Source organism: Globicephala melas, chromosome 6 (genome assembly GCF_963455315.2).
Source record: "Globicephala melas chromosome 6, mGloMel1.2, whole genome shotgun sequence".
NCBI lineage: Eukaryota > Metazoa > Chordata > Mammalia > Artiodactyla > Delphinidae > Globicephala > Globicephala melas.
Window position 1 is genome coordinate 33205825 of NC_083319.1, and position 144179 is coordinate 33350003.

The 144179-nt window shown below is 48.8% G+C and overlaps 1 protein-coding gene across 1 annotated transcript; it reads right to left on the reverse strand.

Moving 5' to 3' along the window:
- Window positions 1-4419: 4419 nt before the first annotated feature.
- COL15A1 (collagen type XV alpha 1 chain) lies at window positions 4420-107877 on the reverse strand. The gene is made up of 41 exons (XM_030829825.2): window positions 107712-107877; window positions 107544-107629; window positions 74031-74578; window positions 72590-72664; window positions 71039-71119; window positions 65722-65869; window positions 62411-62520; window positions 59578-59733; window positions 58209-58361; window positions 56209-56352; window positions 55552-55692; window positions 51583-51633; window positions 50324-50410; window positions 49032-49157; window positions 48096-48158; window positions 40285-40320; window positions 39727-39867; window positions 39477-39545; window positions 38620-38655; window positions 38430-38513; window positions 37081-37146; window positions 34610-34645; window positions 32438-32500; window positions 29975-30043; window positions 29832-29867; window positions 26730-26783; window positions 26570-26629; window positions 25012-25080; window positions 24853-24894; window positions 22282-22327; window positions 20457-20537; window positions 19988-20037; window positions 19789-19890; window positions 18740-18884; window positions 14846-14910; window positions 13400-13528; window positions 13203-13262; window positions 12409-12468; window positions 8016-8201; window positions 6463-6578; window positions 4420-5431 (listed from the first exon to the last, which is right to left on the reverse strand). The coding sequence occupies exons 1-41, from the start codon at window positions 107720-107722 to the stop codon at window positions 5218-5220; spliced, it is 4095 nt and encodes a 1364-aa protein (XP_030685685.2). The 5' UTR covers window positions 107723-107877; the 3' UTR covers window positions 4420-5217.
- Between the last annotated feature and the right edge of the window lie 36302 nt (window positions 107878-144179).

Genomic DNA, 144179 nt, shown 5'->3' on the forward strand with positions numbered 1-144179 from the left:
CCAGGAGATCAGCATGGAGATGTGAGACGCAGTCCTACAGAGGTAAGACAAGAGCCCGCTCTTCATCTCAAAGGAGCACCAACACATGCAACAAAGCAAGAGTGCCCCGAGATATTTTAAAAAACACTTTGGGGGCTTCCCTGGTGGCGCAGTGGTTGAGAGTCCGCCTGCCGATGCAGCGGACACGGGTTCGTGCCCCGGTCCGGGAGGATCCCACATGCTACGGAGCGGCTGGGCCCGTGAGCGGTGGCCGCTGAGCCTGCGCGTCCGGAACCTGTGCTCCGCAGCGGGAGAGGCCGCAACAGTGAGAGGCCCGCATACCGCAAAACAAACAAACAAACAAACAAAAAAACCACTTTGAGATTTGGAAGAAGTAACCACCATGGAAATATCCAGACTTTGCTGAACTTCCTCGGACCTACTTTACATCTCATTATTATTGTTGCTGTTATTGCTAAGAAAGCACTCAGAAAATAATTGTTGAATGAGTAAGTAAATGACTCCTAGGCTACTGGTTGGCTGGTGGCACCATTCCCCGAGAGAAGGATTAGAGGCGAAGGAGCAAGTCTGGAGGAAGGGGTGGGGCCGGCAATCTCCTATGAACATATCAGATAACAGGGCATTCTGGGTCCTGCTTGGAACTCAGGGTGCTGGGCAGGCTTAGGCAGGGGAATAATCAGATTATTTCACTGTCATTGTGGCACATGCTCCTGTCAATCAGAAGGAATATAGCCCCAGTGCCAGAGCGGAATCATGGAGCCCATACTGGGCCAGATGATAACATTTTAGTTGTAGGGTTATGCGGAGGATGAGCAGAGTGGCAGGGGAGCCAGGACACCCAGGGGCTTGGGACAGTGGATATTCAACAACAGGTACAGCTGCACTAGTGTGTACAGGTTGAGCCAGAGCTCTGGGCTTGAAGGCAGACAGAGAAGCCAGGCAGATTGGAGGACGCCATCCAGCAAGTCTAGAGAAGGGGCCCCCAGCTCATCTTGAGAGACATCTAGGGCAGGCCAAGGACAGTGAGTACTTACTCAGGGTCACAACCCCACTCCCAGAGCTTCTAACAACTTAACTCAGTGGAGAGTAGTTTCCTTTACTACCTCTATTTTACAGATGAAGAAACTGAGCTGCAGGGAAGTGTTGAGTGTAGGGTATGATTTTCAGTAACTTACAGATGATTACAAAGCTAGTGGGTGGCAGAGTCCAAATTCAAACCCAGACAAAGGCCTGCCTACACTCGACTGCCCTGTAAGTTGGAGTACAAGATGGAAGACAAAGGGGAGATCAGCCAGTGGTGATCAAAGAACTTTGAGGATGCTCAGCGGTATCTTGGTGACTCAGGAGCTCAAGGAATAACCAGAGAGGTACTCCCCCAGCGCTGGGTTAGGCAGGGATTGCACACATACACTTGCCCCAACTGGTAAGGTCTTTGAGGAGTTGGAGGAAGAGGAGGTACACATGGGATTTGAAACAATCCGTGGCAGAAGAATAGGCTTGGTGGATTTGAAAAGTGGGGCACCATTTCTCCAAATTCAAACATGGTGCTGGCTACAAAAGCATTATTGAAGAAGTATCTCTGAATGGATGAATGAATAAACAAAAGACCTGCTTGATCTTTCTCAAACACAGAACTGATCCCCATCCCATATCTCAGCTTCTTAAAATCTTCCCAACCTGCTCCACCAGCAGCAGGATGAAGTCCACATACCTTATCCTAGAATTCAGGGCCAGCATCTACCATCACATCCCCTACACTCAGCCCTTCCCTGCTGCTGGTGCTGGAATCTCTATCTCTCTCTTTGGTCTTTTTCTCAACCTCTTGAGCCCTATTTTCTGGTCATTGCAAACCTCCTCACATTATGGGTGGAGGAATTATTTCTTTTGCAAAACTCATCTTGGATGGAGCTGCCACCCATAGTCATAGACACACAACACTAGTGGGACCAACCAGAATCCTTTTCAGGAATTAATATAGTCCCAGAGGGGAGAGGGAGTCTTCTCTTTCCTTTGAGGCCACCCTCTGGGGTCTGGAGTAACGTAAGCCTGGAGCTATGAACGACCCCTGGCACACGAAGGAATCTTGTTCTCGCTGAAGGGAAAGAAGACACATACAGAGAAAAGCAGAAGCAAGACAGACAGACACACACAGAGAAAAAGAGAAACAGACTAAGTGACGATGTTGCTTGAATCTCTTGGATTCCCTGTCCTTCTTCCTGGTTTCATGAGCTAATACGTTCCTTTTTGTTGTTGGTTGTTTTTTGGCTTCTGAATTTGCCTTGTGTTTCCCTCACTGATCGCTATTCAGCTGGACTGCTGCCACTCCCTGAGGTCCATGCCGTCTCCTACTTGCACTCCCTACAGGTTCAAGCAACATGGTCCAAGCCATCTAAATGCAGAGGGTGCAGGAAATTTGAGACTGGCTCTTGTGATCCATTCTCCTCGTTCCCTCGCTTCTTCTGAGGCACCACCACGCAGCCACGTTGACTTTGGCAGAGAGCTTGCCCTGGACTTCCCCCTTCATTCTGTGTCTCCCCCAACTCCCCTTCCTTCCCAACTTCTCGGCTCCTTCGTGCCTTCCAGAGTCTGCCTCCCCCATGGAACCTGGCCCCTGATGTGAGTGGATATGGGACAGCCACTTCTGTCTTTCTGCTTCTGGACAGGGGACCTTGGATGAGAGTCCACAATATGGACTCAGAGCAAGTACCCCAAGACCTCTTGCACTGTAAAGACTACTGTGGCCTCTCTTCCCTCCCCTATTATGCCTGAGAGCGCTAGCCTCCTCCCCAGCCTTGAAGGACATTCAGGGATAAAGTGAAGGCTGGAGACCTTTCAATCATTGCATTTCACTTGTGTGACAAGATCTAGGTGTGAAATACACCAGGTGTTCAGAGGAGGAAGCATGACAAAAGGTAGGCAGGTTCAGAGGACGGGGGGATGTCACAGAGGAAGCAGAGTCTGCATTGGCTGTTGGCAAGAGAGCCAGGCTAGACCTAGAGTGGCTAAGGCTTTCCCAAGACGGGGCAGGGCACGGACAGCAGCCTGGTAGGGGGGCCCATGTGGCTCACTTAAGTATTCACGAGGCCCTCAGGCTAGTGGCCTTTGGCAAATGACAGGAAAACTGATGTTCAGTGAAGGGCCTTGAATGCCAGGCCCAAGATTTTGACTGTCATTCTCAGAGTCTAACCAGGACTGGGGTTGATGCAAGGCCTCTTCTGGGAGGGCCGGTTGGTCATACCCTCCTTCGGTGCACAAGGAGGACTGAGAAGCCAGGGCATGAATGTCAACCGCCTTCCTGGGGTCAGCAAAAGGGGTCTCCCCTCTTTTTGGCTCCCCCAAACCCCAACACCACCCTGTGCCTTCTGTGGCCCACGGCCGCTGCGGGCTCTGGCTAAAACGGAAGGCACCTTCTTTTCATGACCTCAGCACCCCCTGCCCCCCTCCCCCCTCAGTTCCTGTCCATGCTAGGCACCCCAGCCACTGGGTAGGTGAGTGAGTCCCCAACAATCCCTTCTGGGGCTTTCCAACCTATAATTGTCTTCATCCCATGACTCAGATTTTCACTGCTCTTCCATTTAGGAAGCCCCTAAGTGGAGGTTCTGGGCTGTCTGCCTTTATTTGGTCCTCCATTTCCTTCCTACCTCAAGGACTATTAGGGTGGATTCACTTCGCTGAGTTTCTGGGCCAGCCCAGCTGAATGGGAGGAAATATCCCAGCATGCCACTTGCCTGGTGATTCTGTTTCTCCTGCAGCATCAAGCCAAGAGCCAGAGAGTCACAGCCTGGGAGCTGGGAGGGAGCGAATAGGCAGCCTTGTGCAGTTGCTCCTTGAAACGATCCTGGGCACTGGAGTGAGATGGACCCTGGGCCTGAAACTAGACCCACCATTCAGCAGCCTTGTGACCTGGAACAAGTGACTTCCTGAGCCTCAACTTTTTTTTTTTTTTTTTTTTTTCATTTGTGAAGTAGAGATAAAACTACTTACCTTGCAGGGTTATGAGGAAAGATAAATGGGACTTATGTTAAGTCTGATATTTAGGAACTGAGAGCTGATATTACTTATTTTATCCCAACCTCCTTGAGAGAAAAAGGCAGATTTGCCCAAAGTCATGTGTTGAGACACAGTTGATCCTGTTTGTCACACTGGGGCTCTTCTGCCCCCACTGAGTGGAAGACAACAGGCAGGAGCAGAGGAGCATGATGGGAAAATCTTCCTGTTCTCTGATCATCTCCTGAGGGGTAGCACAAGTGGCAGTGACAGGGTTAGCAAACCCACCCCAGGGCCGCTTCCACATCACTGGTGAAGAATAAAGGAACTGGGGGAAAAAAGTCAAACAGAAAAAAGCGCCTGGAAAAGATGTTTTTATGTTCACTTACATGGAAAAAAAAGAAAGTGTACAGCATGAAGGTATACGTGTCTCAGAAAATTCATCCTCATGAACCTGTTTGTTGAATCGCAGTTATAATTCAAGCATTGCCAAATGGAAGTTATAAAATCAGGGTGGGGTGTGGGGAAAGGGCCACCACAGGAAAGGTAGTAATTATGTGCTATTTCTTCTCTAGTTTCAGATCATTGGGAGTTTAAACTTTTCCAGCAAGTCATTTATATAAACAGATACCATACTAAAATACGTTGTGTCAAAATATAAAACGCCTAAAGCAAGATGGCAATAATATTTTAGGAAAAAAACATTAAAGTCTGGTAATATCAGAAAATACAAATAGGATCATTTTGAGCAGTTCTGTTTCTCTGTATGAATAGCAGTTGCAAACAATGGATGTATATTAAAGAACAAAACATTTGGTCTGCACATAACTTAGAAAGGGATACACTTCTAAACACTGACTTTGTAAGAAAACATGAAGGACATCTTACACTCAACAACGGTTAAAAGAAGGAAATCACTTTCTGAAGGATGCAGTGGGCAGAGTGCCAAGGCCTTTGTTTTCAACTTGCTGTTAACCGTGTTGGGATGTGTTTACACTGCATGGGTTTCCTGCAGAATCTAGCACCAATAGATGGATCAGATTTTATCTTTGATCTGAGTCCTTTCTGTCTTCAGTTTTGAGTGTATTGAGGTATGTTTTCTTTGGTTGCTGTTGTGATGAATGTGTAATAAAAAACTAATATTTACAACGTTTAAACATTTTAGATTTCAGTGTCAACTCTTCACATAAAAAAAAAATTGGAAAACTCTTAAGAATCATGGGAAGGTCATTACTTCCTCACATCTGTCATGAAACTGTTTTCGATACACAGAACAATTAGCCTATTAGCACAGCTGTATGCTTTCTGGTCCAGAATCTTCCCCGTGCTCAGCGGGGAGGCCAAGCCCATGACTGCCATGTCGGCGGTTCGCCACGCTTCACAGTACTGATCCACGAGACGGACTCCGTGGGTGCTGGAGCCATGCCAAACAACCTTCTGGGGCCTGAAAAGGAATTTTGTTGTGTTACTTTTTGAAATGACCCTTCTTTGTGGCATATCTCGGTGAGCAAATTGGCATAAGTCTAGTGAGTCAAGTCAAACTCCTGAACCCTCCAGGGTCTGACTGCACATCACCTCTCTGTCTTTATCACTGTTTCCAACTTTCTGAACACACTGCATTCCAACCATATCCAGCTTGTACTTGCTCTGAAATCATACTCTCTGCTTTCGTGAATCTGAACCTTTGCTCATGAGGCCCCTTAGTCTGGAATGGCCTCGCTTTCATTTTCAGTGATTCCTTCTCATCTTTCACAAGTCCATTAAACGTCCCCTCTTACAGGAAGGCTTCCTGATTCTCACCACCAAGGAATAATGACTCTTTCCTCTGTGCTCCTACCATCTTATCTGTTTCTCCATTTTCCAATGACAATATTACGTCTAGAATTGTAGCTAGTCTGTGTCTATCTTCCCACAGACTACGAGCTTTGAAAGGAGAGGGGCTGTGTAGGTTTATTACTGTGACTTCCAGGCCTGGCATTAGGCCTGGCATAGAGTAGACACTGAGGAAAAGTTTACTGAGTTGTTCTATTCTTAAAAGCATACATAATTTTCAAAGAATTAGAGTGCAACTCACAGTATAGGGTTAAAGAATCACCATGAATAGCATTACTTACCACTTATTAAGTGCCTACTGTATGCTAGATGTTCTCACACTTATCTTTTAATTCTCACAACAGTCTTATCCATATGGATATGATTATCCTGCTCATTTGACAGGTGAGGCAACTGGGGCTCAAAGAGTGGAAGTGCCTTGCTCAAGGTCCCATATTAAATTACTGGACCCAGGTCTCCTGGTTCCATGGCCAGGCTCTCTCCGTGGCCCCTGGCTGCCTCATTGAGGCTTTACGCTGGCAGCACCCCAAAGGAGCAGCTGATAAGGGCATCCCATTGTTAGACTGTCTCCTAAAACTATCTAAACTAAACTAAACTAAGTATATCATATGATATACTTCAAGGGCTTCCATCTCTACTTACCAAGAAGGATCTGTCATTACGTCTCGGCCATCAAAGGAATATATTGGAACATGTGCATTGAACTGACCTCCATGGCCAGAAAAAATTGAGTCCCAATTATCAAAAAGTACTTGGCCCTATGGAGACAAAATGCCATGTTAGAATCATACAAACAGCCTGCAAATATTTATCCATTCTTCAAGGCCCAGAAGTCCCTAACCCCAATCCCAGATCCTGGACAGAGTGAGAACTCAGGAAATACTTGTGGTTTGATTTTATAATCTTTCCTTGAACCCTTTTGGCTTTACGGTCTTATTTCTTGAGGTAATTTCTTTTACTATATGTGTATAAAGTCTCCTCCCTATCAAAAGTGTGTTTTAGGTTTTTATCATTGCTATTTTTTTTTTTTTTTTTTTTTGCGGTACGCGGGCCTCTCACTGTTGTGGCTTCTCCCGTTGCGGAGCACAGGCTCCTGACGCGCAGGCTCAGTGCCCATGGCTCACAGGCCCAGCCACTCCGCGGCATGTGGGATCTTCCCGGACTGGGGCACAAACCCGCGTCCCCTGCATCGGCAGGCGGACTCTCAACCACTGCGCCACCAGAGAAGCCCTATCATTGCTATTTTAAACATATATACTGAGCTTCGAATTTGTGCCAAGCCTTGTGCTAACCTACAAGTGGATGATGTGGAGATGAACTTCTTACACCTTTTCCTTCGGTTATTTGTATTCTAAGAATACAGTCTAAGTGGATGAATGTGGTGGAACAGAACCTTGGAAGACGGGATGGGAAGTGCTGGGTGTGGGGTCAGGATGGACTTGCCAGCCTCAAGGTTCCAAACTGGAGTACTGGGGTTCACAGGAACCAAAGGGTCTTGAAGCACCTTTGAGGTCTGGTTAGGGGTCAGGACCCAGGATGTGTGTGAGCAGCAACAGAGCTGCCCCTTGTAGCCTTAAAGAAGTAGGCTATTTCCATGGTATAACTGAGGGATGATGCGGGGCCCTGCCTTGCCAGTGAATGAGGGCAGAGAAATATCTGAGGGTACCAAACCAGGGTGCAGGACAGAGTGGCTCTGCCTTGGGACCAGGGCTCACCAGCTGTTCTCTGGTGCCCCTCAGCCAGTGCTCTACAGAAGGCATCCTCAGGTGGAACTAAGAGGGGGTCGAGGAAACTAATTCCAGTTTGTAGTGACTTTGAGTAAACTGCTTTCTCCCTGTGAGCCTCAGTTTCCTCAACTGACAAACAGAAAAGAATAACTCCCATTTTTATCGGGTGTATCTATTAAGATAATGGATATGAAGTGCATTGTAAACAAGCACAAAAGCTATATAAATGAAAGAGGTCATTACTATCCCTCCTGTCTGCTCCAAGGGTCATAAACCATCCAAACAGGAAGGGCCATTGTAAATATAAGGCAACTGAGGTCCAGAGAGGGAAAGTAACCACCCAAAGTCACACAGCTAATCAGGGCCTTGAAACAACATACTTCTGATGATGTCAGGAGTGGCAACTGCCTCTAGTCCCCGTGGAAACCAGTCCATCCAGGAGGCAATGGGAACGATATTTATTTTTACCTTAAGGTTCACTATTGGAAGGCTATATCTCTCTGCTTTCCTCACAACTGTAGAGAGATCTTGCAGATGGGAGGATAAGAATGCTTCGTAGGTGGACAACAGTCCTGCTGCCCTGGCCTGCTGGAAGCACTGAAAATCAGCTCGAATGTCCCCAGAAAATGGCGTGTTCAGAGCGACCAAGTGTAGCTGAAAAAAGTGAGAGAAAAGACGGTGCAGTTGAAGAATTAAAGCAAACTCCAACCCCCATAACCTTCACATGTTCCTAATAAGATCCCAGACTTGCTGCAACGGAAGGCACGCTGGAGGTCACCTTACTCAACCTCTACCTGACATTAGAATTCTAGCCCCTGCTGGACCATCTCCAGGGAAGGAGAGCTCAGGTGTCCCAAAGCAGCCTGCGTCAGCAATCTGAACAGCTCTAAATAGTAGAAATTTCTTCCATATATGAGGAAAACAAGACAAAATAAAGCACTTCAGAGATCTGAATCCAGCCTGCAGGCAGGCCATCTGTGGGTCTGCCCCTCATTGAGTTTTTAGGAGGTTTTTAAGCTGGCTTTGGTCCTAGATCTCAGAGCTACATCAAGCTATCTGCCTCCTGCCCTTTCTTCCACCTCCTGAGTAGGCCTGGGGCTGATCATGAGGGACCAGAGGGAAAAGGCATTGAAAGGAGAAGGTCATGACATTTATTACTAAGACTGCTGGGATAGACCCTTTTGGAAACTAGGGGTCATACAGTAATTCTAGCCTCACATTCCTGCCACCTTTGTCAGGAGCCCAAATAAAAGCCATTCCATAATCTGCTTTCTCCCACTCTCTCCCCAAACCCAGCCTTCTTTTGCGGCCCTCTCTCCCAGCCCTTTCTGCTGTACCCTCGGAATTATACTCAGTACTCAAGGGGTAGTCATCTCCCTCCTCAATCTCATGTCAGGAGTAACTTTTATCTCATTAGCATAGAGCTGGTGCAGGACCCGGGCCCATGTTGCCAGAAAAGGAAAATATTGTTAAATATCTTAAACACGTCTTCCTCCCTCTTATGTGTCTGAAGACTGTGGCACCCGAGGGAAGAGGCCCTATGGTCTCATCACCTTTCTGCTGCCGTGTTTCTGGGGGCTACACCCAAGGGCAGTCGCAAGAGGCCCTGATGGACTGCGCTTCCCTGATACCAGGGGACACCTAGGAAAGGGGCAGCGGTGAGTGCAGGTCTCCCTGCCACACCTCCAACCCCACCACATCCACCTCTCCTTCTTTAAGGAGATGCACAGAGAAATGTCTGCAATGATGGCTGCTTCTGAATGGTGAGATTGGGGGCTTTTATGTTCTCATGTTTCTATACCTTTAACCGCTGGAACATTTCTATCATGAATAGATATCATTTTTATGAAGACAGTGACATTTCCACAATCAAACATTAAAATGGCTTTTTGAAGATGGTTGTAGTTGTGTAAAATTATAAGTGATTTACTATTTTCTTTCCCATTCTTTTTTTTTTGGCCATGTTGGGTCTTCACTGCTGCGCACTGGCTCTCTCTAGTTGCGGCAAGCGGGGGCTGCTCTTCGTTGTGGTGCGTGGGCTTCTGCTTGCGGTGGCTTCTCTTGTTGTGGAGCATGGGATCTAGGTGCGTGGGCTTCAGTAGTTGCAGCACACGGGCTCCGTAGTTGCAGCACATGGGCTTAGTTGCTCTGCGACATGTGGGATCTTCCTGGACCAGGGATCCAACCCGGGTCCCCTGCATTGGCAGGTGTATTCTTAACCACTGCACCACCAGGAAAGTCCCCTTCCCCATTCTTTTTATTCATTGTCCAAATTTTCTACAATGAATATGTATTGCCTTAGAATTTATAAAAAAATTTTGTAGCTACTGCCCTAACGTCTCCCCTCATAACTAAGCTTTCTGAAGGGTTACCTATACTTGCTTCTCTATTTCCTCACCTCCCATCTACTCTGCAACCAACTAGAATCTTGTTGGCATCTCTCCATGCTACAGAAATGCTTTTCTCTAGTTTCTCAATTTGAACAACACCTTTTAGTCCTTTCAGTGGGCCTCTTGGCAGCATTTGACACTGCTGGCTTCTATCTTGCTTGGCATTCTTTCTTCCTCTCTGGCGATGGCTTCCCGGTTTCCTTCTCGTATGTCTTCCATCAGTTCCTTTTTGTTTTTGCTCCTCGCAATCCAATCTCTTCTCACCATATAGATTCTCTTTTGGGAATCCTACCATCCCCAAGACAATTTCCATAGCTCTGCTGAAAACTCCCAAGTCTGTATCTCCAGACCAGACCCACTGCAGGGTTGCAGACCTTCTGATCCTGCTTCCTCCTGCTGCTCTCCACTCAGATATCCTACAGGTACTGCAGGCTCACCAGGCCCTACATCAGTTCCTGCTCGGTGGATGGCAGCACTAAAGGAAACGTGTTTCTGGTGTCCGCCAAGTCTATGCCTTCTTCTTTGAAAGTGTCCCCACAATACTTGCTAAACAGAGTGGCCTCAGGCCATTCAATTTCATTCTCTTGGCTGCTCTATTTTTTTGTTTTTACATTTAAAAAAAATTGGGGTATAGCTGCTCCACAATGCTGTGCTAGCCTCTGCTGCACAACGAAGTGAACCAGCCATGTATACACATATCCGCTCCCTCCTGGACCCCACTCCCACCCGCCTCCCATCCCACCTACCTAGGTCACCACAGAGCACTGAGCCGAGCTCCCCTCACTACACAGCAGGCTCCCACCAGCCATCTATTTTACACATGGCAGTGCACATACATCAATCCCAATCTCCCAATTCATCCCCTCCACTCCTTGTGTCTACACATCCACTCTCCACATCTGCATCTCCATTCCTCTCTTGGCTACTCTTTTTTTTTTTTTAATAAATTTATTTATTTTTGGCTGCGTTGGGTCTTTGTTGCTACGCACGGGCTTTTTCTAGTTGTGGCGAGCGGGGGCTACTCTTCGTTGTGGTGTGCAGGCTTCTCATTGTGGTGGCTTCTCTTGTTGCAGAGCACGGGCTCTAGGCATGTGGGCTTCAGTAGTTGTAGCACACAGGCTCAGTAGTCGTGGCACGCAGGCTCAGTAGTTGTGGTGCATGGGCTTAGTTGCTCCGCAGCATGTGGGATCTTCCCGGACCAGGGCTTGAACCCGTGTCTCCTGCATTGGCAGGCAGATTCTTAACCACTGCGCCACCAGGGAGGTCCCTTGGCTACTCTTGATTTGACTGGGAGTAGGCAACTGACCCATGTAGACTACCTCTCCCAAGACTGAGGTGGTATTGAGCTCTGCAGCCGTAAGATCCCATAGAGTTGAGGCCAGGATCAGTGCCATGGCAACCCAAGGCTGTGCGCAAGCTTTGCAGATGTAACCTATGTCTGTGTGCTGGGGTGAGGGTGGAGGGGAAGCAGGAGGAAAGACCTTTGCAGAGGCTGGTCTGTAGAGATACTAATAGCAGGAACAAGAGTCCACAGGCCCTGTTGTACTTCCTGCAATTGAGTTCCATGAGGTTCCTGCAATTATCTGAATAAAATCTTCATTTAAGCTAGTGAAGAAATAGAGTGAGAGTTTCAGATCTAAGCAACAAAATGATCCCTGGAAAAAAAAATCTATCACCACTCAGTTACCCAAGCAGAAACCTGGGCATCATTCCTGATCGCCCTCATCCTCACTGCCCCATACCCAACCAATGACCAAATTGTCACTCCTGCCTCCTTAATTTCTCTCCCATCTGCCCACTTTTCTACATGTTCACAGCTGTGATCCTAGTTCAGATAATACAGTAACTACTTAACTGTCTTTGGGTCCCTGGTCCTGTGCCCTCTAATCCATTTGTACATTATAAGCAAGGTAATTTCTCTGATGCCCTTCTCAGATTTACCCTTGTCTTACTTAAAATCCTTCATTGTTCCCCCACTGCCCAGTGGAAAAGGCCAAAGCCCTTGGCCTGGCTTTCAGGTCCTTGATGACTGACCTTGCCCTATGCAGACTATACTTTTCCCTTACCTGCCTTGAACTCTACTCCTTCAGCAAGACTGAAATACTTGGAATTAGAGAAATGTACAGCACTTGCCCTTGCCTGCCTCTGTTCCATACTCCCTCTGCCTGGGACTCCCATTCCCCTCCCCTTACCTGGCTCTCCCCTGTTCTCAGCTGTCCTTCAGGTCGTGATTTAAAGGTCACCTCCTCCAAAGAAGGCAGACTTCTTTGACCTTCCTAACACTCCCAGTGCCCTGTGTTTGCCTCACCCAAACGACTTCTCACACTGTATTGGAATTACCTATCTTTTATTTGCCTCTCTGGCTAGTCTATACGCATCTTGAGGGCAGGAACTGTGTGCCAAGCATGGGGACTGGCACATGACAGACACACTTTCGGCATCTGTACAGTAAATGCATGAATTGTACTTACTGCAGGTCTGTCATAATTAGCACTTGAAATAGACGCCAGTGGAAGCTGAAGGTGATGAGACTGTCAGGTAAAAAAGGAAAAAAAAAACAGTCCTGAATATGCATTCAATCTGTTCTTCACCGTACATTAAGGTACAAGTGCAATGTTTCTTGAAAAGCTGCTTTAAACAGTTTGTCACGGTCTTTGGACCACTCTTAACTGTGAAGAGTTTCACACATGAACGAAAAATTATCCTCGGAAAGGGAGTGGATATTCTCCAGACTTTTAGAAAGAGTGCTGAATCAAGGAAGAAGTCCATGTTTTACAACCAACTCATTCACTTAATAGAGCAAGGCACCTCTTGAGAGCCTCAGCTTCCTCACCTGCAAAGTGGGAATGCTATCACCTGCCTCAAAGGGTAGCTGTAAGGTTAAAATAGTGGACAACGCAAGCTGCTGGTGTTCTTATCAGGCAAGGAAGTCTCAGTGTCAAATATTAAAGGGCTCTTCTAGATTGCTTATGCCAACCGTGTTTTCACAGATCAATAAACTGAGGCCAAGAGAAGGGAATTCCCTTGCCCAAGAAGATTCAGCTACGACATGGGAATGGCAGGTCTCCAGCGTCTGGGTCCAGCTCTCCCTCCAGCTGTTGTGAGAACGTTCTGTTGGCACTTGGCAATTTTGGGGCTTCTGCCAGATAGTGAACCATGCAGAGCTGGCTGTCCAGAGTCTGGAGAGCTTGATACTGGATGCCAAGGGGATTCAGCAAGTGCTGGTGAATGAAGGAGTTAGAGGTAAGGCAGGGAAACGACTCACATTGCTGGAAAGCGCAGGGGGGGGTGGGCTGTCATCCGGAATGGGGATCAGTTCTCCCAGCTTTAAGGAAAAGAGCACGTTGAAAATGAAACATCAACTAGAAACTGTTCGCCTATTTTCAAATCAGAAAAATGGCATTTACAGGAGTAGGATGTTATTTTTACAGGGTACTTGGAGGCGGTTTGTTAAAGAATTACCTGCAATTTTTTCCAACCATCTCTGACACGAATGAAAAACTCGGTGCTGTCCTTCAGGTAGATGAATGTCCCTTCTATGACCAAATGGGCTTTCTGCAACATGTCAGCCATGTTGCTAAATGCTGTAACCTGTCAGATAATTTCAAATTGCAAACATTGCGGTTATCATCACAGCGATGGCACAATTTGAAAAACTGGCCTCTCTGTAAAGTCAAATATGAGCCATCCCCTCACAGCCAGGGGAAAGTCTTATTGTGCCACAGAGAGATATATAACTTCATTAATAACCAGAGGACTTTCTTTCCGATAAAACGAAAACATGCATTACCTTGAAACACAAATCTCAATTACAATAAACAAATTAAGACAAAGAAGATAGTATCCTGAGAGTTCAAAGACATTTAAAAACTGTTAGCAGAGTTGGCTCTGTTGGACGTTGGTACTGGCAAAATCATGGGTACGTTTTCCCGCTTCCATTGGTGTGAGCTGCACAACGGCACCGACATCGTTACATGTGTTTTGTTAGCTCATGCTGCTGCAAATTGCTTTTCATTTGGAGTAAGAAATGTAAGCGAATGAGTTACTCTACCCACGTCTTAAATCTTTTTTGCCTGGCTGGGTAGTTCCAGTATTAAATACACAGCAGAAAATGGGGGTCTGTAACTTCTCTGTCTAGAAAATTGCCAAAGATCAGACAGCCATCTCGGCCTAGCCAGGCACAGGCATAAAAGCTGGAAAAATCTATCGAGAAGTGTCAAGCCTCAAAGAAATATCAACCTTTTCAACTGAGAAAGATTATAAAAACTTAATTTTCACCTAGCTTTGAAGATGACTTTGTGATTAAAATGACTCAGGCATCCCCCAAAGGTACCAAATATCGAAATTCCATCTACTGTTGGACAGTTCTTCATCTGGCAGCCCAAATTTCCAAATAAAATCTATCAAAGACCAAAGAGCATTCCTAGGACTCCTGACACCCTAATGAGGTATTTGTCCCTTTTCTGTGCATCACAATGATCTCTGTGTGCCATATCCTGCTCCAATGATCTGCAGGGTAACAAGGTACAAGAGACATCCTTCGGTAGAATGGAGAAGGCTGCATTACCCAGGGGAAATGTAACCAGCACAGGGCCTCCTGTGATGTTGTTTACGGTCTTGTGCCTGTGTTTTCTGATGTAATATGATTGGCTCTTGTTACAGTTTAGTCAATTAACGATTGGAAAGGTGGAACTTAAATCATAAATGATTTTGTAGTCTGTATCTTTTTACTTAATAAGTCATCCAAAGAGATAATAAATACCCTGTTTGTGAAATTATACCATTTCTATTGTCATGGAGGCCTAACTCCAACAGAGAAGGTGTGCCAGCCCCTAAACACTGCAGCCAAAGTTCTAAGGAAACCCATCCAAAGCAGAAGGATGAAGACACACTGATGATAATACTGACCAGGTTCCTGGATCCGGGAAGCCCTGGCTGTCCTGGAGGGCCAGGTGGGCCTGGAATGGCCACAGCTAAGACAAAGCAGAAAAGAGAAGTTACAAAATAGCATACTCTCTGCAAAATGCCTCCGACGTTCAGCTGGTCACCGAGGGGAGCGTTCACCACCCCACTCACAGTGCTGCAAAGTGTTGCACCTCGTAGCCGAATCTTAGGAGCTCTGTGCCCAGCATATGACTCAGCCACATTGACTGGTTTGGGGGAGAACTGAGATTCTTGACTGTAGCCCTGGATGAAGTCATGCCTAAGACTTTCCAGTTTTATAAGTGAATAAATTCCTGTTGTTTCAATTGTTTGTATAAGTCAGTCTGAGTTGAATTTTCTGTCACTTGCATCCAAAAATGCTCTGACTCATACAACTTATTTCTCCCAAGAGACAAACAGGTAATTACTGAACAGAGGAAGCAGGCTCAGAAAGAAGAAGAAAAGGTGCTGGGCTACAGGGGGGCAGGGTAGGCCAGTGACAGGGGCCCTGGCCGTCCAGCCAGGAGACTCAAGTTCCTGATTTGTCAGTTCTCAGCTGTGTGATCTTGGGGAAACAACAAGCTCTCTGAACCCCAGCTTCTTCATCGGTGAAATGTAAACAGGTACGTCTTCACTAGCCTGTGTTGAGAACTGAGAACACAAACTAGGAATGTGCTTTGCAAATTGTATAGCGTCCAACCAGAGATTCTTACCTTTTGAGGAGTCAAAATGCCCTTAAAAATCAAATCAAGGCTATTGCCCTCTCCCCTAGAAAAATGCACATATGCATATCTGCAAGTGCGCGCGCACGCGCGCGCACACACACACACACACACACACACACACACACTTCTACTTAGAATGTTAGTGGGATGATAGCTCCCTGAGGCACATCTTTGAATTTTCTAGGAGTTTATCGTTCCCAAATGAAGAGTCCTTACTTTAGGCAAACATAAAGAAATGTTATTGTAGCAATTCCGCTGCTCTCCTTCTACCTCTCTGATCTCCAATTCCCCCCCAGAATCTGCAAAACTCTTGGTAGAGTTAAGGATGTTTGTACAAGTCCCAGTAAAATTACTGTATGAGATTTTTGAGGTCACTGCAAATAAGCCTGTAGTCTGACACAGGACCTGAAAATTCATACACAGGTGGTGAATGTCTAGTGGAGACAAAGTCTGAGGACTTGGATTTGGACCCCAGCCATGCCTCTTCTTAGGATTTGTGACCTTGAGTCAGACTCAACCTCTCTGAGCTTTGGTGCCTTCATCCATAAAATGAGTTTTATAATCTTATGCATTTCATCTCCCTCCTGGGGTTGCTGTTAAGATTAAATGGGATAGGGGCTTCCCAGGTGGCGCAGTGGATAAGAATCTGCCTGCCAATGCAGGGGACACGGGTTCAAGCCCTGGTCCGGGAAGATCCCACATGCCGTGGAGCAGCTAAGCCTGTGCGCCACAGCTGCTGAGCCTGCGCTCTAGAGCCCACGAGCCACAACTAATGAGCCCACATGCCACAACTACTAAAAGAGCCCGTGCACCTAGAGCCTATGCTCCGCAACAAGAGAAGCCACTGCAATGAGAAGCCTGCACACCGCAACAAAGAGTAGCCCACGCTCGCCACAACTAGAGAAAGCCCAGGCGCAGCAACAAAGACCCAGCACAGCCAAAAATAAGTAAATTTAAAAAAAACCAAAAAGATTAAATGGGATAATGGATATGGGAGTGTTTTGTAAACTGTGAATTGCTATATATTATGTGAAGGGTAATCCTTTTCAATGGAGCAAGGAGTCCTAGGGCCCCCTAGTTTAGGGCTACTGTGGACAACAGAGTCTCCGAATCCTGTACTCACCCTGCAATGCCCCTCCACCCCTTGTAATTCCTATGTATCCCTCAAGATTGTATAGGCACCTATGGTTTTATCCACCCAGCACCTTCTCTCTTTACAGGACCAGCATCCTCACTTGCTCCTGAGATCTTCCCCTTCACCTCTATGACCATTCAGGTCCAGAAGGAGCTGTCATGGTCTCATGTGATCCCACCTCCTGGCCACAGATGACTGGTCTAAGGTTGGGCATCTGGCCCCAGACAGGTCAGTCAGTGTCCTTCCCCAGAACATCCCCACCCCAGGGCTTTTCAAACTAAAACTGAGAAACAAGGTCAAGATTTCTAGATGACAGTGGAAGCTGTAGGTTGTTGGTATTTCTCGCCATGCAGAGGATATGGTTTATGGTGAAGAAGCGTGATGCTGCAGTCAGAGAGCAGCTGAGCAAGAGATGGCCAGAGAATCCTCACAGGGACTGAATCCCTGGTTCCGGCTGCACCTGAAGTCTCACTGCATGCCTGCCCCTCTTACAAATTGCTTGTTCACACCCTCCTGCATATCCAATAAGTTTCCCTATGCACTTGAGCTAGTTTGAGTTCCATTTCTGTCACTTGCCCCAAAGTCACCTCCTGTGTAAAGTTCTCCCGGATGCCCCAGACATTGTAGGTCTCCTCCCAGGTGTGCTTCCACCACACCTGGCTCATGCCAACCCAAACAACAAAAAATGATGCATTCATGCTATTATTGCTGCTGCTGTTATTTTCCACCATGGGCACAGTGGAAAGAACACAGGCTTCGGAGCTACTCTGATCTGGGTCCTAATTCCATTCATGCCACTTATTAGCTGTGTGACCTTGGAAAGGTTCCTAAACATCTCTGGGTCTCACTTTCCTCCTCTGTAAAATGTGGATGCTAATACTTTCCTTGAAAGGCTTTCTGAGAATCTAGTAAGATAATGTAGTAGAGTGACTGGCAGAGTGCCCGGCACTTGGTAAGTACTTGATAAATGGAGATTTTCTTCTATTTCACCCATTTTTCATTTGAGGAAGTGAGGTACAAGGGGTGAAATTTTTACATAGAAGGGTAGAATCAATGCTGGTCCTTAAGTCCCTTAAGGCCCAGGCATTGACAAAGCAGCCAGGAAGCTTCCACCCACACGTGAAAAGATGTTCATCATTATTAGTCTTTAGGGAAATGCAAACCAAAACCACAATGAGATATCACTTCACATGAATGAATGATGACTAGAATAAAAAAGATATGATAATAACAAATGTTGTTGACAATGAGGAGAAATTGGAACCTTTTGTACACTGCTAGTGGGAATGCAACATGTTGCAGTCACTTTGGAAAACAGTCTGGTGGTTCCTCCAAAAGTAGAGTAACCATGTATATGACCCAGCGATTCCACTCCTGGGCATTATACTCAAGAGAACTGAAAACATATGTTCACACAAAACGTTGTACACAAATGTTCACAACAGCACTATTCATAGTAGCCAAAAAGTGGGAACAACTCAAACGTTCATCAGCTGCTGAACAGATAAACAAAATGTGGTATATCCATACAATGGAGTATTATTCAGCCATAAGAAGGAAGTACTGATACATGCTACAACATGGGGGAACTTCGAAAACATTATGCTAAGGGAAAGAATCCAGTCACAAAAGGTCACATATTTTGTGATTCCATTGATAAGAAATGTCCAGAATAGGCAAATCCAGAGAGACAGAAAGTAGATTCATGGTTTCCAAGATCAGGGGAAGATCAGGAAAAAGAGGAGAGACTGCTAATCGGTACAGGGGTCCTATTTAAGGTGATGATAATGTTCTGGAATTAGAGAGAGGTGATGGCTGCACAACCTTGTGAATATATTAAAAACCATTAAATTTTGCACTCTAAATGGGTGAATTTTATGGCATGCAAATTATATCTCAATTTAAAAAGAAAAACGAAGAGAAAGAAGGCTCCACCCAGGAAGCAGCCCTCTGTCAGATAGTGTGGCTCTGACGTGCCACCCAGGTGTGGTGACGCTGGGCACCACTCGCAGTACTGACCTGCTCCTAGGATAGCCGGAGGTCCTGGTGGCCCCGGGGGCCCCTGTGGCCCAGGGGAACCAGGTCTCCCAAAGCCAGGTGGCCCAGGCAGGCCAGGAGCACCTGGGGGTCCCTGGGGCCCGATGATGGTCTCCCCTTTCTGGCCCTGTCAAGTGCACAGTAACAGAAGAGAGAAAGCACCATTAGTCACTAGAAGTCCCATCTGTTCTTTTTGTTAGGACATTGATAAGAAGTCAGTAAACACCCTCTATTGTTATCATCATCCTCAGTCCTGGCACAAGCCAGGAGGTGGAAGACCTAAAGAGCGGTGGCCCAGTCGTTACGTTGAATGACAGCAGAGAAGCCTAGGGAGCCCTGGACTCAGAAGGGCCCCTGGAGCTCATCTAGTCCAGCCTCGGCATTTCATAGATGGAGAAACAGAGGCCTAGGGAGGGCAAGGGCTTGCCCGAGGTCCCAAAGCAAATCAGCAGCAGAGCTGGAAGGAGAACCCTGGTCTCCTGGCTTTGCTCGGTCTATGCTCATGGCGAGTTCCAGGTCCAGAATTTGCTCCTGGTCCCTGAGGGTCAATGATCTGATCATAGTCTCAGTGGAGGCATAATTTGAACTTCTCTTTTGTGATCTGGAGAAACTTCTCATCCTAAGAAGACCAAGCCGATCTACAGGCTCCTTCTTTGATGAAATTTCAGAAGAATCAAATAGCCCCCTAAAAACATCTCCCTCACCTTCCCTTCTGCCTCTGTTATCTGATGTGTTTACCATTAACAACTCTTTGTGCTGAGTTTTCCACCGCTGATGTGAATAAGGCACGGTGGTGGGTTACCTGGAAGCAACCTGCGTGCATGTGGCCTTGGCTAGCTCCCTTTCCTCTGTGGCCTCTGCCAGGCTCCCCACCCATTAGCAAGTATGGGGGAGAGAGGCCAACGCCCAAGGCCTGCCTGCAGCCTGTGGTACTGTGACTGGCCTTTGCTCCCAGCTGCCTCGTCACACTGGGGGGCTTCAGGGAGCGCCGTGACTCCCCGAGGAAGGGGTGTGGAGGGGTCGCTACTCACCTCCAGGCCTGGACTTCCCGGCAGGCCCGGGGGCCCTGACACAGAGAAGCCGCTGTCAGAGTCTCCTTTTTCTCCTTTGATCCCCTTGTCTCTGTTCTCCCCCTGGAAGCAGAGAACATCCAGTAAGAGTCAGATGAACCAGTCTCTGACATAAGCCTGAGAACTTGGAAACACAGGCCAGATGTTGAGAAATGCTCACCTTCAAGCTGTTCAGAAAATGTCTCAGGTAAGTTGGATCCACAGCAGGGCCTGAAAAAGAAATGCTTTTTAAAAATCCACAATCAATCTCAGAAATTCAAACACCAAAGCCTCCAAGTTGGCAACCATGATGAGTTCCTAGCAGAAGTGACCCCACGTTGGTTTAGCTGACAGAGGGGGCACTGGGCTTGGAAACGAGCACTAGTTCAGATCCTGTGACCCTGTGGCATCCTAGGCTTGTCCCTGGTCCTCTCCAGGCCTCGTTCTGCAGATGAAGCTGGAACGATCAGAACTTCCAGTCTCTCTTGACAAAGTTCAATCTTGCACACGTGTTGCCCATGACTGGGTCCCTCTGGAATTCCATAGAGCTTGTGGACAGGGTGGTAATGTAATCAGCCTTACTTACTGGCTCAATTGGATTTCTCAGAAACAAAAATCAAGGACAAGATCCAGAACAAGAGTTGGGATACCTGGTGGTCCCTGCGCCCCCTGGTCGCCTTTTTCTCCTTTTGAGCCGGGAAGACCCCAGGATCCTTTCTCTCCTTTAACACCTGCCACCAAATACACACACATTAAAAAAAAAAAAAAAAAAAGATAGTGGAAAATCACCTTCATTCTATATAAAACATTTTTGAGACAAGATTTGAAACTCAGCCCCTTGAGCTAAGTCTACTCAACAACAAAGGCCTATTGAGGGTATAAAATCCTTTGCTACAGGATGGAGAGGCAGAGGTAGATGCAGCAGACACAATTCCTGACCTCGGAAAGCTCTCAAGGAGACAGACACAGTGAGGGTAGCGCGAGGCAGGATGGAATAAGTACCATCCTCGAGGTGCCAGCAGTGCATCATGGGAGCCCAGCAGAGGCTACAATTAACTCCCCTGGACGGCTTCATACACGTGGCCTGAGACTCAACACCAAGTCAAGCTCCCGGTCCCATCCCACCTAAGCCTGGGCAGCACGGTGGTGTAAGGGGAGGGGAGGACTCTCCGGGAGTGCCGCAGAGGACAGCTAATGGTGCTACTAAGTATTCCACTCGCAAAGTGCGGTACGCCACTCCCCACAGGACTTGTGAGAAGCAAACTCTTTATCTGGGAGAGGGGCTCAGAGAAAGCCTCCTGGGAGTACAGAGTTTGGGAAGGGAAGCAGTCCCCTTTCCCCACCTAGATGAGTGGGTGGACACTAGATCTTTGAGTTCCCAGGTCCCGAGAGAGATCAGCTGACCAATGTGTGACTACACACTGGGGATCCAAGAAAGCAAATCGAGCTCCACCCCACCGCCTCCCCAAGGTCCACCTTGCACCAGGGGTAGGGAGAGCCTTGAATTGGATCTGAACAAGCAGTTTGAGAACAGCCTGGACTTTGTCACCAAAAGTGACCAAAAGCCCATGAAGCCAGATACCAGCAGGGACACCACTACCTAAGCAGGCCAGGAGTGACAGAGCCAAGCCAGAGGTCAGTACTCGGGGGAAAAAAAAAGGCCTTCCCCTGTTTAAACTGCAAGCGTTCAGACTTCTCAATCAAAAGGGGCACACATGGTGTGACAGCGTGTGTGGGGACAGGGAACCAGAGTCACTGCTTGCCTGCAGGCTCCCGTTTCCTGGCCTATCCCCACTCTAATGTGTGGTAGATAAGCTCCTACAGGCCATGAACATGCTGATGTTTACTAATCACTAAGAGCCAGTGCGTCTCACACTGCACTGTGTATACACCTCAGAGGGAGCTTGTGAAAATGCAGCTCCTGGTCTAGCAGGTCTGTGATGAGGCCTGAGATTCTGCATTTCTAACAAGCTTCCAGGAGGTGCTGACACTGCTGGTCCAGGAACACTCTGAAGCAAAGGCCTTCTGAGCTCCCACGGCCTCCCCTGCATTAGCTCTTGGCATATTGCATTGTAACGACTTTTTAAAGAGTTTCACCCAGCAGAGTCTAAGGGCCTGGGTGACAGGAAGAGCATGGGATCCATCTGTCTCAGCCCAGTGCATGGGATAGCACCAGGCAAGGAGAAGCTATCAGTGGATGTGTTATGAGCAAACTAACATGAATGGAAAAATGGAGTGCAGCCTGCTAGCTAGGAGACTCAGCCGAGATGCACAGAATAGGAAGACGGGTGACAAGCAAACAGAGGTGACCAGTCCCACAGCCTTTGTCCAGCTACCACCCTTCCCATGACACCCAGACAGATCTTCCTGACCACCAAGTCTACACCCAGCACTGGACAATTGGAAACCACCTCTGCAGAGATAGGAGGGTCAGGAAATGTCCCAGAGAAACAAGGTGAAGACAAGAGTGTGTACCATGAAAAGTGATGAGTTCTGAATTTCCAGGATACGTGGTACCAACCTAGAGACAGAGAGAAAGCCAAGGTCATACACTGCAACCCTGTTCTGGTGTTTGCATGCACAGGGAGACACAGTCCCCTGTCCTGGGGGCGAGGGGTGAGGTCATGGAGTCAGGCCTTCCTTGGGTGTTGTAGCCCCCAAAGGCCCTGAGTTTCCCGGTATCCCTCAATGCAAGGCATCCCAGGCCTTCAAGTGGGGCAGGGTCGGGAGGTGGGGGCAGGGAGGGCATCATGTAGCTGAGCTGGGCTGAGACCTACTGGCCGAACAACTCTGCAGAAGGAAAGCCCAAAGCTTTAAGACAAAAAGTCATGGCAATTTTGGTCTGGTCAACTGTGAGTGTTCTAGCCCTCCCTTCTGATCAATCAGGATTGATTCATGTGAGAGGTCAAGCACTCGTGCAAGTGATGTACTCAAGCCACGAAGCTGGGCCAGCCATTAGCTTTGCTGCCATGTGTAATCAAAGATGAGCACACTGAACAGGAGTTGATGGTGGTGCTAATTAATAAAGGGGAGTTATCATTAGACTGGGGGGCTATTCTAGACTTCCCATTAAGTGCCAGGGGTCTGGAGTCCAAGCTATTCAAGATAATATTCCTTCACAGTTCATCCCCAGATTCCTGCATTTCTTTCTTTTTTTCTTTGTCTGTTAACACAGAGCCACCTGCCACCCTGCTTTTAATAGTCCACCTTCACCTTTTTCCCAGTTAACATGCAGAATCAGAATGATCCCTCTCACACCAGATCCCCCCATGCTTTTGGGTGCAGGGTCACAAGATGCTCAGGGGTCACCAAGAGAAGATGAGGGGAGGGGACAGGAATTTTCCAGGAAGAATATTTCTAAGTTAACAATAAAGGCAGCAGTGCCCAGCTGATATCTGACAGCTATGCTGATAAAGTTGCTCCACTCAGGGGTGGATTGTTAAGGGTAAAATGTTAAGGTATTAGAAAGGGGCTGAAATGAGAAGGGGCTTGTGAAGTGCTGGATGTGAGAGGAAGCATTGCTTTTTCAAATGTCCATTTTGAGAGCTGGTCAAGAAACATCCATGCCCCAGCCTGCATGGTGTCCAGACAGGCAACATGAAATCAAAACCCAAAATGCTCTGAGTTCATCTTTGGCTTATTTTAAGGAACATCATGACCCCCAAAGGCCATGGTCACAGCAAAGTGTCCTAGCACAGGTCACGGTAATTGCAGTAGCATTTTTACAACGCTCTTGAGTTTTTCAAGTACTGTCCCATGGCCGGTTCATTTGAAGCCTGATATCATGTTTGCTGGGAGGGGCTTCGGGCACTAACTCACGGTGGGACCTTGCCTCTCTGGGTTGAGGTCTCCCCTTCTCTATGGCTGGGAGGCAGCCATCTCTCAGGAGGGTCTCTCCAGCCCTGACGTTTTAGGATTCCTTTCAGGCCACTGATGTAAACGTGACCTGGTTAGCTGTTGTCCTCATGTAGTTCTGGGAGCCAGCAGGCCCCTTGGTCACCTTACGCAAGTGGGTCCTATCCTCTGCCTTCCATGCCAGAGTTCCCAGGCCATGGGATGCAGACTTGGGTGTCTCAAAGTTTAGACATGGACAGATGTCTGGGCAAACACTCAGCCAAACTGCGTCATTTTAAAGCCTCTGACCCAAGTCTCATCACCACCTCCAACAGGCATCAATTAAGAACCCACTTCAAAGAATCTTCTAAACTGTAATTTGCAAGCTCCCAAGAACAGAGGCCACGCCTGTCTAGTTCACCCCTGTGGTCCCTCACTTGTACTTGACACTTGGTAAGTCCTTGATAAATATTTGTTGGATGAATGAGAGAACAGTTATGCACAGTTCCATGACTAATGCCTGTGCATGGGGAGAGGCCCACCCTCCCTGGTTTTCCCCACACCTAATACGGGTGACACCCCGGGGACACTGCACTGACCAGCTGGATGACCAGCCACGAGTCTGACCCCTTGGGGTGCCTGTACCTGCTGCCTGGTGGTCAAGGGACCTGCATGATAGCCCCAGCTCTGTCCGTCCTGTGACCTTAGACAAGTCAGTGAGCTTGTCTGAGTCACAGTTTGTTTCCTCATTACAAAGGGGGAGAGAAAGTCCCGCCTCTCAGGGTTGTGTGCTGTGCAGTAATATGACAGTTGAGAAAGGACAGTCATAGATTTTAGCCCAAAGCTCCCAATGTAAAGAGCGCTGGTTAGAATTGCCTTTTTATTCTCATCTGTATTTTAAGGGGTCTATTTCCCCGCTTCTCATACTGCTCCAAGCATGAAGCTAACATGCTAACAAAAGACACTGCTTTTTGACTGCATTAAAAGACACACTCTGTCCACATGTGTGCCCTTAGAAGACCCAGTACATTTCAGTGCCACAATCTATTATCTAGAAACCTCGAGTCACTCAAGGGTCTATATGCAGGTGATACAAGACATCAAAGAGGACACTGACAGACAGAAGGGGCTCAAGACAAAAACTCATCTTCTCTGAGTTGCTTTCTATGCCAAAGCCTTTCACTGCCAAGGCAGTGACTATACGCTACTTACTGGAGTTTTGCAGTGTGGCCGGACTGGAACTGGGAAGACGGCCTGTGGGAAGTGAGAATGAGAGGAGGGAATCAGGGCACCCGACTCCAGCTTAGGCTGGTCTGGGGTTGTCCCCCGCTCCTCCTTCAGGTCTCCCCCACCTCCCCACTGCCAACTTACTCCTTTGATGTTAATCACAGCTCCAGGTGGTCCTGGGGGGCCTGGAGGACCAGGTAGGCCAGGTGAGCCCTAAAGGGAGGAAAGAAAGGCCATCCCTGAGTTCGGGTTGTTATGAATGCAGAGGCAGCTGCAGGACACTTCCCCAGGGTTTGGAGACACAGTGAGGAAAGGAGGGTCCTCTAAAGCCAACTAACTCTTCCCATGGGTAGGCCAGTCTCTTCCCAGAGCACACCTATATCCGTGGCCTCGCTGCATCTTCACGACAGCAGAGCAAGTATCATCGCTGGTTTACAATTGGACATAATGAGGGCCAGAGAGGGGAAGTGACCTGCTCAAGGCCACACAGCAATTCATGGCGGAATGGAGACTGGAAGCCAGATTCTGACCCCAAGAGCAGTGCTCAGAGGATACTGAGCCCACCACCTCTATCGACGCATCCCTCATATGGAGCGGCGGGTGGAGTGAGGCCTTCCCAGGATACAGTGCCTGGGAGAGCCCCTCATAAATGTAACAATAAACGCCAACTCCTGTTAGATGGCAGAGTCACTTTCAGAGCCAGGTCAGCCTGGCCTTGACACCGTGCAATGTTTGCTCCGCCAAGCCTGGAGCCCAAGCTGGACCTGCAGCAGAAGCTGCAGGAGGGGAGGGGGAGGGGGAGGCTATGGCCACAGGTGAGAGGCCTCCGGCCCACGAGGAAGCTCCATGTGATCACTCAAGTGCAGGCACCGGTGTCTGCTGTACCTGGAGCCCCAGTAGGCTTGGTGAGTGAGTCGGTGCCCAGTGATTCAATACGATTGCATTTCTGCATTTCTAGGCATATAAAGCGGCGACCATGGGGTGCAAACAGAAGCAGCAACACACTTTGAGCTGCATTTGCATGCAGCAAATGGGGGACCTTCAGTGAGTCACTAACTTGTACAGGCCCTAGTTTCCTCCTGTGTAAAACAAGAACACCACTGAGTTTCTCTTAGGAGAGTTACTATCAAGACTGAGATCCTGTCCTCAAAAGCACTTTGTAGAGTGTCTGGTACACAGTAGGTGCTCAATAAATGCTGGCTTCCTTATTGCAGACGTGGGACCCTGTTGATGCTCCGGTGTCTGTCATCTTGCGAGGCCCTGCCTACACAGCTGATCGACCGTCTGTGTTCTCTCCAGAGCGCTCACCGAGCACCCCCAGCAACATGCGAAACCCCCAGGACTGTGTAACCCAGGAAGGATGGGATATTACCCGAGTCAGAAGACCTGGGATTTGAAACCAGACTTCTTGAGAAAGCCCAGATTGTGTTCTCCTACCCTCCCTCTGGGGTCTGGACAAGGAAGCCTATGCTCCACTAAGGTGGATTTGGTGGCAGGGACCTCCTGAGAGCAAGCCGGAGGACAGGGTTGGGCTGGAGGATCTTTGGAAGTGGCAGCAGAGGAAGAAGAATAACGTTCCTGAGCATTCTGTCCACGAGCCCTGCTCACTGGACCTGGCACTTGTCCGCCCCTCCTCTGGACACTGGCTCTGGGGCCGCGTCCCCGGGGCAGCATGGGGCTGGTTCTCTGGTGTGGCACTCACCGGCATCATGACCCCTCGATCTCCTTTGGCGCCTTTGAGGCCATTCAGTCCTGGGCGACCCTGAAACCCACAGGAGAGGCCTTAGTAAACCCACTGCCCGCAGGCCAGCCTGGCCCGCATGTCCTCCCTCATATGCAATATGAGAAACCCCAACACCTACGGGTCGTCCAGGAAGGCCAAATTCTCCTTTGTGTCCTGGTGGTCCTTTGGGCCCCTGGAGGCAAAGTAAATACCAGATTAGAAAGAGAAAAATACTGTATGATGTCACTTATATGTGGAATCTAAAAAAGCCAAAGTTGTAAAAACAGAGTAAGATGGTGGTTACCAGGGGTAGGAGGGTGGGGGAATACGAGAGGTGAGGTTTAAGGTACAAGCTTGCAACTAGTAGACAGCTAGGTCCTGGAGATCTAATGCACGGTATAGTGAATATGGACAGCAACGCTGTATTAATATTATAATCCTCAAACTGCTAAGAGTCTAGATCTTTATTCCAACCACAAAAAAGAAATGATAATTATGTGATGTGAGAGAGCTGCTATCTCCACAACAGCAATCATATTACAATATATAAATGTATCAAATCAACATGTACACCTTAAATGTACATAATGCTGTATGTAAAATATATTTCAATTAAAAAGGAAAGAACAGAAACTCAAGGGCTAGGGAGATGGGGGGCATCCAGCCTACCTTTGTGGGTAGTGGTGACAATGAACCACTAATAGGAGGATGGAGGGCAAGGAGAAGTTATGAAATGTCCACCTGCCTGGCTCCTTTGTCCCCTGGCCTCTCTGTCCTCAGCTGGACCCACTTGCTCAGTCCCTCCTGCAGGGCTCTACCCTAGTCCAGACGCTGGACCCAACCCTCTCAGCCAGTCAGAGCTAACAAAGAAGCAAGAGGTCAGTAGCTCCTGGCCTTAGCTCCCAGGTAGCCGTGTGCTGGGCCAGCTCAGAACGTGGACCTTTGCCTTAGGTCTTATGTCCCAGGGTTCTCCATGTCCCCCGTTGGAATAATGCAGTCCTGCTTCACTCCTCATGTCAGCCAAGCCCAATAACCTGCTTCAGGATTTGGTTCCTAACTTGCTCCCACCTGTCCCGAAGGACCAGAATCTTGGCCTGGCTCCCCAGTTCTCCAGATGAGCCCCTGCCCATGGACCGCATTCCAGTACTTGCTTCCTGTGTCCCCATGCTCCCAGAGCCACTGCCCTTTTCCAACCTCCTGCCGGAACCCTCATGCCTTCCAGTGTCTAGGATGCATACAATGTACCACCTCTTCCCAGAACAAGCCCTACTTCCAGTTGACACCTTTCCTGTTTTGTAACTGGGTCTGTCCTGTCTCCCAGGGGAATGACTGGTTTAAGCCTGGGGCCTATCAAGCCCCTTCTTCCTGCTCTCTCTATATAAGTCTGTATTCAGACTTACCCTGAAGAATGGCAAATAGACTGTGTTGAGACAGGCTCTGTATGTAAAGTACCCAGACCAGGTTACTCTCAGGAAAAGAAATGCAAGTAGTTAACAGGCCACAGGCCACGTGGTGGTACGTTCTAGCGCAGGGCTTCTCAAACATCACTGTGCGCAAGTCACCTGGATCTCATCAAAATGCAGATCCAGCGGATCCGGGGTGGGGCATAAGGCTTTGCTGTTCCAGCGAGCTCCCAGATGATGCTGATGATGCTGGTCCATGGGCCACACTTCGAGTAACAAGGCTCTAGTGTGGTAAGCTATACTCATCATGAGGGCCATAGACAGCCCATGTGCCACCTTATGCAAATTACAAGAAGGTGCCCCCTTACTGTCTGTGCTTGGCAAGCTATGCACAGCTGGGCTTCAGTGGCAATAACTACCCTGGCCATCTGCAGCAGCTTGCCGGCCACCATTGCTAACAATTAGTGTTTCCCACCATACTGGGTATTAGTAAGTGTTACCCAGTGGTTAACACAAGACTCTCCCAGTCTGCCTTAGCCTGAAGCTAGGGCCAAGGACACCTCTCTAGGGCATCCATTCTGCCTGACTTAAGGGACCAAAGGCTTTAGAAGGTCCTTTGAAGGATGCACCTTGGAGGTTATGGGCCATTCATCAAGGACACATGCCTGTTAGAGAAATGTGAGGTCCTTTCTCCCCAGGCCTGAGATCCAGCTCAAACAAACCCCGCATTCAAGCCCCAGTGTGCAGTTCTCCAGCTCAAAACGTTTCAGAAGAATGAAGGTGTCAGCTGGAGGCAGTGAGGTGTGCTGGGAAAAACCTGGACACAGAGTTTGACAGGCTGGGTTCAAATCCCTGCTGTGTCACTAACAAGCTGTATGGCAGTGGGCTAGTTACTTAACCTCTTTAACCTCGGTTTCCCGGTCTATAAAATGGGGGTTCAGACATTAGCCTCTTAGGGTGGTGAAAATGCAATGAGATGATCTGTGTTGAAGCATCACTATCTGACCCGTGGTGGATGTTCTCTGAGTTTTCTTTGTTCTTTGGAAAGAAATATACGAGGGACAAGTTTAGGGTTCATCTGGAGAGAACTGGTAGCTTAAAAATTGTTCAGCAGCCCCCCAAAATTATAGATTCCTGGAGCAGTAAGGCAAGAAGGACGCTATGATGTCATCTAGTACTCATTCAATACCCTCACTTATAGATGGGAAGACAAAAGCCCAGAGAGAGAAGAGGACTTGTTTGAGGTCATACAGCAAATGGGCAGCAGACCTAAGACCAGAAGCCAAAAGGCCCAGGTTCCCTGGGTAATGACAATCTTTAGCTGGCAAGACCCATACAACTGTGGGTCTCACCACCATCCACTTCCCCTCTCCTTCTGGGCACACAGCTAAACCACATTTCTGAGACCTATCCCCACCCCCACTTCCACCCCCACCTCCTGCATCAGAGGTCTGGTCAGAAGTGGAGTACATCATCTTCCATGGTCTCTTTCCCCTCCCCAACCTCAGCCTATCAGCTGGAAGATGCCATTGTGGCCCTGAATCCACCAGAGGGCAGAGTCACAGGATGCAAGCATCCTGGGTCCCAGAGTCACTGCCTGGAGGGGAGATGCCCAACTGGGAACCACCACAGTGGACTCTGCATAAGTGAGAACTAAGCTGCTATCGTGCTGAACCACTGAGATTTTATTTAATTGCAGTTAGCCTACCCTTGACACAGATACATTTTGCCACATCCTTTTTATTTTCACAGCTGGGACAACTCAATCTAGTTGAGCCAAAGTATGATAAATGCTTCAAACCCCAGTCCAGATGCAGGGGCAAGACGCTCTGGCTTACCATCGGTCCCGGGGCTCCACGCTCTCCAGGTTCACCCTAAAACAGGGAGACACGGACTTGTCACTCAGATGCACACGGTTTGTGACAGAAGCAAAGATAGGATGTAGAAGATGTGTGCCTTCAGGATCTGGTGACATAGTTACCTTTCGGGCCCTCAGCCGTTCCAGAGGAATATCCCCCGTCAGGATGGCGCCCGGCTCTCCCTTCTCACCCTGCAATTCAGAGAACCTTTTGATGAAGCCGGGCCTCCGCCTCACCGCCTTATCCAGAGGCTCATCGCCATGATTTCTCTGGCCTTCACTCTGCCTCTCCAGCCCCACTGCCCGACAATGACCTCTTGCTAGAATACTGCATAGCCTCCTAAGTCATTAAATGTTCTCTGGACTGTTCGCTCCATGTACCATCAGTTACTGTCCGAAAGCACAGGTTGGGGTCCTGCAAGCCCCTCTGGGGCTCCCTCTGCTGCCAGATCAGCATCCCCACTCTCAACCCTCTAGGAATCAGTCCCAACAAGGTCCGTCCCACCTCTGGCTGTGTGGCTACCCCCTGAGAACCTCTGGTTCCTAATGTATTTGGTGGCTTGCTTTCCTAACAACTCGACTTGAGATCTGTTCCCACCTAGAATCCTTAGTCTTGTTAAAACATCTAAAATTGGGAAAGTGATGACAGCATGAGCAGTGGAGGCCTCTCCAACACAGGGGCCCTGAGTCTCCATGTGAAACTTTGCCTCCAAACTCCAGGCTCCTGTGCAAATGCTCACTTGATCAGGCAAAGTTATCTCAGTTGCTGGGAAATAGGGGAGATGGGTAGACAGGTGGCAGGGACACAGGATCCTGCCCCCAATCCTGTGCTCAGCAGGGCCATCTGCTATCCCAGGAGGCTTCCAAGAAGATATATATCCAGAGAAAATGCCAGGGAGAGGAACCATTCAAGGCTCTGGCCCCAGACTTCAATGCTAGCCCCTGGGGAACTGGGCTGGACCACACGAAAGTCTCCCTTCAACAGGGCTGGAAGCAGCCAAGGCAGTGGTGCCAAAGCAAGCCAAGCAGCCTCTCCTCTCCGTCCCCCAAGCCCACACCCGGTATTTGGATCTTACCACTTCGCTGGTGAGGAAAAGCGGTCCTGAGCACGCCAGCAGCAAGAAGAAGCAAGCACAAAAGCATTAGAGGCAGAGCGAGAGAAAGCGCGTTGGCTGCGAGGATCAGAGCAGACCTGCCTGGGCGCTCTTCCCAGTTTTCAAAGGGGCAGGGGATTAGGGGAGAGATGGCACGTAGGTCCCTCTAGATTCACCCGGCCTCGCCACATAGAAAACAGAGTGTTTAAAGCAAGAACCAATCCTGCTTGACCAGGCCTCCTCCCAAGCCAGAACTGCCCTGACCCCACGCCATCTCTGTAGGCCCGTGGCAGCAAAAGGCATCCCAAGACATGGTCCCATGTAACGCTAAACTCAGACCCAGCACACTGAACCCTCCACCTCCTGGAACTGTGGCCCAACAGACACTGGAGACTCTCTCCCCCTCCATGGGGCTAGTGGAAAACGGTGAGGGGAGGAAGGAAAGAGAGTAGCCTAATGCTCCCTCCTCTTAGAGACACACACACCCTCCTTGACTCCCCAAGGCAGGCTCAGGGCTGCTCCCACTGGCTTTATACAGACCCCTGTTACAGCAATGACCATGCACTCTGCTGGCTGTCTGCATGTCTGTTCCTCACATCTTATTTCTCTATCCCTAGTGCCTAGTATAGGAAACTGGCTGGCACACCTTAGGGAATGGATGTAACCTGGATGAGTATATAAATGGATGGATGAATAAATGAATCCAATCCAGAATAACTGCAATCCATTTATGGACGTCACTCTCCCCTTATCTATAAAAACCAACTGGGAAATTAATTCTAAGAGGCAAATGTGGAAGGGTACAAAGGTCATTTCAATGCCCTTGGAATTTTCAGGAAATGCTCTGCATGCTAAATATTCCACAACTTCTGGACCAAGACTGCCATCCAAGTGTGGAATGCCCCCGCTTACACTAATAATAGTTTAATAAAATAATGACTTCTAAATATTAGCATCATTGTATTCATTACTTATACATCTTTTCATCCAACAAATGTTTTAAGTGCCATTTGTGTACCAGGCGCAGTGCTAAGTACTGGAGCTACAGAAAAGAAAGTGGATGTGCCTGCCCTCGGGGAGTGCACACTCTAATGCAGGTGCCCGCGGGCAGTTAGACAAAGCATAGCGTTCAAGGGAGCGTTGGGTTGAGTTCTCTTTCCAAACTATGATGAAAATCTGCTTCTCCACCCACCCCACCTTCACCCTGGAAGAACCTTGAGATCATGAAAGTTAACAGCCGGGGAGTGACTGCTACTAGATACAGTGTTTCTTTGGGCATGATGAAAATATTCTAGAATTAGGTAGTGGTAATGGCTGCACAACCTTGTGAATATACTAAAAGTCACTGAATTTCACAATTGAAAGGGGTGAATTTTATGGTGTGTGAGTTATATCTCAAATTTTTAAAAAGTTAACAGCTACTTTCAGCCCATTCGAAATATTTACCAGGCTCTAGAGCACAATCCCACCCAGATAGCTGGGCCCTTCTTACCTGTTCTCCTTTTAGTCCTGGAAATCCAGGCACACCAGTGTCACCTTTTGGTCCTCTGGGTCCCTAGAAGGAATCATTGGAGGGTATTCGGTGGTTTGTTAAGATTAAAATGCTTTAACTAAACAAAGTTGTTGTTCCAAAAAGTAAAAGAACACAGAGTGCCAGTGGAAGTCACAATTAGTCACGATATTTTCCTAATATTAAGTGGTCTAGAAATTGTGGTCTGGTGGAAAGAAGACAGCACTGAGCGTTAGGCGGCCTGGAGGCCCCACTCCTCTTTGAACTGTGGTTTCCTCCAATGGGCACCATTGAAACTGCCTGCTGCCTCTGCTCACCCATGGGTCCTCGGGGCCGTCCTGCAGCCCACCGCCCCCATCATTCACCCTCCATGAATCCTGCCCCTTCTCTGGCTCCCCACTACCTATGGGATGGGATCCAAACATCCGAGCCTGACACCCAAACTGATCCCAGCCGGCCTCAGCGCCTCATCTTCCACTCCTGTCACTCCACCAGGGGCGAGCCTATCCCCTTAGCCTCTCTGCACCCCTCACCCGCCCGCCACCGCCATTCCCTCTACAGAACCAAAATTCTGCACACCCGGTCAGAGGTGACCTCGTCTCAACTCCAACATACACTTAATATCTGTGACAATGACTCACACTGCCAGACGTCTGCCCCTAAAAAAGAGGTTCAACACTTTATTGCAATTTATCTTTTCACAAGTCCCTACCTTCTGGGTTAACGCAGTGGCCTTCAAATATTTGTTACTATTATTTTTTAGCAGTGAAACTCTTTTCATTCTCCTTTTTCAAGTAAAGTCAAACAAAAGCCCAATGTATAAAATACATCAAATGGAGCCTCAGCAGTGGCCTGGATCCTGCCTACTTGGCCCCCTCCTTACTCCTGAAGTGGTCCCAAAGGCTCTTCTGGGGAGCCTAGGGCTCCCTCGGGAACACAGAACCAGTCATTTAGAGAAAAATGTGTCTGGAAAATGCTCTGGCTTTGGAGCAGCCAAGGTGGGGCTGGAGCTCAAGCTCACAGTTCTGGCCTCTTCTCTTCCTAATTAAGAGGTCTTCTCCATGGCTGCCACCCTCTCCTGTTTTTTAATGTCTAGTTCCCATGTATTTTTAGTGTCAGCATAGCACATGCTCCTTTTAAAAAATGTAGAAGTTCAGAAAAGTATTTAAAAAAGAAAAAGAGATCATTATAATTCTACCATCAACAACAAGTTTCTATTACTTTTTTTTTTTTTTTTTTTTTTTTTTTTTTTTTGCTGTACGCGGGCCTCTCACTGTTGTGGCCTCTCCCATTGCGGAGCACAGGCTCCGGACGCACAGGCTCAGCGGCCATGGCTCACGGGTCCAGCCGCTCCGCGGCATGTGGGATCTTCCCGGACCGGGGCACGAACCCGTGTCCCCTGCCTCAGCAGGCGGACTCTCAGCCACTGCGCCACCAGGGAAGCCCTCTATTACATTTTTTGATAAATTTCGTTCATTTATCCTGGAAGCAGCGCGTGTCACCATTGGCAGTAGGCGTTTCAGAGCTGCAATGTATGGAGAAATTGTGCAGATTTCACTCTGGAGCCTTGGGCTTCAGTGCAGGCTCAAACTTTTAGACTAAACTTATCACTTGCTACACAGAAATGCATTTTCACCTTCCATGGTGGAAGCCCCATAGCGTGTGCACACAGACTATTAATTTTGGACTTCCAGGCTATGATTCCCCTCTCTCCATCCTCCATCGCCACCGTCCTCTCTCTCCAGGGATTTTATCTACTCGGACTCTATCTATTTGAAATGCTTGATTCATCCACTCATTTATAGGAAGCCAACCACCGACTCCAGCTCTGGCTCTGGCTGCCCTGGGCTAGAAAGAGATGAACAAGACCTGACCCCCTGCAAGCTGGTCACAGTACAGTTCAGGAAAAAACAATAAGGGTACAAATAACTGTTATTCAAGACAGAAAAGAACGACAGCAGAGGTGAAAATAAAGCCCTATGGGATTCAAAGGAGGGAAGGATCACTCCAGATGGGGGCAATGAGGAAAGGCTACATGAACAAGACGGCGCTAGAGGTCAGTTGTGCAGATGGAGAGGAACGGTATTCCAGGTGGAAGGAACAGAATGCATACAGCCTCGGGGCACAAAGGAAGATGGCTACTGTGCTACTCACTTGAAATCCTGGCAGCCCAGGCATGCCCTCGGGGCCCTGTGACACAGACAGACAAAGCAGGCAGGTTAGGAGCAGCATTGCCAGGCCAACAGGAACCTGTACCTCAGGGGCCCACTCCCTCCAGCACCTTCCAAAGGCCCAAGCATGTTCCCACACAGTGGGGCTCAGGATCCATTTTGCAGAGGATGCCGCGGCCCGGGAGGGGAAGGAACCGTGCAGTCACACACTAGTCAGCACAGAGTCAGGAGCTGCTCAGGAGTCTGGAGCCTCTGCTCCCCCGAGCCAGGACTCTCGGCACTTTAAGTCCCACCCTCCTCTTCCGTGAAATCACTCAGCATCAGAAACCTCTGGGGCAATGAATGCAGTGCTCAACCTCCACAAATATTCTCAGAAAACAAGTTCCTAAACTCTGAGGAGTGGGCCCAAAGGGTGTGCTGGGGTATTTGGGGGTGGAAGTGGGGGCAGTTGGTGAGACTCAGTTCTTTTCCCTCAGTAAGAGGGAGGATTTTAAAGGACCAGCCATTTTAAAGGCTCCAGGAAACAGAAAATTTGTGGTTCACTCCACATGGGGCCAGGACTCTTTTTCCTCCAAGCCCAGATACCCACATACCTATTAAAGACATAGAGTTTGGCAGAATATATATATACAGAGAGATATAACTGAATGGCAACAACTTTCTCAATATACTGTACAGTCGTCCCTTGGTATCCGAGGGCTATTGGTTTCAGGATCCCCTGTGGATACCAAAATCCGCAGATGCTCAAGGCCCTTATATAAAATGGTGTAGTGTTGGCATATAACCTACATACATACTCCATATACCCATACACTTTAAATCATCTCTAGATTACTTATAACACCTAATACAATGTAAATGCTATGTAAATAGCTGTAAAACCAATGTAAAAGCTATGTAAATAATTGCTAGCATGCAGCAAATTCAAGTTTTGCTTTTTGAAGCTTTCTGGAATTTTTTTTTCCAGCACTTTTTATCCAAGGTTTGTTGAATCTGAGGATGCAGAAGTAACAAAGGACTAACATGTGTGTGTGTGTGTGTGTGTGTGTGTGTGTGTATACATATAATATACTATATACATATATCTATATGATGTACATATAGTAGAGTGGAAAAGTATAAAGGTACAGCTGGGAGGGAACTGCCTCTGAGTTGGAAAATCTTAATCTTCCCCTTCAGGGCCTGGATTTGCCAAAGAGGAGGTCAGGGATTGGAACAGGAGGAGGATCCTCAGGTGGGGAAAAGAGAGAAGGGGTGGGGGCAGACAAGGCCCAAGGACTCTTAGAACGGAGATGTTGATTCTTAGATCTTAGGCTGTCTGTGTTTTGCTTTAGAATTAAGCCACCTAACACTCTAAACCCCCAATAGTTTGGGAAAAACTTTTGTGAAATGACTTGCTTGTTTGCTTTAGGCTTTGCTTACTGGGGTGTTCTGGATGATTTTAGTAGAAATCAAGGAAAGGGAGACCCACTGGATGTAGTACAGAAGAGACAGTGAAATGACCCACCAACAGAGGCCACTCAGCAGGAGATACCGGCTCTAAAGGAATCGTGCAGATATTTGCAGAAGCCTTGGGGAGAGCACTGAATTTTCCCTAGGATGTGGATGGCAGAGGTTCAGGCCAACCTCATTGGGGACTGCAGGGCGGGTGGCCCCGGCAGACATCTGGACTGCGCAGCTGTGGAAGTATAAGCCTCAATCTCTGTGTCGGCTTCCACAGAGTGCCACAGTTTGCAAAGCAGTTTCGCATCCATCACCTCTTATAAGCTGCCCCAAAGGCTGGTGAGGTGTTATCAGAGAGATGATGAGAGTCTCAGAGCATTATGTAGAGGAGATGGGGCTGGAACCCAAGGCTCCTAGGGCCAGAGCTCTTTCCTCTCTTCCCAGCTGTCACCAGCAGATATGGAAGATGCAGTGTGGATTCATTGCACAGACTGCAGGAGGAAGCTTCCTTCCTCTTAGGTCCTGTTGTGTCATGGACAGACTCTGTGGACTTGCAGAAATAACGTAGCTTCTTTGTGCGTTCCTAATCTCTAAATGGGGCCAGAAAGACTGAAGCCAGTCACATTCCCTCCTCATGCGCCAGTTTCCCCATCAGCACAAGGATAGGTCTCTCTAGGCTCCTCCCATTCTGGGAAATGAGATCATGTAAATAAAAGCATGCCCAAAGCACTGCTCAGACATCTATCAATTTGTTACTTATGATTCTCTGATTTCCATTACACATATTTCTGATGCAAGGGACTGGAAGCTTCCACTGCATTGGACAAAACTCCCTGCACAAATTAATGTGACAGCAACTTCTCAGAAATGCAAAGCTCTCTTTCTATTCACTACTTCGAGACACTCTAGCTCTATGCTTCAGGAGCTCAAAGGATTCCAAACCAACCCAACTTAGTTTCAGCTGGGGTGTCTGGGTAGGACCCTCACTCTAGGGCAGCTGTGGATACACACCGGAGGCCCGACGAGCTCAGGAATGTCCGAAAGATTCATGAATCCATGGGTGATGTTGATCAAAGGCTGAAAAGAGAAAAATCAGACAAAGAGACAGAGGGTGGCACGTGTCCCACCTTGCTCCTGGCTGTGAGGCTTTAACTGAAGTCACCCCGCATGGCAGACACAAGCAGACACTGGCAACACCCACCCACTACCAACACACCCATCCCTCCCACTTACGACACAGCCCTGAGCCGCCTTATCACTTTCCTCTTCGATTAATCTTAAAATTGCACCATACGTAAATGCCTCTTTTCTTTTATAATTTTAAATATATATATTTAAATATTATATTTATGTTATATAATTATAAATTAATATTAATACCCACAGAAAACAGTGTTGTTGGGTGTGTGTGTGTGTGTTTGTCCATGTGGTTATTTTATATAAATGGCATCAGGCTGCAGGTATTATTCTTCAACTTGCTTTTTTCACTCAATCATACAGCATGGAGGTCTTTCCATATGGAAGTTTTCAGTATGAACATTTTTAGTTTTAGCAGATTGCCAAAGAGCTGTCTAAAGGGGCCGTACAACTTACACTTCCAACAAAGTATGTGAGATTATCTATTTCACTACACCCTTACCTATACTTGATATTTTTTAATCATACTTTAAAAAAAAAAAAAACTCTAGTCATTCTTTTTTCCACTTATTTGGGACTTTTTGTCTTTCTGTCATGTCCCAGTATGACATTATTTCTCTTGGAAGGGCAAGAGTTTTTCACAAATGTGATGTTCTAATATTCAGTGGCTGTGATGGTGTCCCAGCCCACATCCCAGTCTTCTCTCCAAATTTCCATCGCTCTCCACCCACCCCCATGCCCATCAGCTCCCTGTGCCTTGGACACATCCATGTTTTTCTCTTCTGCGCTTCGGCTCAGAGTGTCTTGACCACCTGAGTTCTGGAAGTCCTGTCCTCCATACTTACCTGGTAAATCCTTCTTAGCTTTCAAGTCCCTGCTCAAGGAGACTTCTTCCAGAAAGTCTTCCTTGATTTCTCATAACCTAAACCATCTTTCCTCCCTCATTCCCCCACTTATGTTCCTTGCCTCTTGGTTACAGCTCTGTTACACTCAGTCTCCTGACTGCAAATGCTGCCAACCAGAAGAGAGGGTTCTGGACACACTATGTGTGACAATAGTGGTACCAGGGTAGGAACAGACAGGTGGGCCATGCTGGCAGGTAGGAACTCCAACACCAGACGCCAGCTACGTGCCCCCTGCATAAAGAGCAGCCCTGAAGGCCCTGAAGTTGTGGACAACCTTCCCTCCCCTTTAGCAAAAGCAGCCATGCTGGTGATACTCACACTAGATAAGACCTCGATGCGCCCTGGTAGCCCCCTGGGCCCAGGGGGTCCCACAATGCTGGCTCCATCCATCCCTCTTTCACCCTGGATATAGCAGTGAGAGTGGAAAAAAAATTCACTGTATGTGGATAATGCCCCTAGAACCAGGCTGAAAATTTCTCTCACCCCCACTTCAGATCTGTGACCTCACCTTGGGTCCCTGGTCTCCTTTTTCTCCTTTGGGACCCTGGCAAAACAGACAAACAAATATTCTTTGGGTTTTTTTCTATTCACTTTGTCCACGCTCCATCTATCCTCCCATCTTGCCATCTCTCCCTAAGCTCTTACAAGGATTTTGTCCCAGATAATGGGAGCAAAAGATGAGGGGCAAATTCCCCTTACAGAGTCAGAAGGAAGGAATATCTCCCAGACAGTAAGAGGACCAGAGGCCCTCTCCCAGCACGGGGTGAGTGTCCTTTTGACCCTGAACCCAGAGCACTCTGCATCTGGGGTGTGGGGGAGGTCTTCCTATTCAATCATGGAGGGGGCTGTGCTGCTCCCCTTGGTGAGGCTCAGCTCCTCTTGCACTGGTGTGCTCAGCTCTGGGTACCACTTGGATCTCAAATATAATGAGATCCTGGGGATTGGTCCTCTTGAGAGCAGGTGTCATAGAAGAAGATGGACAACACCTCCCTGGGGGGTAGATGTAGTGGGGGAGGGTACTTGTTAGGAGCAAGGGATTCTGAAACGGGGCAAAGTGTGAGTCTTGAATGGGCGGCAGGAAGGAGGCAATGAAGCAGAGATGCTTGATGGTAAGGGACTGCGGAGAGAGAGAAAGATAATTTTCAAGTTTTCCCACATGATGTTTTGTGCAAAACCTCTGTGCTACTCCTCAAAGAAACAAGCTATAAAGAGCACCTGGTCTCCCCACCACACAGCTGGAAGCTGGAGGCGCAGAGCGGGTAAATTAGAGAAAGTAGCAGAGCCAGGATGGCACCCCACAGCCTCTTCCACTCCAGCGTGACAGCATGACAATCCTCAAAATGAAGGTGTAAAAAGTCAACCTACACTTGAAGCCGTTGGTCCAGAGATTCTGGGCTCCTGCAACATCCTGATGCTCCCAGAGCCTTCAGTATCCTAGGGAAGGAAGAAGAATGAGAATTTCAGTACTGATTCCCGAGCACCTCCCTGTGCCAGGTGTGATGCTGGGAGCTGGGGCTCAGTGGGGAATCAGCACCACCTTGGCGTTCAGTTAGCTGGCCTTTCCGGTAGTCCTTAGCGCACGTTGTTCTTTAACCACAGAAAGGAGGAAACGCACCTCAAATCCAAGTCCCATTGTACATCCAGGACCTCGGGGCCCAGGGGGTCCAGGGGGCCCTGGGGGTCCCATGACCCCAGGAGCGCCAACTTGTCCATTTTTCCCTGGGGGTCCTGGTAAGCCTCTGTTGCCGGGATCACCCTGTAAGGAAGGGGACAGGCTGATTATCTAGCCTTGGAGTCACTCATGGAAGGAACAACATCCGCAACCGAGTCAGAAAATTGTTCTTTGAACTTAATTAGATCGTTGGATTCTCTGATCAGCGCTACTTGATTGTACAGAAACAGCCATCTTGCCAATTGACATTTCACTTGGAGATAAGCTAATGGCGCTCATTGAATGAATTAGGGTGGGGTGGGTGAGAAAGGAGAAAACCTGGTGGGTTATTCACTCTGCTCCAGCTGTTCTGCCTTTCCCAAGCAGTTCCTTCCAGATGTTTCTCTCTGATCCATGACATTTATACATTCAATACTCTAGCCCAACAGTTCAATTATACTAAACTCAGAGAGAGGGGAGGAAGGAGGAGAAAGCTTTTTCTTCTTCATTTTCATTTTTTACCTTTTCACCAAATGAGCCATTACGTCCTCTTGCTCCCTGAAAAAAAAAATCGGGGCCAATTAATATATATTTCATTAGGTACGTTTAAAAGAAAACGCAGGATTTCAGACTCTTAAGTAACAGGACATTAAAATGGGACTCTTCCTGCTCAGTTCTGACTGATGTCTCAAACCTGAGCCCATTACAGTAGTTGTGAGTTTGCTAAGCAGGTCATGCTGAAAGCTTGTGAAACCCATCTTCCAACTATTATCTCATCACCTACCTCAAGAGTGAAAAGGAGAAGTTGAAGATTAACCAGGAAGAGATTGTAGAGGAAGAATTCCCTTGGAGAGCTGTCAGTGTACTGGGTGGGCCCGATTCCCCTCCTCGAAGCCAAGGGAAGGGACTTCAAGAATTTGATACGTATTCCCTAGGCTTCTGGGGATATGTGGATGATGGCTGGTTCTCTTCTGGAAAAATCTAAAGACCAAAATCTGGCTGGAATAGCCCCAAAATGGGGGTGGGGTGGGGTCTCTAAAGCAGGTTGCGTGTCCACTGCCAATGGGAGACACAGTACAGGTTTCCTGGGGGGTCAGATGTGGATCCCAAGGAAAGGAGTCAGCTGCGAGCTCAGATAGAGGGGAGGACCGATGGGGGCTGATGGTCAGGAGTGGCCAGCACAGGAGACACTGCACTACATCAGAGGACTGCAGTCGGGGGCTCCCCGCTAGAGAACCTCCAAGGAAACCACAGAAGCACCCACAAGAGAAGAAGCCAGCAATTGCACGGCCACACAGAAGGCCCTGACACCGTGATACACCCGCCATCTAAGGCTGTGCCTTCTCCCAAACCCCTCTTTCCCTGGGCCAGATTCCCCTTCCTATATCAAATCCATAGCAATGACAGAGTGGATAGTTCCAAAATAGTCATGCTCAAAAATAAGATGGCGAGTGATGCTGAATCTGAAACAGTGAGGAATGGCAAAGAGAAAACATGGGAAGCTGAAACCAGAGGCTCCAGTGGTGGAGAGGAACCACAGGTAGAAAAATAGCAGGCAAGGGAAGAGCGGAAGCCAGGAGCAGGGTGTGGCTCTGACAGGGAGATAGGTTGAAACTCTGGAGCTAGATAGCCATGGAATCCTGCCCATCTCCCCTCACCTCCCACTTCCACTCCTGCTACAAGGATAATAAGAGTTGTTTACTGGAGCAAAGGGATAGGGCAGAGCCCCAGGTGGCTAGTGGACCCTGGGAGGTCCAGGGGTACCCCAAACACCTAAGATCAGCTGTTGAGGTACCCTGCCTGATGGTACATCCTACTCTTCCCGTCGCCTTCCTGAAACCTGCAGAAGTAGCTACCACCCAGCTCCCTAGTAATTTGTACAGAGGCGGGAAACAGACTAAAAAGGGATTCCAATTTCTAAAGCAAACACACAAACAAGAAACACTACACATTTGAGGAGAGGCAACACTCCGAAAGAGAAACGACAACATCAACCATGGAAGGTTTCCTGAGGAAACAGCTAAGAACACGATCCAATCAGGAGTCTAAGTAAATACTATATATTCTCAGGGAGAAAAGGGAGGATATTACAGCCAAGAAACAAGGACAAACTATTATGAAATAAGAACAGTGGTTATAGTAAAGAATCAGGGCTTCTCTGGTGGCACAGTGGTTAGGAGTCCGCCTGCCAATGCAGGGGACCCAGGTTCGAGCCCTGGTGCGGGAAGATCCCACATGCTGTGGAGCAGTTAAGCCTGTGCGCCACAACTACTGAGCCTGCGCTCTAAAGCCTGTGCGCCTAGGGCCTGTATTCCGCAGCAAGAGAAGCCACCGCAATGATAAGCCCGTGCACCACAGTGAAGAGTAGCACCTGCTCAGCACAGCTAGAGAAAGCCCGCACGCAGCAACAAAGACCCAACACAGCCAAAAATAAATAAATTTTTTAAAAAAGAAAAAATCAATTAGAGACCTTAGAGACAAAAATATATAACTGCTGAGAGAAAGTACTCTACAGAAGGGTTGAATAACAGAAGAGACACACCTGAAGAGAGAATCACAGAAAGAATCCCGTTACTCTATGGGATGGTGGGAGGAGAGGGGTGCTTGCAGAAGGAAGCAAGGCTGGCTGGCTAGACTCTGTCACTTCCCCGCCTGCTGGCCTGACATGGGAAAAATTAAGTGTGACCTTTTATCCCGGGCAGAAACAGAAAGAATCGGGTTCCAGTTTTGTTGCCCAATCTGCAGGCTACAGTTTCTTTGTCTGCTTTTCTTGGGTGTGACCAGCCACACCATCTTCTGCTGCCTGACGCAATCTGTCCTTGAAGGAAGTACCAACCTTATGCATTTTTCAAGTAACAAGTCAAATCACAGTCAGGGATATTGTGAAATAGAAGTTAACTTAGTCCCATCTCTTGACTTTTGGACTCTATCCTCTGAAAACATTATTATTGTGTTGCCAGTTGACCCCGTTCAAGAAAAAGGTGTTCATAAGGTAAAAAACTGTACTTTTTCAATTGCTTTCCTGACTCTTTTCAAATCAAAAGTACACCTTGTAGCAGTTTCAAAGGAAGTTCTAGAAGATATGTGGGACCTTGATTAATCTTTCTCAGAAACAGATGATTTTATCCAGCTTGTACATATAAAGGCAGGAAATGAGTCCCCTGTCACTGAAGGTGTGTAAGCTGAGCAGAGATTGTAGAGGGGCATCAAGGATCAAATGTATCATTGGATCTTATGTGGTGTTACATCCCTGAGATTATTCATTTTCTTTAGCAATTTTTGTTATTTCACATTCAGACTATTCTCCTTGGTTTACTTTTGGGGGGGGCGTGGGGGTGGGGGGTAAATGTCATGTGCGAGGCTTTCCTCCAGCTCTCCAGATGAAAATTTCAAAGTCCTTCTAGAGTCTACTTTTCCTTGACCAGAAAACATCGTATACACACAGGGCAACAAATTAGGCCTCACAGCAAATTCCAGGAAGAAAAATGTGATTTATCTGCCACAATTAGTCTGGGCAAGCCTGCTGCTCTGTGCACAACCGAGCGTCTGAGCAGCTGCAGAATGCGCCTGTGAGGGTGTTTGTGTGCCGATGTGGGCATGGGCGTGGGTATTTTTAAGTCTGAGACCAGCCAGGGAGGGGTGTGTAGGGGAGGGGTGTGTGGGAAGGGGTGTGTGGGAGGGGTGTGTGTGCGAGGGGTGTGTGGGGAGGGGTGTGTGAGAGGGGTGTGTGTGGGAGCGGTGTGTGGGGAGGAGTGTGTGTGGGAGAGTTGTGTGAGAGGGGTGTGGGGGAGGGGTGTGAGAGAGGGGTGTGTGGGGAGGGGGTGTGTGTGGGAGGGATGTGGGGAGGGGTGTGTGTGGGAGGGGTATGTGGGGAGGGGTGTGTGGGGAGGGGGGTGTGTGAGAGGGGTGTGTGGGAGAGGTATGTAGGGAGGGGTGTGTGGGAGAGGGGTGTGTGGGGAGGGAGCTGTGTGGGGAGGGGTGTGTGTGGGAGGGGTATGTGGGGAGGAGTGTGTGGGGGAGGGGGGTGTGTGGGGAGGGGTATGGGGAGGGGGTGGGGGGAAGGGTGTGTGTGGGAGGGGTGTGTGGGAGGGGGTGTGTGTGGGAGGGATGTGGGGAGGGGTGTGTGTGGAGGGGTGTCTGTGGGAGGGGTGTGTGTGGGAGGGGTGTGGGGAGGGGTGTGTGGGGAGGGGTGTGTGGGGAGGGGTGTGTGTGGAGGGGTGTCTGTGGGAGGGGTGTGTGTGGGAGGGGTGTGGGGAGGGGTGTGTGGGGAGGGGTGTGTGGGGAGGGGAGTGTGGGGAGGGGGCTGTGTGGGGAGGGGTGTGCGGGGAGGGGTGTGTGGGGAGGGGTGTGTGTGGGGAGGGGTGTGTGTGGGGAGGGGTGTGTGGGGAGGGGTGTGGGGGAGGGGTACGGGGGAGGGGTGGGGGGAAGGGTGTGTGTGGGAGGGGTGTGTGGGAGGGGGTGTGTGTGGGAGGGATGTGGGGAGGGGTGTGTGTGGAGGGGTGTCTGTGGGAGGGGTGTGTGTGGGAGGGGTGTGGGGAGGGGTGTGTGGGGAGGGTGTGTGGGGAGGGGTGTGTGTGGAGGGGTGTCTGTGGGAGGGGTGTGTGTGGGAGGGGTGTGGGGAGGGGTGTGTGGGGAGGGGTGTGTGGGGAGGGGAGTGTGGGGAGGGGGCTGTGTGGGGAGGGGTGTGCAGGAGGGGTGTGTGGGGAGGGGTGTGTGTGGGGAGGGGTGTGTGTGGGGAGGGGTGTGTGGGGAGGGGTGTGGGGGAGGGGTACGGGGGAGGGGTGGGGGGAAGGGTGTGTGTGGGAGGGGTGTGTGGGAGGGGGTGTGTGTGGGAGGGATGTGGGGAGGGGTGTGTGTGGAGGGGTGTCTGTGGGAGGGGTGTGTGTGGGAGGGGTGTGGGGAGGGGTGTGTGGGGAGGGGTGTGTGTGGAGGGGTGTCTGTGGGAGGGGTGTGTGTGGGAGGGGTGTGGGGAGGGGTGTGTGGGGAGGGGTGTGTGGGGAGGGGAGTGTGGGGAGGGGGCTGTGTGGGGAGGGGTGTAGGGGAGGGGTACGGGGGAGGGGTGGGGGGAAGGGTGTGTGTGGGAGGGGTGTGTGAGGACGGGGGTGTGTGGGGAGGGGGGATGTGTGGGGAGGGGTGTGTGGGGAGGGGTGTGTGGGGACGGCGGTGTGTGGGGAGGGGGTGTGTGGGAGAGGTGTGGGGTGGGGTGGGGAGGGGGTGTGTGTGGGGAGGGGTGTGTGTGGGAGGGGTGTGTGTGGGAGAGGTGTGTGGGAGGGGTGTGCGGGAGGGGTGTGTGGGGGGGGGTGTGGGGAGGGGGTGTGCGGGGAGGGGTGTGTGTGGGGTGTGTGTGGGAGGGGTGTGTGTGGGGAGGGGTGTGTGTGGGGAGGGGTGTGCGGGGAGGGGGTGTGCGGGGAGGGGTGTGCGGGGAGGGGTGTGTGTGGGAGAGATGTGTGGGAAGGGGTGTATTGGGAGGGGGGGTGTGGGGAGGGGTGTGTGGGGAGGGGGCTGTGTGGGGAGGGGTGTGTGGGGAGGGGGTGTGGGGAGGGGTGTGTTGGGAGGGGTGTGTGTGGAGGGGGTGTGTGGGGAGGGGTGTGTGTGGAGGGGTGTGTGGGGAGGGGTGTGTGTGGGGTGTGTGTGGGAGGGGTGTGTGTGGGAGGCGGGTGTGTGGGAGGGGTGTGTGGGAGGGGTGTGTGGGGAGGGGGTGTGTGGGAGAGGTATATGGGGAGGGGGGTGTGTGGGGAGGGGGCTGTGTGGGGAGGGGGCTGTGTGGGGAGGGGTGTGGGAGGGGGTGTGTGTGGGAGGGATGTGGGGAGGGGTGTGTGGGGAGGGGTGTGTGTGGGAGGGGTGTGGGGAGGGGGGTGTGGGGAGGGGGGTGTGTGGGGAGGGGGCTATGTGGGGAGGGGGGTGTGGGGAGGGGTGTATTGGGGGCATGTGGGGAGGGGTGTGTGTGGGAGGAGTGTGTGTGGGAGGGGTGTTTGGGAGGGGTGTGTGGGGAGGGGGTGTGTGGGAGGGGGCTGTGTGGGGAGGGGTGTGCAGGAGGGGTGTGTGGGGAGGGGTGTGTGTGGGGAGGGGTGTGTGTGGGGAGGGGTGTGTGTGGGGAGGGGTGTGTGGGGAGGGGTTGTGTGGGGAGGGGGCTATGTGGGGAGGGGGGTGTGGGGAGGGGTGTATTGGGGGCATGTGGGGAGGGGTGTGTGTGGGAGGGGTGTTTGGGAGGGGTGTGTGTGGGAGGGGTGTTTGGGAGGGGTGTGTGGGAGGGGGCTGTGTGGGGAGGGGTGTGCAGGAGGGGTGTGTGGGGAGGGGTGTGTGTGAGGAGGGGTGTGTGTGGGGAGGGGTGTGTGGGGAGGGGGTGTGTGGGGAGGGGTGTGTGGGGAGGGGTGTGTGTGGGAGGGGTGTGTGAGGAGGGGGTGTGTGTGGGGAGGGGGTGTGGGGAGGGTTGTGTGGGGAGGGGGTAGGTGGGGAGGGGGGTGTGTGGGGAGGGGGGTGTGTGGGGAGGGGTGTGTGTGGGAGGGGTGTGTGTGGGAGGGGTATGTGGGGGGGTGTTCGGGAGGCGTGTGTGGGGAGGGGTGTATTGGGAGGGGTGTGTGGGGAGGAGTGTGTGGTGAGGGGGCTGTGTGGGGAGGGGTGTGTGGGAGAGGGGTGTGTGGGGAGGGGTGTGTTGGGAGGGGTGTGTGTGGGAGGGGTGTGTATGGGGAGGGGTCTGTGAGGAGGGGTTTGTGGGGAGGGGGGTGTGGGGAGGGGGCTGCGTGGGGAGGGGTGTGTGGGGGAGAGGTGTGTGGGGAGGGGTGTGAGGGGGGTGTGGGGAGGGGGGTGTGGAGGGGTGTGGGGCGGGGTGTGGGTGGAGTGTCGGGGGCAGGGAAGCTGGTAAGAAGAACAAGGAAGATGAGAGTAAGTCTTGTGATGTTTCCTGCAAAATTTAATTTCTTATGAAACAGTATGTGTAAAATGAGTTCTATAAAGCTCAACTATTGTTTCTTCTTTTTCTGAGAAATGAGCTTTTCACGAAAATCGAGTTACTGTTTCAATAAAAATACTCCTGAGAGCTGACGGAAACTGGAAATTCAGTGACAAGGACGGTGTCTAGGGAGTCAGCACTTTCCAAAACTCCGTCCAGGTTGGGTACACAGAAGGCCTCCAGTCCCCACCCCAGAGGGGAGGCCCCTCCCTCCTCTGAACCCCAGTGAAGCTCACGGCTACATCTCTAGAAGGAAGCTCACCTTATCTTTATTTCCCCCATTTGCGGAACATGGGAGCACAGCAGGGGCAGGAACCCCGCCCCACAGCACCACGTGGCTTAACCTTAACGGAAGACTATAGGGGCTTACAGAGAAGAGCGAGACTGAGGGCGTGTGAGACTCAGGAATGGAGGGCAAAAAGGGCGCCTGAAGAAGTTTCATTCATGCATCAAACTGCTCACAGAAGCCTGGGCTAGGTTCTAAGGATACACAGACAGCGCTCACACCCTGCTTGAAAGGCTGGGCTTGGGAGCAGACTGGTAAGCCAACAGCTTCAGTGACCCTGGCTGGAGGGGTCCCGCAGAATCAGTACTGTGCTAACGGGAAGCAGAGGAAGGAGGGGTACTTTCTGCTCACAGAGTCCAGGAGAGCTTCCCTGGACTGGGAACTTCTGAGAATGAGGAAAGGGAAAGGACAGGCCACAGAGGAAACCACAGGCCAGGGCCAGGAGGCTGTGCAAGCCCAGAGCCTTTCAGTAGTGCTGGCTGGCTGGCCTGGAGGCCAGGTGTGTAAGGAAGCGGCGGGAGGTGGAGCTGGAAAGGTAGGCCGGGAAGGGCCTTGAAGGTCTGCACGTAGTGAGGGCTCTGTCCTGCAGGCAATGGGGGGTTGCTGGCGCTTTCTCAGTGGAGAGGGCAGTGCGTGGTGAGAGCCTGCTCTAGGAAGATGGACTGGGCAGGTAGCTGGAGGCTGGATTGTGGGTGGAGAGAAGGGGGCACCAGCGAGGAGCCTGATGCCACACTGCAGGCGAGGAGAGATGAACGTCATGTCAGGGCGGAAAGAGAGGTGGACATCAGATTGGCCAGTCTTGGCAACAGATGGTTCATGGTAGGAAAGGGAGAGGAGGGAGGAGTTAGAGAAGACTCTGCTTTCGAGTCCAGGGGGCTGGACTCGTGGATGGCAGTGCCATTCACGGAAGCTGGGGACATGCAGTAGTGGGCAGGGGAAGACGCTGAGTGCAGGTTTGGGCATAAAGAGCTCCGGGATGGGGAGACATCCAGCAGCGCGGACCAGGATGGGATCAGGCAAGGTCAGGCTTGGACGTCAGAGAGGCAGGCTGGGCCTGGTGATTCCCCGTGTTGGAGCCCGCCCCCCTCTTCTCCGTACCTTCTCCCCTTTCATTCCAGGAAGGCCAGAGGCTCCATCAAGTCCAGGCTTTCCCTCAGGGCCCTGAGGAACATCAAGGATAATCAGCCCACAACATCTCTGAGAAGAATCAAATATGAACCCTCTTTGGAAAAGGAGGCCAGGGCTGGGAAGACCAAGTGGGTGAGGCCAGTGGGTCCAAAGCCTTGTGTCAGCCCATAGCAGAACACCTGTCCTGGCCCCAGTTCAGCCACGGCCGGCTCTGCATCTGTGGACGAGGGTCCTTCACTCTCTGGGTTGCATTTTCTCTTCTGTGGGGAGTCGGGGGCAGGGCTGGATGAGGTAGTTTCTGGGGGCCTCCCACCCCGGGCCCAGCACTGGTGCTCTACGATTCCGAGATTCTACGGGAGCCTGCATTTCCTACACTAAGATAAAGCAGCGGAACAATGTGCAGGGTGATGTTTTTCTTGGCTGCTGCTTTTTTTAAAAAATAAATTTTATTTATTTATTTTTGGCTGTGCTGGGTCTTCACTGCTGCTCGCGGGCTTTCCCTAGTTGCGACAAGCAGGGGCTACCCTTCGCTGCGGTGCACGGGCTTCTCATTGCGGTGGCTTCTCTTGTTGTGGAGCACGGGCTCTAGGTGCGCGGGCTCAGTAGTTGTGGCACACGGGCTTAGCTGCTCTGCCGCATGTGGGATCTTCCCGGACCAGGGCTCGAACCCGTGTCTCCTGCATTGGCAGGCGGATTCTTAACCACTGAGCCACCAGGGAAGCCTGGCTGCTGCTTCTTATGAGTCTTAGTAATGTTTCAGCCGAGGAGGAATTTGTTTACAAACACTAGCTAGTTCCTCGCTCCCTGTCGTAAGCCTTAGCGCTGGGGTCTGCAGTCTGTATCCCCTCCCTGGCTAAAGGAAGCCCCATAGGCACGGGGGTGGGGGCAATGGCTTCAGCAGCTTACCGGGGGACCAGGTTCACCAGCAGGTCCATCTTCTCCAGGGGATCCAGGGGGTCCCATGAAAACATCAGTTCCTGGTTTTCCTGGAATCCCAGGTAAGCCAGGTGGGCCTGGGGGACCTGGAGGACCCTAAAAATAGACACCTTGTTAAGAAACAGTGCAGGACGGGACAAATATATATGTTCCATTCACTCCATTTCTGAAAACAACTCTACAAGTAGAGACTGGTATTCCTACTTAGAAGATGGGGAAACTGAGGCTTAGTGACATGATGTGACTTGCCCAAGAGCTCACACACACAGCTAATTAGGAGAAGAGCTGGGATGTGAATCCAGGTCTTTTTAAGCACATTATATCATGGTTTCTCCCCAGATGTATGTACATAATAAAAATATAATTTGTTGGAATTCTCAGAGTTGCTCTAATTTAGTTTTCTGATTACCTGAGAGGTTAGTCCAAAATTGCCTATTGTTAACCCTTATTAAAAACATCCCTGCAGTGTACTAGTCTCTTTAGCCTCGGGCTGGGTTGGCTGATGCCACCAGCTTGGAAGTCCCAGCTGGGTCCCGCTCCACTCATCCAGTGAGTCCTGAACCCTTCCAGCCCTGTCATGATGAGTGAGCAGAAGGGCAGCCCAGTGGAGCCTTCTAGGTGGGGATTCAGCACAAGGGCTCAGAGGAAGGGATGGAGATGAGGTTGGGGCCCTGGGGACAGAGGTGCGAGATGCAGCTGAGAAGAGAGGTGCTCCTGGGGGAAATCTAGAGGGACCAGTGGGGGCCCAGCCTTGGGCAAGAGGCTGGGAGAGCAAGAGGCGCCAAAGAGGCAGAATGAGTGGTCTGGAGACGCAGGGAGGGGGCCGCCTCAGGGTAGGAAGGATTTTGAGAAGGGTCTGGAAGCCAAAGTGTGAAATGCTATCTAGAGAAGAGGCCAGCAGGTCTCTGTAATGGGTAAGGGGGTGGGGGGCAGAGCCAGGTGGTAGAGGTGAAGGTCATGGGCATACCTGCTGTGAAAGAGCCTGCTGGAGAAGGCTGCCGGGGGAAGGAGGCAAGTGGCCAAGTGGGCCTCCTGACTATAAACTAAGGCTCAGACTCACTTAAAACTGATGGAAGACGGAAATGCCAAACATACAAATATAGAGGGGAAAGGATAGTGAGTCCCAGGAGCCCACCATCAGCCGCAAGAGTTATCAACGGTGGCAATCTGCTTTCATCTGCTATCGGCCCCTGTTGTCCCTCCCTCCTGGATCCTCGTGAAGGCTGCCCCCGACGCTAGGCTGTTTAACCCTTCACACTTACTCTTAACAGCTCCTTGCTGGGCACTGGGTCACCAGAGCCGACGTCCACGCCCCAGCCCAGGCTGGAGCCCTCAGCCTCCACTCCCACCTGTACAGAGAAAAAGTTCCCACGGCTTGGTTTCACCTGCTCCTCTCCAAGGACAGCTGTGTCACTGAAAGTTTTCCCACATTCTGTGGCCCTATAACTGCTGCTGCCAACTTTCCTTCTGGCTTTTTCTCCCGGTCCCCTCTACAGCTGCCCTCCTCCCTCTCCTCCTCCCTGCTGTGCGGCCAACACACAGCCAGTCCTCAAACACAGGACACTCTTTCACAGCCTCTTCTGCTGCCTTTCAAATCCCTACTCATCCTTCAAGGCCCAGTTCCATGGTCACCTTCTCCATGGAGCCCTGCCCAACCCCATTTTCAGAGAGAATTCACCTCTCCTACTCTGTGTTCCCACCAGCCACTGCGAGGGTCTGGATCTGGCAGTAGGACCACCTGACTTGAAGCTCAGCTGTGCGTGTGTTGGTCCCACTACGCTAGGACTCCTCCAGGGTCGGCCCAATCCTGAGATACCTCTGGGTGCCCAGTGTCCAGCATGAGATCTGACACTGAGAAGGCACTCATTATGTACTTGTTGAATACCATCAAATTCCTCCAAAGAACAAAAGGAAACTTCCAAAACACCTTTCTGGTACTCAGTTCCTGAAGATGGGAACCGGGCAAGGCCTAATTCAATCATCAAATAAGGAAGAGCTGGGTTAGGGGTTAGAGCTGAGTCTAGGCAGGTTGTGGCAGTGTGGGCATGTAGGTGGGAGAACGGGGGTGATGACATAAAGGTGAGGAGACGGAGGCTGTTGCCAGCATCCAAGGGATGAGGAGGTGCTACACAGCTAGACTCGGGGGCTTCGGGACTGACTGAATTGAGGGGGGGCACTCGAGGATGTTTCTTGGCTTCTCTCTTCATGATCAGGAAGATGGGGTACCATTCCCAGAGCAGGGGAACCCTGTGGGGAGAGCAGGCCTGGGAGCATGGTGACAAGTGCAGTTTGGGATGTGCTTAGTTTGAGGGACCTGGGGGTCTTTCAGGGCACAGGATATAAATGGGATGTAAATAGTTTCTGCTCCTGGACTCTCTGAGAGAGTCCTGCTACAGGAAAGAGAACTGAGCTCTGACTGGAGGGCACTTGGGGGCAGACAGGAAGGATCCGCCTGTGGCTGTTTTGTGCATCCCCATCCCCTGCACACTGTGCATGTGACAACCCCGGGTGGGAATCTCACCGTGGGTCCAGCAGGTCCAAGGGGGTCAGGAAGCCCCTCCCCAGCTTCACCCTAAAGAGAACAAGATGTCAGTGGAACACTGGACACCCCTTCCCACTCCCCTCCTCTCTCCAGAAACTGTGCTTATTTCAAGAGGAGGCTTATGCAGGAGTTCTATATACCTAATTTGTTGAGCGTGTACTATGTGCCAGGTAAAGTTTTCCATGTATTCATTCATTTAATCCTCACCACATCCCAGAGAGAAGGTTCTACAATCCCCATTTTATACATGAATAAACAGAGAGAGGGGTGTGGCAGAGCCAGACATGAATGCCCCTCTCACCCACTGCCTTCGGTGACTCTGAGATTCAAAATGATCCAAAAGATATTCCAGAGTGGGTACTCCCATGACTGTCCCTACTGTGTTATTAAGCTGTCTGCTCAGGAATTGGGGCACCCATTTCAATTCATCACAAATTCCTGACACAGGCACTTAGGGTGATCTGTCTTCATTACTTATGTGCCGCGATGAAACCCTGCATGTTCATCTCTCTCTTTCACCTTTCTCCCCACACCTCTCTCCCTCTCTCTCTCTCTTCTTGGAGCTTTTTAAAAATCTCATTGGATGGGAATTCCCTGGCGGTACAGTGGTTGGGACTCTGTGCTTCCGCTGCCATGGCCCGGGTTCAATCCCTGGTCGGGGAACTAAGACCCCTGCAAACATGGAGAGGCCAAAAAAGAAAAATTAAAAAAAAATTTTTTTAAACATCTCATTGGAAAAGTCAGAAGCCCCCTTGACGGAAAAACCACCATGTATTAGGAACCTACCGACCCTCACAGTTCTACTACTTTAAGGCCACAACTGCCGACATTTAGGGAAGGTATTTCCTTCCAGGGTTTTTGCATGTGTCTATTTTTAAATAGTTAAGACCACCGTAGGACCACCTGACTTGAAGCTCAGTTGTGCGTGTGTTGGTCCCACTAGGCTAGGACTCCTCCAGGGTCAGCCCAGTCAGTATACTGAAGTTCATAACCAGCTTTTTTTCCACTTAGCATTATATGGTAAGTATTTTCCTCCATCATTAAATACTCCTAATAAGTATAATTTTAATAGCTGCATAATGTTCCATTATTTGAACATCCTTTAATTCAGTTAACTCCCCTATTGTTGGCTAGTTAAACTGTGTCTAGTTTTTTTCCATTATGGACAATACTGAGATTAACATCCATGTACACAAAGCCTTTTTACACAACAGACTATCTATCTCCTTTAGGATTGATTCCTAGAACAGAAGTGTCTGGGTCAACAATATGCCGTTTTATGGTGTTGATATGTGTTGATCAAGAACTTCTCAGCAGTAGTAAACCACTGACACTGTCACCAGCATAGCTGGTCTCACCAGGCCCTCACCAAGTGCCAGCTTCTGAAAGCACAAAATAAAAAGGATCCAAGGACAACTGAACCAGGTTTCCCAATAAATCAATGGCAAAAAGAACAAAGTAGGTGGGAAGCAATCATAGACCAAAAGAGACTTAAGAGACACATCAACCAAACACAAAGTAGACCTTGTTTGGATGCAGATTCAAACTAAGTGCGAAAAGGCATTTTTAAATAACTAGGGTATTAGATAATATGAAGGAACCTCTGTCAATTTTGTTAGATAGATAATGACATCCATTATTACCACTGATGGATGACACTGTGGCTAAGGGGAAAAAAAGGTCCCAGATCAACCTATTAACAATGCACATTAACACGTTTATGAGTTAAATGATACAGTGTTTGGGATTTGCTTTAAAATACCCCAGTCTTCCCCTTCCCTCCACTCCAAAAAGATGGCTGTAGGAGGTGGAACAGATAAAGCACGACTTGCGTAATGTTGCTGAGTGATGTGTATGTGGGGGGGTTATTATACTATTCTAAGTCCTTTTGTGAATTTTTAGAGTTTCCATAATAAAAAGTTTTAGAAAAAGAAAACGGAAAACTGGCTCTACGTGAAGGTGCATCGCCAGCCAGTGCTGCTGCACCTGATGTGGCATCACCGTGGCGAGATGCAGTCTTGGTGTTTTGTGTGTCCCTTGGGGTGAGAAGCAGAGGAGCAGGGGGGCTGTTTAGCGAGCCCAGGGCCACAGGCATCACAGCCAGCCTGGTGGCTTCCATGTTTGTTGCCCAGTAGAGTCTCCTGGGAGCATGAGCCCCAGCACCAGGGGCTCCTCAACTGGTCTGGCAGTGAACTCGGACACCTGCAGCGGCCTAAGCTTCCCAGGTGTCTCTAAGATGAAGAAAAGGTTAAAAACCAGAGCTCTCGCTCGCTTCCTCTTTTTATAGACAGCAACACCAAGACTCACCACAAGTCAGAACCTCAGCCTCCCGGCTCCCGTTCTGGGACCTCTCCACCATACCACACTCTCGGGGATGCTCTAGGGCATGAGCTCTGCAGGCCAGCACGCCTGCGTTCAAATCCCAGCCCTGCTCTTAAGGGTGTGCCACAGCAGGTAGGTTCCTTTACCTAAGTCTCACTCCCCTCACCTGGAAAATGGAGACGATTCTCCTTGTACCAGAGAGCGGTGGTGTGCATAGAATCAGATCAAGTTGGAACCCAGAGTGCTTAATAAATGTCAGTGCAAAAGGCTTATTTCCAGCCCCTTGACTGTGAGTTCCTTGGGGACAAGGACGAGGTCATATTCATCTCAGTCTCCAAGTGTATGGACTGAGGGCCCTGAGTTGCTATGCACTGAGTCAGGGAGAACATCAATGAGTGAATGAATAAAAAATAAAGAGACCAAGCAGTGCTTAATGACCGCCGGGCGCTGCAGCCGTGGGCATTCAGGATTCACAGCCAGCTCTCGGGTGTCCTGTCCCACAGCCCTCCCATCCCAGGTCAGCCCTGGAGCACTGTGGCCAAGGGACCACATGTCTGTAACTTGAGTCAAGGCTCTGAAAGCATGTGTGACCAAGTGTTGCTCGGGGAACTGGCAGGCCCAAGCTGGTCACCAATCGAATTCTTTCCTTTAAAAATATTGACACTTAGGGCTTCTCTGGTAGTGCAGTGGTTGGGAGTCCGCCTGCCGATGCAGGGGACACGGGTTCGTGCCCCGGTCCGGGAAGATCCCACATGCCGCAGAGCGGCTGGGCCCGTGAGCCATGGCCGCTGAGCCTGCACGTCCGGAGCCTGTGCTCCGCAACGGGAGAGGCCACAACAGTGAGAGGCCCGCGTATCGCAAAAAAAAAAAAAAAAATATATATATATATATATATATATATAGAGAGAGAGAGAGAGAGAGAGAGAGAGAGACACTTAAATGGCAATTTAATTCCCCAGTTCACACAAGCCCATGCTGAGGACCAGCTCTGGGTTTCCCACTTCTAAAAGACAAAGTCACAGCCCTTAAGTGGTGACAACCTCACACCTGTGCATAGAACTTTCCGAACATTCCCTGACCTGCATTCTGACTTGACCTCACAGCCACCCTCTTCTACAGATGAGGAAACTGAAGCCCAAAGAAAGGGATTTGCGTGAGGTCGTACAGTTGCAACCCAAAAACTCGTGTTGGAAGGGACCTGAAGGTGACCCTCTGCCCCCTCCCCCCCACACACAAACACACCTCTGATGCTTCTATTTCCTCTACAGTCCCTGCCATGTCTTACAAGCTTCCCCACCTCCAGGATGGAATCTAATGACACTTGAGATAGGCCTTTGTATCTTCAGGCAGCTCTGCCTGTTAGAAAGCTCTCATTCCAATTAAAGAAGTGGGCAATTTGGGACACAAAGCCTTCTTCTTCTCCACAAACTGCAGCTTCCTTGTGCGTTCCTAGGTTGGAGGACCCTCAAAAGCCCAAATTCCGCATTTTGCGAACCAAAATGAAAACCTCCCTCTAGGAAAGCCAGGAGCAGGCCCTTCCCATGCCTCTGGTCTTTCGTTTTCTCCTCTGTAAGACCAGCCAAGTCAAATCTTCATGCCTCTACGCAAAGTGAAATTTTCACTTACCGGAGGGACTCCTCTTTCAGGAGCTACTGTGGGTATGGGAAGCGGGGGCCCCTCAGGGAGAGCGCCACCCAACTCTTCTGCCCCAGCCGTGGGAAGGGACTGCTCTGTTGTGGCTGCTGCTAAGTCTTCATCACCAGGACCCTGAGAAGCCAAACCAACACGATGAATCAAGTCACCTCACCCATGATGCAATGTGCACACTGCTGCTGGGGAGTTTTGTTGACTTTCCTTTCAGTGGCACTAGCCCAATTTCAAAGCACTTCCCTACCTACAACTGTCATTACACCCAACACACTCACAGAAGCACAGACTCATAATCCCCTTCTGAAACATGCATCTCCTCTAAACCCCCTCCCCAGTCATGGTGCTTACTGCCTCTCACCCCAGCAATGCTGTCTAACTTTGGACCACATTCCGAGAAAGTTCTCCTTGGACAAAGATGGGGGTAGAGGGTCAGGACAAAGCCTGCTCCCCTGACCCCCTCTGCTCTGCTCCTTCAGTTACATCCTGCCTCCCTTCGGTTGGTGCCGACCCAGATAAATGCTCTAACGAAGCTGCCTGTGCACTTGGCTCTGGGAAGGCCGGCAACTGCTCCTGTCTCGTGACCCTGACCTCTCTCCCCACTGTGAGCCAGAGAGGATGCTAGGAGACACTTACGGAAGTGACTACTTGCTTGGGGGCCGCTGTGGGTGTGAGGGGAACCAGGCCATCAGTGGGGAACCCGCTGGCCTCCTCTTCCTCAAAAGTGCTGAGGAGCACTTTTGCTGTAGCTATTGTTAAGCTTTCTTCACTGATTGGACCCTGAAATGAAATTGGCATAAGGGATCGTGACACTTCATCCACACCCCTGGTTGGTGGGTGTGTGATTATGGGGAGGAACCTGCTGAGGCCATCACATACCTCTCAGGTCGTCCCATCCCTGCCCCGGAGTACCCTCCAGCACACCTGTGCCGCGTGCTTTGGCCCAAACCTGCGCATCCTCAGGAACTGGCACTGCCTACCTCCGCAGGAAGCCCTTCTATCTCCAGACAGCTCTGCTAGTTAAGTTCTAGTTTCTGTTGAGTAAAGACTTGGTAGAACTGGGACCTGAACCCTAGTTTTCTCACCCTGTGACAAGGGATTTGCCTTTAAAGAAGAAGGAAAGGTAAGGAGGGAGGGAAGAGAGATGAAGGAGAAGAGAAGAGGAAGAAGAAGCAGGAGAAGGTGGTGGCGACGATTTGTTAATTACAATAATCCATGTAACTGCCAAGTGGCCTTGGGAGCCCCGTCACCTGGCCAGGGCACACCTTCCCCACTGTAAGGTTTCCTTGTCTGGACATTAGACCAGAGGTGAAGGGCTGGGAGTGAATGTGTGGAATGATCTCAAAGGCCAGTGTTGACATGTGATGGCCTGACAAGCCCCTCGTTTCACTCACTCAGCAAACATCTACTGAGTCCCCAGCATCAGCCGGGATGAAGACAGATCAGTGAGCAAGACGTATGTGATCCCTGGCCTCACAGAGCCTCCAGCCTGGAAGGGAGCCAGTTGTGATGAGGCCTTCCGAGGAGACGTTTGGGGTACTGTGAATGTGTCTAACGGGGAGACTTCACAGCCTGGGAGGCACCTCCCTGATGAAGCGGTGTTTGAGCTGAACTCTAAAGGATAAGCAGGAATTAAAGGAGGGAAGAAGGAGAAGGAAAAGGTTCCAGGCAGAGAGGGGAGGGTGTGGGAAGATTCTAAGGCAAGAAGGAAATAGGTATGCTCAAGAAACTGAAAGGCCAGTGAGGCTGGAGCGCCAAGAGCAGGGACAGTGGCCCAAGATGTGGACCTAGAGGCTGGCGAGGCCAGACCCTGCAAGCCTTGGAGGCCAGGTGCGGGAGCGGGGTCTGCAGTGAGGACAATGGTCCACAGAGGGCTGCCCCCACCAGGAGGAGCCGGGGGCAGAGAGGATGGAGGAGGCCAGGAAGGGCCTTAACCATTGCCCGGGCTGGGGATGCGGTGTCTCGGTACAGGGGGCTGGCGTTGGAGAAGGGTAGAAGGAGGCAGATCTGTGATGTGCTGGGGTAGAAAAATCAACAAGACTTGACATGTGACAGAACGTGGAAGTAAGGAAGAGGGAAGAGAATTCTGGATTAGGCAGCTGGGGGATGATGGTTCCATCATCTGAGATGGGAACACAAAAGGAGTGGAGACAGGAGTCTAGGTTTGAATCTGTTGAGTCTGAGTGTCCTAGGATACTTGCATCCTGTCTTCAGGAGTTGGGAGCAGTGTCTCCGTGAGGCCTGAGGAGAGGGCTGAGAAGGCCTGGCCATGCCCTTGGACCCCACCAGGGCCTGCCTGCACCTGGACCCTCCACTGAGCTCTGAGAACCTGTGCTTGCACCCAGAAACGGGCATGGCGGTGCCCGCCATCACCTCCTCCACTCACACCCAGCACTCCTCCACCCCGGCTCCCGAGCCCTGCATCAGCCTGCTCTGTCCCCACGCCTCCAGGGCCCACAGTACACTCACCAGGCACCGGCAGACTCCACCTCTGAGGGAGTATTTGGTCAGAGAGGTGTCCCCTCCCCATTCAGGTTCTTCTGGATTTGCTGAACAGAATGGAGACCGGCCCCCTGAGAAGGCCAGGATCCGCTCCCAGCTGTGACCTCAACTTTCCAGCACGTTATACTCCTTACCAAAGTGAGCCCTTCCCCAGGGTCCTGAGTGGGCATGGAGAGGGTCAGTCCCCCGGTGGGCACACTGCTGGCCTCTGCTTCCCCGGCACTGCTGACGGGCACCTCGGCCTCCCCTGCTGCTGTCGCTGCTGAACCTTCTTCGTTATCTGGACCCTGAATAGGAAGACGTCACAAAGGGGCCCCATCACTGATCCGCTGCGCTGTGGCCAGGGGAAGCTAAAACTGCCCTCCCCGAGGTTACTGATCATTGTGGTGACAGGTCCAATAGATGCTTCCCAGGCCTTTACTCACTGGGACTCTTGGCAGGAGGTGACATCGTTGGCCACTCCCAGAGCAAGAAAACACCACCCCTGACCCAGACCTAGACACAGCCTCCAAACCCACCACCCTCCCCCCGAGGCTTGCTTCCCCCAATCTTTCTAAGATCCTACTGTGACTACATCACTTCCTGCTTTAATACCCTTCATTCCACATATTGCATTGATATACGATATTTGCTTTTCTCTTTCTGACTTAATTCACTCTGACTTCTGTATATACAGCAGAAACTAACACAACATTGTAAAGCAACTATATGCCAATAAAAAAATTTTTAAATAAATAAGTAAAAATGAGAGCAAAAAATATTTTTTAATAAATAAGTAAAAATGAGAGCAAAAATAAATAAAAGTTATATATTATTTAAAGGAAAATGAGCTAAGATCAAATAATTGAGTTTAAGGTCACTCATGCTTTACTGAAAGCTGAAATTAAAGAGCATGTATAAAATCTGGAAAAAAAAAAAAACACCCTTCAGTGACTTCCCATTTCTGCTGGACACTCAGGCTCCGTCTCACGGCGTCCACGGTCTCAGAGGCTTCTCTAGCCACATTTCCCCTCCCCATTGCTCACACCGGGCCCCACAGCCATGCTGCGCTTGTTTAGGTCTGTGTGTGCTCCTGTTGATGCCTCCAGGCCTTTGCTCCTTCTGGCTCACCTCCCGAACACACGTCTCACCCCATCACTTCTAAGCATCCCCCTGGTCTCGCCTTCAGCCTCCTTTCCCCAGGAAGGCTTCCTGGTCCCCCGAGTCTGGGCTCTGGGCCCCTTTTGATGCTCCCCTGTGCCTCTATTGTCCCTCTTCCCTCTCTGTTCCCAGGAGCTGGGTCTATCCTATTCACCTGGAGCCCAGCACAGCACTCCACAAACACCTGCTGAATGAGTCAACAGAGGCCTCGGCCTCCAAATCAGTGTCTACTGGGACTCGGCCCCACAAGGATGTCACTCTGTCCTTTGCAAAGAGGTGAGGAAGGCCAGTGACTGCTCCCACCTGAGCCGCAACCAAACTCCAGAAGCAAGTGAAGCGGAGCATGTGCTCTGAGCTAATTACCAGAGTGACCACTTCCCCAGGGTGCTCGGTGGACATGGAGAGGGTCAGTCCCTCGGTGGGCACACTGCCGGCCTCTGCTTCCCTGGCAGTGCTGATGGACACCTCGGCCTCCCCAGCTGCTGCTGTTGCTGCCAAACCTTCTTCCATATGTGGACCCTGGGAACAAAGGCATCACTAGGGACCACGTCACTTGCCCATGCCCCCGATCAAGGTGGCTGTGGCTGGAGAAGACTGACTGCCTGTGTCCTCCGGCCGCTTGCATTTCTGTAGCTTCTTTCCTCAAGGCACTTTGTTATCTGTGATGTTACCCCAGCTCCACAACAGTCCCAGAATCCCTGTGGCAGGAGAGACTGCAAGGCACATGTGTCTCCCATGTGATTCCAAGCATCTGTTTGCCACACCAGTGACTGGGAGATCAGTGCCTCCTGAGACACATATAGCTACACCTCCTGCTATAGCGCTAGACACTTCAATCTAGACCTGTCTTCCTCCCTGTGACCTCCCCTACGTGCGCATCCAGGAGCCATAAGAACAGGGCAAGTGTCTTCGTCCATGATGGTGCTTCAGAGGTACGCAGGCAGCAACCCCGCCCTCCTCAGCCTTCTCCAGACTGGACACCCCCCCTCTTTCCCTGTGACTCAGTTTCTGCGGGAAATTCACAGGCAGATTCTCTGAAGGTTACACAGCAGATGCAGGAAATGGCAACAGAGAGCAGCTTTGGCTGTTGGTGTCACCAAACCGACTGTTTTATCTGTTTCACAAAGGTTTGTTTTTAAAAAAAATTTGGGTGGGGTTTTGCTTCGTTTTGCTGCAAAAAGTAGTTCTTCGGGTTTTTTTTTTTTGTTTTTCAGCCACACCTCATGGCTTGCGGGATCGACCAGGGATTGAACCCTGGCCCCGGCAGTGAAAGCCTGGAATCCCAACCACTAGGCCACCAGGGAACCCCCCAAAAATGTAGTTCTTTTGGATACTAAAAACACTAGGCTGATCAGAGTTAGACATATTTCTTTGCTGAAGGACTTCTCAGAGCCTTCTCTGTGAGAAGAATACAGAGTGGATCATTCCCCAAACTTACTGGTCTACAGAACCATTTTTCCATATAACATCAAATCCTTACAGAATTACTGTCCCCCCAAAACAGAGAAAAGATGATATCATAGGATTTTAAAATGAGATTTTTTTTCTGACTCAATGTCAGCTAAAGCCCCAAAGTACAATTCCATAAGCCTCAGGTAAACTCCGTGTTCTAAAAAAAGGATCCAGACGACTTACATGGGACAGGCAAAGAGAATGAAATGGAATCAGTTCTATCAGCATTCGCCCACCACCTGCCTTCGGCTATGTAAGAAAAGGTAAAGAATTCATTTAGGGGTTGAGTGCTTAGGGACTTTTGTAAGAATTCCTTTGGAGACAATTTTCTGTGTGCTGTGGCTCCCCACTGGCCCCCACCACAAACCATTTGGTGAGCTGGGTATGTAGTGTTTGGACTTTGGGAGGCAAAGGGACTGGGGTTTGATTCCCTCTAGGGAACTACCAAAGGCAAAAGCAGGGAGCCATCCAGACTGAGTCAAGAGAGAGAGGCAGAGATATCTGCTCTGCAGTTGTTTTCCTAGTGAATGACTGATATGACCCTTCCAAAGGGAGCCAGCTAAAGCCATCTGGAGACGGACTCCCACCCAAAGGGCCCCCTAGAGGATCAGGGTGACCAGCACCGGGTGGAAGCCCAGGCGGAAGTTAAAAGGCCAAAAATGGACTTGGGTCCTAGATTCCCTGCAGGAGGACCTGTAAGGAATCACAAAAGCCCCCGTGAGAGAATATTCCAGCAGCCAGATATCTTCCCCACAAAAGGCCCAGATCACTGTCTGACCAGCCACATAAAACTACGTCGTGGGGCTTCCCTGGTGGCGCAGTGGTTGAGAGTCCGCCTGCCAATGCAGGGGACACGGGTTCGTGCCCCGGTCCGGGAAGATCCCACATGCCGCGGAGCGGCTGGGCCCGTGAGCCATGGCCGCTGAGCCTGAGCGTCCGGAGCCTGTGCTCTGCAACGGGAGAGGCCACAACAGTGAGAGGCCCACGTACCGCAAAAAAAAAAACAAAAAAACTGTGTCGTTTTCTCCAGGTGGGCCAGACTTTCAGGTCGGGGGGGAGTGATGAGAGGGAGGAGAAAGAAGTAAGAAAACAGAGAGGAAATATCCCTAACCATGCTTCCTTCCCTGCCTGGCTCCTGGTTATATTTGTATTTTTATTGAATTTTTGATATTATGCTGCAGGGATTTTGGAAATATCTGTGAAAATAGGTTGTTACCAGATAGTAACTGGAAGAGGAGAGAAGTGTCTTGAGTTTTCACCCCAGGATAGGGGAAAGAATGAGCTGACACAAGGTTTTTAGCAGAGGCCACAGGTGAGAAACATAATTTGCTTTAATTTGGCACCCTCCCTGTGTCCAGCATTGAAACAACTGGCTTTGCAAATGTAAAAGCCAATTACCAAGCAATAGAGCAAACACACCTGCAATTAATCTCATTCTCTCTTGAAGGGGCTCAAAGGGCAGAAGAGGCTGTGCATCTTCACAACAAGAGGGATTGAGAACCCAGCATGCATCTCCCGGCAGGTTTGAGGACCTGCCTCTCCTCCCCTGTCCTGGTGCATCCCTGGGGAGACTCTGGGGCCCTGGGACTCCCACCTTCTCTGTACCAGCAGGAGGGAGGCAGTCTCCCTGATATTCAATTAAAACCCTTGTGACTCTCTATGGTGCCCAAGACAAGTCACCATCAAGTCTGAAATAAGCAAGCAAATGTACTACTGACTCAGACGAAATTTACCATTCACTTACCTCTTCAGTGACATGAAGGGAGGCCCCATCCCCCGAGCCAGTGTCAGTAATGGGGGAACCATCCACAGTATCAACTGTCTCCAGTGTGTCATTCAGGATCTCACCAGACCCTACAGGAAGCAGGCATTTTGCACTTAATAACTGCATTTTGCAAATGAAAAAGAATGTGGTCTCTCTTCACCTATGACTTGAAAAGATGTCCATAATACAGGATTAAGAGGGAAAAAATGTTGCAGAAAATCGGACAACGAAAGGCAGTATTACGTGGTGGTTTCGATCACAGGCTCTGGCACCAACTATAGGGTGAGAACACTGCTTTGCCGCTTACTAGGAATGTGACCTGTGGCAAGGCATTTACCCTGTGGCTCAGGTTCCTTGCCTATAAAGAGGGGATCATAATTCCTATCTCCTAGGGTCATTTTGAGGATTATGTGTTACAAGGATTAATTAAACTAATGCAAGAAAGGCACTGAGGACAGTGCCTGACATATAGTTAGCAAGGGATAAATGTTCATTGTCAGTGTGGTTCTACGTTTGTAAAAGGAAGAAAAACTATATATGAGAATACACGTTTTATCATCATTATATATATTATCATTATATAATTAATATATTAATTATTATATATAACATAAAATATATAGATAATTATGTATATATGTGTATGCAGATAAACCACACATACTAGGCTAAACCACAGCACTTAACAGTATTGGTTTCTTCCAGAGGACATCAGAGGAAACTATTTTTTTGATTCATACAACTCGGCATTGACTGAACTGTTACCACAAGCACATATTTCTTTGGCAATTTAAAAAAACAAATGGAGTCCTAAAGCAAAGAAAAAGACATTATACTAACATGAATGCCTGCCTGTTACAGGCTGGGCTGCAGGCTAAGCACATCCCACGCACTGCCTCCTGGAAGTCTCCGGCTGGCCCATCTGTCCTACCCACAAGCACCTCCATACCACCTCGCAGCAGGTGGGCAGAACCAAGGCAGGAATCCTACGTTTTCAGTATCCCCACTGTCACCCCACGGTGTGTGTCCTGCTCTGATCTGCACACTAGCACCTTGTGATTATTAACCCCGTTTTGCAGAGAAGGAACAAGGTCCCACATAAGAGGCTGCGAGGGGCCTGAAGCCAGCCCTTTCCACACACACTGTGCTCATGCACGTCCCATGGTAAGGACATGGTCGAGGGGGAGGTGATGAACTATTCAAGGGACCTTGTGCCCACATGCTCTTAAAAGACTGAATGCCCAGCAGTGGTCAGTCTCTCACTTCTCTCTCGTCCTCCCTGATCTGACCACCAGGGGGTGCTGTGCTAGCAGGCAGAGGGACCCCAGGCCTCTGAGTCCCCACCCCTTGGAGGACCGAGTTCTGGGGGGGGGGGGACCAAGGTCCTACGCCTAGATGGTGTCAGGGACCCTTGGGATAAAACTCCTGGGAGGCTTTCCCTAGCCAGGGACAGGGCTCGGGGTTCAGCCCCTTCCTCCTCACTGAGCTGTCTGCTCAACAAGAATGAGGATCTCTAGCCAGCTCTGCTGTTTCTGCTTGGCCTTCTGTCTGCCACAGAAGTAATCTGGCACATGCCGGGGAACAGGCGAGCTGTGCTTAGTCTGGGTCCCGCCTCCTATGCACTCACCCCTCAGTCTAGGGGAGGCCCTCGTCTCCTGGCCCTGCAGCCTCTGCCCCCTCCTAGCCCCTCTCTCTGAGATCCTAATTCCCCCCAGGAGAGCAGCATGTGCCATTCACAAACCACTTCCACACCCGCAGCCACAGCATTCAGTCCTCTCATCCAGCCGGGAGGCAGGGGTTGTGAATGCTCGCAGTGGACGCCGGAGGAATCCAAAGCTTGGAAATGCTGAGCAACTTGCCCACGCCCGACAGCAAAGAGGTGTCTGAGCAGGGTTTCCGTCCAAAGGGTCTCATGCAGCGGTCTTTCCACGGCTACACCCTGACTCCTTGCTGGTATTGTAACTTTATTAAATTATTATACAATTGTTTTCTATTCAGTACTATATACCTTCTTTCACAGACAGACTTCCCAAGTTTAGTTGTTAAAATAATATTCATTTACTGAGGGCAGAAGTAAAAGGAATAATGATGCATAGGATTGTAGAAAACAAAATACCGAAGTACAAGAGAAAATAAAAGCCACCTACAACCTACCACCAGAGATGACCACTCACAGCATTCTGTTGTATATTATTCTAACACACACACACACACACACACACACACACACACACACACACACACAGTGCTCTACATGGTTATATATAAATAGATATAAATAACATATATTCAAATTTAGGGTCACAGCACACATATAGTTTTGAAAGCTGCTTTTCTTGTGGAGTACACCATGATCATGTCTCTGGGTCATTAAATTTTCTATGTCACCAGTTCCAGGGCTGTACATGTGAATGTGGGCAGTCTGGGTTGTTTTTGACCTTGTACCTAAATCTCAGTGCTCTGGCGTTGGCTGTAACTTCAGTTTGAATGGTTACCCCTCTGATAAAGGGCAGAAAATGCAGGCCGATCTCCGGCCATGCTGCTGCCTGGGGGATCCTGTCAGATCCTGTGCAATTGCTTCTGCCAGGGCTCCTCTGTATGGCTGGGCAGGGGTGAGAGCCCTGGATGGGTAGTCAGGAGGCCAGCACTGCCCCCAGGGCCTGCCAATGACCTCCTGGGTGTCCGCCCCTCTTTGGCCATCAGTTAGTTTCCCACATGTGCCAACAGGAGTTTAGATGGCCTGATCCTCAGAGAGTCGGCGAGTTTGTGGCCAAGGCCGGAAAGAGTAGGGATTCTGGAGTCAGGCCTGGGCGCTGGCTCAGTCCCACCACTCACTAGCTGTGTGACTGTGGGCACATCACTCACCTTTCCAAGCATCAGTTTTTCCATCTGTAAAATCCTAGCTAATACTAGCGACTAGTAGACATGTTGTCAGGATTGGAGGGGAAGTATGTAAACACTTGGCACACAGTAGGTATTTAATAAGCAGCCACAATTATCACAAGCTTTTCACACCCCAGGCCCTTCTGGAGGGGTGGAGTCTGGGGGTTAAAAGTTCTGGCATCCAAGATTAAACACCGGCTTTGCCATTTAGGAGCCGTGGAGCCTCGGCTGGGTGACATAACCTCTCTGTGACTCGATGTCCCCATCTTGTTTGGGAAATGAGGGTGATTATAGTCCCTTCCTCAGGGGGTTGAGGGGAAGCTCAAGTGAGATGCTCTCTATCACATACATCACCCAGTCGTCACTCAACAAAACCCACTGCGTATGAAGGTGCATCGGGGACTTGCCTTGCTTGGGGCTGCTGTGCGGGACGGCGCTCACGTTGGTGGTTTCCTGGGGCCCCTCAGGTACACGTTCACCGGAAAGCTCTGCATCCTCAGAGGGAGAAGACAGGATTGGAGGTGTGTTGATGGGGCCAACTCTTGCTTCTCTAGACTGCAGGGGAAATGAGACCCAAAGGATTTACTCAGCAGGAGAGCAGAAAAGACGGCAGTGAGTATCACTGGAGAAAACAGTATCTCCACAAAAGCTGAATAAACCAGAAGAAAACCTAGACCTGCCTATTGTGCACCTGGGCGATCACTGGGCCACCCAGGCCCTAAAAAAGGTGTATGTTAGGGTAATTAAACTTTGTTCAGTTTACAGCAAGACTCTGATACTCTTGGCTGAAGCTCTTTGAGCACAGAGACCATATCCCTGTGATCCCTGCATCCCAGGCCAGCACAGAGGAGGTGCTCAGTAAAGATGCGTTAAAGGGAGGGAGGGAGGGAGGGAGGAAGGGGGCTGTGCTCAATAAAAGCTGTATAAATCCAATCCCAGAGGTACACTGGCCCTGTATACCTATGAAAAAAAAGATGGGTGTGGTTTCCTTTCTAGGAAACTTCAGCTTCTGTGTAACTTTTCCAAAGCCAGTCAATGTCTTCACCACCTTTACCAACTAGGAAAAAGCAAACAAACCAAAAACCCCAACAGTTGGAAACAGAGCAGTCCAGAGAGCTAGGCAGAAATCCTGATAAAGGGCAGCAAAGGTCATCCCCAGACCCAGGATCGGGGAGCAGCTCCTGTGACCCAGGGCTCGTTAGTGGTCAGATAGTCTCATCACTTTCTGAGCTCAAGGGGCTAGGGTGGATGGAGGGATCCTACCGACCAGTGTGGGACCTGTGGTATGAACACGAAACAACTAAGACGCTAAGATTTCAGGGTAAATTTCTTACCATACCTATCACTTACCTATCCTGACTAATAACAGAAGGTTATTTCCTTAATGTCAGAACCTAGTATATAAATGATGACCCTCTGGTCCATCAGAACAAAGAAGATTCTTATGCGCCCCAAAACTTAGGATTTAATGGTTCAGTTCTTATAACCAAACTCGAGTCAAATCCCAGCTCTCCACTTATTAGCTATATTATATTGAGCAACTCATATAACCTCACTGAGCCTCAGCTTCCTCCTCTGTAAAATGGGGCCAATAATAACTACTTAAAAGTTATAAAATGCATGGAGGTGCTTGGCATAGGGCCAGGCCCATAGTATGAGCCCATAAATGGTAGCTATCATCAACATCCCTAGATGTGATTTCTCTGGGTGTTAATATTAAAGGTGATTATCGTTTTGCTCAACTGTACTTGTAGTTTTTTCCATAATGAATATGGAATACTCGTGTACTAAAAAAAAGATATAGTCTACTGTACCTTAAAATCTCCAGGGTGAGGGCAGAGATGGAAGGCTTCAAGAAGTTGAGCCTTGAAGAATGAACAGTTTCAGAGAACAGGGCTGGAAGGAGGCATTGAGGTGAGAAAGGACACAGCACTGCCAGGGCCTGACAACCTGTGCTTGGCCAGGGTTCGAGGATGGAAGCAGGGGGATAAAGCCTGGGGAGGCAGAGAGAGGGAGGGGGCTGGCTCTTAGGTGAGAAGTCTGGCCTTAAACCAGAGGCAACAAACTGTGTCCCTTTGGGTATCAGGATGGGGGAGATGTGGGCAGGTGTGTACTTCAGGGAGTTCACCCTGGTGTCAATGAGAGCATGGATTTGGGGTATTGAAGTTTAGGCCAGGAGACCAGGAGGGTGCACTAAAGAAGCCCAGTGAGGCAGGAACCAAGGGGGTATAGTGGGAGCAGCAAGCAGTCACCGCCCCCCAACCAAGGAGAGGCTGTGAAGAAGACCAAGTTAGAGCTCCCCATTCCCCAGCTGCATGGTGGTCTAGCAAGGCGGTAAGGACCCCTGCCCCAGGCAGGTTCCTCTCCTCTCCCTGCCAAGGGTTGGGGGAAGCCACTTCACCATGGTTCCCTAGCCTGGAGCAAGACTGCTGGTGGCTGGAAGCCAAGTGGCTTTACAAGGGGCTTGGGATTTGAGATGAGGCAGGTAGGGCAGGTGAGCGTACGGGAAACACAGGACAGTCAGGTAAGGGTGGGCTGAGCTCAGTAACTCAAGGTGGCAAAGTTTGACTTATATGAAATCACCAACTCCAGCCTCTCAGCTAAAAACCTCTTCTGGCAAAACCCCAACAAGGCAGCCATGAAGCCTGGGTTCAGGGCAGAGCTGGTGAGCTGACCCTCGGCAGTCAGGGTCAGGTGTCCTGTCTCCAACAGGCTGCTGCTGGTTTTCAGGCATTAGTGTGGATGGAGAACCAGTGTGGCCTGTGACAAAATGGGAATGTCAAGCCTTAAGAGTTTTTAATTAAAATGTGGTAATTTGGGCTTCCCTGGTGGCGCAGGGGTTGGGAGTCCGCCTGCCGATGCAGGGGACACGGGTTCGTGCCCCGGTCTGGGAAGATACCACGTGCCGCGGAGCGGCTGGGCCCGTGAGCCATGGCTGCTGAGCCTGCGCGTCCGGAGCCTGTGCTCCGCAACGGGAGAGGCCACAACAGTGAGAGGCCCGCGTACCACAAAAAAAAAAAAAAAGGGGTAATTTGCTGGCCCACGTTCAACACATATTTCCTGAGGCCCTACTGTGTGCCATGTCTTGGCTGATCCCCAGGATATAGAAGTGAGTAAATAAGAAGGGCATCTGTCCTTAAACTGCTGGACTACGGGGAGATGCAGACCCAGACCCAACTAACTGTGATGAATGTGACACTTGGGATTGCCGGAGTGAGAGTCACGCGTGAGGAGGGCAGCGTGGCCGTGGCCTCCAATGATGGGCTATGGACTGGATCCTGAAGGAGTGGGAATTGGCCAGGCAGAGACAGGGGTGGGCAAGGGCCCTCCGGGCAAACAGAACCTGCAAGACCCAAGGCACAGATGAGGAGTGAAAGGGTGTGTTGTTTGGGAATCTGTGAGCATTTGGGTGTGGGTGGAAGAGAGGTCCTGGCTGTGGCGCAGAATCACCTGCAGAGTTTTGTGTAAGTACGGACCATCAGATCTTACTCCAGACCTACTGAATCTGAATGTCCAGGTATGCAGCCCAGGCAAGAGGCTTTTTTTAAGACCCTCCCGCAGCACACACACCCCTACATGCACACATACGCACAACACATACAAGCACACATACATACACACACAGACATATATACACAGACACATATGGACATATAAATAAACACACACACACACACACACACACACACACACGTTCAGGACTTTGATGCACAGCCAGGGCTGAGAACTCTAAGGTATTAATTCTAACTCGTCAAAGATAGAGCTTTCCAGAAATGGAAAAGTGTGTCAGCACATGCTGACTTAGCAGGGGGAAGAATTGGGGAGCAGGGACTCCTACCCTAAATGGGGAAGGAGGCCAGGAGGGCCTGGCTTTTTAAGGCCCTGAGTGCTCAGGCAGTCCATGATTCAGTTCGCTAGTCATGGCTTGTGTCCTGGAGGGCGGCAGGGCTGGAAAGGCTGAGGACAGGGAAGTGAGATTCATTCCAAGAGAGAAGCCAGACAGAGAGGGGAGGGGAATGTCTGAGCCGAGGAGAGTAATTCCACCACCACCCCCCACCCCCGCCCTGGAGGGGGCGGGGCAAGGCCGGTGGCCAGGGAGGGGAGCCTTCCAGGAGAGGGTGAAAGAGAGAAGTCCCTAGCTGGGGGTGACATGACTGATAGCAGCCTGGGTCCAGGCTGGAGACCCGGCTCTGCCACCTCCAGGCTGGGCAGCCCCGGGGCAAAGCACTTCACTTGCGTTTACCTCAGTGCCTCCTCTGGGGAATGAATGGAAAACACCACCCTGCAAAGAAGGTTACAGCCCTCCCTGACCAGCACCCGCCTCCATGACATCTCATGCTCCTAAGCCCCACTCCCCTTTCCTGTCCGTCGCTCAGGGCCACCTCGGGTTATTAGCCTCTCTGCTCAAGTCAGCCTCACTCCTAGCTGTGAACTGGTACCCTGGGGGCGGGGGGCAGCGTCAGGCTAGAAAGCCCAGGGGACCACGGCTCTGTGCCCTGCTGCCCTATGCCCTGGACATGCCAATGGGGTGGCCAAGGGCTGATGGGCACACAGGATTGCAACACTGCCCAGAGAAGCCACCCGCCAGTCACCACCTAGGTGGCACCTTGGACCCTTGACTTTCTCCATCTCAGCTACCCCCAAATCGGCTGTGGTCCTGAGGATGCACCCCTGCGACACCGCCCAGGCCGGCAGCACAGGGTCACGGCCTGAACCCTCGATGGGGCATGAGGGGACCTGTGCTCTAGCCTCAGCTCAGCCACACACCCTAGGGCCAGTCTCCTGCCCTCTCTGGGCCTCAGTTTGCTCATTTGTACAAAGGGCAGTTTTCTGTACGCATCTGAACAGAAAGAGGTGACCTTTAAGTCCCTCCCACACTAACAGACTCTGGTCCTGTTCTGCACCATCCACCCCTCTGTCACTGGAGGTCTATAATTTAGAGCCCCACCTTATTTCTAGCTCCCTGCTTTCTTCTATCAGAGATGAGTCTGTAGACTGAGCCAGACCAGTCGAGGAGATGGCTGGGGCTTCTGTGCTCAGTGACTCAGACAGTGCCGGCTGTTTTCATTACAACAGGCTCCTTGGTGCCTCCACAGTCTGATTCAGTGCTTTCAAAACCACTTCCTTGTCTTGGCCATGGGGCACATTCCCAGGAGGGAGGAGGCCCACACCACTGGGAGGATGGCTGCCTTTCCCATGGGGCCAGAAACGAACTCCTGGGAGGACTCTGCATCTCATAGGAGTGGGGGCCCCAACTTCCTTCTCACAGCCAGAGCCCTGAGCAAATGTGACAACAGCCACCGTTCAGGGCCACCTCCCTTGTGCCAGGCACTGGGCCGAGACCTGCCCCTGCATGGCCTCATCTAACCTCACAAGGACCTCATGAGATAGCACGCTGATTATTGTTTTATGGGAGAGGGGCTGAGGCTCAGAGATGCTGAGTAAGTCACCTAAGCTCACACAGCTGGGAGGTGACAGAGCACAAAGTTCACCTTTGGACAGCCCTCTCGTGGCCACAGCACAGGGTGGCACCCAGGTAACGGTGTTCCCCTGCAGTTGGGATTTTGCAAAGTGCCCATTGGCCAGTGTTTTCCTCACCTCCCCAGGTGAACTGTCTAATGAAGTCACAGTTCTGAGAACAGAGACGTCAGACCAGGACTCTCTGATATCACCTAGCCCCCTAAAAGCCGACTAAGAGGACATGGCACAGCATCCAGTACTCACCGGGGCTTGAGTGTAGGTGACGGCTTCCAAGATCTCAGCTACTCTGTCTGTATCCTGAAGCCCGCTGGTCTCTCCTGACGCCTGTGTGGAGACAAATCATGCTGGGCAGAGGGGGGCAGTTTACAACTGCGGAGTCACAGAAATGAACTCCTGTGGAGGAACGGTGCGTGTGTGAAAGAGAAAGAGAGAGATGGAGATGGATGGAGACAGAGGGAGTGGGATGGAGAAGACAGCATACGTCTTGGCTATTCTTTCTGTTTCCTTCCACATTTTATTGCTCAAACAAAAAACTACAATCAGTGTAGTCTCTCTAACATACCTACCTGCATTTTGCCCAGGTGCCCTTCAATCTCGATCAAAAGGCACTCCCTCTTTGTGCGACTGTCGCCAGAATTCCTCACTGGGAGTCGTTACATTTGAAATACATCCTCCCTTTGCTACCTAGTCTTCAGGGTTAGCCCCCTAATGGCAGCCAAGACACCGTATGCCATGATTTTGTAACTTATTTGTGGACGCTTGTGTTGTTTCTGTTTGTTCAATAGCAACACGGAGATGAAGGAATAAATACACACAAAGCTTCCCTTCTTTCAGCGTCATGCGAACGCCAGGCTGGGATCACAGCCTCAAGGAGAGCAAACATTCTCACAGATCCAAGTTCCACCTTGGAGGGACTTTCCAACGACACTGGCAGCAGTTTTTACTAAATGAATAAAATCAGCTTATTTTAGCTTTGGGGCTGACACCACCCAAAGAGGGGCAGAAGCTCTAGGAATACGCCACGCTCTGCCCATCTCTGCCTTTCCTGCATTATTGCCATGGCTTCTGCCGGGAACACCTCTTCTTCATCTGGATGACACTTGCCTGTCACCGGTCAGGCATCAGCTCCGGCCTGACCGGCTTCCCACTGCTCCTCCCCCACCTTCCTGTCCTACCTGACCTCTAGAATTTGGGTCTGAGGGCCACTCACACTCAGCTCTGTCACTGCAGTTTGGGTGTGTGTGAGCATCTGGAGGATAGAGACAGTTCCCAGTTCATCCCTTTATCTCCAGCATCTCCCCAGGTCTGTCACCTTGCAGGTGCTCAGTCAATTCTGGTGGGGGGGGGGGGAGGGAGGGAAGGAGGGGGGAAAGGACCCATCTTTTGTCCCCTGCCCACCACCACTGCCCCCCAGCTGAGGAACTGATTCATTTGCCAAGCATAAAAGCTAAATTTAGTTTTGCTTTTATAAGAATTTACACCCAGAATGTCTTTGAGTTTTTACTTTGATTTTAGAATCCTGACACCCTTTCTTGGCAGGAAGTCTGGAAACCACGCCATTGACTGGCACGGCCACGGAAGAACCTAACACCTTAGAAGAAACGCAACTCCTCCCCCACACACACCAAAGACATGGCTGAAGTTCTTAAAAATAATAATAAAGCCAAAAAGCCCAAAATAGGACTTGATGCAGTGCTTGCCAAGATGAGAGATTTCAGAGACTCCATGACGTTGGGAATGAAAAATTGCCTGGGCGCCAGCTTCTCTGGCTGCCGGGGGGAGGTAGGGGCTCACCGAGGATTCTTCAGCTTCACACAGCTCCTCGGGAGTCCTGGGGTCACGGTGGATGGTAAGCTGCTGTATAGACCCCTAGGGAAAAGCAGAGGGGTCAGAGGCCACGTCTACAGCACAAGCAGCCGTGGGAAACATGACTTTTTTGTAACAGAGAAGAAGCCGTGAAAGGACAGGTGTGAGGAGTGCCGCCCAGAGCCGTGACAAGGAAACCAAGCCACCTCCAGACCTGTTCTCATTCAGGGGCATGCTCCTTGGGCCAATGTACTATGAGCCCCACTAACTAGAGAGGTCCTTGGAGAGCATGGTGTTCAAAGCGTAGACTAACAGCAGCCTCCTAACTGGTCCCCAGGTCCCCAGCTTGTCAACAACGAGCCCTAAAATGCACGCCTCCCGCACCAGAAAGTGTCTCTCCCCCATGGCTCAATGCTTCCCAGCTGGAAGGAACTGTCCCCAGAGTAGGTGTCCACCAACCTCCCTGCTTCCACTCTGCCTCCCCTCTCCACACCTGACAGCCCGTTCTCCATGACTATCCCCAAGCAAGCGTTTCAAAATTATTCATCGGTTTTTAACTTCTTAAAATCCATCTTCCACTGTCCTACAGATAAACCCAAACCCCAGGCCACAGGCCTGTCCTGAATCAGTTGGGAAGGTATCAGTAAGAATAGTGCTGACTAAATGAATAACTACAGTAACTTAGGGATCTGCTTTAGAATGGCTTATTCATAAAAAACATTTTGGGCTTCCCTGGTGGCGGTGGTGGAGAGTCCGCCTGCCGATGCAGGGGACACGGGTTCGTGCCCCGGTCCGGGAAGATCCCACATGCCGCGGAGCGGCTGGGCCCGTGAGCCATGGCCGCTGAGCCTGAGCGTCCGGAGCCTGTGCTCCGCAATGGGAGAGGCCACAACAGTGAGAGGCCCGTGTACCGCAAAAAACAAAAAAAACATTTTGACAGCAAAATCAGTTTTCCGGTATTTTTTTCAAGTCGCATTATCCAAAAGGAGAGAGAGAAACTACCTCACACTCTGGCATCCCAGCTATTCCACCTTTGTAGAAATTACATGCAACTGCCACCCTTTTCCAAAGATAAAATCACTGAAGGATCTAACAAACCTTACCCTTTCTATAATGGCTTAAAACATACAAAGTGCTTTCACACAGGCTAGCTCACATGACTCCACAACCCTGTGGCCTAGGTTTTCTTATCCCTACTTATAGATAAGAGAACACAGAGAAGATCAGAGAATCCAGATACTGTCTAAAATCATCAAGCTACACTGAAAACTCAGCGCTGGAATCTAGGTTTTGTGTTCTGGGCCTAGCTTTCTCCCACCAGCATACATGCCTCTTTGAGGACATAAGAATAAGATAAAAACAAGAATAGTTGCTTGTGTTTGTCGCACGGTGTCCAGAGGCCCCCCTGATCTGCAGGGCTCGGACTCACAGTGAATCTCTCCAGCCCTGTGGCTCCTGCATTGCCGACGAAGATTCCCGCGCTGGGCTCGAAGGCCAAGACCCGGGAGGACCTCGGGAAGGGGACGTGGCTGTATTCTTCGCAGTCCACAAGGAGGGTCACTTCCTCGCCCTGGACAACCATGGCAAAGCGGTTCCACCTGTGGGTCATCACGGGCACCGGGAAGGCGGCAGCCTCGTGGGACACCTTGGAGCCGGGCTCCGTATAGTACAGGATGACCCGCTGGCTGCCGTCCTCCACTCCTGAGAGCCGCAGGCCCAGGTAGATGACCTTCTGGAAGGCATCTGTGATAGCAAAGAGCACGCCGCCTCGGGCACTGCTGGGCTTCGCCATCACGCTGATGGCAAAGTCCCTGAAGAAGGTGGGTGGGATGAGGGTCCTGGCCGGGCGGCCGACGTTGGCACCAGGCCCGAAACTGTAGGCCGGGAAGCCACCATAGCCAGTGACAAAGGACACGGACGAGGGCAGCGGGACGCCGATGAGCTCCGTGAGGTCCAGGTGGCCCCGGGAAGCCAATTCTGCAGGGAGGGAGAGAGAAGGCCATGCTTCACATATATATTCGACTACGCTTGGAAATGAGGAAGACATAAATTCAGGAATGAAATGGGATCCTTCAGGAACCCCACTGTTGTGTCTTAATTATTGTTTTTCAAACTTTTTTGACAACGACCGACAATAAGAAATGCATTTACATGGCCACCCAATATGCACGTTTAGACAAATATATATCTGTAACAGCGAAACAGATGTTTCATAAAACATTATTTACTTTTAATACTTACCAGGCACTATGATATTTTCCTTTCTGTTTAACAATTCTTTTTCTCTTTTGTTTTATTAAAAACATGATGGAAACAACCTACTGAATTGATATCATTACCCATGAACAAGTCATGATTAGCAGTTTGGAAAACATTTAAAAATATTCCTAGAATATCCCTACAGTGTTCCCCCATCAACTTAAGGATCTTTTTCCCCATTTCTTTCTTTAAAAGAGGATAGGTTTGGGACTTCCCTGGTGGCACAGTGGTTAAGAATCCACCTGCCAATGCAGGGGACACAGGTTCGAGCCCTGGTTCGGGAAGATCCCACATGCCGCGGAGCAACTAACCCCGCGAGCCACAACAACTGAGCCCGCTTGCCTAGAGCCCGTGCTCCGCGAACAAGAGAAGCCACCGCAATGAGAAGCCCACACACCAAAACGACACTCGCCGCAACTAGAGAAAAGCCCATGCACAGCAACGAAGACCTGACGCAGCCAAATAAATAAATTAATTAATTTTTAAAAAAGTGGATAGGTTTATTTTGTTTTGTTTTATTTTGAATGAGGTCTACTGTTTAAGTGCCTCAGGGTGTGGGGAAAAAAGCAGGGACAAAACCAAGTGTTCTCAGACCTTAGGACAACTGAAATCCGTATCATCGTCATCGCCCTTTGTCACTGTCGTCATCATGGTCAGCATCACCCGCATTCCCCGGGCTCTCACTCTTACCAGGCTCTCATCTCTTCACATACATTAGCTAGCTCATTTACTCCTCACAACAACTCCATGAGGGTAGGTACTATTATCCCCATTCTACCCCAGAGAAAACTTAGAGAAGGTAAGAAATTTGCCCAAGGTAAGCCCCTCAGGAGAGCATCCCACTAATGAGGTGTGTTCTTAACCACTACCCCTTGGGGGGAGAAATAATAGGCCTCCATTGTGGTGGCCTGGAAAGGACCCCAGGTTCATGAGCCTTGGTCCACCCAACCACTGTCCCCTGGGAGAAGGCTGCAGGCTGGCTTGCAGTGACGTGCACCCCTGTGCACCTGCGGTGATGAGATAGGAAGGCAGGTCCCAGAGAGAGGTGGGCAGGAGCTCTGCAGGCGGGACAACAGATGCAAACTGGATTTTGAAAAAGGAATGCTTGAAAAAAGGAATGTAAGATATTCATTTTGTTTAATATGTTTAGATTGATTTCATGTTGAGATGATAATTTGGGGAAATTCTGGGCTAAATAAAATATATTATTAACATTTTTAGAACAAGAATAACATGAGGAACAGGCATGGGCCCACCACTCCACTTAAGAAAGAAAGTATCAACTCAGCTGAAGCTCTCATGGACTCTCTGATCCTATTCTCCCTGCCTATGCCCCAGAGGCAGCCACTCTGGGGGTCTGGTGTTTATTATCCCCATGCATGCCTTTGTGTGTTTACTACATGACTATATGTCTCTAACAGAATGCAGCACTGCTGTGCCTGTCTACTAACCTCATATAAATGTTGGCATGCTGCATGTATTCTGGAACTTTTTTATTTTCCACTCAATGCTGTATTTTTGAGATTTATCCCTGTTGAGACGTGTGGTTCCAGGTCTCATATTTTCACAGCAGTACTCTAGGTATACATAAGCCACTATGGATTAGTTCACATTTCTGCTGATGAGTGAGGTTACCATCACTATTACAACCACTACTACTATGGACTTTCTTATACACATCTCCTTGTGCTTACCTGTGCAGGTAATTCCACCACTTAGGGTAGAATTATTGGATGATATGGGTATATGCATCTGCAACTTCACTGAGTGTGGCTAAATTGTTCTCTTAAGCAACTGTGCCATTTTTAAAAAATTGAGATATAACAGACATGTAATATTGTGTAAGTTTAAGGTGAACAAAGTGTTGATATGATACTTATATTATGTATTGCAGTATGATTACTTCCCTAGCATTAGCTAACACCTACATTATATACCATAATTATCATTTCTTTTTGGATGCAATTATTATCTTAACTATCATTAAGATGCAACTGTGCCATTTTACATGTCCACCAGAAGCATGTTCTTGCCAACATTTAGAGGAGGTAGAGAGATGAGATTTGGGGAGTGGTCCACGGGGCTTTTCAACTACAGTGATGATGTTTATTTCTTTTGTGTGTGTGTGTGGTACGCGGGCCTCTCACTGCTGTGGCCTCTCTCTTTGCGGAGCACAGGCTCCGGACGTGCAGGCTCAGCGGCCATGGCTCACAGGCCCAGCCGCTCCGCGGTATGGGGGATCCTCCCGGACCGGGGCACAAACCGTGTCCCCTGCATCGGCAGGCGGACTCTCAACCACTGCGCCACCAGGGAAGCCTTTTATTTCTTAAACTAGATGATATTCAAAAGTATTCCTTGTAGTATTCTTTATAAAAATGCCATGGAAAATATTTCACAACACTCAAATGAAAACGATTGTCCCATCCTCAACAAAGGGCAAATCTGATCATGTTGAGAAGGCTTCTCTGGCCATCTGTGCTCTCAGGGTCCGCGGCAGCCTGGGCACCTGGCTGGAGAGGCCTTTGTGGTCTAGACCCAGCCGCACTCTGACTACCCAGCACTCCCGACGCCCTCCCTCCAGTGCCTCAGGCCATCACAGGTCCCCTTCCCTCCTTGTCAAATGCTCTTCCCTCTGCCACCACCCCACCTCACCCCACCAGTTATTTTTACCAGAATAACTAACTCCTCATTCTCCAAGACTCCCTCCCATGAAATCTCTTGTTTCACCTCCTGACCTACATCTCCTTCCAGGCCCGCATCAGATGCCGCCTCAATATATACTGAGGTCTTCCACTTCCACTCCCAGCACACTGCAGGTCCCTGTTGGGTCACTTGTCTCTCTCCCCATTGTACCACAAGAACGTGGACCACACCATTTATCTCTGTGTTCCCAGTATCCAGCTCAGTGCTGACGAATGAATGCATGAAAAGATGAACAAATAAATGAATGAAGTCCAACCCCTTCAGTTTACAGAAAGAAGGCAAAATTGAGGTTAAAGGAGGGAAGGGATCTGGTGGCTAAAAGCAGATCTGATTCTCAATCCAATGCTTTTTCTGTCCAGTTTGCAACTTGCAATAAAACAGAAACTAAAGTATGACAAACCCCAGAAGGCAAAAATAACAAGATTTATAAATTTCATTAAATTTAACAACACATAAATTTTTAAAGTTCTGCATAGCAAAAATAAATCCCCACAGTGTCAAATAAAATCCCAACCTGGACAAAAATATTTGCTACATATATCACAGGCAACAGATGAATTACGCTAATACACAAAACAAACGAATAAGCAGGAGGCCAAAAATCCAACAGAAAAATGGGCAAAGAACAGGAAATTCTTTCCACAGTAAAAGAAAAAAAAATGGCTCTTCAACATATGAAACAATACTCAACCTCATTCAGAACAAGAGAGATAACAAGTAAGATTATGAAGATACCATTTTCCCTATCAGATTGGCAAAGATCAGAATGTTGGATAATATTCTGTTTAGCAAGAGTTTGAGGAAACAGGCCATCGCATGCATCGCTGGTGGGACTGTAAACTGGCACAACAACTGTAGGAGGGGCACTTTGACGATATTTATCAAAAGTAAAAGTGCATATGTACTCTTTGACCCAGCAGTTATACATCTATGAATTTTTAGAACAGATACAGTTACAAATGTGACATATAAAGCACTTGCAAGAATATCCACTGCAGTATTGTTTAAAATGTATCTAAATGTATCTAAACCATTCTGTCTTGGAATTCTTGCGGAATGGTTAAATAAATAATAACTTTTGGGACTTCCCTGGAGGCACATTGGTTAAGGATCCACCTGCCAATGCAGGGGACACGGGTTCGAGCCCTGGTCCGGAAAGATCCCACATGCCATGGAGCAACTAAGTCCGTGCACCACAACTACTGAGCCTGCGCTCTAGAGCCTGTGAGCCACAACTACTGAAGCCCGCGAGCCACAACTACTGAAGCTTGTGTACCTAGAGCCCGTGCTCCGCAATGAGAGAAGCCACCACAATGAGAAGCCCGCGCACCGCAACGAAGAGTAGCCTCCGCTCGCCGCAACTAGAGAAAGCCCACGTGCAGCAACAAAGACCCAACACAGCCACAAATAAATATATAAATTTCTAAAAAAAAAAAAAGTAACTTTTGATATACCCATACAACGAAATACAATGCAGCCTTTAAAAAGGTATGGTTCCTTAGGTTTTAATATGAAACAAGATGTATTAACTAGAAACAAACATATAAGAAAGACAAGGTGCAGAATAGAATTGCTATCAGTTGAAAATACATATATTAATACATAAATATATAAAATATATTTTAATATATATATTAAATACATCTAGAAAGATACACCAGAAACTGGGACCAGAGATTGTCTCCAAGGAACAGTGTTGGTGGCTGGGAGACGACAGGAGACTTTGTTTTCACTGGATACTCTTTTCTACTTTTTGAATTTTACCCCAAGTACATGATGTGAAAAATAAAGACATTTACATATTTTTAAAGATGTTAACACCCTACATCCCCTTTTAGAAAGTATAAAACCTTTTCTTCATGTTTCTCCTCACTCAAATACAGCCCATCTCTATAGAAAGAAGAAAAAGTGAAAAGAAAAGAAATAGAAAAGCAAGCAACCCACTGAGATTTCTTTCCTCCTCTCCACAGTTTAAAGATAAAAACAAACAAAACCATGAGTACCCTGCTGATAGCTTCGCTTTCTTCTCCATTTAATCCAGTGAAAGCTTTTCCTCTAGCTCCTCTCTCTCTCCTACTGAGAACAGGAGGAGAAGTCCCTCTCTGGTGGGATACTCCAGGTTTGTAGAATGTGTGGTTCCACAGGGAGTGAATGACCAGGGCCTCTCATCCAGCGGCTTGTTTCTAAGTGGTGTCCTGAGAGTTCAAGGAACAGCTGGGGTTCCAGGGTACCCAAGGACAGGGGCTGAGAGGTTCCCACCCAGAAACCTGCTTAAACCAGCCCAGTGCTGCCATGGCCAGTAAAGCCCAGGCTTCCATGTGGCCATTCTGGGAATTCTTAGTTCCAGGAGGATTCTGGTTTGGGAAAAAAAAAAAAATCACCAATCTATCCAATCTCCTTATCTTATAGACAGGGAAATGGGTGGTCAAGGAGAGAGTTCCAGGATGAGGAGACACAGCCAGAAAGCAGTAGATGGAGCAGTGAAGCAAGGATAGACAGAGGGGAGGTGTGATTCTGCCTTAGGGGTGACTTGGAATGACAGATGACCCGGAACTGGTATCCCTCCCATGACCCCTAAGCTGCCTCAGCCCTGCCAGGCACAGACCACTGGTTGGCCAGCCGGACAGTGGGCAAAAAAGGCAGCCTGCAGAGGAGAACTACCTTGGTGTTGGATTCAGATCCAGCCTTTGCCAATTACGAAGCGGGCAGCTTTTGGGCAGATAACTTACTGCTGACGAGGGGACATCCCACCCATCTCACACATGGAGACCAAATGAGATGATGGAGGAAAAGTGCAAGTGCTCAACAAATGGTAGAAATTGGTCTTCTGTTTGATTCAAAGGTATAAGCTTAGCAAAAAGCAAAGTCTGCAAAGAGATCATTTCCTAATCCTACCCCCCCCGCACCCCCCCCCCCCCCCCCCCCCCCCCCCCCCCGCTGCCCAGACCTCAGCCATGAGACAGGACCGGCGTGCAGGCATCAGGCAACAGGCCTTGCTTCCACTGGGTCGGCCACAGGGGGAGCCAAGCCACAATCTAGAGGAAGTCCAAGTCGGCCCAGCCATGCTCTCAGCAACCACCACTCCCTCCACACGCATGGTCCCACAGCGTGGCGTGGCAGGGAGCGACCCCTGGCCTGGAGTGACCCATGCTCAGGGCTGCGCCTGGGCCTGCTGGCTCATTTCTCCTTGGCCTCCAGCAGGAAGGCCACCTGCTCAGGCAGCCACCAGGGAGGGGAGAGAAGCCAGGGAGCCAAGACAAACAGGCCCAGCAACTTGGTCCATACACTTGTCCTAGGATGGCTCTGTGCTGGGTGGGAAGCTAGGGGTGGAGACCACAGCTGGTGGGAAGACAGCTCACCATCCTTGAGGGGCAAGACTGGAGGGGGCAGTGCTAATGGGGGACTGACTGCATAATTCTCTGGCCTCAGGAACCTCGGGGCCCTTTGTGGGAGGTGGCCACACTTCGCCACAGATAACTACTTATCTCATAGGACATCTGACCTCAGTCTTAATCTTTCACTTCATTAATGCATAGGGATAGCTTCATTTCCAATGGAGGTTCTTCAACCCACTTTTCCAGTTCATGAATTTGATAACATTCATAAAGCCCCCACCTCATACCTTATGTGCAGCTGGGGATATGGAGCTGAACCTAGAATGTAGGCTCTCAAGAAGCTCATGATCTAGGTGTCTCAGTTAGCAGTCTTCCACTCATGCTACTCACAAGCTCCAGAGCCTTCAATGGCTCCCCAGCGCCCTCAGGATCAAGTTGAAATTCCACTCAAGACACCTTTTGCTTCACTGCTTCATTCGCTCCCTTTTCCTGTCCCCGTCTTTGCTCAGGCTGTTCCTTCTATCGGTAACATCCTCCCGTATCTTCTCACAGCCAAATCTTTCTAAGCTCACTCAGCTGCACCCCAAGACACTGGAGCTCCTCTCCCACCCTATACACAGAGCCATAGTCATGACTCCCTCCTTCAAATACCCACATCAGGGCTTGGCAGAGAGCAGACCCTTGGCATTGTGGCCTGAGGAAAGGAAATAGAGAGATGCCACTGGGCCTCACTTTCCTCAAGTCTTTGGTTTGGGCTCCTAAGCACAACTTTGGTGCAGCCCCTCCCGAGGGCACAGGGAAGGGAATCAGACGGCTTTAGAGGCGGACTGGGCAGAGGAAAATGTGAACAGTCGCCACATGGTGCAACTTTCCTCCCAGGGGTCCAAAGCCAGTTTCCATGGAAACCAGGGCAGAATCCTAGTGCTGAAGAAACAAACAGGGCAGGTTTTCCTTCCACAGAGATGACAGTGACCTGGCCAGAGGAGGTGAAGAACTGGAACCCTTCCCTCTCCTCCTCTCCAGGACAGCTGACATCTCTCCTCCCCAGGCAGGTCTCAGTTTCTCCTTCTATGTAATGGGCTGGTTCAGCCCTTCCATCTGTGGGGTCCTGAGGCAGTGCCTGGGGCTAGCCTGGGCTAGCCTGGGCTCTGGAGCCTTGCCTCCTCAGGGAACTGTATCTGGCTTTGCAAAGCTCCATCTCACAGATGATTATCTGGGACCTGAGCCCAGCGCTCTGCGCTTGTTAGCATTTAAAGCCCCAAGGGACTAAGGAGCATTCCTCTGGCTCTAGGTCAAAGAGGGTTGCAGAGAAGCCAGACAGGGTGGCTGAGGACACTCCAGGAACGTGCACAGCAGCGGCCCCTGGCGGCCACACGGAGAACTGCATCCATGAAACCCAAGGAAGGCTTCCTGGGCTGCAGCTGCGAGGGTCACCACCTGTGCCAGAATCACAGTCAGGTCTGGAAGTGACCCAAGAGAGCAGGTCTGAGGTCAGTGGGGAGCTGTGAACAAGCCAGGCCTAGAACCCTGGTGCCTCCCTCCCATCCTCTACCCCTTTCCTACACCGGCTGCCTGGGAAAGCAAAAGGTGTCCCTTCCCCACATCCCATTTCCACTTGCCGTTGTGAAGACTACAGAACACTTCAGTCAGCTTAAACGGGGACTCACTGATTCCTCTTGCTCCCACTGGGGGCAGGGCTCAGGGAGTCCAGGTGTTCCAACCCTGATGGAGCCAGCAGGCTAAGTGTGTAGGTAAAGTGGGGATGACTGCCCTTGGGACCCCAGCAGGGCCCCTTCTCCCCTGGATTTCCCTGCACTCACCCCTTGGGAGAGAGGAGGTCCCCAGTGCCTCCTTTGTTGCCTGCTGGGAGTTCACCAAGCCACAGACTCTATGCAGAAAGACTGCTCACCATTTGGAGAAGGAGTTTCCTCTGCCACATCCCTCCACGCCAAAGTCTATCTGGTTTCTGCTTGCACATCTACACTGTCCAGGAGCTCAACGGCCCCAGGACAACCCTGGCCACTGCTGGGCAATTCTAAGTCTTCTTTCTCCCAGTAAGCTAAGGCATGTCCTCCTGTAGCTCCCACCTTCCTGGCTGGGCCTAACTCTGCCCTCTGGACTTCCACACCATGGCCTCTCAGACACTGCATGGAATGGTGGACAGGGCCCAGCCTGGGAGGCAGATTCTGCCACCAATGCAGCGTATGATCTCGAGCAGTCCCTTCTCTCTGAGCCTCAGTTTCCTCGTCCATGAAATGAGAGGCCTGCATCAGATGGTTTCCAAAGGCCCTTGCCAGGTCTGAATGTCTTCAGTTTTGCATCCTCATCTCCCATCTGTTTTCCAGTTTCTCTAACCACCCTTAACTGCCGGTTCCTTCAGCCCACAGCCTTCAGGCCTGGAAGGAATGACTCCAATGGGGACCAGCACAAATCCAGCTCTCCCCCTACAGATGTCCTCATCTTTGGACAGTGTGGCCTGGCCGGAGGTGGGGAGCACTGTGCCCAGGAAAATGTCATAACTCTGCCTGTGAGGAAACATCACCGCACCCGGGCTGGAGTCCCTGAAGGCGCCCAGATCTACCTGACTCCCTTCCCGAGGAAAATGGACGCAGCAGAATTCCTCCTGCAGGGGCTCAATCCACACCCAGCAAAGATGCAAGAGGTTCTTAGAAAAACCTACCACCCAATGCATTTCTTAGAAAAAAGAACTGTTTCGCTGCCAGGGAAAAAATCCTGGATCAACTTAGAAGGAAGACCTGGGCTTGCCAACAATCAAAGACCTCATTTTTCTGAATTACAGAAGAGCATTTTTCTACATGTAACCTTAGAACGCCTCTTTCCCTTTTCCGGTTTTCATATATAGCGCAGGAATTTTCCTGCTCAATGAAGTTACTGTATGAGCTCTCCTCTCTCTCTTTCTTTCAGGCCTCTGACCTCAAGTGAGAAAACGATGGTTTTGAAGGGGCCTGGAGGTGGTCAGAGTCCTGGCAAGGTGTGGGCCCTGCAGCTTGGTTACCCTGCCTAGCAGCTGGAAGGAGCTGGGCCCAGCTGGGTGCCCCAGCAGGAAGAAGTCTGCACCCACCAGCACCCTCTCTGGTTTCGAAGCATCCTCTCACCTGTTCCCTCTCCAGGGGGGAGAGAGGGAAGGTGGGGCTCATACTCTCATTTGGCAAAGGGAATCAAGCCCCAGAGAGCAGAAGTAACTCACCTGAAACCCCAGTGCGGAAGCCAACCTATTACAGCCCACTGCCTCCTGAGCTTCCCCCTCGGCTCTCCCTCTGTGTTTCCACAGTCCCCGTCCATCCCTCCACCGCTACACCCTCATCCCTGCATTCTGGTGGTTAGCTCCCTTCCTTCCCTGATATGCCTAGACATGGATCACGCAGACTCAGCTCGCAGTCCCTGGCACCAGCACGGAGTCTGGCAAGGGTGACCTATGAATGGATGACAAGAAACAATAACATCTGTGGCTAAGATTTACTGTGGGCTTGCTGCGAGACAGGCACTATTTGAAGAGCTTTCCACCAATCATTTCACCTTCACCCTTGATTCTTTATGAAGGAGATAATATTATTATCCCCATTTTACAAGATAGAAAACTGAGGCTTGGAAAAGTTAATTACTGCCCCACGGCCATGAAGATAATAAGCAATTGCAGTCAGGATTCAAATCTGACTAGGCAGTATAATGTTTTATGAAGGTTGCCGTCCTAGCCACACGTCAGAGTCACCCAGGGAGCTTTTAAAAAGACAGAGGTCTGCCCCTCCTGCCTGGCCCTATGGAATCAGAGTCTTCCAGAGTCTGGCCTGGGTGAGTCTGATGCCCTCTCCTGGTTGGCAGCCACAGGTAAGGGTTAACCTCCTGGGGTTTGGTAGCAGAACGATCTGGACTTGAGCCCTGGATCTACCGCTAACTGGGGTGTGACCTTGGGCAAGCCAATTCGCTTCTCTGAGCTGTGAACTAATTTGTACAGTGGGGCAGCAATGAAAGCTGCCTCCCAGAGTCACCACGAGAATGGACAACACGATGGGCCAGGAACACTCAGGACCCAGAGACTAGGCAGACTCTGGGCCGGGTACCCTCATGGTCTCTGCAGTTCCCTTCACAGTCATCCTCCAACTGTTATAGCCTTTACAGAATTAATAATAGAATCAGATAAGTAGGCCCAGAGACTAGGGCACTGAGGAGCTGAGCCTGGAGAGAGTGCCATGAGTCCCTCATTCTGTGACCGGGCCCTGCAACACACACACACACACACACACACACACACACACACGCACGCACACACACCCGGCTAGGCAGAATTGGCTCCAGTGCAAGAGCCATACGCAAGCCCCAGGAAGCAAGCAGTGGGTCTTGCTGTGCTGCTGCGGTGAGCGTCTTCAGACCCCTTCCTCACTGTCTTCCCCAAACCTGGGTTCACAGCCACTGCAGGGACCCCGTGCACCAGGTGGTACAGTAAAGGCTAGCAGGTGTGGGCAGGCATGAGGGCCACGGGCATCTGGGAAGGGTTTTGTAGTAACTCCTCTCAGTTTATGGCCCTTCCTTTTCCATTTGGGGAACAAAGACTCTTTGAGTGTGATGGAGGCCTTGACTCCTGGGGATGACATCAACTGCGGTGAGTCATCACTCCCGGCAGCAGCTCCAGAGGACTCAGTCCGGGGCTCTGCAAGGAAAACTCACAAACTCACTGAAGCGGGCCTGGAGGAAAAGGGGCCTGCCCCGGGCACGTGAGGGGCACCAGAGAGGAACAGGTGGCAACCTGCTGGAAGTGGGCAATTTCAGGATCTCCTGAATATGCCAGGCTCCGCGCTGCAAGGGGACACAGAACCAATGCTGGCAGGGCAGATGACCAGACAGTTCCCAACTCTTCCCCAGGGCCAGGGATGGCAGGAGGGCAGGGAGGGGCACAGAGGAGGCCACCAGCAGGAGAGGGGAGGCTAAAGGAGGCCTGCCCCTCAGCTCCCTAACACATGCAGATACAGTCACACATGCACACACACACACCCATCCAGATTCACGCTCGTAAAACCACACTCATACACACTCTCACCTATTCACAACACTCCCACGAACACTCACGCACACCCTGATACAGATATCCATACACACACGTTCACACACTCACACGTATATGCACACATATCCACACACACCTTCCCCCACTCTCATCCCATACTAACACACCCTGACACCTTCACACACTCACATCCACACACAAATCATCCGTGGAGACTCTCTCACACATTCACACACCCACACATCTACCCTGATCCATACACTCACACCAAAGCAACTCAGACTTAATTTGCTTGATATTTTGGGTTCCAATTACAGCCTCGTTTGAAAAGGATTCTGTGGCTAAAAACTAGCCCCCCCAACATAAAGCCACCCATGAGAAACCCTTCCACGTTACAGATGTCGAAGTGGGGGCACTGCTGGGGCAGATGTTTGCCTGGGGACCCACAGAGAGTCTGCAGCCCACTCTTTCTCTCTAGCTTCCTCTTTAAAGGTCTGGAGATCTTCGGCTCCACTTCCTACACACAGGGTTTCAGTTTCTCTGATGTCAGCACATTTTCTGGATTCTGCCCTTATCAGTAAAACCTTCTTCTCAGAATATTAGATTTGGGTCATGTCTTCACACAGCATCGAACCCAATTAACTCATTCTCTTGGAAGCAGTGCTAGAAATGGCTGAGCAAGAAGTATGAACTGCAGGTGATATGGGCACCTGGCAGAGCCTGGCACAGGGAGGTGCCCAATAAATGTTAATTTTGTGAATGTATGAGGAAAGTGTAACAATAGCTTGTGTGTAGTGAGCCCTTATCATGTCCTGGGCGCCATGTACTTTACCTGCCGAGCAGTGGTTCTCAACCCTGGCTACACAGAATTACCGGGGAGATTTTAAAAAAATATCTATGCCAGGGGCCCACCCCCAGAGATGTTGATTCAGTTTGTCCAGGCATGGCCTGGGCACCAGCCTCCCAGGTGATCCTGATTCACAGCCCCGGAGCTCTCCACAACAACCCCACTCTTACTGTTCCCAGTCGACAGATGAGGGGACAGAGGCACAGAGAAGTTAAATAACTTGCCCGAGGGCACACAGCTATCAGGTCCTAGAACTGGCGATTTTAAGATATGAACCTTAAAGGTCTGAGGCAAGGAGTTGAGTCTCCCTCTGTTCCTCTCCTCTCCAGGAATGTCACTTCAACCCAAGGCTGCCCCACTCCAGGGAGCACACCTTGACTGTCCCGGCCCTCGGTGACCTTGGGCCTGTCTGCCTCCCTCTTCCCATTGCCCTGCTGCCGATCCCCACTGCTCTGAGCATCAACACTCAGCACCTGCCTCTCAGGAAGGAGCTTTGCCACCAGCAAGAGACAGTCTCTCATGGGCTTCATCTTCTGAGCAGATCTGGGAGGGAACTGGACCGCCACTGCTCTCATTTTGGCCAGCGTGACATATGTTCCAAACTAGAGAAGGATCTCCAAGCAGCACAGTATTAGGGAGAAAGAGTCAGCCAGGTCTGGCTTCAAATCCCAGTTCAGCATTTAAAAGCTGTGCAACTTTGAACAAGACACTTAATCTCTCTGAGCCTTGGTGTCTACATCCATAACACAGGAATAATGCCACCTACTTCAGGAGAGACTTTTGAGAATGACTTGAGATAACAGATGTAAAATACTAGGCAGAGGGCCTAGCAAAGCATACATTCAATATAGCACAGTGGTTGTTGTTACTGCAATTATCATCAATGATATTAGTCTTCTTTTCTTTCCCCTGAACTGTTGTCTATAATTGCCAGGAAAGATAGGTTTGTGCAATTTTCCCTCTGGGTCTCAGTTTTCTCACCTGCAAAATGGGGTGAAATGACCTCCTTCAGCTTAGTTGCAGTGAAGGTCAAATGTGGTTCTGCATGTGAAAATGCTTTGTTAAGCATAGCCTGCTCAGGTGTAAGGAGCAACTAACATGGACAGAGAGCTCCAAACAGGTGTAGGGGCCTGAGAGGACTGTTTATCTCAGATTAGTGAAATTTGAATATGTGGAAATGCTACAATGTGGCCAGTGGAACTTCATAAGCAGAATTTCCTGTCCCAGCCTGGGAATGGCTTGAATAAAATGGGGCTGACCAAGAGGAGCTGGAACCTGGAAATTGGTTTAGCATTCCCACTCCATCCCCCTCCTGACCCCAGGGCAGGACGCTACGGTCAGGCTAACTGCAGCTGCTGGAAGAAACAACAACTAAACGATAATAATAATGGCCCATGTTCGCTGTAGTGGGTTGAACGATGGCCTCTAAAATGATACGTCCATATCTTAATCCCTGGAGCCTGTGAACGTGACCTTATTTGGAAGAAGGGTCTTTTGAAGATATAATTAAGGATCCTGAGATGACGAGACCATCCTGGATTATACAGGTGGGCCTTAAGTCCAATGACAAGTGTCCTTATAAGACACAGGGGAGATTTGACAGAAGAGAAGGCGACATGATTATGAGGCAGAGATTGGAGTGAGGCAGTCATGAATCAGGGAATACTGAAAGCCCCCAGAGCTGGAAGAGGCAAAGAAAGATTCTCCCCTAGAGCCTCCACCGGGAGTGCAGCCCTGCCAACACCTTGACGTTGGACTTCTGGTCTCCAGAACTTTACCAGTTTGTGGTAATTTGTTAGAGCAGGCAAAAAACCTAATACATTCATTGAACCCTTACTGTATGCCAAGTCCTATTATAAGTGTGGTGCCTGGACTGACTCGTTTAATACTCACAATAACCCAGTGAGGAAGGTATTATTACCTGTATTTTATACATGAAGAGATTGAGATGCAGAGGGATGAGGTCATACAGGTAGTAAGTGGCAGAGACAAGATGTGGACCCAGCCTGGGTCCATTCTCTATGGACACAGGGTTAGGCAGGGCCCTAGCTGTGATGGGGCTTCCCTCAGATCACAGCACAGCCACAGCAAATGAGCTGCCTCCCAGACAGGCTGATGGGAGGCCGAGTCCCCTGAGTGACTAGATCCCACCGATTGACAACAGGGAGAGGCAGCCACGTGGCCCCAGCTGGGGGAAGGAGGTTGGTGATCTGTGGGATGCAGAGAGGCTTGGGAGGTGCAGCCCAGGGGGCCTGGGCATGTCTGCGAGGGTTCTACAGCCAGGAGGAAGCTTGTGGCCGCCAAGGGAGCTGCTCCCCAGAGAAAGCCTGTCCCAAGCCGGAGGAGGCCACACTTCCAGGAGGGGCAACAATAGCTACTTCCCTTGCCTCCCCACCTTCCCCTTGCCCTTACCTGGGGGAAGTCCTCTCCAGCCACACTGGGAAGCTGGGCCTCAGGGTTGATTTTTTTCTAAATGCCTGCAAATGGATCACCCCATCTTGCCAAGAAACCCTCCTTTGGTAAGTTTCCCAGGAAGCTCCAATTCCTCACTTCTATGTTATTATCTGTTTATTTGCCTATGTCTCCCACCAGCCTGTGAGCCCTTCGGGGGTCAGGCATCATCTGTTTCATGTTTATATCTCCTAACTTCACCCTCACCCCTCTAGCACAGGGCTTGCCTGAGTTAGGCAAAAATTGAGCATTGATGGAGGAATGAATGAACGAATAATGCACACATGAGTGAATGAATGAGCTTAATGGATTCTGGAGAAGAGTGACCGTATGCCTGTCTTACCATATTACATTTATTGTCATCAATACATACAATCAATAGTCTTTTTCAGCAATTACAAAGAACTCTAATGAACGCCAGCTGTTTGTCACAGTGATCCCACCAGCACCATTTAGCTCAATATGCACTTAACAGCCTAGCTCTCATCTGATCCAACTGTTGAAGTATAATATAATATTAATAGCCAAACAGAGGCCTGATGTTAACTTTTCTGAGGGCTGCGATCTTCCATCCTTTTGGCTGACCCTTAAGCAAGAGGGTGCAGAATGACCAGGCTTCTGAAACATGCCTGCCTTGGCTCTCACCCCCCAAACTGAGCTGGGGGTGCCGCTCTAAAACACACTGGCCTCTTAGACTTCAGTGTGCATTCTAGCTGCCTCCCGGAACAAGGGTCCGGGTAGGGATTGTGGGCAACGTACGCTTCCCCTTCTCGTGATATACTATTAGCTTCTTGAGGTTTGGCTGGAGAGCTCAGAGAGGCTGCTCGTCGCCTATCTGGGGGCTACAGCATGAGCTGGGGCCACTGGGCAAGATGGGGCGGAACAGGCCAGCCCTCGAGGTCCTGGGAGAAGAAGGGTAAGATTCTTGCTCCTTCCTGCATCCCCCCACCTCCAACCTCCAGCCCCAAGTTGTAAGGCATTGGGGTGGGAGGGGCATTGATGGTGGGAGGAGCTTGAAAGAGTAATTCTGGAGCTTTCTAAGTCTCTAAGTAAGGCATGTCCTTGGGTATTTCTTGAGTTCTTTCGCATGATTGACACCACGTGGTCCATAAAATCTCTTACAGAGTTAGAGGTGCTAACCACATGCAATTCAGTCATAACTTACATTGTGCCAGCCCCGAGAGAAACGCAGCCACAAGGGGAGGATGGATCTCGGAAGGCGAGGCAGGAGTGGACCTCCCTGTCTTTCACTCTATCCTGGTCCCAGTCCAGGGTTCTGGCATTGCCCACAACCAGCATCCAGTGGCCACACTTGTCTGGACTTGGGCCTGGGGTGGACTCTGGAAGATCAAGAAGACTCGGGCTCTGGTCCCCGAGTAGCTCTCAGACTAGTAGGGAGGGCAAGACACCAACACACAGAGCCCTGATACAGGTGCCTGAACTGAAGGACAGGGTGATGGAGATGCGCCTGGAAGGCTCCGCACAGGTGAACATGGTAGAGCAAGCAGAGCATAAGCAAACCTATGGAGTTAGGAAACTGAGGGGTAAGTGGGTAGTCCCGGGGGATGGGAGCAATGGGACTCTTAGGTAACCTCCAACATTAGCACAGAAAGGAGAGAATTATGAAGCCAGGTTAGAAGCGTGAAGCCAACATCAGCTCATTTACTCTCAGGACAATTTGGTAAGGTGGGAACAATTGCTCTCCCATTTTGCAGATAAACAGACCAAGGCTGAAGGAGATCAAGGCCACAGAGCTGGACTGGTGTGGTTGGGACTCACACATGGGTCATCTGAGGTCCTTCCCAGCTCTTTCTACTCTTAATCACTTTTTCACTCAAGAGACTGGAAACAGATTAGGGAGAGCCTTGAATGTCAAGCCAAGGAGACTAAAATTTATGCAACAGGCAATGGGGTGCCTTGAAAGGTTTCTGAGGAAGGCTGCCGCTGACCATTTTAGGAGGCATCACTACTTCACCTCGAGCTGCTGCCCCTGCAGTCGGGCCCCTTCCTTTCCCTTGCCAAGCAGAGGGTGGAATTGGGCGATTTGGAATGTGGAGCGAAGGCGGTCGTTTGGCAACAGCAGGAGACATATTTTCCTGCAGCCTCTCAGCACTTGTCATGTGATGCCCTGGGCAAAATCAAGCTGCCCTGGGAATGGCCCAGGGCGTCCCAACAGATGAGCTTGTATGAATTCAGCCAGGGCAGGGAAGCAGCTGGCAGAATGAGTTCACAGCCTCAGCAGGAGCTGTGAAATCGTGCCTACACTGAACAGGCTGATAGAGGCCTGGAGACTCGAGGTGACCTTCAGAGCTGGGAAGGACTTCAGTCCAGTGTCCCCAAGATGAGAAAACTAAGGCCCAGACTGACAATGTGACTTGCCCAGCATATCGTGTTCCCACAGTTATCGACTATCCAGGCCACTCTCACCCACTGCCCTAAGAAGGTGAGGCACAGGGAAGTGCTTGGTACACAGTAGGCACCCAATACAGGAACGGATGCGTAGTGGGGCCTGTGGTGCTCACATATAACAACTCGATGCCATGGAGTAGGGGGAAACGAACGACATAAGAAATTTGTCCTACAGCTGTTATCAAACACACTGCTCCTTTCTACAGATTTTCCTGCTCCACTGTGCAGAGACCTGCTCCCTGCGGGATGCTGGAGCCCCATTTGGCTCTGAGATGGGATTTGAGTTTAAGGGAACAGCCAGAACAGATGGTGACCCTGAAGTCATATTTTGAAACAGGCTGACTCTTGTTTAATCTAGATGAAAGTACAGCTTGATGGCCTCCAAATGTCAGCTGGAGGAAGAGCACCTCCAGAGTAATGGCAGAGGGAACCAGACCCTCCAAGGTGCGTACCAGGAGATGCCCCTAACTGGAGGCCTGAAACTGAGGGTGACCTCGGGGGCACCCGAGGAGGATGAGCCTCGAGCCTCGCCCAGCAGATGCAGGGGAAGGACGTGTAATTCTGTGCCAGAGAGACCTGCACGCCAGGCCTCATCCACTTACTAGCCTTGTGCCAGTTCCTTAACTCCTCTGAGCCTAGTTTCATTATCTGGACAGAGAGATGACAATACCCAGCTCTCAGGGTGGTGGTACAGGGTAATGTCAGGTGCTGAGCACATCTTATTTATCTGTCCGTTCGTTCATTCGTTCATTCACCAGCCACCAGGTGCCTGGCACTGCCACTGTGGGAGATTCACGGGTGAACAGGACAGATGCGTCCCCTGCCCTCCTGGCGTGTATGCTCTAGCACTGTGTTCCTGGATGGGCAGAAAAACCGCCTGAGGGCTTTAGAAGTCTGATTCTCGGCTGCATCCCAATCAGGACCTCTGGGGGAAAGGCCTAGGCCTCCACATGTTTTAAAAGCTCCCCAGTGACGCTGTTGTGCACAGGGTGCGGTTCATGGTTTCGGGGAGAGCTCTCCCCCACCAAGGGCTTGTCTTCTCGGGCTCTACTCTGAGCGCCTCACACAGCCTGGGAGGTGGGACCTCCACTACCCCCTGTCCAGATAGGGAACCAACCCTCCTTCTGAGCAATCTGCCCAGGTCACACAGCTGATAAATGGAGGAATTGGGATTTGAAGTCCAGCTGATGTTTCCAAAGCTCAGCTCTAACGATACGCTGCCGGGCACAGGAGAGACCCTCAGTGTATGTGAATTCCTGTCCCCCGTCTTTCCTCCCACATCCCTGATGATGGGACAGACGCACATGTCTACACCCAAGCAGCAGCAAAACTTGGGCATTTGAGGGTGGTGTGATGCCACCCACCTGGACATCAGAAAACCCAATTCTAAATCCAGTTCTTCTATATTCTGGCTGTGTGACTCTCATCACGTCCCTTGTTCTCTCTGAGCCTCCATCTCCCCCTCTGTAATTTAGGAGAGCCAGAATAGAGGATCCTGAAAGTCCAACATTTTCTGGGTCCTCAAGGTCCCCGGTGGGTTTTGATGGGAGCGAGGTATTTGGGGGACCCACAGACCCTAAGAAGGGAGCTCAGGAGCCCCAGCTACCCAAGGTGCATGAATGGTGAACTGTGCTTCTCCCACAAGGAGCATGGACCACACAGGGTAGGAGGCTGCCTCCAAAGAGATTCTTAGAAACCTTGAACTTGAGTGGGACCGGCCAGTCTACCGCATGCATATGCATGAACAGCATTTTTCACATTCCACCCAACCTTCCCATGCTCGTGCACCCACACACTTATTCCTGGAAAGGTAAATGCAGATTGAGGAGGGAAGTTTCTTACGGCCACCAACACACACACATCTATTCATTCTGCTAGCATTTATTCAGCACATGCTGTGTGGTACCACTGTTCTAGGTGCTGGGGATCCAGCAGTGACAGACAAGTTCCTTCCCTTGTGAATCTGAAAGTTCTAGTACAAGCGCTATGGAGAGCAGTGACCTCCATCTTGTCATAGCAAAAAACCAAACATGTCAAGTAGTCCCTTCCACACACAAGTGCGTTAGGTAACTATTGATGGAGGAAACGTTTATACAAGAACGGGTTCTTGTACCCGCTACCATAATTCCAAGCCTCCCCCACCAACTGGGGACCTCAAATCTATATATAACATCGTCTCCACTAAAGCATCACCATTAGAGAGAGGGGACCCTATACCTGAAGGCCTGGGTCTAGCCAGAGCCCCACAGAGCTTGGAAATTTAATTAAAGCCTCCTGCCCTATCTTTAAAAGCACTTAAGTTTTGCACTCCATAATAATTGTGGGCTGTTTAACATAAAAATATTCTAAATTATTTTCCAGTTGCTACTGGACTCCCTGAGTTATCAACCGCTGAGTAAAATGGATGCAGGAAATAAACAATGTAGCTTTGCACACTGCTGTCACACAGCCAAGGACCACGAGCACACCCAGTTTGAGAAGCAGGTCTCTAAAGGAATGGCCTGGACAGGAGTGGGTAATGAATCACCCATCTCCCACCATCTCTAAAGGAATTGCTTCCCATGTGAAAACACCTAAGGACTTCCCACCCAAGTTATTCCCCCACAAGACCTCTCTGTTCCCTGGCAAGAGAATTCTGCATGTACTTGTGGATACACGTTCTAAATACAGAGATCCAGAGAGAGAAATCAGAAGAGATAATATAAGATCTGGATGAGCCTCAGAGCTGGTCCAACCCCTTCATTTCACAGACAGGAAGAAGCTTTTCAAAGCCGAGACTAACTGCAGAGGGCAATTCTTAGAATCCTTTTCTTGTGTGACCTTCACAACCTCTCAGCCAGGCAGCTATGATGGCCTGGGAGGCTCTGGGTGGCCAAGGTAAGACCAGAGACTCTGCTCCAGGCTCTCACTCAGCCCTGCTTCCCTATCATCCTACTGCAAGTCTCTCATATACACTTCTCTTGGGCAACACAGAGGTGGAGACACTGTGCCCCTCCCTGAAGCCATAAACTCTCGGGTAAGTAGAGGCAAGAGCAGGGCAGGAAAGAGCACCCAGAGGCTCTCAGCCCATGGACCCTGGGCTATGAGCACTGGGCAGGACCCAAGGGGCAGTGGAAGCCGAGATGCTCACCCAGGGCCAGGCTCGGGAAAGCAGCTACTGGAAGGAGGTCCTGCTTTCATGCTGGAGACCCCCCACTTCAGCCCCATCCCATCCTGTCCTGTCCCATCCCAGCCTCCCCTCCTTTACCAGGCTCAGAGAATTGACTGCTCAGGCCACACCAGCAGCTGCTTCCATCCTATCCTCATCCTGTTGCCTCTATCTGGAACATTCCACTCCTCTTTTAACCCACCAGCCCCACCCCCTTTCCTGGCTAAATCTATTCACACCTCAGATCTCATCTTAAAGGTCACAACTTGGGGAGACTTTCCTGACACCACAGTATTAGAGTGGCCAGGCATGTGCTTTCATAGCTCCCTGCACTTCTTCATAACACTTTTTACTGTTTATAGACATTTAGGGTTTTTTCTACAACCCTTTATTTAGTGTCTATGTCCCCCATTAGATTCTAGGCTCCATGAGGAAGGGAACCACACTTATCTTGTTCATCATTTTATAGCCAGCATGTACCACACTGCCTTGCACTCAGTAAGCAGTTAATAAATATTTATCAAATAAAAGTGAGTGAACAAATGAGTGAATGAAAAACCTACCAGGCTATGACAGGCAGGATGACCATTTATACCTAGAAATTTTGGCATTAATTCTATCCAACTCACCCACCCATACTTGCAAAGTCCTTGCTTGCTTGTCTCCCTGCACTGGAAGGTCAATGATTCTGGACCCTGAAAATGAATGGCACTGTCCCGGCTCTCCCCATCCTTAGGTAGATGGGCTTGCAAGTGACTCTGATGGAAGAAACCAGGTACAAGCAATGCTGAGGGAGGCCATAGGAGGGTTTAGGAACCATGTCAGTTAGCACTGAGGTTAAACCTCGTCACCATGGCCATTACCCTTCATTGACAGATCGTGGTGTGCCAGGCACTGTGCTAAGAGCTTTGGGGACATGACTCCATGTACTCATCCAAAGAACTCTGAGATAAGTACTATTATCATCTCCACTCTACAGATAAGAAAACTGAGGCTAGAAGAGGACTAGTAAATTGTCCAAGGTCACCAGCTAGTACGTGCAAAGCCTAGAACCAAACCAGCCCTGCCCAACCCCTAGCCCCAGCACTTGACCACCACGCTACAAGGCGCGCCCCTCACTTCTGTTTCACTCCCATCAGCCAGGGGGCGAGGTAAGGTGTAGATTCTGATGCAGCAGGTCTGGGGCTGGACCGGGGAACCCTGCATTTCTAACAAGCTCCCCAGTGGTGTTGATGCTGCTGGTACAGGGACCATACTTTGAATACCAAGTCTATAAAGGAGAAAGAGGATTTCAACAGAGCAGGGAGAGTATTCCAGACTGTGGGGCAGCGCTAGCAAAGATAGGAGGAGGGAACATACTTGTAAATTCAGAGACAAGTGGAGCTCAGCGTAGTTGGAAGCCAGGGCACCGTAGCTGGAGCCAGGGCACCAGGAGTGCTGGGAGGGGAGAAGACGCCTTGAGCTCCAGCTCGAGGAGAGTGGAATTTAAGGTGCTGTAAGGGAAAGCAGGGAAGGGTTTTAAGGGCATGTGACATAATGGGACCTGCCACTCGGGTTGCTGTGAAAAGATGCACTAGAGGACAGAGAGATGGGAGGACCTATTGGCCAGGACAGGAAGCTGCTGTGACAGTCCCTTAGTGAGCACGACACAGGCCTGAACCCAGTGGGGCAAAGGGATGAAAGGAAGAGATTGGAAGCAACAGACCTTGCAGGAGCGGAATCAGTTTCTTCGAAACAAAGCTACAACACTCTTTCCAGGTGCTAAAAATTTCTCAACCAATCCATGCACTGCAGTGACAGTGCGGAGATGACAAAGCTGATGGCAGATATAAATTTAGGTGCACACAATTCCAATAAAGTCTCAAACAAAACAACTCTTAGAAATGGGGCTCACCAACCAGTTCTTCCAATCGTCCATACAGTCTCCGTGGTGACCCAATCTTTTCCTTTCTTTACAGACTAAGTATCTGAGTCCAAGAACAGAAGTGACTTGGTCAAGCTTCCCATGGAGGGTCCAGACCCCAGGAATCCTACCACTAGCTTAGTGCTGTGCACCTGAGAGCACTTCCTTCAGCAGAGAAAATGAGGACATTCAGCCGTAGTTTGATAGCAGCCCACACTTGCAAATATTAAACAAGAAAAACCATTCCACTTCTTCAACTGGAAGCTCATATTCTAATAAAAGGGGAGGGGGGAGACACTGAAATGAAACCATCTACTCTAGACAGTTAAGCCTGAAATAAAATTAGAAAATGTGTCACGTGGAAAAACTCTGCAGTGAGAAATGCTTTCTTTTTTCCCTCCCTTTTTCTTTCTGTGGGAGAGTGAGCAATTTGGCATTTTAACTAGACAGGGAAGGAGAGCAGCTGTGGTCTCCATTATGTACCAAATACACACAGCCGTTGGGCACAGTTCTGTATCCTGACCTATGGAACAGGATGTCAGTGAAGGATGGGAACTGGACCGAGCGCTGCTGAGTTGAATCACCTCCCCCAACCGTCGCAAAGTTTGGGTGAAGTGAATTCAGATATCCTAGAATGTTCTCGCTAACAGTGCTTTTAGGATTCACCTGGTCCAACCCCTTCATTTCCCAGATAAGAAAACTGAGGCCCAAAGAGAGCCAGTGATTTGCCCAAGACAGAAGAGCAGGGGGACAGCAAAGTAGAGCCCCTCCAGTGCCTCCAGTGTACTGGGGCCCCACCATGGCTGGTGGTGACCTGAATGAATATAGCAGGCTTCCACTGGGTTATTTGTTTAACAAGCATTGACTGAGTACCTGCCGGAGCCAGACATGGGGCTAGGTGCTGGGGGTGCAGGGAGAATAACCTTAGCTTGGACTCGCAGGGTGCCCCACTCCTGACATTCCAGCCACCCTGGGGGCTGTGAGCTTTGAGATCAGGCTACGAGGAAGCATATTCTTGGAGATGAGGCCAAAACAGCACACTGGTAGGACTTCAGAGGGTCTCAAATGCCATGCTAAGGAATGTTAAAATCATTTCCTATGGCTGCTGTAATAAATTATTGCAAATTAAGTACTTAAAGCAACACAAATGTATTACCTTACTGTTCTGTAGGTCAGAAGTCCAACACAGATCTTGGATAAAAATTAAGCAGATCGTGCTCCTCTCTGGAAGCTTTGAGGAAAAATTCTTTTTCTTTTCTTTTTCTTTTTCCAGGTTCTAGAGGCTGCATGTATTCCTTTGGCTTGTGGCCCCTTCCTCCATCTTCAACACCAGCAAAGACTGGTCAAGTCCTTCTCACCTCACCTCCCTCTTCCACTTTTAAGGACGCTTGTGATTACACTGAACCCACCTGGGTAACCCAGGATCCACTCCCTTTTTGAAGGTTAGATGATTATCAATACTAATTCTATCTGCAACCCTAATTCCCCTTAGTCTGGTAACCTAACATATCCACAGGTTCTGGGGATTAGGATGTGGACACAGTGGGAGGGCCAGTACTCTGCCTACCAAGGTTGGTTAGCACAGGAAGATGACAAAAGGTTCTAAGGCAGGGGGTGACATAATAAGAGCTGGTTTTACACTGCTGCTCAAACTTTACCGTGCATGTGAATCACCAGAGAGCTTGTTAACATGCAGATTCTGATAAATTGGGTCTGTGAGTGGGACTGGAGATTCTGCATTTCTACTAAGTTCCCAGGTGATACTGATATTGCTGGTTGGTGGACCACACCTGAGTGGCAAGAAGCTAGAAGACTCCCGTGGCTGCAGTATAGGGGGTGGGTGGAGAGAATGGAGGCCAGGAGACAAACCTGTTTGCTGAAAACAAAGACAGAACAAGCCAGGCACTAAGACTGTGCCGCTGGAAGGGGGGGAAGCAGCTGGCTCACCTAACTTCAGATGGTTCTTTGTGTGACGCTGTTGAAACTGCATGGATTTAGGTGTAGTTTGTCATCGGCTTTTGGACTCTCTGTTCTACAGGATGCAATGGTTATAACTTTCCAGCACTGGAAAGGCATACCTTCACTTTTCTTTCATGAAATGTATTCCATCCCTGACGTATCTGTTACACCCAGCCCCTGCTCCCACCCGCTCTGGCCCCTCCACCATTAGCACCACCGTCATCATCATCACCATCACCATCATCACAGTGGATGGCTGGGGGTGGTCTTCCAGCAGAGCTGGAGGCTCACACAGACTCTGCTATGGTCCAGGGTTCCTAATGCTAGGTTTTCACTAAGATCTCCACAGCCCCAGGCTTCGAATATTCATTCATGAATGTATTCAAACACTCATTGTGTCCATTTGGTGCCACGTCAGACGCTGAGGAAACATGGATAAATAACATAGGGTTTCTGCCCTCAAGGAACTCACAGAGACGCGGGAACAGGAAGGAAAGAGGTACAGAACTTGTCACCAATTACAGGCCCTATGCTTCCCTTATTACTCCTCATAGTAGGAATTATTGTCCCAATTTACAGATAAGGAAAACATGGATAAGAGAAGTCACTGGCCCCGGGTCACTCAACAGACCTGAGATCTGAACCCAGGACGTGGGTTCTGGGGTCCAGTGGCAGCTCTGCCTCTCACCTGTCTTGCGACCACGGACAGGACCTTTCCTTTCTGGGACTCAGCATTGTCACTTTTGAAAGGAAGCCACTGGACTGCATTGCTTGTTCTCAACCCTGGCTGCACTTTAGAATCATACCAAGAGATTTTGAAATCTGCCCAAGACTGGATCCCAGGCATATTAGGAATCCTGGACGCGGGGAGGACTGGGCTTCAGATTCCTCTTGAATCCCCGAGGTGATTCTAAGGTGCAGCCAGGGTTGAGAACCACCAAGGTCCTTGTGACCTGAGCTCTTGCATTCTAATTTCCTGAAAAAGCCTCTTCTCCTCTAGCCCTACCACAAGGCCCGTGCCAAATGGATGAATGAATGGTAGGGGCGAGGGAGGAATCCCCAACTCCATTTAACTAAGGGCAGTTTGGAGCAGTAATGCTGGCACTGTCCCTTGCACTGTTGTCATTTTTTCCTTTCAGTTAGAAAAATAGCATCAGTGGACAAAGGTGCGGTAAGTTAGGTAGGTGTTCTCTTATGCTGTTGCAGGGAGTATAAATTACTATGCCTTTCCCAAAAAATGCAATGAATGCCTTAAGAAAAAAAACGGGCAAGCACTAGACCCAACAGTTTGTTTTAGGAATTTGTGCTAGGAAATAGTCACGAGAATGGTCAAGTACAGAGCTACAAGAATAGGGTCATCACAATAGTGTTTATGGACGTAAACAACTGGAAACAGCCTAAAGGCCTAAAAGAGGCCTAGTCTAATTATGGGACATCCACATAATGAAATACTATTTCAATTACAAAGGATTTAGGGAAGAATATTCAATGTTCCAGAGGAAGTATCTAGGTAATTTTTAAGGAAAAAAATGCCAAGCAACAAAATACAGTGCACAGAACGATCTATTCGCATTATAACATATGTGCACCTTTAGGCACAGAAGATAAACTTGAAGAACAGTCCACCAAATGTTAGCAGGATTCATCTCTGAGTCATGCGAAAATATGCAACTTTTTTAAACTCCTTTTTTTTTTTCCAACCTAGATTTTTACAATGACTATTATTTTTATTATCAAAATATTTTAATGTCCCTGAAAAATATAAATCTCTTCTTTCAAAGCTTACTTACCTCCCTCCGCCTCCTCCACCTTCTGGTGGAGATGGACATCCCTGCTTTAGTGTTGAGGAGGCTTGCTTGCACCCTCATTAGGACACTCAGGACAAGGTCCACAGCAGTCAAGCCAGCTGCTGGTCCCTACTACTAGATTGTGAGTCCTTCCAGGAAGGGCACTGGGTCCAGTGTGGCTCTTCATTCACCCTGCCACCTATCCCAGTGGGCCTCAGAGAGGGCAGGCAGTCAGGAGATATGGGAGGAAGACAGAAATCTATAGTAGTAGCCAAAACACAGAACAGGGCAGACAGTTTTGAGGACTTCGGCAGACGTTTGCTTTGGGAGGAGACTAGTTGCAAAGACCTCCTGGTGGTGGAGGGGCCTTTTAAGCTGGGCCTCATTTGAGTCCCTCAGTGATAGGAGGGGTGACTCCCAGACAGACCTAAGGCAGGGCTGCTCTCTGCAAGCCAGACTCTAGCCAAGCTCCCCAAACCAAAAAGGGGGCTGCCCTAACACCTGAAGTCAAGGGTCCTGCTCACTTAAGAGAGATATGAGGGCCCTCAGAACTGTTTTCTGCCCTGTCCAGTTCTTTAAGTCATCCATGGCATGCAACAAGTATGAAATGAATTGGACTGGATAAAGTTGGGTTGGGATGGATTACACTGGATTAGGTTGGGTTGGGTTGGGTTGGGTTGAGTTGATTCTGATTGGAGGTAAGGGGTGGGTTGCACTCAATAGGTGACCTAGGCCTCATTTTTGCCTCATTAGATCTTGCCCAGGAAGAGGTCTGGGGTTTCTCGAGGTTCTGCTCTAACCCTAGAAATTTTCTCTTAAATTGTGGTAGCGGAGGAAGGTGGTCAGTCAGCAAACTGGGCCTCTCCAACACCTCTGACCCACCTCAGCTCCCTGGGCTCTGTGTCGACAGCAATAGCTCAGGCCCTACAGCTGTTCCTCTGACTTTGAAGCCTTAGTTGCTCATCTGTTCTCCTTACTGCATATTAATGTCTTAAATTGAGTCTTATTGTTAAGATTGCCTTGCTTTTTATAACCCTCACCTGCCCACCACCACTATGACACTCCCAGTATCCAATCATATCATGAGAAAATTATGTGATAAATCAGTCTATGCTAAGGAATTCATAGCTTAATGGAGGAAGCAGGGGTAACTTCCCTTACCAGATTTTAAAACACGTTACAAAGCAACAATTATCAAGACCATGTGGGATTTTTTAAAAACAACACATACGCACAAGAAAGCAACCAATAGTATGTATAAAGATTCCACAAAAAAATTCTATTATTAAAAGAAAAATTTTATATGATAACCAGAAGCAATACTAGGATGGAGGAATAGTTTACATTTTAATTAGTATTTCAGGGAATCCTGGGTACCACTTTGGAAAAGAACTGAACTCAGAATACACTCTATGTAATCTATTTAATCAATGGTTCATTTTAAATGGATCAAGCTGTAGACATTCAAACAAAACTCGAAAATAAGCTCATATATTTAGCTAGCACAGAAAGATAAACGTGCAGCTTTTGACAAAATAGAGGCTTTCAGGAATAAGATGAGTGGGATAAGCTAGAAAATAAATTGTTTACACAAATAGATGTAATGAAAAAAAAGATAAAGAGCAAAGTAACATTAGTGTAAATTCCAGCCTAACCAGTTATTAAAGTCATTAAAGAAAAGAAAACTAAAAGCCCTATAACGTGCCCTGATTACTCAGCCATGGCCACTCCACAGCTGGCAGAGCCATGGAAGACTCAGGATGACTTAGACACTGCAGAGGACATGATAAATCGGCACATTCTCTCTAGACCACAGTCTGGACCTGCCCATTCATTCCCTCTTTGATTCATTGAAAGATTTGGGGAGCATCCACTCTGTGCCAGGCCCTCTAGGTTCTGGGGTTCAGAGTCGGGCAAGGCCCAGTCCCCACCTCACAGAACTTCCTATGTAGTGGTGGGAGCAGACAAGTAATCAATGATCACGGTCCAGTCTGGGAAGCCCTGTGACTGAGAGACGGTGATATACAGTGTTAGCCCAGAGGAGAGACACTCAATATGCCTGGTAGAACAGGAGGACTTCCCAGAGAGGAATCTTAAAGGATGAATGACGGGGTGCCAGGTGAAAAGGGGGAAAGGCATTCTCAAGAAGGGACTGGCCCATGCAAAGACACAGAGGTGGGACAGTGAATATCTCATCCAGAAACCTGCCAGCGAGCGGCTGGTGTGAGCCCAAGTCAAGAGGGACATCGTGTGAGTAGAGAACAGGAGGTAGGCGGAGGCCAGACCACAAGGGGTACTTGGGGGCAAGGAGCATGACTCCATCCTAGGTACGTGGAGAACCCAGAGAGAGCAATTAAACTAAGGAGCGGCATGATTCAATTTGTATCTCAGAAAGATCCATCTAAATAGATAATAAGAACTATCCAACTCGTTCTGTTATTTGATGGGCAAATCTGTTTGAGGGAATCTAGTCAAAGGAAATAATCCCAAAAGAAAACAAAGGCCATTTGTCTGAAGATGTTTCCAGCAGCACTATTTATCATAATGACAAAATGGCCAAAGTCCACGTGGCCAACTCTGGATGAATGAGGCATGATCCACACCCTCAAGGTGCTCTCATAGGAAAGAGAGAGAAATAAACATACTGTCAGTACAGGGGGGACAGTGGCTGGTGCCTGAAGAGACAGGTGAAGGGCTGTGGCGGTTTAGTGATGAGAAAGCTTAGCTGGGGAGATCCAGGGAAGGCACCCTGGAAGAGGTGCCGTTTAAGCTGGGAGGTAGAATAAGGCCCTAAAGAGAAACAAGGCGAGGGAGTGTATTTTAGACAAGGGGATTCATCACACCTTGTGAAAAGTCAAGGAGACTGCAAAATCCCAAATATACATGGGGAGCTGTGTGTGGTTCAGTGTGTCAGGGGTTTTCAGCCTTAACTCTGCTTTAAAACATATAATGACAGGACATTATGCCACTACAGGCATTCCTAACTTTAGAGAAAAACAGAAATTTAGCCAGTAATTAAAACACTACAATCATTCATATTCATCACAACTTCTAATGGTATGTGAGCAACATGAGCTCATTACAGGCTGGGGCACAGGTAAGGTGGGAGGCCAGTGATGTAAAATCTTAGGTATGACTCTTACCCTTTTCTCTCTCACGCAGGAAAGCACATCAGCTGGCCACCAGCAAGAATGAGATGATTAGAGGGAAAACCTGAACCTGCCCTGACTGGTACTCAGAGTTTCCCCCAAATGGCCAAGAAGCACATGAAGAGATTCTCAACATCATTGGTCATTCAGGAAATACAAATCAAAACCACAGTGAGATACCACTTCATACCCACTAAGATGGCTGTAATCTGAAAAGTAGAAAATAACAAGTGTTGGCAAGGACATGAAAAAATTGGAACCCTTGTACACTGCTGGTGGGAATGTGAAATGGTTCAGCCACTGTGGAGAATAGTTTAGGAGTTCCCCACAATTTAAGCATGGAATTATGATATAATCCCGCAATTCCACTGCTAGGTATACAACTGAAATAATTGAAAACAAGTACTCAAATCCATGTACCCAAATGTCATAAAAGCACTAATCATAATAGTCAAAAGGAGGAAACAGCCCAAAAGTCTCCATCAATGGAAGAATGGATAAACAAATTGCAGTAAACAACAGACTATTATCTGGCCATAAAAAAGTGAAGTCCTAATACACGCTCCAACATGGATGAACCTCAGAAACATTATGCTAAGTGAAAGAAATCAGATGCAAAAGGTCACATATTGTATGATTCCATTTATATGAAATATCCAAGATAGGCAAATCCATAGAGACAGAAAGCAGTTTCGTGGTTGCCACAGGCTGGTGGAGTGGGGATGGGGGGAATGGGGAGGGACTGCTTGATGGGAATGAAGCTTTCTTTGGAGTGATGAAAGGGTTTTGGAACTAGAGATGATGGCTGCACAACATTGAAAATGTACTAAATGCCACTGAATTGTCATTATGAAAATGGCTAGTTTTATGTTACGTGAATTTCACCTCGATTTAAAAAAGTAAATCAAGATATCCAAATGTCCAATACATATACGAAAAGGTAATCGACTTAATAATCAGGAAAACATACATTAAGATGACAGTAAGATTCTAACGTGCACCCATTAGAACTGCTGGAGTTAAGCCCACTGACAACACCAAGTGCTGGTGAGGAGGTGAAGAAACAGAGGCTCTCCTACCAGCTTGACGGCCGTGAGCCCCGGCACAACCATAGCGGAAGCCGTGCTGCCATTGTTCATTTGGAGGGCCTGCCTGCCCTGTCGGCCAGCACCGCACTTCCACGTGTACAACCAACGGAAATGTGTGCACACGTGCACAAAGAGACGTGGACAAACAGCATGTCAGAGACACGCTACAATATTAGCCCCAAATGGAAACCACCCAAATGTCATTGGAAAAAAATGGATAAATAATGGACAGTAAGTTAATACAGTGGGATACTGTACAGAAAGGAAGATGAATTAACTACAGTGAAATGCAACAGCATAAATGAATCTCAAAACTTAATATTCAGGGAAAGAAGCCAGACACCAAAGGAGACACCCCACATGTATAAAGGTCAAAAAAAAAAAAGAAAAACTGAACTTCAGAATTTGGGGATCCATGCTTAGGTACTAACATTATTTTCTAAAAGGAAGGAAGGAATCACCATAAAAGTCAAGGGGATGGTTACCTCTGAGGGGAGGGAGGGAAAAATCACAGCCAAGGGGCACAGGAGAGCTTCTGGGGGCTATTCCATTTCTTGACCCACTTACATGAAAGTTTGCTTTGTGAGAAATCATGGGACTGTATTTTTGTGCGCACTTTTCTGCATAGATGTTATATTTCACAATAAAACAGTTTAAAGAAAAGTAGATCATTTGCACATATTAACATTTTGTAATCAGGAACAAATTAGTTATGACACCACTGCCCCCGTCTCACAACAACTTCCTTATCTTCTAAAAGAGCAGGCATTCCAGTGACACTGTAACTTTACCAGCTCAGCCCTCACCCACTAGGGGCACAAGGATTGATGCAAGGGATAAGGGGCCAACTGACAAGGGTCTCTTTAAACCGGGTGAGCCAGAAAACCCTCAGGAGCTGAGAAGCCTGGGGTCTCTGGACCACGTTTCCTCATCTGAAGCACAGTCCCAGTACCCAGCTCCTGGAGTGATTGTGATGATTGAGTGAATGAAGGATGAACTTATCACACATATGAAGTGGTTTACAAGTGTTAGCCTTATTAAACTTCATGCCAGATTTAGTTTACAGGAGGATATTTCAGGTCTAGGAAGATTCTCCCCTCGAGGGACACTGAATATCCATCAATCACCCATCAGTGACGGGTATTCCTAACTTTAGAGAAAACCAAAAGTTTAGCCAGTAATTAAAACACTACAATCATTCATTCTTCTCCTGAGGGTTTCCTGGCACTCCCTTTTTACATTAAGGATAGGCACAGGACTTCCTCTGTGTTAGAAAAACAGCCCTGACCTGGCATCCAGAGAGCCAGCCTACAAACGCAGGAGGAGAAAGAAACACCAAATTTTCTTTCCCCAGACCTTCCTCATTTTGGGGGTAGGGCTGCAGCAGAGTTCACAAAGACCACAGAACCTGAAGCTGCCTTCTGCCGCTGAGTTGGCAGTACCTCATATTACATGCAAAACTGCAACGTTCCGACACGGGCCACGGTGCTGAGAAGCCAAAACTGTGCTCCAGCTGCCCTTTGGTCTGCAAGAAATGCCAGGCTGGATGCTCTGGCAGGAAAAGTTGTCATTGTATTTGAGTCTTGCTCCCAAGGAGGCAAGGATCTGGGCTGTCCCAGGCTTCCTTCAGCACACGAAGAGTTAACCATGGCCACTCGACAGTCCTCAGTTTCCTTCACAGAGACAGAGGTTGTGTTCATTCCCCCCCACCCCAGACCCTGTCTCCCAGCACACTTATTCTATGGAGACTGTGTACTAATCTCCTAAATCCAAAAGCAGTCCGAGGCTACTATTTGGAGAGTGGTAGCTCTCCTGCAGAACTGCATGGAGAAAGGGCTGAGCAGGGAAGGACCAGAGTCTAGAGACCTTGGCACCCAAGCCCTGCCTTTTGCACAGGCCAGTTCCTAAGCCTCTCTCACCCTGAGTGTCCTCTTCTGTAAAAATGTCTGCATTGCTTTCCAACACAGCTATTGCAAGGATCAACCTATAGTTTCGATCACTTATTTTGTGCCCAGTATGTGCCATGGTGTGGAAAGCATATTATTTCTAATATCTCTTTTAATCTGCACAGCATTCCTAGGAGGAAAGGTCGTCTAAGTATTCCCCTTTTTCGGGTGGGGAAACTGAGGCAAAGAGTGGTGAAATTCATTGTCCAATGGCACCTAACACAGCCACAATTCAAGCCCAGGAAGCCTGAACACACTTTAACTCAAAACTGTTTTAACTCAGACTCCACTAGTCATGCAACCGCCTCTGGGTCCTGGTGGGGAAAGTGAGACCTGGGAACAGAAGGTGCCAGATCCCCTGGTCCCCAGTCCATAGCTCTTCCCATCACACATGGAGCTACTGCCCACGATGGATGGGACTCTCCAGGTAACTCAGGGCTAAGTTAGGCATCAGGGCAATTCAGTCCCGTTATTTCTTGCGCGGCAAAGCACCAGGTGTCTCAGCTGGCAGTCGTGCTTCCGCACCTGTGTACAGAGAGGGCACCAGCTCTGCCCTTACAATGAGCCAGCCAGCACGCGCGACCTGAGCGCGGGCCCTGGGTGAGCTGGAGCTAACTGTCCCCGCGGAACCGCTGGCGCTGTCACTGGGCTTCCAAAGTCCCCCTCTGCCCAAGATTGGAAGGGCTGCGCCTAGCTCAGACACCTCGGGTGCCCGGACAGCGCTCCACCCGCTCCGGCCGCCCAGAGACTCCCATTCGCCTCTCGAACCCCCGGCAGCGCCCGGGGAAGCCGTGGCAGAACCACCAGTGCGCACCGAGAAGCGAGGACTCCCTTTTATGTCCAGGAATGAGGCGCGCACCGCAGCCGCGCCCGCAGCCAAAACCAACTTCCCCCGGGTGCGGAGGTAGCCGGTGCCACCCTCGGGCCGGGCTGCTTACCTGTCGCGGAGCGGGTCCGGGTGACAGCGGGGAGAAGCACGGAGATGGAAAGCAGCCACAGCAGGCGCCAACACTGCGTGTCCCTCCTGCGAGAAGTGGCGGAGAGAGAGAAAGTGAGGCGGCCGGGAGGGGCCGGGGGGAGCCGGGGCGCGGGGCAGCGAGTCCTACCTTTGCGCCATCCCGCAGTTCCGCGAGCCTCCGAGGGCACCGGGCCGCCGAGCTCTAAGGACGGCGACGGGCTCTGCGCGCGGGCCGCTCGCCCTTCCTGCCGGGAACAAAGGCGGCGCTGGGCAGGGGCAGCGGCAACGGCAGCGGTGGGCAGGATCCGGCCCGCGCCCTGAGTCACCCGCGCTCTGAAACCCGACTCTGCCGCGCCCTGCGGTCCCCCGTGCGCCGCGCCGCGCCCCACCTCGGGCAGTGCCGCAGCGGCGCACTCACGTCCCGTGGCTCTTGGCCGCGCTGACCACCTCCCCACGCCACTCACCCCCTCGACAGATGCGCGCCCCCCAGCCGTGGCTTCCACCCGGGTGGCCTTGTGTAACCGAGAAAAGCCCCGCGCCCGCGCTCTTGTGGGTCAGAGGGCAGCTCCCTCCGGCCCTCACGTCTGTGCCTGTCCGGGCTGCTTCGCAGACAAAGCACTCTCTTTGCGGGCCAACGAAATCCTCTCACCAGCCCAGAAAGGCTGGAATCGCTCTGATTTCCCTAAATGACAACGAAGAAACTGAGGCTCAGAGAGACTCAGTGAATGTCCCAAATTCACACAGCTGGATTGGGCTCCTGACTGCTGTGCCTCGCCCTGCACGCTTGACACACAACCCCCTTGAATGCCCAGGAATGGCCCCCTTGGGGCGGCATAAGTGATTCATGTAAATAAACGCAGCAAAGAGAACCCTAATAAAAATTTTAAATTTATCTACTATTGCAAGGTTTTCCTCTTTATACCTTGCCGGCACCACCATCCTCCACCACCAGAATGTAAGCTCCAGAAGGGCAAGAATTTATATTTGTTTTGTTCTCTTCTAAAATAGTACCTGGCAGTAGGAGATGCCAATAAACAGGGGACGAATGAAGGAACACAATTCTTAGGTGAGATACCACTCCAGGCACTGTGATGATCGGGGACAGAAGAACCAGCCTCAGCCTACAGAAGCACACATGGGTAGTGTGCATGGTTGGCGGGGAGGGAGCAGAGGGCAGACTATTCCACCTCTACAGATCTTAGCACAGGGCCTGGCACTGGCTAAACCCTCAAATGGTGGCTTTTTTTTTTTTTTTGCGATACGCGGGCCTCTCACTGTTGTGGCCTTTTCCGTTGCGGAGCACAGGCTCCGGACGCGCAGGCTCAGCGGCCATGGCTCACGGGCCTAGCCGCTCCGCGGCATGTGGGATCTTCCTGGACTGGGGCACGAACCCGTGTCCCCTGCATCGGCAGGCGGACTCTCAACCACTGCGCCACCAGGGAAGCCCGGTGGCTTTTTATTATTGTGATTACCACCAGGCCCAGTAGTGTAAGATATCTGGGGGAGATGAGGCACCACTGAGATCAGCTGAGACCTGGAGAGTTCTGAAGCCAGGCAGGCCCAAGGGCGTCTCTTCCTGGTGCACCAATAGCCACAGTGGGCTGTGACTCTGTGGTCAGTTCCTGGTTTTCCTTTCTAGATGGCAAGTCACCACCTGCAGAGATGGGATGGGGATGGACATCGTAGCTAACATTTATTGAGTGCTGATTGTGTCCTGGCCCTGTGCTAAATGCTTTACTCATGACAATCAATTCCCGCAACAGCCCTGGATAGGTGATACTTCAATGATCCTTATTTCATAGATGAGGAAGCTGAGGTTTAAAATGTGCCCAAGCTAGTGCATGACAGGTACCAACACCCATGCTCTTCACCACTCCATCACACTACCTGTCTGTGAACAAGAGGATTACACCCATTTCCCCACCCTTGAAAGCAAAATTGCACTGGAGATAATGGTGCACTCATGCATGAAGGGGTTAATGCCAGCATGGGCAGTGAGGGCTCCAGCGGGAGCTCTGGCCTGGGGTCAGGAGCCTGGATTCCAGTCCAGTTCTGGCCCTAGCTACAGAGTGAAGTTGGGCAAATCCTTGTGTGACTTTTTATTTCTTCATCTATAAAATGGACGTAATGATCCTGCTGTGGGTGGGTGGCTGGAATGTCGATGAAATCACTTGGATGCCACAGTGCTCTGTCCACTGTAAAGTGCTGTACAGATGTGAGGGGTCAGCTCTGGGATTAATGCACACAGTCTTCAAAAAAGAAAGAAAAACCAGCATGGTCTGGAGAAGGCAGGAGAGGCTTCAGCCTGGTAGTGAAGTTAACCCAGACTCTGGGGTCTATGGAGGGTTTGCAGGGGGCAGGGGGGGTGCAAATAGGAGGGAGGGGAAAAGCAGCCAATGCAGCTCTAGAGCTAGGATGGCCCCCCATGAAGCTAACACAAAAGGCAAAGTGCATTGTAACAAAACGGTTAGGCTTCTTTCTTATTCTGTGAATATGAATTCTTCTCCCACTTGCAGCCATGCTGTGCTGGACATACCTTATTTTATTATGAATTACTAATCATAAGGAATTTGCCTTATTAGTTCTATATCTTTTATTGCTTATAAAGTACCACATCGACTGGGAATGTAACTGATTTTCTTAGAACTATAGGAGATAGGTATATGTATAGCTGATTCACTTTGTTATACAGCAGAAACTAACACACAATTGTAAAGCAATTACACTCCAATAAAGATGTTAAAAAAAAAAGAACTAGAATTCTATATTGCTTCGAAAGAGCCACATCAACTATGATTATATAATAGTTCTATTGTTCTATTTGATGCTCAAAACCACAGGTTGTGAACTGGTGGCAGTGGGCTCAATTTGTCCCACAGGTATGTTTTGTCCAGCCTGCCTGGTGTCAACCTCCAAATTAAATTAGTTAGCAATATATTTGATAATTAGTTGATTTTACATTAAAATCCAGAATTCTGGCTTCTTTTTAAATTTTTGGAAAACCTGGCAACATGGGGCTTGCATTCCCTGTGCCAGTGATTGATTTGCATGAAAAGTGGGTGGCTGCCTTCAGTCAAGGCCATGTTCTCCAGTTTGCCATGATCCCTACCATCCCTATTGTTCCCCAACACCAAGTCTAAGAATCATTTGCCATTTCTCATCACATATGCACTCTGCCTTTTCTTATAAGAAAGAGAAAAGTGGAAGAGATTGAGCATTCATATCTCAGGTAGAAATGGGGGGAAAACGTAAATAGAGAAGGGGAGCATGTTTCAAGAAGGATGTGGAAGAACATATTTCTACACGTTTAATATACAAATTAAGAATACCCACATTGAAAAAATGAAAACTAAAATGCCATGATGAAAAAACCTGGTCCCCCTCAGTTATGCATGTTACCTGATGGATGAAAGGATAGCTGTATTTCGATTGGTGGGCTTGACTGTGGTCCAATTTATCAGTCCAAGATACATATGCATAAAGCAGCAGTTTCCTTTATTATTCTGACAGGGAAGTCGTTTGTGCACATTTCATGGTTTGTCGGTTCTGTGTAAGTATCTGATAATATCTAATTCACTAGAATCTAAAGATATAAGTCCCCAGAGCACATTTCTTTCCTACAAATGACTGGAAATGGATGCATGTTAATATTGTTAATTTTGTACCTATTTCACCTGGGAAGCCAGACCATGTTCCTAGGTAATCAGGGCTCTCATTTTTAAAGTTGGGCCTGGAGGTGGGAACTGTGAACTCAGACTGATGGAGGACAGGGAGGGCATCCGGCCTGGGAGCTGAAGGGGGACCAAATGGTCCCAGCTGCCGGTGTGGGAGGGATGGGGGCAGGATGCCAAACAAGACGTTTCGCCTCCTGCCAGACTGTGTTTTGAGGGTTTAAGCGATTTCCTTCTATTCAATATGAAGTTGTAGAAATAGCCAAGAGGAAGCTTTGTGTCATATTGGAGCTGGTCTAAATTGTTTACCACGGCTTTAGTACAATCTGCGAGATCGGGACGTGTGGAGGTGGGGGGATCTATGTCCCAGCTCTTGAAGGACTCAACTAAATTAACGGGCTGTTCCATTTTCCTATAAACCACCCAACTGTCCCAGTAAACTCAGTCTCCAAAAGCATTCTCCAGACTGTCTCAAGCAGCTGGAAGGGGCACAAAAATCAGTGAGAAGCATCCCAGGTTGTGGTTTAGGAAGAAGTTATGAAGAACATAGCGCATGTCTTTCTGAACATGTTTCCTCGAGACGTGGGGACACGTGAGGAGCTGTGGTGGGGAAGTTCACAGGAGACACTCAAAGCTTGCATCTTCATCTGGTTTCAGGAGCAGAAAAAGCAGAATAGACCTAACTAGCTGACTAGAAAAGAATTAACTGGAATATCCAGAGAAAAGGGCTGCCCTTTGGGTAAACAAGAGAAAACAATGACAGCGTAACCCCACACGTGCCTTCCACGGAGGATGCTTTTGTTCTGATGAGCACCTTGATGTGTCTGACTATGCCAAGGAAGACCATGGGCTACTAAGAGCTGATTTGTTCTGCATGAGAGATGAATATGAAAATCTGACAATCCTGGTGGGAAGAGGACAAGAAAAAAAAGGAGGGAGGGTGTGTCAAACACCTCTTAGGTGCCACTGCCAGTGCCCGTCCCTACCCTCTGCCTCCATCATTTATGTGCACCATAGGCAAGGTCATCCAGCTGCCAGCAACTGCTTCCCTTCACCTGAGCACTTTCTCTGGCTGCTGGAGCCTGCTCTGCCCACAGCATAGCGGACTGGAAGTGCTAGGGAATCAGTGCTGACCCCCCAGCTGCTCTCAACCAGTGGCTGACAGGATAAAAACCTGGGCTCCCTTTCCCATTTGGTGGGAACGTCTAGACACCCAGAGTCCCCGTCCCCGTCACAGCCCCTTGCCCCTTACCCACACTGAGCACTTCTCCCTTCCTGCCCAGGGCCTCCCTGCAGATGCTGACCTCTGACACACTGCCTAATCCACTCAGCCCGAGCAACCTGGAAATGCAGGAGAAATAACACCACACAAAGCAAATATTTAGCCAATGGAAGCCAGCAAATACATTTCTCTCCTTTCTTCAACCAGATGCACTGTCCTGAGAAAGTCATTTATACGCCATCTGAGAGATGCTCTCACAAGACCGAGTGATCAATCATCTAATGCCTCTCATTGGCTCTTCCTCCTTCCCTGCCTCACTTCTCTTTTCTTCACTTCTGCTCCCTAGGATTTTACTCCCTAATACCAAAGAGGCACCTAAGACTAACACCTGAGTGACCCAGGATAAGCTAGGTGGTGGAGTTTATCTCTCACACTCATGATCTTAACAGGGTTCCTAGAGTGGTTGTCACGTCCATCTCACCAGGTCCCATTAGCATGATGTTACCAAATAGGGGACCAGCATTATGATCTGTGTCATATTAGGATGACAAGGCCCCTATGGACTATAGTATAACAGAGAACAGGAGAGTTAACATAGCCCTGGAGCCAAAAAATGAACCTGGACTATTCTCCTTGCCATATGAAAGCAAATTGCTTTTGATTTCCCCCCGCATAGAGGCTGTGACTGCATTTGCCAGACCATAGTGCATCCCAAGTGTCAAAGGTTGTATTGATATATTCCAGTAGCTACCACATCTGACATGGCAGCTTCAATTGAGGCTACCATCTGGCCAAGTTTATAGCAATCCACTATTATCCACCACAATCCATTTGGTTTTTTCAAAGGCCATTCAGGAGAATTCGTGGAAATACAATGGAACCCACTACCCCTGCACCATGTAACTGTTAACAGTAGCTCTAAACTCTGCAATACTTGCTGGGATGTGGTATTGCTTCTGATTTACTCTAGGAGGTAGAAAAAGGAAGGTAGTTTCAAGGACTTCCACTAGACCTTTTCATAAGTCAGGGAGCTAATACAAAGGTTCTGCCAGAAGCTAAGTATCATGTGATTACATAGAGGAATGGGCACAAAATGTGTTGGTCTTTGTATCTCACAATGCTCACCAGATAGCATCCGTCACAGAGGAGACATGCAACAACCAGGTGGACAGAGTGGCTCATCCTGTGGACGTTAGCTAGCCTCTTGCCCTGGCGACCCCAGGGCTGACATGGTGGAGCCTTAAGAAGAGTGACAGTGATGGCCAGGGTAAATGTTAGGCAAACACGGCTCAAGAACAGGGGCCCCATCCTTCTGAAGCAGATCTACCTCCTGACATTGTGGAATGGCCAACCTGCCAGCTGCAGAGATTGACACAGAGCCCTCAAAATAGTACCATTCCTCGAAGAGGCCACCCAGCCACTTGATGGCGAGTTGATTTCTTCGGACCCTTCCTGAGCAATTCTTCCTTACCAGGATCGATACCTATCTGGATATGAGTTTGCCTTCCCTGACCAAGTACCTTTGCCGGCACCATCATTCAGTGAGTAGCAGAATGCTTGATATATCAGTGTGGTGTCCCGTACAACATTGTCTCAAATGAGGGGACTCATTTTATGGCAAAAGAGGTGTGAAAATTGGTGAATGACCAAGGAACCCACTGGTTTTAGCATTACCACATCACCCAGAAGCCACTAGCTTAATACAATGGTGGAATAGCCTGTTAAAGGCTCAGCTAAGGCATCAGCTTAGGGGCAATACAGTGCAGGGTTGTGGCACTGTCCTCCAGAACATGGAACCCATGGTCACTGTATGGTCCTGTGTCCCCAGTAGCTACAATACTTGGGTCTGGGAATCAAGGGATAGTACTAGGATTGAGCCCTTTCTCTCTCTCTTCCAGTGATCCACTGAAACCCTAGGCTCTTTTGGGGTAGAGGTGCTGATTTGCAGGGGAAGAATTCTTCCAAGGGATATAGTAAGGCCACTAAACTTGAAGCTGAGAGTACCACCTGGTTACTTAGAGTTCTTCATGCCAGACAGCCAGCAGACAAAGAAAACAGTGGCTGTATTAGCGGGGGTAAGAACTCTGATTACCATGAGAAGTGTTAACAGTGACTACCTTATGGGGTCAGAGAGGAACTCAGGTAATTTCTTGGGGATTTCTTGGTGGCTCCATATTCCATAATGATGGTAAATGAGCAAATGAAATAGTCAAGGCAGCTAAGAGAACAGACCCTTAAAGGATAAAAGTCTCAGTCACTCTGCCAATCAGCATTAGTCAGCCCCAGTCCAGACCAGTGTTTCCTAACCTGTGGCCCACGTGCATCAGAATAATTTCATGGGGAAAATGTTAAAAGCATAGCTTCCAAGTCTCTACTCAACACCTACCAAATCAGGATGTCTGCAGGCAGAATCAGGGAACTGGAATTTTATGAAGCTCCTCTGGTCCATCTTATGTGCACTGAAGTTTCATTGCCACTGGCCTAAAGTTTCACATCTATATTTCTCACAGCACCTGGTTCTTGACCTCTATCTTGGCATTTCTTGCCTTAGGACACTTTCCTGTTCAAATATAATCCCCCACAGTGATGCATTTGCAGTTTCTAGCTCAGACAGGCTGCCAAGACCTCTCTTGGGTGGATTTTCCTATTTACCATACCCTTGAAAGAGCAAGAGATCATGCATTCTGTTCAGTTAAGGCCTTTAGAATCCAAGATTTTGGAAACAAAGCAGCCCAGAAATGGAAGGGACCTTGCACATGATCCCAAATCCAATCTAATCCATCTCTGCTGTGCAAATTCAAAGAAATAAGACAACCAGGGGATCCCCTGCCTGCCATTTGGCTAGAGAAGGGGGCCTGTTGAAGAAGATGTGTGCAAACCTCTCTCCTGGGGGCTGTCTGCCTTCCATCCTACCCCAAATCCCTCATCAATACATCTGATAATAACTGTCCTTTCCCCAATATCTGTAAAGAAGGGTGTGGCGAAGATGGAAGTATTCAAGTTAACAGCTATTTTTGTCTCAAGGAGGATGAGGGTTGATAAATGTGTCTTTGTGATAAGCCAGAGAGGGCAGGATGTGAAATCTGCCCAAACTGATAGGAGCTTTATCACTGACTAAGGACCGACGTCCCCAGAGGGCAGAGCCACACCTTGCTTTTGAGAGTGGTCAGTAAGTGGTACAGCTTCCAAAAAATACAGCCCCTCTCTCTCCCCACTTATGTGCCTCACTGCCTCCGGTTCTGGCTCTGTTGGCCTTGACTGCAAATCCGCAGGAGAGGTCTTGAATCAGCAATAGATTGCATCTTCCTCTTTACTCAACCCTATAGGTTCAAGTGTTTGGTCAATGGCACCCCTAGAGGGTGTCCAGGTAAGGAAGTTTCTTTTGTCACAATGAATGGGGATGCTACTGGCATTTGGCAGGCAGGGGCCAGGGATGCTGAATTCCACAATGCAAGAGGCAGTCTACACAACAAAGAAATAGCCCAGCAAAAGTACCAACTGTGCCCACACTGAGAAATACTAGCAGATTGTGACTTTCAAACTTTTTTTGACCAAGACGCTTGGTCTCACAATCCCATAAACACATACTTCTGAAACAAAAGTTTCATGCAACAGTATTTGCACTTATTACATGTAATGAGCTCAGGTATTTTCTACTCTATTCTGTGCTATTCCACTGAATTAAAAAAAAAAAAAAGAGGCTGGTCAAAACCTACTAAATAGATTTCATGACCTACAAATGGGCCAAAACCCATATTAGGAAGTAATCATTTCAAAACTTTTTTTTTTTTTTGGCGGTACGCGGGCCTCACTGCTGTGGCCTCCTCCGTTGCGGAGCACAGGCTCCGGACGTGCAGGCTCAGTGGCCATGGCTCACCGGACCAGCCACTCCGCGGCATGTGGGATCCTCCTGGACCGGGGCACGAACCCGTGTCCCCTGCATCGGCAGGCGGACTCTCAACCACTGCGCCACCAGGGAAGCCCATTTCAAAACTCTTAATCAGCACCAGCGGTGGGAATATAGAGGGGCCCTTACTGTAAGAATCATTTGTCTGTTCTCACCCACACTACTTGACTTAGTAAATTTCAGGGTAAAGTGAAAGCCCCAGTGACTTCTGATGAGCTAAACTTGTCTTGCTCTGTCTCCCGAAGAGATGCCCAAAGAGAGACAAACAATTGTCATCGTTGAAGCGTGTGGTTTTCACAGGACCCTGCTCTGAGCCAGGCGGCCCATGTGTTTTGCATTTCCCCACAGTAGGAACAGATGGATCTGACCATTCAAAAGCTTTTGCAGGGTGGGGCTGAGGACCCTGAACTCGGCTGAAAGGCTTTAAGAGAATACTTCTCACCTTCTTTGAACTACAGCGTGACACCTATGGCAGAGGGCAGCCTGGCTCTCCAAATCAATCCCAAACCTCCCTGCCACTGTGTGCAAGCAGACCAGGTTCTAATATGGAGGAAGAAGTGCAAGAGTAGACGCCACCTAGGAGGCTGAGGGCAGAGCCAGGTTCAATGGGTGGGGCTGTGACACTGGCTGGTGGGATACCCAGACACCCTTTGACACCTCCTGACCACTAAGGTCAGTCACAAACTGATCCCTTCTTCCAGCTGCTTCCTCTAATATTTTTACCACACTCTTAACAACCATCATATCAACATATTACTTTAAATGGTCTAAATGCTACCGCTTTCAGAAAAATGTGGCCTTCCCCCTGCCTCTCCATGGACAGTCCCTCCCTATATAATCCCTTCCTATATGGACAGGAAAAGCATATATATATCCTGGATTTTGCAACTTGTTTTTCTCACATGTAGAGCTCTTGAGAAAAGCATCTCACTCTCTCTCCAGCACCCCAGTGCCACTGAGGATTCAGACAACCCCTCGAATACTCCCCACACCTGCTTCATGCTCTGGGAATCCCAGCCCTGCCAGGCCTCTCATTCTTAATGACGCATGAAACATCATACATTTTCCCACCAGAAAGCTGACAAAATAAAATGTTGGCTTGCTCTGGCCTGAGCAGGTCTGTATTCTTACAATCTAAATAAGGTTATGGTGACCTGCGTAGGTAGGGGCTTTCATGGCTTCCTTACCACTTATCTCATGTCATTATCACAACAACCCTGGAGGCGGCAGGGCATGTCTTATTATCCCTTTCAGAGATGAGAAAACTGAAACTTAGAAGGGTTAAGTAACTGACTTTCTCAAGGCCAGTAGGTAATGAAGGGCAGAGCTGGAACTTCAACCTGGGTCTTCTGGCCGCCCATGCATATTCCACTCACATTTCACTGTGTCCACCACCACCTGGGTTAGGCACCCAGGTTTTATTCAGAACTCCATTCACCTACCTCGTTATCCAGGGGATACACGAAAAGACAACTGAGAGTTTTTCACCTTCACGTGGGAAGTTGCAGGAGTTTCACAGGACTTCAGTGGGAGATGCAAGTTTCCAACGGCAAGTCCAAGGAAATCCCAACGTGCAATTTTCACCACCTCAACATTTGTGCTTCACAAATAATATTTGCCAAGAAGGATGATTGCTGATGTGGGTGCCTTGCTGTTTGGTGGGAGCTGGGCCTTCAGGCCCCCAGTTCCAATAGCTGCCTGTGGCCTGTGAATAAAGAGGAAAGATCAGAGCTGGCATTGGTGTCTTTGGCCAGACAAGTCTGTGTCTGAGAAGGCAGCAGCTCACTACAGGTAGCCAGCGACTCAGTGCAGAGCCGTGAAACTAGAGACTGGGGTAGGTCTCTAGAAGAGCTCCTGGTCTGTGGCTGTTTTGTGAAGGAGCGAGTAGCCTCTCCACCTGAGAAATTCCTAAAAGTCCTCCGGGATTCAGCCCAGGGAAATGGCTGATGGTTATACTGATCACATGAGTCATCAAGAAAAGGTTAAATTGTGCTCTGTGGGTTCTTTTTAGAAAAGCTCCGCAGTGTAAAACATCTTAGCAAAGACTCTCATCGAAAACAAACAGAATCAAAAGTAACTTTTTTAAATTAAGAAGGGCACGCTTTAATAATTTAGAAAACTATTAGAACCTCTCTTTGCCCAAATTTTTACATAGATGTGTTACACGGGATTTTTTTGAAGCCGAATTTCCTCTTTTATGTTTGTGAACCTCATGAAATGGAACACCTACCTTCTTCAAAAGATACTTTGGAGCCATAAAAATGTTCATACACTATGACTCCATAATCCCCTTCTGGGAAGCTAGCCTAAGAAAATACCCTGAAATATGGAAAAACCATATGCAGAAAAATACTCATCAAAGACTTGCTTAGTGAAAAACTGGAAGCAGCCCAAATATTCAAAAAGGGGGAGGAGGATGATAAAATAAATTAGGGTATAAGTCTTGAATAAATATTCTATAACCATTAAAAATGATGGTATGAAGTTTATGAAGGATCAGAGAAAATACTTATGATAAAGTATTACGTAAAAAAAAAGTCTGGAAAAATATTTGCACACACATGATTTATAAAAACAAGCAGGGAACATAAAAATGTACTTGTCACTGTGTCAATGTGGTAGCATTATGGATAGTTACCTTGTTTTCAAATTTCTCTAATAGTATTACATCTCTTCTTTTTTAAAAAAAGTTCAATCCCTAAAAAAAAAAAAAAAAGAAAGGCAATAGATGCTATTAATGTTTTAAGTAGGAAGAAACACCATGAGTAGAGGTTGGGGGGTAAGTTAAGATGAGAAACTGCCCATCTTATTGCCCAAATATTGTGTCTTTAGAATGGTTTCATGTTTTATGAAATAAATATAAAATATATGCAAAAAGCATATATAAAAATATAGTTTTGTTTAAGGCACAGAAAAGTCCAAATTATATTACTGCAGAAACCATTCAGGGTCTAAAGCTTCTTTTATTTCTATGTTTTCAGGTTACTATGGAACTACTTACAAGGGGCTTCTTGTCAAGGAGCACTGAGATGATGTTTAGTGTCTCTTACAGTTTTTATTTCATCTGCAGCACTCGATATGCCATGATCAGGTGGATATGGGTGTTGGGTTTAGAAAACAAATCTCATTTTCTCCCTCCACCATCCAGGACACTTAGAATCATGGAAGAACTGGAAGGAAACTTCAGGTCATTCAGGTAGAAATCTCCTTAGCAGGATCACATGGCCCAGTGAGGTTGGGGGGAGGGGGGACATGCAGGGTCCCTGACTCACTATATAAGTGTGACTCCAGAGTCAAAATTCTGCTCGGGGGCAAAACAAGGTCAATTTACAAAGGTGAAAAAAAACCCACACGAATCCAAATCCAAATCCCTGGGAAAATGCAAACTGGAGTGTAAATCAAAGGAACATAGTTCTTGACACAAGAAAAATAAGGGGGAAGGCATAAAGACACCTGTTGGTACCTATTACTGCATAACAAACTACCCTAAAATTTAGCAGCTTAAAACAAGAACCACTTTATTGTATTTCACAATTTTATGGGTCAGGAATTCAGGCAGGGCTCAGCAGAGAAATGCTTTTGCTTTTCATGGCATCTGAGGGCACTCAGTGGTACTCAGCTAGCAAATGAGTCTAGAGGATGCAAAGATTCCCTCGTGTGTCCGATGCCTGGAGAGGCTGGCAGCCTGGGCTGGGCTGGATCTGTTGACCACAGCTCCTACACCAGGCCTCTCTAGCACAGCAGTCTCCTCGGTATATTGGAGCTCTTACATGGTAGCTGCCATGGCCCAGAGCAAGCATTTAGAGGCCTAGACTTCTTGCAAACTGGCTGGAAATTCCAGAACATCACTTCTGTCATATACTATTGGTCAAACAATCAGTAAGGCTAGCCCAGGTTCAAGGTGGGGAGGAGGCAGTGCAAAGTCATAGAGGTGGAGTTCGTGTGTACATCACTGGTGATGATGGAAATTGGTACAACATTTTGAGAAGGCACCTTGTCAATATGTACAGAATACATAAAACCATTCATCCGTTTTGGACCCCTGTCTCAGTCCTGGGCATTCATCTACCCTAAAGAAATAACTATACTAGAGACATGAAAAATTTACTATTATCTATCAGAGTGACAAAAATAAACAAAACCTAAAAGTCCAACAGTAGGAAAATGACTAAGGCTTAACACCACTCTGGAATAGTAAGTAGCTATTAAGAATGTTAATTATGAAAGTTTTACATAGAAACAAGGAAAATATTTACAGTGTGGTGTTAAACAGAAGAAAACACCAAAGGTTATATGCATGTAAACAGGGATCAAAGGAGAACAGACAGGAATAAAAATAGTTTTATTAGGGTAGTGACATTAGATCATTATTTTTCCTATTAGATTTTTTTCTTTAAAATACAAGGAACAGAGAATCATGTTAAACAACACCACAGGGGATGCAAACAGCAAAATCCAGTTAGTGTGGGACACTAACTCTACAGGATAAACGATCATTTTTTTTCAACAAATAAATTACAAGGAAAAAAACAAAAGGAAGGGGAATCTAGAGGTTTAAAGAGACTTGTCAACCCACTGGAATAATTGGGCATTATTTCAATCCTGATCCAAACAAATGAATTGCAGTGACAATATTCAAGAGACTTAGGGGAAATTTGAACTCTGGGCTTTTGTTTATCTTAAGGAATTATTGTTTATCTTGTTAAAGATGATAATGGTATTGTGGATACTTTTTAAAGTCCTTATCTTTTAGAGATAACTACAGAAACGTTTACAGATTAAATGATACGATATCTGGGATTTGCTCCCCAAAATATGGAGTGGTGGGAGCAGTGGATGGGGTGAAGATGAAAGGAGATAAGGAGTTGGTAGTTGGGGGGGAAGGGTGGTATTATACTGTTCTCTTCTGCATTTCTTTGAAAGTTTCCGTAATAAAAAAAGGTGTTCGTTTTCAATGTCATTTAAGGTTGCTGAATGAAGGGACAAGCCAGGCTGTGCCTTGGAGGGATGCATCGGACATTGGTGTGGAAAGGATGCCACAGGAGCCTGGGGGTGAGGAAGGCCTGAACCTGAACAGTGGGGGACTTAGAAACCCAAACAGGTTCTTACAGACAGGAGACCTGGCCCTGGTCCCAGGTGGCTGCTTCAAGCCTTGTGCCCAGTCAAAGTCTCAGTTTCCTCAGCCATTAAGCAAGGATAAAGATCCTACCTTGAGATGCACCAGTGAAGCTGTCTGATGCCTTAAAGATTCTGGTACCAGTTCCCAAAGGTGGAGGTGTGTTGGGAGGGGTAGGTTCCCCCACACCATCAAGCAGGTCTCTGCACCTGGGTGTCCTAAAATTCAACTCAATTCTGACCCTGCTAGCAGCAGATCACACAGTGAAAGCTTTACTCCTACAAGATGGCTCCCCTCCCACCACTTCAAACGCCGTTGCAAGTCGATGTTGTCACCCGTGCTTCCGACCAACTGGCTATAGAGTGAAGGTTCCAACGACCTCCTTCTTGGGTTCGGTTAATTTGCTAGAGCAGTTCACGTAACTCATGAAACATTTTACTTACTAGATCAGTGGTTTATTATAAAAGGATATAACTCAGGAACAGCCAGATGGAAGAGAGGCATAGCACAAAGTCAGGGGAAAGGGTGTGGAGCTCAGAGCATCGAAGCCCTCTGGGAGTGCACCATTCTCCCCACCAACCCTGAAGCTCTCTGAACCCCATACTTCTGGGTTTTTATGGAGGCTTCAATCATAGGCCATTGGCAATAGAACTCAACCTCCATCCCCTCTCCCCTCCTCAGGGGTCTGGAGGTGGGACTGAAAGTTCCAACTGGCAACCAGCCCCCATTCTTAGGTGCTGGTCTAAAAGTCACTTCATTAACACAACAAAAGACACCTTTATCCCTCTCAGCACAGGAAATTCCAAGGGTTTGGGGAACTCTGTGCCAGAAATGGGGATGTAGATCAAATATATATTTCATATTACAAATATCAGAGCCCATTTTGGGCAGCAAAGCTGTTGGGTGCTGTGCATACATTAGGAGCAGCATAAGGCACAAGCTCCAGCCAAGCTTGGCCAGGTCACCCAGGGCCCTGGCCTGCCCTGGTCTGTGAGAGGACACATGGTGACCTCAGCTGCTGATTACTCATCAGATTACAGGAAAGGAGGGGATGCCAGAAGCCAGAGTCCCAGAGAGAAGCCAGCAGGGCCCCTGTCATCCACCACCTAACAGCAAGTCCTGGGGGGGCAGGGATGGGAGAACAGTCCTGTCCTTGACCTTTAGCTACAGAGGCCTCAGAACTGGAGAAGATCATGAACTGTTTCCAAGCGGACACAGGGGTCCAGGTAGGACGGACAAAGAAGGGCTGCCTTGAGCAGGTGGGGGCAAGCAGTGGCTGCCACGGGCACTCTCGCCTCCTTCCTCCCTCCCGAGGAGGAAGGATCGAAGCCTGGTGCTAAGTTCCAGCTGTGCCACCTTGGGCAAGTCACTCTACCTCCTTGACCGGCAGTGTGTCCTCTACAAAGTAGAGACAGTAATAATACCTGTCTCAGAGGGTTGTTAAGTGGCATCAGAAGACCTTTAACAAATAGGAGTTCACTCCCCATTCATCACCCCTCCAATCAGAGCCCTGGGCAGTAGCTGTCTCCATATTCTAAGCAAGGGTCTCACTTCAAGGGAGATATTTAAGATTCAGAAGCCTCATTAGAGATCTGACGTGCTTTGTCTGGGATGTGGCGAGGAGCAAAGAGATTTTTAGAAGCTCCCCGAGTGACTCCAGTGGGCCGCAGTGCTGAGAATTCCTTGTGATACTCCTGATAAAGATCAAGTGAATGAATAAAATCAGCTTTTTTTCTTATTGCACTTTAGGGCCAAGTGCAGCTGAATGGGGGTCTTGGGGTCCAAAGATTTGGGAAATTAAAGAAAAATTTAACCCCTCAGAAACTAGGGTCAACTCTGGAATGTTGTCACGTGTTTAAAGCTTGGCGATTTGGCCAAGCCTCATTTAAGTTCGCTTTTCTTATAACATGATGAATAGTTCTGTGTTGGTTCCCCCCCCCCATTATCTTGCAGTGGCCCTTATTCAAAGGCTTGAAAAATTTGATGAACCATGTCTCTCTGATACACATGTCTAAGAATAAATTAGGAAATATTCGAAATATATTTAGGAAAAAAATGCCATTTGGTACCACAAGAATTGAGGGTTTATAGAAAGACGCTGTTCAGAATAAATGTCAGGCATTCTTTTTGGATGAATAAGCCCCTGCAGAGGTCCCAGCACGACTGGTCCGTTCATCCCTCAGTTCGACTCGTAAGTGCTCATTGATTCTGTGGCAGGCGTTCTGGAATGGGGTTGGAACTCCAACACACGCCCAGAAATGACATGGAAACTCTTGGTCCAGTCCTGGGAGATGGATGCTTTCTTTCCTTTCTCAAAGCCAGAGGGATCTGGCAGTGTTTTCTCATACTTCTCTCTTTTACTCTTGGAATCTTCATGCCCCCGGAGATTTAATGAGTGGTTCTCAAAATGTGGTCCCTGGACTAGCTTGCTAGAAATGCAAATTCCTCTGCCCACACAGCAGACCTACCAAATCAGAAATTCTGGGATGGGGCCCAGCCATCAGTGCTTTCACCAACCTTCCAGGAGATTCTGATCCACTGGAGTTGAGAACTACTGATTACGAGCACAGACGGATCATGAATAGACTTTCAGAGCTTCCAAGTCAGCTCTGCCACTTATCATTCAGTAAGTCACTTCACCTCTCTGATCCTCTGTTTCCTCTGCGAAAAATAAGAATAATAGCCTACCACTGTAGGCTCTTTTGAGGATTAAGGGAACAGATGCAAGTGGAGTGTTTAGCACTGTTCCTTGCAGGGCTGGGATTAGGGTGAAGCGAATGAGGTGCCTACAGTCCTGTGGACACCTCCTTAAATTCTGCATCCAGAGATGGCTCACTTACCTCACACTCGACCCAGCCCTGGTTCTTGACATTCCAAAAGTGCTCTGTAAATGGCTGCTACTATTTTATATTACTGAGGGGCCATCCATCTTCAGGGCCTTGACCATTCAAAGTTCCGGAGTCAAAGTCTTTAGACAGTTTGGTGTAGAGGAAAGAGCACTGGTTCTGGAGTTCGCAGGCCAGGATCTGACCTCTAGGAATGCCAGGCAAGGAGAGGGGTGCAGAGCAGAGGTGGGGCAAGCCCAGCTCCCCTAGACAGGCTCCTTTCACTGGGCAGGGCCCTTTCTTCCCTGTTTCCTTCATTCTGAGAGAAACAGAGGCCACTCTTGAGTTTGGACCCTCTCCCATCTGTGATCACTGTATTTTCTGTATCAGTAGATACCGAAAAAGCATTTGATGAAATCCAACATCCATTCTTGATGAAAATTTCAGCAAATTAAGAATTGAAGGGGAATAGAAGAGGACTTCCTCCTTCTGTCAAAGGGCCCCCACAAACCCCACTGCTAACATCGTACTTACTATAAGATGCCCCTCTCCATCTAGGATCAGGAACAAGATAAGGATGTCCACTTTCACTGCTATTCTTTGCTGCACCAGAGGCTCTAGTTAGTTGATTAAGGCAAGAAAAAGAAACAAAAGGCATCCACATTGGAAAAGAAGAAGTAAAACTGCCTTTATGCACAGATGACCTGACTGTCTATGGGGAAATCTGATGGAATCTACAGTAAAGCTACTAGAACTAAGGAGTGAGTATAGTGAGGCTGCAGGATACCAAATCAATGTACAAAAATCAACTTTATTTCTATATACTAGCAATAAAAATTGGAATTTAAAATGTAAAAATAATTTCATTTATAATAGCATAAAATATGAAATAATTAGGTATAAATCTGCAAAAGATGTGAAAGACCGGTGCTGAAAACTATAAAACATTGCTGAGTGAAATTAAATAAGATCTAAATAAATGGAGAGATAACCCATTACCTAATCCAAGGGTGCAAAGATTGACCCCTATGTTTCTTCTCAGAGTCTTATAGTTTTCATTCATTTTGACTTCATTTTTGTATATAGTGTGAGGCAGGAGTCCAACTTTATTCTTTTGCATGTGGATATCTGGTTGTCCCAATACCATTTGGTGAAGACCCTATTTTTCCCCCATTAAACGGTCTTGGCACCATTGCAGAAAATCATTTAATCATAAATATGAGGGTTTCTTTCTAGACTCTCAAATTCTGTTCCCTTATATATACGTCTATCCTTATGTGAATACCACACAGTCTTGATTGCTATAGATTTGTAGTAAATTTTGAAATCATGAAGTTTGAGTCCTGCAAATTTATTCTTCTTTCTCAAGATTGTTTTGGCTATTCAGTTTGGACAACTGATTTTTTTTTAACATCTTTATTGTAGTATAATTGCTTTACAGTGTTGTGTTAGTTTCTGCTGTATAACAAAGTGAATCAGCTATATGCATATGTTTATCCCCATATCCCCTCCCTCTTGCATCTCCCTCCCACCCTCCTTATCCCACCCTTCTAGGTGGTCGGCAAAGTACCAAGCTGATCTCCCTGTGCCATGCAGCTGCTTCCTACTAGCTATCAATTTACATTTGGAAGTGTATATATGTCAGTGCTACTCTCTCACTTTGTCCCAGCTTATCCTTCCCCCTCCTTGTGTCCTCAAGTCCATTCTCTATGTTTGTGTCTTTATTCCTGTCCTGCCCCTAGGTTCACCAGAGCCATTTTTTTTTTAGATTCCATATATATGTGTTAGCATAAGGTATTTGTTTTTCTCTTTCTGACTTACTTCACTCTGTATGACAGACTCTAGGTCCATCCACCTTGTTACAAATAACTCAATTTCGTTTCTTTTTATGGCTGAGTAATATTCCATTTTATATATGTGCCACATCTTCTTTATCCATTCATCTGTTGATGGACACTTAGGTTGCTTCCATGTCCTGGCTATTGTAAATAGAGCTGCAATGAACATTGTGGTACATGACTCTTTTTGAATTATGGTTTTCTCAGGGTATATGCCCAGTAGTGGGATTGCTGGGTCATATGGTAGTTCTATTTTTAGTTTTTTAAGGAACCTCCATACTGTTCTCCATAGTGGCTGTAACAATTTACATTCCCACCAACTGTGCAAGAGGGTTCCCTTTTGTCCACACCCTCTCCAGCATTTATTGTTTGTAGATTTTTTGATGATGGCCATTCTGACTGGTGTGAGGTGATACCTCACTGTAGTTTTGATTTGCATTTCTCTAATGATTGGTGATGTTGAGCATCTTTTCATGTGTTTGTTGGCCATCTGTATATCTTCTTTGGAGGAATGTCTATTTAGGTCTTCTGCCCATTTTTGGATTGGGTTGTTTGTTTTTTTTGATACTGAGCTGCATGAGCTGCTTGTATATTTTGGAGATTAATCCTTCGTCAGTTGCTTCATTTGCAAATATTTTCTCCCATTATGAGGGTTGGACAACTGATTTTTGACAAAGCTGTAAAGGTTGTTTAGTGGAGAAAGCATGGCCTTCTCAATATATAGAATTCCGGAACAATTGGATATCCATATGTCTTGATTTTTTGACTCTCTTCTGCCCATGACCCCTGCTTTTGGCTCAACCCCTATTTTCTGAAATACTTGTATTCTTCTAAAGTTCTTTTTCTTATTCCTTTTCAAAAACATAAATTTAATTAATCTTAATTAAATTTAAATCTTCTCGGTCTGTGCTTTCTCTTTTCGCAGGCTATGCCTTATCTCTCCATTCATAGATGATTTCTGAAATCTGGGAGTGTGACCAGCTTAAAGGGCAAAACTGATGGAAGCCAAGGAAGCAGCCCGTGAATCTGTTCTCTGTGCCTTCCTCAGTCAGTGGCCTTCCTTCCCCCTGGTCAACTCTGGGGAAGGACCTGAGTAGCCACAGCTACAAGGATTCTGGCAACTGCAGGGCCATCAGGCACTGGGCAACTTCTCTAACTTGGTTTCTGAAGGAGTCAGGACCTCCTCAGCCTCCACGTCTACTTTGTCCATGAGCATAACATATGTCTTGTGACATAAATCAAGTATCTAGTGCATGGATGTCCAGCTAACCTTGCAAACAGGCCTCAGGGTCCTGATTTGGCCACTTGTATGGCAGGAAGTACCAGGAGAGCTCTGTGTGGCACAGGATTCTCACAGCGTGGCCCCTGATCCAGCAGCGTCGGCATTGCCTGGGAACTTGTTAGAAATCAAATTCTCACACCTATTGAATCTGAACCTCTGGGGTGAGGCCTAGCAATTTGTGTTTTATCCAGGCCTTCAGGTGATTCTGAGGCACCTGGGCAGTTAAAATGCTTACCTGCTGGCACTAAATTACCAAGATGTAATATCCTGCTTCTGCCATTTGCTACCTGTTACTTAAAATCTCTGCGTCTCAGTCTCCTCATGTATCCAGTGGAGATAATAAAGGTACTAGCCTCCTAAAGGCCATTGTTCAAATTAATGGCATGAGCCATGTAAATTACTCAGGAAGCACTTAATAATCATTAGCTTATAGATGTAAATTTCCCTTGCCTTCCCTGCTTATGAAAATTCATTGTCATGTGTAACAGTCATATAAAAATTTCATAAAAGAAATTTGTATGGGGGCTTCCCTGGTGGCGCAGTGGTTGAGAGTCCGCCTGCCGATGCAGGGGACACAGGTTCATGCCCCGGTCTGGGAAGATCCCACATGCCGCAGAGCGGCTGGGCCCGTGAGCCATGGCCGCTGAGCCTGCGCGTCCGAAGCCTGTGCTCTGCAACGGGAGAGGCCACAACAGTGAGAGGCCCGCGTACCGCAAAAAAAAAAAAAAAGAAATTTGTATGTAATGGTCCTACTCGTTTTTATAGGAAGCGAGGTAAGTGTTATCATTACCTTTTGTCCACTTGTAGAAACCAAGACCCAGATGATGAACCGTCTTTCCAGGGTGACAGTGAGACAGAAACCACTTCTGACTTGAACACCTGTGTATTTGCATCACATAATGAGTTCTCAGAATGCAGGACTGGAATCTTAGTTGATACAGGTTTAACTGTTTTAACTGAGGTACTTGTATTTGTGTACTATGGAAAGAAAGATATGGTTAATGGTGATGCTGTTAATTATATATAAAGTGCTTTGCAGGACCCAGCTTAGCACCTTACTCATCACTGCTCCCTGAGACTCCTCTTTTTTAAAGGGGTGAGGCTGTGTGGGTGGACTCAGCTCCAACTTCTGGCTCCAAAATTTCTTAGCTGAGCATGTGACCTTGAACAAGGCACTTGCCTCTTGGAACTTCCTTTTCCTCTTCTATAATATGGGACATTATCCCTGCCCTGCCCAGCTCCCAGAGCAGCTTTGAGTCTCAAATGAACTAATAGATGTGGAAGGACTTTGCGAACTGTAAAGTACGTGCACAAGTAGGGAATTGGAAGTCACAGAGGTGATGAGGGAAGAGTTTGTTGAAGACGAATACCACTGGCCCCCACCAGCACTCAGCAGCCCTTTGGTCTGGCAAGGCCAAAGCTCTGTACAGCTGGTGGGAGGCAGGTGGGGACTGGTGGACAATTAGTCGGGATTTGCGGTCAGTCCCATAACAGGGAGCAGCCTGCTGGGACAGGGGGAGCTCAGAGACTCTGCCCGTCAGAGCCACAGGCTGATGCCATCAAAGGTATGAGCCACTAGCTCAGGAAAAACCCACTGCTGGCCTGCTTCCTGGCTAGCCAAGGTCCCTCTGGATTTAGGCCCAAGGAGTCCACTTGAAATAAAACAAGTTCTTGTCCCAGTTGCCAGTTCACAAGAAGACCTTGGGCGAGACCTTCACTTCACTGGGCCTTAGTTCTACAACACAAGGTGTCTGGCTCGCACTATCCCACTACCTCTGTTATTATTCCTCCTACGTCGAGTGTTTGCATCCAAAAATCTTCCCTGCCGGTACTTTTCCTGAGTAATGACGAATGTGTTTGCCCCTTTTGTGATATTCAGAGACACGTAACAGAGCTTCCAGGAGACTATTCCTAGTGGTTGAGGGTGGAGCTGGGAACCAGCTTGTCTGGATTGGAATCCTGGCTGGCTGTGTGGCCTCTGGCAGCTTGCTTAGCCCCTTTGACCCTCGGTTTCTCCATCTGCAAGATAGGAACCATAAGCGTACCCACCTTACCAGGTTGAAGATCACTGAGACGATGTGTGAAGGGTTTTGTCCAGCTCCTGGCAGGGGAGAAGCTCAATAAAAAGCTGTTATTATTTTCTCCAAACACGAGGGTGCACAGGGACCACCCTGAATTGACTTCAGAAACACGGAGACACCTGACACTATTAGGAGCCTATGAGCCCTCACACAGGAACTATGGACTCTCTCTTTTAGGATTTTGAAAGAACTGGACATAGTCCCAGGAACCCAACACCCAGGGACCCCCAGCCTGGAAGCTACTGCCCTGGAGTCTTAACACTTCTTCCAGCTCTGACAATACCTCAGCTCTGCTGAAGGTCAGCCAAACCTCTTCAAAGAAACCCACGTACTCAGTGGCAGCTGGGCCACTGGCAAGTCCAATGCAGAACCCAGGAGGAGCGGCCACAGCCCAGAGCCCTGTCTCCCAGAGGCAGGGCCCCTGGACAAGTGGGGCACATCAGAGGAAAGCCTGCAGCCTCCTGTTTAGCACGTCTGGGAAGTGAACCTCCACACTCCCTCCCACCTCTCTGATCTGAAAAGGTCAAGAGAGAAGGAAGTGGTTATTTCAAAGGCTGGGCGAGCCTGCTTTGCAAAGGGGCCTGAGTCCTGAGGCCCCCAAGGACTTGTTGAGAGAGAGAACTTTGCCTGTTTCCTTTCCTTCATTTCCTCCTTCTGCTCCTTGCAGAGGCCTGTTCTAAATATACATCTTAGAAGTCGAGATATGGGATGGCAAGAAGCAGAAACCTAGCCACCAAAGGTGGAGAGAAAACTCGGGTTCTGGGTTGGGTGGGAGTGATTTGGGGGGCCAGCCATGTGGTGAAGTCTCCCATGGCAAACACCACAGCTGGTGGGAAGAGCACACAACCCTCCCCTCTGTGGATGCCTCTCACCCGTTCTCTCTGGCTCCTCAAACATACCACCTGAGACATCCAAGGCAGGAGTTCTAAGTTCCATTATACAGAGGAAGAAACTGAGAGGCAGAAAGGAGGTGATAACACTACAAATCATGGTTAATTATGTTGAGTACTTACTAATTTGCTAATAAGGTACTGAGGAGGATCCCCGCAAAGATCCTATGAGGAAAGTACTATTATTCCTATCCCCATTTTACAGATAAGAAAGTTAAGGCACAGAGGAGAAGCTTAGTTTATCTAAGCTTACTTGCACATCAAGTAACTGTCAGACACCAGAGCCCACACTTGTAATCACTGGCTACACCAGCCCTGCCCAAGGGACCACACAAGTCCGTGGCAGGGCCAGGAGCCAAGCCAAGTTCAGTGGTGTTTCCCTGCCACCCCTCTGCTTCTGTGTGGTCAATGTAAGGCTGGCTATTCTAACAATCAGATGTACACAAAAGAGGGGCCAGCTGTGTGGGAGTGAGTGAGCACCCCATCACTAAGGGGCATACCAACCAAAAGTACATGACCCCTTGGTGGGGTGTTACAGAGGTGATTGGGGTTGAACTTAAGGTTCCTTCTAGGCACGAGCATCTACACAGGATGGAAGGGGATGATGAAACCCATTGTAGGTGCTAAACAAACCTCCAAAAAAGATTTCTAGGTCCCATCTTTTCTTTCCATTCTCATATCACTCATTCATTCTTAAGCTACAGTTTACAATTTACTATGTGCCAGTTGCAGTGTCATGTAACAAGGGACAAGACAGACACAGCCCCTGCCCTCCTGGAGCTTATATTACAGTGACCTACACAACCCAGGTTGCCTTCCTGCAACTTCCTCTACTAAGACAACGTTTCCCTCTCTGGACCTTGGCTCATCCTGTTTCCCTTCTGCCAACTCCTCCTGCGGAAATCAAACCCAACTCAAATGCCACCTCTTCTAGGACACCTTCACTGGCATTCCCAACAACAGTGTCATTCCTCCTGTTAGGCTTCTGTGACCAGTACAGGGTGTTTACATATCTCACGGGGAGTTGTGTTGAACTGCTTTGAATTTCAGATGTTGGGGGGAAGTGGAGAGCTCTTCTACAAGACCACAAGCTCGTGGACAGCAGGGCGATTGTGTCCTAATCTGGCTTTCCAATGCCGGGTATCCTGACACAGAGAAGATGCTCATTCACTCATTGATTCATTCAACAATGTGCCATGAGCACCTACGTTGTGGCAGGCACTGTTCTGACTCTGGGTTTACAACTGTGAACAAAACGGACAAAAAGCTCTACCCTCGTTGCCATTCCAGCGGGAACAACTAAGTGGACAAATTGATAACTGAATGAATATGCGTTGAATCCTGAAAACCCTTTTGAGACCCTAGGCCTAGGAAAAGGTACATTTTAGGACTGTTTGTATATCCACAAGGCCAAATATTTATCTAAATTAAGTGAGCTCTTGAAGGAAGCCTACCTTCTTCTGTGGTGTGAGTGTTTAAAAATCACCAGAAAGAGACTGTGTTAGAATTAGTTGCTGCAAAATGACCCTGTTTGGGGATCCACAGCCATCGAGGTATTAGTCTGAAGCTTGGATAAAATAAAATAAATTAAGCTTTAGAGTCACAGAGAAGATTCAGTTTGAGGAAACACCAGGCCCAGGGACAGTAATAACAAAAATAATCACAGCAAACACACAGCACAGATTATGTGCCAGGCCCAGGAGAAGCTCCTGGTTCCTGACAGATGACTAAGCTGTGTCGGAAGGAAGAGGAAGCTACCAGAAGGGTGACCCTGACTGGAACTGTCCCTCAAGATCAGGCCATTGTTCACTTGGGCTCTGACTGTGCCGTGAGCCACAGCGAGCTTGCAGCCTGGTGCCTTTGAAATTCCCAGGAATTCAATGGCAGAAAAGACAGGTCTTCCCAAGTGGAAGGAAATTTGATTCCCTAAAATAGAAAAATCGTGCTCAGAGGAGGAAATTCCTTGTTACTATGGAGGCGTCTTTACTCCCTGAAAAGAAGACTGGGAAGCACATTTATTGAGAGTCTATTATATACCAGGCACTGTGTGAGGACCTGATGTGAACTATCATTTACTCACTGCTGGGCGCTATTCTAACATGAGGCCACAGCCAGGAATGAAATACATACATACTGTCAGTCGCCAGGGCTGACATGCAGCCAGGATATCCCTATATAACTGTCCTACATGTTAAAATATTTCCATGTTTCTGTTTTACAGAGCAGCTGCCCTGAGCCTCCAAGTGCCCCCTCCCTGCCCCAGCTGCCCAGGCCCTCCTCCCTTCCTTCCCCTCATTCCCCTAAGATCCAGCTACTCCAGAGTTGACTCCAGCATAGCTGGGAGCCCAAAGACCTGGCACCTGTTGGCTGGTGCCTGTTAAATGTCCCACTTATCACCCTTGCCTGGCCCTCCTGGAGCTGCCAGGCCATGGGTATCTCACTTAATCGCCAGCAGCCCAGTGAGGGGGAAACACTGACCCTCTCAGACTCCTGCTTCCAGCTCCTTAAATGCTGCTGTACCCCAAGCTTCCTCCTTTCACCATTGCCCTCTCCTTCCTCACTGTGTCCTGCAGTGAGCTGATCCCAGCTGGTGGTTTCATACCTTTTCCACCCACTCATACCTCCTGAATTTGCTTCTCCAGCCTGGACCTCTTTCCTAAGCTGGCCATATGGCCAACTGCCTGCTGGACGTCGCCCTAGGAAGTCCCACTGCCACCTCAGAACCAAGTACCTGAGGTCAGCCTACCTCCCAGACCTTCCCTTCCTCCCCCGCCTCCTCCTGGGTTCCCATTTCTCTCATTCCTGCACGCATGTGTTCATGCCATTAACACCCGGAGAGCATCCATTACATGCCAGGCACCATGCCTGACACTGAGAAGGAGGAAGGGAGCAAGACAGACCCTCAAGGAGCCTACAGTCCATCCGATGTCCAAGCTAGAAAGCTGAGTATCACCGCCAACTCCTCCCTCCTTCAGCCCCAGCGGAAACATTAAACAAGTCCCGTGATTGGCCACTTTCCCTCCATCTCCACTGCCAAGGCCTGAGGCCAGATCCTCATTCTCTCTCACCAAGGCCTCCCTCCCCTTTGGTCCTCTCCACCACACAGCCAGAGGGACGTCTCCGGCACACATCTAAGGCTGCCCCTCCTCAGCTTAGAGTCCTCCATGGCTCCTCATTGCCCTCAGCAGAAGGTCCAAGCTCCCTGGCCCATCCTGACCTCGCTTGCTCCAGTGGGGTTGGCCTGGTGGGAGATAAGCTTTTGGGTGGTAGAGCTGTTTGTTCCCAACCACCTGCTGATTCCTCCGCAGCGGGGGTACGCATGCACACAGACCCACAGAGGCACACAGACACACACAGGCACAGACACACACGTGCTCAGGTGCACATGAGACATAAACAAGTAAGCCCATTTATACGGACACACGTGCCTGTAGATGGAGTTGCCAGATTTAGCAAATAAAAACACAAGGTGCCAGTTAAATCTGAATTTCAGGTCAACAACAAATTATTTTTTAGTATGAGTGTCCCAAATATTGCATGGGACAGACTTACTATGCTAAAAAATAATTTGTTGTTCATCTGAAATTCAAATTTAACTGGATGTCCGTGTTTTATCTGGTGACCCTGCACATCAAGGAAGGCTTACACAACCCCCACCACCACAGAACCCAGCTTACACACACACACATATAACACACTGACAGTTCAATTCACGCGTCACACCTCAAAGACAAATGGGCATCTCACCACCTAGATCGAAATGTGGCAGGGCCATGCGATTGGCCAGCTGTGGAGAGCTCTTCAGGGAAATGTTTATTCTGTGAATAAATGCCTAATTGACAGGAATTCCTGGATGTCCAAGTTCCGGAACGTTGTGTGCCCAGAGTGGCCCTGCGGAATTTGAAGGCAGACAGAATTAAGTTCAAAAACCTGATCTCAACACATATGCACTGTGTGTCTTTGCACAAGTCACTCAGCCTCTCTGAGCTCCCATTAGCTCATCAGTAGAATGGAAATGTTCCACTACTAAACAAATTCTTTAGGGTTATGGTGAGAATCACTAAATGACATCATATATGTAGAAGACTTTTTTAGAGTTTTGGGTACAGATCAGTTCTTATAAACTCTTATTGTCAAGTACATACACAAAATCAAAAAAAATATTAATTGCAATTGGATTCAGAGATGGAATGGCCCCTCAGAGCATAAGTAAAGCACAGAAGAGGAGAAAGCAATGAAACATTGGAACAATTAGACTCAGGCAGTTAAACAGGGTGGGAGGAAACTTTTGGAAGTGATTGGCATGTTTATGGCATAGAATGTGGTGATGGTTCCATGGATGTATACTTATCTCCAAACTCATCAGATTGCGTACATTACGTTGTACAGCTCTTTGTATGTCAATCACACTTCAATAAACTGGTTTTAAAAAAACAATAAAGTCAGGCACTAGTATTAATTAAATACTACAGAGTCACATCCTCAATAGGTCAGGTTCTAAATTCAGCACAGACAGGGAAAACTGCCTATGTTTAAAACACTTCGAAAACACTTTAGGATTGTATATACAATGTTATGCAATGTCAAATCATTCTTATGCACACTGGAAATTGAGGACCAAGGAAATAGAATGAAGGGAGGAACAAAAGGAACTTCTTTATGCAAATGTCTGGGCACATTCTACTTTTCAAACGACTAGCAAATCCCTAGTGGTGGATGGCAGGGGTGGAATTTCAGTGTTTCTGCCTGCCTGCAGCGTTTCCTCCAATCTTCTTAAAACATTGAGCTTCCAAGTGCTTGACGGTAGTGTTGTTCATCAATTATCTCCCACCTTGAACACAATAGGATTGGATGTGCCTGTTGCCTTGAGGTTAAGTGAGATCATGTGATTTGCTCGGGCCAACGAATGTGAAGTGAAGTGTGCTAGGGCTGAGGCGTTCCAGTTCTGCTAAGTGATAAGCAACTCTTCATCGTCTCCCCCAGCTGCAGGGGCCAACAACATTCCAGATGATGAACCCTGAGTATCTAAGAGAGGTCAGTGCTGGGCAGAGACTCCACCAACCTACAGTGGATTTATAGCTTGAGGGAGAAATGAACTTTTGCTGTTTTAAGCCATTCATATTTGGGAGGTGTGTGTTACTGCAGCAAAATCCAGCTGACCCTGACTAATATGTTTGATAATCTTAATACAAATTCATAGACTTGTTTGTTAAGATTTTTTTAAAATGTCATTACCTCTTATAGAGGTAGGAAAGTTCTAAGTAAACTTGTAAGTTAAATAAGACTGATGTGACTTCATGTAATTATACACTGCCAGGATTATACCTGCAACTTTGCTAAAAGCCAAGAATGAAGTATTAGATTATGGATCAGTGAAAGCATTTAGGAGTGGGTAATAGAAGAAATTAGTACCAAAAGGCTCTGGACCAGAGGGCTAGGAGGGAGGAAACCAGTGTTTACAGAGTGCCTGCTACGTGCCAGATACTGTGCTGCATGCATTGAAAATATAATTTCTTTATAATTCTCACTAAAACTCAATGATGTAGAAACTGAGGCTCAGAGAGGTCAAAGAAGATGTCTAGTAGCAGAGAAAGGATTCAAACCCACACCGGCCTTACTCTTACATCGATGCTCTTACTGGAGCCATAGGGAGGCTGAGTTTGGCAGGACACACTGGCCACCTTTAGCTCCAGGGGTGGTTGCAATTTAATGTGGAAACAGGCTAGCATTCAGTTTTTCAATAGCTCAGACATGACAGTCTCTTGGCGAGGACTAGGGTGTCCAGAGGGCTTGCCCCACACAAAGCGGCCCTGCTTATGACTTCCTGCTCTGCACCCACAAGGGTCCCGGGCTTCTTGGGAGTGTCCTCGGAGGAGGAAGCAGCATTCCAGGTCCACATGCAGACAGCTGTGAACTAGGGTGACTCATGCTGGGACAAGAAAGCCACTTCTTTGCCTGGATTCCCTGTCCCCAAGTCCTAATCTCGGGAAAGCTTCCTTAAGCTCCCTGTACACAAGACTCTGGGTGTCTGGTGCATGAAAGGGGCGGGAAGCCAATGACGTCCAAAGAGAGCAGGGTCCGGAACAAAGAGGAAATTCAGGGTGGGAGATCATTTTTTCTCCCTGGCAAGGCTCCTGCAGCCATCTGGCTGAGGGGGCTGTTATTCAAACCTCTGGATCGGAGTCTGTTTGTTTTTGAGCAGTTTGCAGCTGATTATTTTCATCAAGTTCCCTGCGACCAACTGCACTGGCTCCAATACCAGGCAAACCTGTGCAGCCAGCACGTCCTGTCAGCCAGGTTCACAGTCGGTTCCCCTCCCAGAGAGCCAGCAGCATTGCTCTCTTACCAACAAGTAGCCCTCGGCCCAGGACAGGGCATTCACCTCTGGATGCCTGGGCCAGCCCTCCAACTGTTCCAGCTGACATCAACCGGATAGACTGGAGGGCAGGAGGGGCATCTGGGAGATCAGAAAGCTCCTGGTGGCCAGACCAGCTCCAAGGGCCTTTAGTGTTGTCAGCTCTGAAAAGGCAGCACCAACTTTTTCCGGGTGTCATCACTGTGCAGAAAGGCAGGATGGAGAGATCTCAGAGAGGACTGAGTTCAACGTTCAGATCTGATCTCCATTACTCTTGCCATCAGGCAACTGAGCCTCCTTTTCTTCCTCTGGGGATCAGGGACAGTAAAGCTTTCTGTCCCTGGCCTGTTGTATGCAAATGCATACACATATAATATTATAGGCAGACCTCGTTTTATTGCACTTCACTTTATTGCACTTCTCAGGTATGATTTTTTTTGACAAATTGAAGGTTTGTGGTAACCCTTCAACGTTGAGCAAGTCTGTTGGCACCATTTTCCAGCATTTACTCACTTCGTGTCTCTATGTTACATTTTTTATTTTTTAAATTTTGGCTGCGTTGGGTCTTCCTTGTTGTGTGCAGGCTTTCTCTAGTTGCAGTGAGCAGGGGCTACTCTTTGTTGGGGTGCACGGGCTTCTCACTGTGGTGGTTTCTCTTGTTGTGGAGCATGGGCTCTAGGCATGCGGCTTCAGTAGTTGTACATGGGCTCAGTAGTTGTGGTTTGCAGGCCCTAGACTGCAGACTCAGTGGTTGTGGCACACGGGCTTAGTTGCTCTGCAGTATGTGGGATCTTCCTGGACCAGGGATCGAACCCATGTCCCCTGCATTGTCAGGCGGATTCTTAACCACTGTGCCATTGGAGAAGTCCCTATGTCACATTTTTAGTAATTCTCACAATATTTCAAACCTTTTCATTATTATTATATTTATTATAGTGATCAGTGATCTTTTTTTAACATCTTTATTGGAGTATAACTGCTTTACAATGTTGTGTTAGTTTCTGCTGTATAACAAAATGAATCAGCTATACGTATACATATATCCCCATATCCCCTCCCTCTTGCGTCTCTCTCCCACCCTCCCTATCCCACCCCTCTAGGTGGTCACAAAGCACCAAGCTGTGATCAGTGATCTTTGATGTTACTACTATAACTTGCTGTAAGTTCAGACGATGGTCAGCATTTTTTAGCAATAATGTATTTTTAATTAAAGTATGTACATTTTTTAGACTAATGCAATTGCACACTTACTAGACTACAGTGTAGTGTAAACATAACTTTTATATGCACTGGGAAACCAAAAAATTTGTGTAATGTGCTTTAGTTCAATATTTTGTTTATTGTGGTAGTCTGGAACTGAACCCGAGATAACTCCCAGGTGTGCTTGTATATGTAAAAGGCCTAAGACCACATCTTTACATAGCAAGTTCTTAACAAATATTAGTTTCCTCCTTCCATTTCTTCAAGCATGTGCTACGCTGGCCTCTCAGCTCTGCTGGCTTGAAGGATGGGTGAGGCCTGGTGCTCCTTACTTTGGGGAATGGGATGCAGGGACTGGGGGCTTTCCTTCCAGAGGCAATAAGAATGTTCCATGTCTTCAAAGTAACTGTGGTGGCCACAGACTGATAACTTTTTACCCAGAAAGTAAAATCCAAACTGTTTGGTAAGATGTGAGCTCAGTTACTGAATCTGCCTTTCAGACATCAGCCTGTCCTTGGGGTCAAATGAGCTCTTAACAGGCCTGGAATTTTGTTATCTGCTTTCTCCTGCAACTGTTTTTCAGTAGAGAAATCCCACCTGTGTAACAGGAACACATACTCAAGGTCCTTCAGAATGAGCTTCTGTGTGTGCCAGATGGGCAAGTTCAATGGCAAGGTGTGTGTGGTCGGCGGTGTCATTTTAAAAAGGAAAGAGGGAGGGGACTCTGTCTGAGGGGAAGGGAAATGCTTGCACTTGCCCAATGCTGAAGGAACCTTGGGTAAGGTAGCAGGTGTATACATGCCGCTGACCTGCTCCCGAGCTCTCCCAGAGAGGCCCAGGGAAGGAGAGCTCTGCAGGGGAAAACAGAGATGGAAGTAGCTTTCAATTACTTTCAACTGCCCTCAATGGGAAGATAGAAAGAGGGTGATCAAGGCAGGGGGCTCTTGGAGACTGAGGTGCTCAGAGCTGGCAGGAGCCCCGCTGACTTTAGGGGTGGGTGTGGACAATGTGGAAGAACAGCCAACCACTGACCTTGCTGAAAGAGCCATGTCCTGAGCTTGGGCTGAACTGCGGGGACAGAGGGAGCAGTGTTGGATCTGAGTTGGGGATGCCTTGTCTGCAGCCCTGGACAAGTCACTTCCACCCAGCAGGCCTTGGTTTCCCTTGTGAGCTGGAGGATTGGACTGTGCCATCTCTAAGCAGTTTCCAGAACTGACTCGTGTAGTCTCCGATGCAGATGTCAGGTGAAGAAACTAAAGGAACGGAGGAGGGTGATTGGTCACTCGAGTCCACACCCCTTCTCTCTGTCCACTGGATGTCCCACGTCGTCCACACTCATTTATCGAGCTGCTGACAAAAAAAGACTGCTCACCAACACTCACACAGTTTTACAGGTTTGTCCACCATATAATCCTGTTCATTCCTCCCAACAACCCTGTAAGAAGGTAATACCTACAGTTGATTGAGTGATATTATGTGCTGAGCATTACCTAATCCTTTTACATATTTCACCTTACTTAATCCCCACCATACTCACACGAGGCATGGGTATTATTGTCCCTGTTTTACCGATGTCCACTTGCCCTTGCAAACGTGAGTTCCTCTAGACACGCAATAACTGGATGGAGTCTCTGAACCTGACCCGTGTACTCTCCGCTCGGGCCCTAGGCCCTGGGCCAGCTCCTGCCTGTTTGCATTAGGCTCCTGTTTCCTCCCAGCTGTCCTTGGCTCTGGTCTCCCTCTTACCAGAGGGGACCTTGAGAAATCATTCTCCTGATGCAGCAGGAAGAGGCCACTCAGGGCGGGTGGGTGCCGAGGGAGATGCTGAGTTACTTTCCACAAGTCTCCTCCTCCCCAGAGAAGGGCCGGCCCACCCAAGTCTCCCAGGACGGTCTGAACAAGTATCTGATCTGGAAATTTGGCCCAATGTTCTTCCTTCCTTGCTGGCTCAGAGGATCCAGGGCCATATCTGCTGAGCCAAGTCCTCCACCTGCGTCCTAGATCCTGAGGCCTCCCTCTCCTGCTCAGCCTTCCCTCCCTGGCAGCCCTGTCCCTCCCTCTCTACTGGCTCCTTCCCACTGGTTGCTGCTGAGGGGCAGCAGAAAGAGCCTGGACACGGAGTCAGAAGACTGGGAATCAAAGCTGCTCTGTCACTTACTAAATGCATGACTCTAGACAGGTCAGTCACCTGGCTGAGCCTCTGTTTCCTTTCCTGGAAATTGGGGTTATGAAGGTGATAGGGCCGCAATTCCTCTCCAGTCTGATTTCCAACTGCCCCCCACCTCTGCTCCACCCAGACCTGTCTCCTGCCCATGGATTATTTAACAAATCCATTCAATAGGTAGGCTGGCACAGAGCACACTCCCATAAGAAGCTCCACACAGGCCCTGCTATCACGGAGTCCACAGTCTAGAGGGTGAGGGAAGTAATAGACAGGCAACTATCAGACAGTGCACTGCGAACTGCGATGCCAGAAGCCAATGGTGCTGGGGTAATGTGAGGAAAGGCATCCATTCAGCCCTGGGATGCCTGCAAAGACCTCCCAAAGGATGAACTATCAAGCTGAGATCTGGTAGGAATCAGCCCTCTGAAGAAGAGGAAGAGAATATTCTAGGCAGAGGGAATAGCTTGAACCAAGGCCCAAAGACAATAGAAGGCTAGGGGACATGAACAAACATGGTTTGGTTCGACTGCACCACAGCACGTGCATGCATGTGTGTGTGTGCGCGTGTGTGTGTGTGCACTCATGCATGTTGGAGTAGGAGAGAATGGAGAGGTGAGCCTGGAGAAGTGGCCATGGACTAGCTTATGCAGAGCAAGACTCTGGGTGGTATGCATAGAGAGCAGTGGGGGAGGACTGGAGGGATTATAAGCAGGGAAGGGACGTGGTCAGGCATGATTCTGAAGATGCCTCTGTCTGCCATGGCAAGAGGGGATCAGATTTTTAAAAAAATGATTGCCAATACCAAGCACCTATGAGGATGTGGAGCCACTGCAACTCCCATACTCACATATAATGGGATGTATACCTGTAACCTGAACCACTGTTTTAAAGAACCATTAAGCAACACCTAGTAAAGTTGAAGATCTGGATATTCCTTTTTTATTTTTGGTTTTTTTTAAAATCTGATCCCCTCAGACATGGGTATTCTTAATCCAGCAACTCCATTTCTTGGTTCCTACCCAAAGAGACGTGTGTGAGGCATGTCTATGTAAGGATATTCACTGAAGTACCATTTGTAATAGTAAAAAAGTTGAAATGACCTATCCAGGCATCTGTAGACGGACAACTTGGTAAAGTGCAATTTGCTTATACATTGGAATACTACTCGATGGTTAAATGAATGAACCGGATCTCCATGTATCAGGACAAATCTGAAAATATAATGAGCAGTGGGGGAAAAAAGGCAACTTGCAAAAGGATATGAACCTAATACTTTGTGGTTTGTGGATCATCAGTAGAAAAGATATAAAAATACATGTGGGAATTCATCACACAAAATTAGGATAATATTTACTCTGTGGACGGAGGGTTAAGGGGTAGGGTAGGAATTTAGCTGAAATTATAATCTTATATTTCTATACAAGACAGAATTGAAGCAAATATAGTGAAATGTTAATACCTACTGAGTCAAAAGGGTGGGTATCTTGTGACTTTTGCATTGTTTGCTATACTTTTGATATGTTTGAAGTTTTTGGCAATTGAATTTTAAAATGGATTCGTGGACAACAAGGCAAGGGGGAGGCAGATCTGCTGGGGAGGCTTTTGCTGTGTCCAGGCTAGGGAGGCTTTTGCTGTGTCCAGGTAAGGGAAGCTGGTGACTCGGACCAGGGGAGGGCACAGTGGGGAATGGAGAGAAGTGGATACAAATGAGCAATACTCAGAGGCAGAATCAGCACAGCTCTTTGCCTACTGGGATTCTTCCTTCTTTCTCTCTTTATCCGCAGGCACCTACTCAAGAGTTCTGCCTCTATAGGAGGCTTCTTCAACCACCCTGGTCCTCAGAGATCTCTTTGCTCTGACATCTTCTAGGCCTTGAAATATCAGTCACTCCTGGAGTCATTTCATGCAACAATGCCTGAATTTGTGGTGTCCACATGTTTCCTTTCTCCAGTAAAACCGTGTGTTTGAGCAGGGCAGGAACTCTCTTTTATGCTCTTGACGGGTGTCCCTCTGGCATATCTATGTGACTAATTGCTGTATCCCATGCTGCCCTCACATCATGCCCGTGGTTAGTGCCAGAGAAGTTCTAGTTGAATGAATACATGAATAGATAAGCGAATGACTAAACAAGTTCCAGAAAGAATTGCTGAGTAAATGCAGGGAGTCAATTGGCAGCCCAGAATTCAAACACAATTTTGCCATTAACAAGCAGTAACTTTGGCAAAGTCGTTTCACCTCTCTGAATCTGTTTCTCCAGCTATAAAATCGAGAAAATGCCCATATTTCATGGAACTTTCCTTGTTCCTAGCCCAGAAAGTGTGGCTTTTCATACCAGTGGATGCAGCCCCTTCTGCAGACAAGTGACGGAGCCAGGAGGACCTCTGACCCAAGCTGGGCCAATCACACTCTCTCCCAGGAATTTGGAACACAGAGACTTAGTCAAGTGACTTGCATTCATCAAACATTTGATGAGCAGCCCACTCTAATCATGCCTTGAGCTTGCACAGTCATATATTTTAGCAAACGTGCTGCACTGCAGGATGAGAGCCTGAGGACTTCCCTCATGGCCCAGTGGTTGAGAATCCACCTGCCAATACAAGGGACACAGGTTCAATCCCTTGTCTAGGAAGATCCCACATGCTGCGGAGCAACTAAGGCCGTGTGCCACAACTACTAAGGCTGTGCTCTATAGCCTGCGAGCCACATCTACTGAGCCCACGTGCCACAACTACTGAAGCCCGCGCGCCTAGAGCCCGTGCTCCACAGCAAGAGAAGCCACCGCAGTAAGATGCCTGCGCACCGCAGTGAAGAGTAGCCCCCGCTTGCCGCAACTAGAGAGAAAGCCAGCATGCAGCAATGAAGACCCAATGCAGCCAAAAATAAATAAATAAATTTATGAAAAATGAGAGCCTGAGGATTTGGGGGGAAAACAGGATACTTGTCCCTCTCTGCTGCCCCTTATCACAGCCTGTTTTCTAGGGCCTTTGCAGACAAGCCTTCTCTGTCTTACAAGGCCAAGGTTGACTTGCTCCTGTCTACCCCACAGCACAAAGCCTAGCGCCTGGCACTGAGAAGGCACTCAAGTGACATTGTTTCAGATGAATTGTGTTGGATATGAATGGAAATAGACCAGGACTCCTGAGGGAAAGAGAAAGCAAGCTGGTGAGTGCAGACAAATTCAAAGCATAGGAGGGATGTTTTAAGCAATTGGAGATATTTAACTTGTTGCAGAAAAGGCTCATGGAGAGCAAACAGAAAAAGCGATCCAATGTTCTCCGTGGCCAAAAGTTATAGAGAAGCAGGTGTGGCTTCACACCAGGAAAAACTTGCTGTTGGAACTGCTCACAAGTATGTTGATTGTCTTATAAGTCTCCCTGTTTGGGGACATGTGCAAGCAGAGACTGGGTACCACTTAGCAGCTCTTCAGGCACTATATGAGAGGGCTGGGCTAGTGACCTGAAAAATTCCTTTCAATTGGGAGTGTCTAAGTCTATGTGTTTATTTGTTGGTGCACCCTAGAGGAAATTGTTAGTCAAAGTTCTAGTTATTAGTGAGCCCTCTCAGAAACTTTGGCCATGTGTTCTGAAATACATATCAGACAAAGAGCATCCATGGGATAACTGTTAGGATTTATCATTTCAGTTTTTATTATACAGTTTTATTAATGTTGGATAGTATTAAGAGAAGCTTTGTTGCCCTAAAAATGTTAATGGGTTGCCCGTCAGCTTCAAAAGAAGAAAAATAGCTAATAGGAAAGTTATATAGTTACAGTGTTAACCCCAAAGTGGAAAGAAGAAGCAAAGTTCCAGCAGATTACAGGGCATGTGCTCAACACATGGGCATGTCCTGCTCTCTCTCTTTTTATAGTCTGTCCGAAGTTACCAAGAGGACAAAATCAGGATGAAGGTCAGGATTACAGAATCCAGTGGGACCTTGTTGTGTATGTGAAACCAGCTAACTGAAGACAGAAAAATTTCCAAAATTGTTATGGAATAAGAATTCCCCCTGCCCCATAATGATACCTCCACTGGTCCCCTTCCAGTTTACCTCTCCCATCAGCATAAC

Coding starts and splice junctions, on each gene's coding strand:
- COL15A1 (XM_030829825.2), bottom strand. Junction 32,501..34,609: donor CTGGGCTGCCAGGATTTCAA/GTGAGTAGCACA, acceptor GATTCCTTCTAG/GGACCCAGAGGACCAAAAGG. Junction 18,885..19,788: donor CGGGAAGTCCAGGCCTGGAG/GTGAGTAGCGAC, acceptor TGCACTTGACAG/GGCCAGAAAGGGGAGACCAT.